Raw genomic sequence first — 144,020 nt, 5'->3', positions numbered from 1 at the left:
AGTTTGTTCATGCTTTTTAGTTTTTTCTGATATGTGCTTTATGTCACTCACATCTGTCTGGATCCATGCTGGGTCTGGTCCATAGACTGGTCTGATCCTGACGTTTGAAAAGGGAAGCAGGGGAAGCAAAAATATAGCACTGGTGTTGCTACAGGTAGTTAGCCAAGCCTTCTTGCTAAACCAGCTCCTTGAAAAAGAGCAGGATAGTGCCTTCCTCTGTCCTTAACTCCTGCCTATGTCAGGCTGATCAGGTCCGAGCTCTTTTACTCTCAGCTTTCCCGCCAGTGTCCTCCTCTCAAAGGGTGTTTCTTTAAGTGATTAAACATCATTTTCCTTCAACATATTCGCTATTTAGTTTTGTTTATGTTACACCCCTCAGACCGCAAGGGTATTATAGGTGTAGAAAACGTTCATTTATTAACTTCCACAAGGCACATGATGTGCAAGATGTCAGCATCTCAAACGATCTCCAAGCACAACACACCGACACACTTCTTCTGTTCATCTCCAGGATAAATCAATGATCTGCCCCCTTGTGGTATAAACATGCATGTGCAGGTAGACAATCTCAACCTTATGGGTGCGACATTCCTCCCCTGCAAACTAAATGTTGTCCTCAACATTAACATTCATAGCACAACATTGATTATCGAACTTTCAGATCAAAACACATTACATTGACATTCACATTACCTACTGTATGGCAGTGGCTTGAAAACAAGTAAATGTTTTTAAATGTCCTTCACATTTCACTATTATAGTACACAACTTTTAACAGTAACCAGTTGGTTCAAAAACAGTCTGTTACTGTATCCACATTTTAGACAGTCCATATTAATCCCCTCAGTAATATCCTACAGGAACAGGAATAGGATGAACCATGTACGTCCCAAACACCTGTGGAGATGACCAGGGCACATTGTATTGTCCATATGCTGGTGCAAGAGCATTAACATAAAGTGGGTTTATGTGAAGCCTTCCAAAACGATGAACAGGATGACCCAATGTCTCATAAGTCAGTGTTTCTCTGGGTCGTTTCTCTCTCTGTGACCTGCGTGGTTGTGTGTCAAAACTCAAAAGGGTCATTTTCTTGAACATTTGGCAGGTCTGCAGGCTGAACAGTTTGTGTTAGCTCTTGAGTGTCACTAGTGTTATTGTTCATAAACATCTGCACAGGATTCTCCATTCTGAACTCCTCTGCGTCAACGTCTAGTTGAGGCTGATGTGTTGTGTTAGGAAAGGCTGGAGGCAGTGGCGGTTCTAGAACATTTTACATGGGGTGGCAAAGGGGGGGCAAGAGGTCATGCCAGGGTGGCATGGGAGGACGGACAGTACGTGGTATTTGATATTGTATATATAACCTATTTATTGTTAAATTATGCCCTAACACAAGTGTTCTTAATGCACAAGAGAAACAATGTGTTCAGACCAACAAACTCAAACATAGTATAAAACAGCAGAACATACTCATGATACCCTAGAATTATGTTTACTGTGAGTACAGTAAAAGTACTTAGTTATAATTAAGTACACAAATGACATCACCCATCTCTTAAGAGAGCTAAAGGTGACCTGTGCACTGCAGCAACACATTTCAATTTTTCTCAATACTAAGAGCCGCCAGATTGTGCTGCTGTGATGGAATATGTAAGGAGAATAAGAACATACCATGTGGTCCAGCTGGAGTCTCCTCTGCCTCCTGATCCCTGCCTCTGTCCCTCTTTCTGATACTTCATCTTTATTCCTCACATACATTTCTTCTTCTTCACTAATGTCTTCATCTCCTCCTCTTCCTCCTGCTCTGACCCTCCTGGTCTCTTCATCTCCTCCTCTTCCTCCTGCTCCGACCCTCCTGGTCTCCTCATCTCTCTTTTCCTTTTCCTCTTTCTGTTCGTCCTGATCTCTTCTCAGATATGTCTTTGTGTTGTTGTTGAATCACTCCAGCTACTCTGGCCTGCAAGAGTCTACTTGTGAAAAGCTCTGGTACAAATGCTTGTATAACTTTACACGTTAGGGCCATGTAGCTAATAAGTAGCATAGCATATAATAAATATAAAATCAGAAAGTATTTATCAAACGCACACAGGCAGCTGTGTTTAGATCCAGTTTGACGGTAAAGGATGTATCCTGGTTTAATTTATCAGGCCTCATTGCTGTGATGTGTAATGTACGTGGATTTAATAGTACCGCATAGTTTAGCAAATAAAGGGAATGATCTCCCAGCTAGCGCTGTCTGTATTTTGTAACGTAACGCCCCAAACAGCGACCGTCTGTTAAACGCTATCGATTCAAACGGCAGCGTTTTATTAATACTTTGTTTCAAGCTCTCGTCTTTAGTAAAAACACAACTAGTGGAAGGGGAAATGCTCCCAGGGGAAGCTGATCCACCTTCAGGTGCTGGAACAGCTCGCTCCCTCTCTGCAGCGGTGTGAGCCGCGGTCTGTGTGAACGCCGCTCCGCAGTTTAATGCAGGGCCGTAGCTGCGTTTTTAACGGGCCTAAGATGATATTTAATATGATTCACTTTTAATTCATGAACTGCTTATTTCGTTGCTTGAGAAGCTTGTTGACATAGTGTAGGTTTGTTTCTACAAGTACAGTTTTAGGGACACAAAAGTTAGGGGGGCAGCTGGGGGGGGGCAAGGCTCTACAGTTGCCCCCCCGTAGATCCGCCCCTGGCTGGAGGTGAAGCATCCTGCTCTTCAGACTGATGATGACGATGTCTCAACCTATTAGCCCAATAATACTCATCCTCATCTGAGCTTGCAGACTCCTCTGTTTCACCTGGTTTAACACATAGTTCAACATCCTGCTGTGCTTTCCTTTGCTTTTTCTGTGATTGTGTTTGTACCGTGCTTTGTGCTGGTTCCTCAAGTGGCAAAGCATTGCATGACATCAACATGTTGCGATGGAGGATCCTATTTCTTCCTGTTCCACGTTCTGGCTTTAGCTCATAGACCGGGCTGCTTTCTCCTTTCCGAGAGACTACAATGTGTATCTTATCTTCCCAGTAACTTTCCGGGTCTACCACGCTCAGACATATTCCTCACAAGGACCCTGTCGCCTGGTGAAAGCACTGCATTTATCATAGCTGTTTTTCCCTCTTGCTGTAGTCTTTTTAATATTTTTGGATGCAATGTCATAAGCCTCTTTCATTTGTTGCTGCCATTTTTGAGCATACTCATGATGTGAATTACATCCTTCCCCCTCATTTATCTAAAAGATGAAATCAATTGGCAGACGAGGCTTTCTCCCAAAAAGCAGATAGAATGGGGAATAACCATGCTTCACTGGTTGTACAGTTGTAAGCATGTACCACTTTAGTTACATAGCCTCTCCAGTTTCCCTTTTCTCTTCATCCAAAGTCCGCAGCATTGAAAGCAAAGTTCGGTTAAATCTTTCTGCCGGGTTCCCCTGTGGGTGGTAGGGAGTTGTTTTTGAATTTTCGATTCCTGAGTATTTCTGCAGTTGTCTGAAAAGCTGGTTCTCAAATTCTCTACCCTGATCATGATGTATTTTAGCAGGAAAACCACATTTCAATGCAAAATCATTAAAGATTTTCTCAGCAGCAGTTTTACCTGATTTGTTTCGGGTTGGATACGCCTGGGCAAATTTAGTGAAGTTATCAATTATCACTAAAATACATTCATACCCTCCCCTGCTTTTTTCAAGGTGAAGGTAATCTATGGATACCATTTAAAATGGTGCTGTTGCAGGTATAGGGGCTCTGACATGCACTGTAGTTTTTTTTTGGATGTTACATTTGCACACCTGAGTGATGAAAAACTCAATGTCTTTCTGCATCCCAGGCCAATAAAACCTGTCTCGTGCGAGGCGTAAAACTCGTTCCACCCCCAAATGACCCATTTCACAGTGAAGGTACCTGTACACCAGTCCTCTGTACTGCTCTGGAAGCACGATTTGCGTACATGTTGCAGTTTTGTGTTTCAACACACCCTCTTCTGAAACAATTAGTCTTTTCCATTCATGTAGCAGTTTCTTAACTTGTGCTATTTCCATGTTCATGAGCTTCCTGTCTGGTCTGTCTCCCAACTTCTTCAGGTTGAGTACACGGGATATGGCAGGATCTTGAGACTGGGCCTGCAGTAACTCCTGCTGCGATATTTTAATGTCAGGCTGATTATCTCCTGAATATGTGGGCTGCAGGTTATAGCTGAGATCCAGTCCACCTCACACTGTTTTTGTGTCTCAGCTGCGTGAAGTATTGCGCATAACACTTCAGGAGAGCATTGCTCTGAGTCTGTGCACTCCCTCATGTAGAAGTCCATACTCGCAGGTATGTGGGACAAGAAGTCTGCGTCTGTGTTGCTTTTTCCTGGACGGTATTTCAGAGTTATGTTGAAGTCAGCCAGCTCAGACACCCAGCGATGTCCAGTTGCGTTCAGTTTAGCTGTGCTCAGGACATAAGTGACAGGATTGTTATCACTGTATACTGTAACAGAAGGAGCATAAAACAAATCATCTCTAAATCTGTCTGTTACAGCCCACTTCAGTGCTAAAAACTCCAGTTTCCCTGAATGCAATCGATAGTTTTTTTCTGCTGGTGTCAATGTTCGTGAGCCATAGACTATAACTCTTAGTTTGCCTTCCTGTCTCTGATATAGAACTCCTCCAAGCCCCTCTTCCGAAGCATCTACATGCAAGATAAATGGATCCTCAAACCTGGGGTAAGCTATGGTGGGTTAGTTAAAACATCAACTAGATAGTCTAAGGCTTTCTGGTGGGTGTCACACCAAACTATTTTCTGATTTGGGGGAGCCTGACCCTGTCTAGCGGATCGAGACTTACACTTTGAATTGGGAATTGGAGTTACATTGGCTGAGAGTAAGTCATACAGACACTTTGCATGGCGAGAGAAGTATTGCACATAGCCTCTATAATAGCCTAGGAAACGAAGAAGTTTACGCAGCTCTTTAATGTCAGTGGGGGGTTTAGCCTTTAGTGCTCTAACTGCAGATACTTCCCTTTCGTCCATTTTGTAACCAGCAGCAGAGATCACTTTTCCAACATAACGCACCTCATTTTTGACCATTTATCTGGTCTAAGCTTAATTCCCCAGGCTTGCTGTCGTCTGAGAACAGAGCCCAAGTCTTCCACATGCTGTTCAAATGTTTTGCTGTAGACTAACATCGTCTAAATATGGAATGCATATTTTGTCTCTGAGACCTTCTAGGCTCTCTTCCATACTGCGCTGGAAGGCTGCAGGTGTATTTGTGAGGCCAAATGGAATTATATTCCATTCATACAGTCCCCATGGAGTTGTAAAAGCAGTGTACTTCTTTGAGTCTTCACTGATGCTACCTTGGTGGTAAGCTTTGCCTTGGTCCAGTACGCTGAACCACTCATTTCTACCGAGTCCATCAAGTATCTCCTGTACAGATGAAGCACTCCAGATCAGACTCAGGTGGGTGTGTCCCAGTCAAAAGCCCAGCGGATGCCAGCGGCTGGGGGTGTTGCCAAATTGCTAGAGGGCGTTGCCCAATTTCCCCATTTGTTCAATTACAGGATTTAACCATGAGATGGCGCTTCATTCACAAAATACACAAAGACAACTGTTTGCAATGTTTACAGCTCTGCAGTTGTGTTTGCTGAATACTGTAGCATTTAATCACTTATTTGTTACTGTATGGTTTTCACAAGCTACTATAATGAAAAAACATCAATATTTTAGATCAAATAAAGTATATAGTTTGCTTTATGCAGTATATTTCTTGTAATATTGTTGGGGTGTTTTTACACAGTACAGTAGATTGAAGTAAATCAATTTATACATTAAGATAAGATAAAATGGACCTTTATTAATCCCGTGGGGAAATTCAGTAGTTCAAACAGCAACAGGGTGAGAGTGAAAAACAGGACAGCACAGATTCACACAGATTAATAAAATCAAAAATAAGATGAGTGATAAAAAATAATAATAATGAGAAACTATGAAATAAGAAATGAATAAAACTAAAATATAATTATCATATCATATATTATAATGTATGTATTATTAAGTAATATCATACATTAACCCCATTATAGCAGATGCCACATTGAATGGATGAACACATTTATGCATCAATAATTACAACAGAGTATTTCTAAATACAAGTTGTAAAAATACGCCGGCGTGATCAGATCACATGACCTGTGCCGCATAATAACAACAGTCCGGACAACATTGCCGTGTGTTTCTGTCGAAAGTACTGGCTTGAAACTATATCCCAGTCTTTGTTTCATGCAAAAAGACCCAGTAAACACGGAGAGACGATGATATAAAGTTAATACATTTCAAAAGTATGAAAAATGGAAGCACATATTTGAATATATTCGCCGCATTTGATCATTTTACGAAACGGAAAATACTGGAAACTGTAGATCCTGCTCAACAGGATGTATATGTGTATTTCTGTCGAAAGTACTGGCTTGAAACTATATGCCAGTCTTTGTTTCATGCAAAAAGACCCAATAAACAGACACAAATAAACACGGACATACGATGATATAAAGTTAATACAGATATATTTCAGAAGTATGAATAATGGAAGCACATATTTTAATATCTTTGCCGTATTTAATAATTTTACGAAACGGAAAATACTGGAAACTGTAGATTCTGCTCAACAGGATGTATTTACCAGGGAGGGGGTGAGGTAATCAGGTAAACGGAGTGATATCAAACGAGACGAAAAGAGACGAAGAGGGACGGCGGGAACCGAAGAGAGACGGCGGGAACCGAAGAGAGACGGCGGGAAATGAGAGAGACGAAGATATACGAAGACAGGCGGCGGGAGACGAAGAGAGACGGCGGGAGACTGGATTGAAGCAAAGTGACAGACAAACATTGAGAATTTAGATATTGTTAGATAGATTTAGAGTTTTGAAGATTCAACTATGATGAAGAGAACTCTGAACGTGAGTCAAGCTTTAAGCTTGTTTTTTGACATGGAGGAGGAGGAACCTGTGATGTTGCCCTCTGTGTCGTATTGACAGAAACCGCTTTGAAGCGTGGCACAGATAAAGACAGAAAAAACTGATTTTTATACATAATGTGTATATATATATATTTGTATTATATTTATAATAACACTTTTGCCTTATCAGAATGAAATCCCATGCTACCTCAATCAAACTTTCACATTATCATAGTGACATCCCATGTATATATTTCCAGCTTTTAAATGGTTTCGTTGTGTATGTTTGTGTTACATATGAAAAATAATATCATTTTCAAAATCTGTTTTTACGTTTTTTTTTGTGATTTTGGGTCCAAAATGTTCATATAGTAGAAGATCACTGCTCTAAACAAAGTCAAAAATCCTACATCCAAACGAAATAAATATAATTAATTATGATGAATACGTTAAGTCTTGTTCATTGTTTTTCACTTTTATTAAATGTTTGATATTTCCGGTGGAAATGGTGGACTATCGGACATTCAAAATGCAGCATATTTTCACTCACATATATTATCCTTTTACATACATACATCTTCACTCTACACACATATATTCTCCTTTTACATACATACATTTTCACTCTCACACACATATATTCTCCTTTTACATACATACATTTTCACTCTCACACACTACTCACACATTCATACATTTTGCTCTCATATTATCATATTTCAATGCACACATTCATATATTGTCACTCACACATTCATGCATGTTGTTCTCATATTCATATAATGTAATGCTCATATTTATACATTTTGCTCTCATGCGAAATGTACTAAAACAAAGTATGTCATGGTAGTGGTCAGCTGTTAAACACAAAAGTGTATCTTAAGGGCTGTAAATATAATAAGCCTGTTGTCAATTTTAGACACAGGCTTATTATATTTACAGCCCTTAATAACATTCATTTTCTGGACTCAATGTGTGTCTTGGCCGTTTTCTTTGTTCCAAGCAAACGAGTGCTTTTTGTTTTGAAATCACTTCTGCGAGTTTCGCGGGCCTCCCCCCTCGCTCCACTGACCATTAGACCATTTAGTAAGGTAACAAGCAAAAGGGCAAAAACGCCTCTCAGACGCTCTTCCGTTTACTTTTTTAATAAAGAAAAACAAATGGTCCGTAGATACACGGACTCATATAGCCTATGTATGTATACTGTAAGGAGAATGTATGTGCGTGAGAGGACCAGTAGGAATTACGGCATAGAAATATGCAAACACAAACCTACAGACTGGGGGATGGGAGATCACAGGAGTGGGGGGGGGGGGGGGGGGGGGGAGCTGTGGAATGTGACCCTTGGGAGAATTCCTCCACACATTCCGATGGCCAATTCGTTTTAAACAAAGAGTTCGCAACACAGGACAGCATGGGCAACATGGGGGGTGGGGGCTGGTGAACGGTCTGGTCAATGTTTGTAAACACAATCCCCAGGATGTGTCCTAATCAGGAGCTGGGTAAATGAGAGACTGAGGAGCCCCAGAAAAACAGATCCCGAAATAGCTCGTCCTGGTTTCCGCAGCAGATAGGCCTACAGTATGGTGTCTGTTATGTCAGTCATTTTAAATAAAACGTTGAAAACTGAACTTGAAAATGGTTTCCTCTTTTTATTTTATTTATCATTTTCGGGACGGGGAGACGTGTGTGATTAAAAATTAATTTGCAGAAATGTAAAGTGATCTAACTAAGTTCTATTCATATTCTTGACGGGAAGAGCAGTGTAAATGGGTGGCCATATGCATTTGAAAAACAATATAAATCACACAGTTATTATACAATAGGCTATAAAAGCACCATCGATAACCATTACCTTTATCCAATTCAAACTTTGGACGGGAAAAAAGGAAGGTGTACATGGTTGGGCTATACTGTAGGCCAGGGTCGGCTCTAGAACAAATCGAATGGGGGGGAAATCATTTACAAAGGGGGGGCACACACTGCCGTCAACAACCAACACACAAACACCAACGCAACTTCAAAAAACATGCTGTAAAGTCTATTGTCTTTCACACACATTGCAGAGTGTAGTGCTATTGTATAGCGCACCTATGACCTGTGCATACATGCACGGTTGTGGCACGACCACCAAAACAGAAACATATAAGGACATAGGCCACCATATAAAAAGGGTGCAAATGTATTTAGTATCCTATCCATGTGAACATGTTTTAGGTGGGTGTGGATCTAACCTCCTCTAGGAGGGTCTGGGGGCAAGCTCCCCCGGGAAGATTATTTTTAAATATTGAAGTTAAATGCATCAATCTGGTGCACTTTGAGAGCAACATGAAGAGATCTATGGATACATCTCTCAACATCCATATGAAACAGAACTGTACACAGATTTACTTTTTCTTTATGGATATTTTACTAATCACTCCCCTTTTAAACTGTATTCTTGTGTTACTGTCCTATAGTATTTCATACCCGTTTTTAATGTATTCTCTTATTCTTTAATAACTATAATGATCATATAAAGGTATTCCTCGCAAATACTTGTTTACATAAATGGTGACCAACCCGTTTGAGACCCACTGAGATAACTTACACTAAAGTGAACTATCTAAACACTGAGAGAGTCCTTACCCCACTGAGCTGAGGTTATAAGATCCTCTCAGTCTGACAGGAGAGGACTCTCCTCCACCTTGGTGTAGAAACAGCTCTTTATATCCGTTAGCATAGCGAGCTAACCAGATGCTAACATCAACATTCCACGTTACCGCTCGCGCACTCACAAAATACGCTCGTGCCACACACACACAGAGCCGAGCTTGAATGAAACACAGAGACCCAGAAGTAGGATACTTGTACTGTACTGTATATGTATATCATATTATTTTCGATGGCTTTACTGTATAATCACTAATCAGTGTAACAGATGAACAGATCGCCACCGGGCTTTCATCTAAACACACAGCCACGTAATGATAACAAAACAAAGGTCGGGGGTCATTGGTCAAGCAACACACCAATCAGAGAGCAGCAGTGAGCACAGCTCAGGCTGTGTTTTATATTTGTATTCTTTATTTCTGACGTATTTCACACAAAAAACCTTTAGTGGAAACGTTTTCACTTATATGATTTTTTTTTTTTAAACGGCAAAGTGGCTAGGCTTGCCCACCCTACGTTGGGGGGGCACAGTGACTCATTTGGGGGGGCATGGCCCGCGAATGACCCCCCATGACGCCGACCCTGCTGTAGGCCCTGGGGCGGCGGGTGTTGTAGGCTGGGAAGGCTAAGCCTTCCCAAATATTTGTGTAACTGCATCCTGGTAAAATAAAAATATAATGTCTTTGACATTAGCGCTGCTATGCAGCCACCTGTGCCCTGTACCACGAAGCCAGTTCAACAGACCCTGGATATGCTTGAGTTATCTTAACTATCCCTAACAAACGCGATCTCGCTAAACGGTCGGCGCTGGTTATCAACTCGGTAAATCAAGCCAGGGTTTCTCTCTCCAGCTGAGAACGCGTTCACGTGAAAGGGGCGGGGTTAGCTACATTTGACCAATCACAAACAGGGACAAGTGTACTGACAGCGCAACATCATACTTCATTAATGAAAAGTAAACTAATATTAGACAAATATGAACTTTAAACATCCATGATGACTTAAACATATAATCCAGGATACAAGCCACATAGTTGCACCTGTAAGGAGAATACAGAACAACTCGTTAAAAAATAAACTACCGAGTGTTTGAAAGCGTACAACAGTTTTATGATATCACTGCCCCATCTAAAACACGAGGGGATCTGACTTTATTACATTTGAGTTGAGTGTTTCGTCAACTTAATGTGTTGCTTAAAATAATACGTCTGCATACAGTATATGTGACAATGTAACTAAGTGTTGCACGGCCAGATACGGCTCGAGAAGCTGACTCAGATAAGGAAATATTGTGATATCGATGTGAGATCGATGATCTGATTGATGATGTGATGTCAGTGTGATATGAATGATAAGTGCGACACGTCGGCGTCTTCTCTGCATACGGCAGTTTAAACTGCATTTCCTTTTTCCTGTAATATGACTTGATAGATTTAAACTCCGCACACTGAGCTCTGATCGGTCAGCAGGCGGTGCTTTCACTGAGTTGATCTCTTTTCTATAGACGCCGGAGGCGGGTAGCGTAAAATGAAATAAAAAGTTATTTAGCCTTCCCAAACCTGAGCCTCACGCGCCGCCTATGTGTAGGCCTACTGTATACATACAAAGGCCATTCAAGCTAGAGTTCTTCTGGAAATGTTCACATCAGGCACCTTCAAGTTAAACAATACTAAACAATTAACACAGTAGGCCTAAATTATGTGGATTAAACCACATTTATTTCGTTAAAAATAAACGAAATATGATTTAGTTTGAATGATTAAATGTCATTAGGCACCTTCAAGTTAAACAATCAGGTGCACACTTTAATGTGCCGCCACCTCCGGACTCGGCTTGACTCTGTTTAAAGAATGCACAAATGTGTTTAATCGTTTATGTCAGATATGTACTAAGTAGCCTAAATACATTTGTTCCTGCTCAAGATTAGATTCAACTTTATTGTTATTGCACATATTGCAGGTACTGAGACAACGAAATGCAGTTTAGCTTCTAACCAGGGGTGCAACAAGCAGCGAAAAGTAATGTGCACAATACTACAGTAAACAATTAACACAGTAAATTATGTGGATTAAACCACATTTATTTCGTTAAAAATAAACGAAATATGATTTTGAATGAATGATTAAATGTAGGGTGAATTGCCCTAATGTGGGACATTTTTGCATTTCAGACTTCGGGAATATATTGCGATATGAAGCCGATACAATAAATCAAAATCCAGTAGGCTACCATTCCAAAATCCCCAGTAATATTAGACACTAATAATACTAATAATACAGTAAACTATTAACACTGTACTATTGTTTGCCCGTGGGATTAGGATGATCAGTAGTGAGACCCTTGCTGCATTTTCTTCCGGTCGGATGTGATATAAAAACAAAGCGATTATTTTTGTTGTTGTAAACTCACGTGGATTACATTTAGTGCATTAATTTCAACTCGCGAACATATGATAGCCTACATTAAATGATCGTGAGGATGATGATTGAAAATCGTTTGTTTGAGCCTGGATGCATTTCCTGATCTAAAAACATAGCGATGGTTTTGTACTTACGCCAACATGAATTAAACATTATTTTGTTAAATAAAAACATGGAGATGTTTAGTAAGTGATTACATGTCTCTTATTTAGCACAGAATATGATCCTATCCGTGACATATGGATCTTAACAAATATCCGCGATATCAGATACCTGTAGATCAGCTGTTTATTTCACATGGGTTCCAGTGTGGCAGCTTTTTAATCACGGCTCCCCCTGGTGGATCCATGATCCATTGCAGCTGGTTTCATTATAATTAAATGTATTTATCAAGGGGGGCGTTTCAAATCCTGCGGGGGGGTTTTCCTTTTCAGCAGGGGCCCACCCCGTGCCGATCACGGACCCGCACGGGTAGGCGTCTGAAATGGAGCGCTACATCTGTATGCGCGGTATGGGGTGCCTATCTGGCGTTGTCTTTTTATTCAGCCCCCTGTAATCAATACACAGTCTTAGACTTCCATCCTTTTTTCTCACACAAACACAGAGGAAGCATATTGTTAGAGCCAGTAATTTGATTTGATAAGAAAGGCCACCTAATTGTGACGTCTGTAGTCAACGCACTATAAAGGACTACAATTCCCACGGCGCCTGTGCTAACGCCACAGTGATGGGCAACCTGTTGAGAACGCCGTCGAGGAACAGTTTTTAACCGTACACGTACATACAAACCGTACAAGTACCCTTTAAGTTGTGAAGTTATAAGCATTATCAAGAAAGAAAGAATACCTAAGTTGTGTTGTTTAGTGTGCATCTAGACCGGGCGACGACACTACCTACTGACGCAGCAACCACTGTAAGTTATATTCTTGTTTAATTAGACTTCTCTGTTTCATTTATTCTACTCTGTATAATTGTTCTGTAGTTATTGTAGCTAAAACGGCGCTTTTGAGAGATTTTAAATCTCAGATCTGCTCAAGTGAACCTGTTACACAGGTCTCAGTAGGGGCACTCAACCCTGCATTACAATATAGGCAGGGCCACTCTGCTGTCGCCCATCAGCTGTAGAGAGGTAACTAATTAGAGGGGCGTGGCCCCACAGCTGTGAGAACTCAGCAATCAGGCGTCCATTTTAGGTAGCTATTTCCTGGAGGGTCAGTTTCAGCGTCAGACAGCCGAAGACTGACAAAGACATTGGAGTCGTGCGGGAGTCACGAGGGTGGCAAAGAGGAGGCAACTCCTACTCTGATTGAGCTAGTGTCTGGTGTCTTATTTTCTTTTCTTTAGTTTTCTAGCCCCTCATGCTATAATCATGTGTATTTTCTCCATTCCTGTTCATGTGTCTTCTCGCAATTATCACTGGCCCCGTGTATCTCCTAATCGCTATAACCGGCCTGCTCTCGTCTATCCCACATGCTCCACTGAGATCCAACATCTAATTTCAGGTGGCCTGTGGAACTGCCAGTCAGCTGTTCCTAAGGCTGACTTCATCTCTGGCTACGCCTCCCTGCAGACCCTGGATTTCCTTGCTCTCACTGAGACCTGGATTACTCCATTCAACACATCCACCCCAGCAGCTCTCTCTACAGCAGTGTTTCTCAAACTTTTTCATACCAAGGACCACTTAACCAATAAAAAAACACTCGCGGACCACCTAACTCCACAAATATCCAAAAACACATCGTTTTTTACAAATCGCCTGAAAATTGTACAAACAAGTGGCAACATGTGTGACGAAGGTGCTTATCTGGGCTATATCATGCAATCGAAAGTGAAACTTAAGCTCGTTCCATTGCGGAGATATTCCCGCGAGAGTGCGAAAAACTTAAATAAATCTATTTATTTAAAATGTGAAATGTTACCAATATACTCACGGACCACTAGGGGGCGCTCACGGACCACCAGTGGTCCGCGGACCACACTTTGAGAAGCACTGCTCTACAGCATATTCCTTCTCCCATACACCCAGACCCACTGGCAGAGGAGGTGGCACTGGTCTCCTGCTCTCTCCCAAATGGAGCTTTTCCCTCTTCAAGCTACCTAACTTCACTCCTTCCATCTTTGAATTCCATGCCGTCACAGTAACCCATCCTATACAATTAACCATTGTTGTTCTCTACCGTCCACCAGGCGCCTTGGGGGACTTCTTGGAGGAATTAGATAATCTCCTCTCACACATCCCTGAAACTGGCCCTCCCGCTGTACTTCTCGGAGACTTCAACCTCCAGACAGGGAAGATAGACGAACTAACATCTCTGTTAACCGCCTTTGCTTTCTCCCTGTCTCCGTCCCCACCAACTCATAAAGCTGGCAATGTCCTTGATCTCATATTCTCAAGGAACTGCACTACTTCTAACCTCTGTGTAAACCCGCTCCACATATCCGATCACTTCTTCATTTCATTCTCTCTACCCCTTTTCAAACATAACAAACTAATCTCTTCTCATCCTGCACCAGTCCGCCGTAACCTTCGTTCCCTCTCCCCCTCTACCTTTGCCTCATCGGTGCTCTCAGCCCTCCCTTCCTCTGACTCGTTCCAACTCCTGCCTCCAAACTCTGCTGCAGAAACTCTCCTCTCTACTCTCTCATCCTCTCTGGACTCTCTCTGTCCTCTCACATCTCGGCAGGCTCGTCAGTCCCCTCCTGCTCCCTGGCTAAATGACGCACTGCGTGCTAATAGCACCGTCCTTAGGGCAGCAGAGCGGAAACGGTGGAAATCCAAACACCATGACGACCTCCTAACCTATCAGGCTCTCCTCTCCTCTTTCTCTGCTTCGATTTCTCAAGCAAAAAGCACTTTCTTTCAAGATAAGATCCAATCTTCCTATTCCAATCCCAAAAAAACTATTTTCCATCTTCTCCACCCTCTTGGACCCTCCCAAAGCCCCTCCCCCCTCCTCACTTCTGTCAAGCGACTTTGTTAACCACTTTGAAAAAAAGGTTGATGATATTCGCTCTTCTTTTTCTGACTCACTTTTACTCACCGCTGGGTCACCAGACCCTCCTTCCACCCACATACTAACCTCCTTTTCCCATCTCTCTCCAAGTGAGGTTCTTACCCTCATTACCTCTGCCCGCCCTACCACCTGTCCTCTGGACCCTATCCCTTCAAACCTCCTTCAGACTATCGCTCCAGATATTCTACCGTTTCCCTCCCATCTCATCAACACTTCTCTAGCTTCTGGTCACTTTCCAAACAGTCTCAAGGAGGCAAGAGTAAACCCTCTCCTAAAGAAACCCACTCTCAACCCGTCTGATGTTATAAACTGCAGGCCTGTCTCTCTACTCCCGTTCCTGTCTAAAACACTTGAACGCGCTGTCTTTAAACAACTCTCCTGTTATCTCCATCAGAACAACCTTCTGGATCCGCACCAGTCTGGTTTCAAGGCAGGTCACTCCACAGAAACTGCTCTCATTGCTGTCACTGAGGAACTGCACACTGCCAAAGCAGCATCCCTCTCCTCTGTCATCATCCTGTTGGACCTGTCTGCTGCATTCGACACGGTGAACCATCAGATCCTCCTTCACACTCTCCAAGAACTTGGAGTTTCAGGCTCTGCACTTTCCCTCTTCACCTCATACCTCAAAGACCGTACCTACAGGGTAACTTGGAGAGGGTCCGAGTCCAACCCTTGTCAATTAACTACAGGGGTCCCTCAGGGCTCTGTTCTTGGTCCCCTCCTCTTCTCCCTGTACACAAACTCGCTCGGATCAGTCATTAGCCCGCATGGTTTTTCATACCACTGCTACGCTGACGACACCCAATTAATTCTGTCCTTTCCCCGCTCAGAGACCCAGGTCGTCGCACGCATCTCTGCTTGTCTAGCTGACATCTCTCAGTGGATGTCTGCTCATCACCTCAAGCTCAACCTTGACAAGACTGAACTGCTTTTTCTTCCGGGAAAAGATTGTCCCACTCTTGACCTGACAATCAACATCGGCACCTCTGTTGTTTCCCTGACTCAGACTGCAAGGAATCTGGGTGTGATCCTAGATAACAACCTGTCCTTCACTGCAAACATCGCTGCTACAACCCGTTGCTGCAGATACACGCTTTACAACATCAGGAAGATACGTCCCCAGCTGACCCAGAAAGCCACGCAGGTTCTGGTCCAGGCTCTCGTCACCTCACGCCTAGACTACTGCAACTCCCTCCTGGCTGGTCTATCTGCATGTGCCATCCGACCTCTGCAGCTCATCCAGAATGCAGCGGCTCGTCTGGTCTTCAACCTTCCTAAATTTTCCCACACCACTCCGCTCCTCCGCTCCCTTCACTGGCTTCCGGTAACTGCTAGAATCCACTTCAAGACACTGGTACTTGCATACCATGCTGCGAATGGATCTGGCCCTTCCTACATCCAGGACATGGTTAAACTGTATACCCCAGCGCGTGCACTACGCTCTGCATCAGCCAAACGACTCACTGCACCCTCGCTGCGAGGGGGACCCAAGTTCCCATCAGCAAAAACACGTGGGTTTGCTATCCTGGCTCCAAAATGGTGGAATGAGCTCCCCATTGACATCAGGACAGCAGAAAGCCTGCACATCTTCCGGCGCAGACTGAAAACTCATCTCTTTCGACTCCACCTCGAGCGATAGAACTACTAACAAATAACTGCTAACAGAGCACTTATATACTAATAAAGGACTGGCTTATCTATACTCAGTTGAGTAGCACTTGACATTTTTGGCTCTATGAAACCTGATGTACTTATATGATTCTGTTTTCTTCAAGGTTGTGTCTTCCTGGTCGAATGTACGTATTGTAAGTCGCTTTGGATAAAAGCGTCAGCTAAATGTAATGTAATGTTATTTGAGTTTTGCCTATTTCCTTTGAATATTGTAAAGGCCTATATTTCTTTGTTGGATGTGCAAAAGTTTGTTATTTTATTTTGAGCAAATACATCGCAACATCTTCTAAACCATCGGAGGCCAAGCAACACTTCAAACTGTGAGTAATTTAAGGAGAGAAACGAGTTAGAACTGTCCTATTAAGGCGTCTAGTGGCTTGGTGGAAAAACAAGGAAGAAAGCCACGACATTGTTAAAAACTCTCGTGACGGACAAATCCATGTGGAATTAAATGGTTGCCACCATATTATTATAATGAATGAAATACTCTTGGAAATGAATGGATACGAGCGGATGTGAATCGTGAGTTTACAAATCACGGACTTCATAGTGAACAAGGAAGGACCGCATTGACTTTCTGGATTGTGACAACGTGGATTTCTGTGGAAAAAGGCTTGTGCCGCATGTTGTGGATGTTGCAATACAGTATAATCTAATGCTGGAAGTGGAATACATTTGCTTATGAATAAAGTGTGGAACGTATCTCAAGGAGCGCATCTTGAAAAGCGCTTTAATAAGTTTGTCTATCTGGCTTACTGCCGCGGATCCAAGCCGCACACTAACAAAGCGCAACATTAAAATAAGGACAGCTGTTTACAAGTGGATGTTTAATGACAATAAAGCATAACAATGGCTGAAAAGGAAAATGTGGAAACGAATGAAAGTCCTATGGACCCAAACGGGAATGAACGTGAAGTGCCCGTGGAAAATGCTGACGTCAGACATCAAAGGACATCTAAGCAAAGACTGTCAGAAAAGAATGAAATGTGAAGTTTGTTCAATGAAACATCCAACAATATTGCACATCTACAAGAAAAGGATTGAACAAAAAGACAACTCTGATAAATACACCCAAGCAGCTTCTGTAAGCAGTGCATTAGTCTCTTTAAATGGCAGAAACCCTATCAATTATCCCAGTTCAAATAAAGTTGTCAAACTCGAACCAGACTGTGCAGACGTACGCATTTATGGATCAGGGAAGCACTGCAAGTTTCTGTACTGAAGCCCTTCAACAAGATTTGCATGCCAAAGCCAAGAGAACAAAAATCCTCTTGAAAACAATGGATCAGGAGAAAATGATTGACACTTCCTTTGTCAAAGGTCTTGAAGTGAGTTGCATCGAAGGCAATGATTTTTATCAGCTGCCTAAAGTCTACACACAAGAGGAAATTCCTGCTGGAAAAGAGCACATTCCCACTCAAGAGACCATAAATAAATGGAAATATCTAAGAGAAATTAAGTTGCCTGAATTGGATTGTGAAATTAGGTTGCTTAAAGGAACAAATGCACCAAAGCTAATGGAGCCGTGGAAAATAATAAACAGTCAAAATGGAGGACCTTTTGCTGTTAAGACAGTCCTAGGTTGGGTTGTAAATGGACTGAATCAGGAAACCACTGAATCTGAGAATACTTCATGTGCTGTTGTTAATCGGATATCAGTGACAGATTTAGGTGAGCTGCTGGTGCAGCAATACAATCATGACTTTCCAGAGAAAGGTTGTGATGAGAAGAAAGAGATGTCAGTTGAAGACATACAATTTTTAAAGATCATGTCAGATTCAGCTCAAATCAAAGATGGACATTATCAGCTTGAACTTCCATTCAAACAGAAGAATATCATGATGCCAAACAATCGCAAACTTGCAGAGCAGAGAGCAGAATCATTAAAAAGGAAATTCAAAAGGAACAAAGTTTTCCATGATGAATATAAAACATTCTTGAAGGCTGTGATAGCAAAAGGTCATGCTCAGCTACTGCCCCAAGAGCAGCTCAAACCTGAGAGTGGAAAGGTGTGGTACATACCACATCATGGGGTTCATCACCCAAAGAAGGGCAAGATTTGTGTAGTGTTCGATTGTTCCGCATCTTATCAAGGATATTCATTAAATGACAAGCTTATTCAGGGTCCCAATCTTACCAACACGCTACTTGGTGTGCTCATTCGATTCAGACAAGAACAGATAGCTTTCATGGCTGATGTCGAGGGGATGTACCATCAGGTCAAGGTGGCTCCTGCCGATCAAGATTATCTTTGCTTTCTTTGGTGGCCAGGAGGAGATGTCAGTTTACCTCTCGCTGAGTACAGGATGACAGTACATCTATTTGGTGCCACTTCATCAGCAAGTTGTGCAACCTATGCTCTCACTAAAACCGCTGAAGACAACAAAGATGATTTCTCTGCAGAAGCTGTTGACACTGTCGGAAGACATTTCTATGTTGATGACTGCTTAAAATCTGTGGCTTCTGCTTGTAACGGAGGTGATCTCTGGGCCCATAGATCTCGGCCTCCGTTACGGGTAATATAGCACTAAAAACATTGCACAGGAAGCATGGGAATATATGTAATTTATGTAACTAGTTTGTCTGTCTCTGTTTCCTGGTTTCATGTTAAAAGTGTTCCCCTTCCCCCATGTCTGTGGCTGTTGATTGTGTGCACCTGGTGCCCTGTGTTGTCTCCTCCCCCCCCCACCTGTGTCGAATTGCTGATTAGTGTGTGTATTTAGGGTCTGTTGCCCTGTCTGTGTTGGAGGCTGAGAGTGTGTGTGAGATCCTGGTGGTGGCTGGTGACTGTGTTCACACGTGGGCAGCAGATTGATGCCGTGTCATGTTTATGACGTAATAAATGCCCACACCGGTTTGTATTTTGGACGTTCTGCCTCTGCCTCCTTCCTTGGTCTGGGCTGCTCAATTGTCAGCTTCACAATTGGTGTCAGAACTGAGATTGACCAAATGAAGAGGTGAGAGTGATGGAGGAACTGAGGGAGATGATGAGGTTACTCCAGCAGCTTCAGGCAGCCGGTGAACAGCAGTTCGCACGGGAAGAGGAATGGAGACTCCGGAGGCAGGACGGCAGATTGGCTGGAGGCTCGACGGGCGCTGGCTCTGCCGCTGAGGCATCAGAGATCCTGGCGGAGAACCAGAGATTGGTGCAAGAGCAGAAAGAGGAGCAGCTCTGGTTACAGAGGGAAGAAGAGAGGAAGGCAGAAGCATTGAGAACGGTTGGAAAGATGGCGGCACACACTCAGAAGAATAACAAGCCAAGGAAACCTGGAGGAAAGGAGTCGCAGCTTTTGATAATTGCCAAAACTCCGGAGTTCGTCCGGGAGGTGATGGGTTCCAGCGCCGGTGCAGGCAGCGGGGAGTTCCACGTTTACCGGCACCTCCGACGCAGGAAGAAGCGGGAAAAACTAAAGCACAAAATGCGGATGGAAAAGATAGCCGAGAAGGTCCGTCAGGAGAGAGAGCACGTCAGACCGCAGAACCAGCAGGAGCGCATGGAGAGGAAGGAAGGGAAGCTTCTTTTCGACTTCACGGCCCCCCCTGAGGAAACCAAGATTCCTAAGACATTGTATTTCCTGGGGAGAGGGGTAAGGAAATGTAACGGAGGTGATCTCTGGGCCCATAGATCTCGGCCTCCGTTACGGGTAATATAGCACTAAAAACATTGCACAGGAAGCATGGGAATATAAGGAGTTCTTTTCCAAAACGCTATAAACGCCAAATTGAAAAAAATTGAGTTTGTCGTGCCATTTTGCTGTGTACTGAACCTATTCACTGCTCTATCAACGTTTCATGCCAAATCGCTATATATCCTTGTTTAACATGTACGGCAAGATGCAGTTCCTTTCCAAACCGCGATAAACGCCGAACCTATTTTGAGCCTAAACGCGATATATCCTCTCTACCAATCAGAATTCGGTGAGCGTTCTATGCAATCCAACATGGCGGCGCCCTGAGTCGAGGTTTGTTTATGTTCATTCAGTCTTCGAAATATGTCTTTAAACTGTTGTAACACCTTTGATGGCCTGGATGAGCCAGTGAGACCTACACCTGGGGGTAGAAAACGTCGACTGGATAAAGAAAACCACAAAAACCAACAACAAAAGAAGGTTCGTCACTCGGGTGGCGCGTTATACCGACTGTGGGATGTCAACACAAAGCTGCTGCGAAAGGTTTCTGTCAGGCCGAGAAGCTGTCACCAGACAACCTGATGATGAACTTCAAACATTTCTATGAAAAACCAAACAAGGTTGACCAGGACCGGGCTATACTTCATCTCCTGGACATCACGCAAGTGAAAAGGAAGCGTCCGAAAGTTCAAGACGTAAACAAACAAAAAGACCGGAACGTATCTGTAAAGTTCAATCTCCTGTGCAACAGTCACCCAGAGAAGGTTCCCGTTTGCAAGGCGACCTTCATTAAAGTATTTGTTGAGTACAACTTTCGTTTCAGGCCTGCTAAGTGGCCTGCTGGCCTGAGGATTTTACGTTACGTGTATTGTTGTTGTTGTTAGCATCTGGTGCTAGCTAGCGGCGCTAATGGATATAATGAGCTGTCAACAAGGTGGAGAAGAGTCCTCTCCTGTCAGACTGAGAGACTGATAACCTCAGCTCAGGTGAGGTAAAGGACTCTGAGTGTTTAGATAGTTAACTTAGTCTAAGTTATCTCAGTGGGTCTCAAACGGTTTGGTCACCATTTATGTAAACACATATTTCCATTTGAGGGGGGAGTGATTAGTAAAATATGCATGAATAATAATTTAAAAAAACGTTAACTAGGTGAAAAAAGGTAAGATAAACTTTAAAAACTTGTTGAGAGCTAAAACTAGTCTTTGCTGCTGCCTCAAAGAGGAGCAGGGGGGAGAGGAGGGAGACAGGTGAGGCTGGTTCAGGAGCACAGACACACTCACAACTATAAATGAACCAAAAACAAATAAATAAACAAGTTTCAATGTTTTTTCATATTGGATATGGTATGTTATTGGTTATGGCCATGATTTTATGATTATTTAAATGTATACAGTTCTGTTTCATATGGGTGTAGTCTCTTTATTTCCCCCTCAAAATGCACCAGATTCATGCATTTAAGTCCAACATTTACACATTGTGTGTGTGTGTATGAATATCATTATCATTACTTTTTACAGGTTCAACACTTTACTGAATGCCTTATTGAATGTATTACTGAATTAGTTGCCTATTGAATATCGTTATCATTACTATCATTACTTTTTACAGGTTCGGCACTGAATGACTATTGGCCTAAATGTGTTACTAAATTATTTGAATGTATTTTTAACATTGTTGTAATAGTGGTATTTGTATGTGTTATGTAAAGGAATATTTTGGTCTTGTTAAAGTATATAGAGTTTAGTGATTTGTCCTCGGGAATCTGTTTAATGGTTAAAGTGTATTCCTGCCTGTAATGTGATCCATAGCTTCTCAGGAAGACACAGGTCAAGAGGTCATCTGATGTCTTGTGGGGGAGAAGCTTGGCCCATGTGGGTTCACAATGCAACGAGTCTTTGTCTCGACATCTGGCATGCATTAAAGGAAAACCCGCGTGTTTTAGGGCCCTCCTCTTCTTGTCTGCATAGTTGGGTGCTTGGCGCTTTTAGAGTTCAGAGTTTGCTGGTATCTTACAGGAGAACTGTGATATGCTGTGAACTCTCCGGCCGCTGAGGCTCTCAATAAATATCAGTGTATTGACAGGCGAATCCAGTTTCACTCATTTCATGATTGGCTCAACATTGCTGCAAAGAAGTTTTTACTTCACATGTTATATATTATAAATTGGACAATATTGAAATGTGAAATTGCAAATATTTATTTTATTTTACTATTTAGTTTATGTTACTATTTATTTTATTTGGGTTTTATTTATTTCATGTATTTGCACTTATTTGATTTATATTCATTTATAGTATGAGTCCCTTATCATATGTTGCATGTTCTCGTTTAAAAAAAAGAAGACATAAACCATCAATTTAAAAAAAATGCATGGATTTATAGCGTTTTGAAAAAAATTGATGGATTTATAGCGTTTTTAAAAATAAAAAATAAAAAACTTTGATTTAATCAAAAATATTGTTGTTTGATTTAATAATCATTGTTCAATATGTTCAGACTGAGCCAACAAACCATTTTAACAGGATACATTTAATATTAACAAAATGTGTGAGTCTAGGTAAAAAATGTCATTTTACTGAAAACTATTAAAATGGATATATAGCGTTTTGGAAAATAACTCATATGTAATTTATGTAACTAGTTTGTCTGTCTCTGTTTCCTGGTTTCATGTTAAAAGTGTTCCCCTTCCCCCATGTCTGTGGCTGTTGATTGTGTGCACCTGGTGCCCTGTGTTGTCTCCTCCCCCCCACCTGTGTCGAATTGCTGATTAGTGTGTGTATTTAGGGTCTGTTGCCCTGTCTGTTTTGGAGGCTGAGAGTGTGTGTGAGATCCTGGTGGTGGCTGGTGACTGTGTTCACGCGTGGGCAGCAGATTGATGTTGTGTCATGTTTATGACATAATAAATGCCCACACCGGGTTGTATTTTGGACGTTCTGCCTCTGCCTCCTTGCTTGGTATGGGCCGCTCAATTGTTAGCTTCACACTGCTGATCAAGCTGTGAAGTTATGTGAAGAACTCAAGGATCTTTGTGCAAAGGGAGGATTTAATCTGACAAAGTGGACAAGCAACAGTAAAACTGTGCTGGCATCCATCCTAAAGAGTGAAAAACCCAAAGAGGTAAAAAACCTGGACTTAGAGACCCAAGACAGTCTTCCAATAGAAAGAGCCCTAGGGATACAGTGGCATGTGGAGGAAGATGTTTTCAAGTTTCAAGTCTGCTTAAAATCTCAACCAGCCACAAGGAGAGGCATCATTTCAACAGCCTACTCTGTGTATGACCCACTTGGATTTCTTTCACCATTTATCTTCACTGCAAAGCATGTCTTACAAGAGTTGTGCAAACTCAATTGTGGGTGGGACGAAGAAATCCCAGAGGCTCTCAAGAAACAGTGGCAAAGATGGCTCATGGGATTAAAGCAGATAGAAAGCTTCAAGATTGATCGATGTATCAAACCAAAGAATGATGGACAAATTAAATCTGCACAATTGCACCATTTCAGTGATGCAAGCGATATTGGATACGGTGTTGTCACCTACCTTAAGATGACAAATGAAGATGAAGACGTTCACATATCCTTCATGTCAGGAAAGTCACGTGTCGTGCCTCTGAAAAAAGTCACTGTCCCAAGATTGGAGCTCACAGCAGCAGTACTGGCAGTACGCATGGACAAGAAGATGATCAGAACCGAGCTGCAAATCCCATTATGCAAATCTGTCTTCTGGACTGACAGTACATCTGTTCTGAGATACATCATGAATGAAACGCTAAGGTTTCAGACATTTGTAGCCAACAGAATAAGTCTGATCAGAGAAGCAACAGCAACATCACAGTGGAAATACATCAACACTAAACTGAATCCAGCAGATGATGCATCTCGGGGATTGGCAGCAGAATCGTTCTTGAAATGTAAGACTTGGATAAATGGTCCATTGTTTCTGAAAAAACCTGAGGACAAATGGCCTGAGTTTCCAGACGCACTTAAAATGGTCAATGACAGCAATCCTGATGATCTAGAGGTGAAGAAGGACACATTCAACGTGAACCCAACCATTGCAACTGACCTAAATGGCACAAGCAAGCTAGTGCATCACTACTCTGGAGGAAACTGAAAAGAGCAGTTGCATGGTTCCTTCAAGTAAAACATCTCTTGCTGCTTTCAAGTAAGAAGAGGAAGGAAGTTACTTCTACTCAAGCAAAATAACCAAATCGAATAAAGCTGATTGAGAAGGAGATGAGTGTTTAAATACTCTATGAGAGGTCTCACACTCTCTAAGGATAACTTGGATAAGGCTGAAGCAGCATTGTTGTGTTTGTCAAAAGCAGTCTTTTCCAGAGGAAGTGGACATTTTGAGAAGGGGAAAACCTATCAAAGGAAGTAGCACACTGTATACATTGGATCCAGTGTACGAGAATGAACTGATAAAGGTTGGAGGAATGCTAAATAAAATGGCAATGCCTGAGGAAGCAAAGCACCCAACCATTCTTGGAAAACACCACCATGTCTCTAAAACCATAATTCGAGATATTCATCAACAAGTTGGTCACAGTGGAAGGAATCATATGTTATCCAGGTTAAGACAAAAATACTGGATATCATGTGCCAATGCATTAGCATGTATAAGAATACAAAACTAACGGAGCTGTAAGTATCCGTGCATCTTACTCTGAGGGTGCTTCTCATGTTCTCGCTCTTTAACTCACGCGAGAACAGCATAACGAGACGTGAGCTTGGACTTCAAAATAAAAGACTAAATATTGCACGCATGAAACATTACAACAATAATAATTAGTACACATAGAAAATACACATTACAGTTGAATTATGAACATGTAAAGGCTGCACTTGCATATAGGTTTCACATATATGCACATATAGGTTGCACATTGTTAGAAATTAAAATCAATGTTTTGATGGTATATATGTAGTTTAAACATACCGTCAGTTAAATGCTGTTTTATACTGAAAAACCAGAAAATTATTGTGCACAACCAGTTGTTAAGCTTTTATTCTGAAAATCCTTCATCTCCGGTTAGCAGTTAGCATGTGGCTAATTTACCATTTCTTATAGAGGTGAATTTAGTAGCGAAATGACATGGAGTGATGCACACCGAAACCTACTGATTTTAACACTGTAACTATAGACGTATTATTATTGCTGAATATTAAATGAAGGTACAGTTTATTTGAATAAAGTTATTGTTTACAGACGTGGGTAAAATGTGACAACATCCGGTATGACCAGAAACCAAACCAGCCGTGAAGTATTTTCTGTATTTTTTAGAATATTGACTACAACGTTTAGAATGTGTTAAAGGAAAAGTGATGAAAGACAATATGAGGAGAAGTGGCGTGTTTAAGTATATATTGAATGTCTGAATCCTCTGTTTAACGTAACAACGGACATTAAGATGTGGAGGGCCGGGCCGCAGGGAGGAGCCAGGAGAGGATATATAACAGCTGCACCTGAGCGGTTCGGCCTCTCTTTTCCCTTCGACCACCAGAGAGCGAGAACACAGCTGTTTCTCCTGTCTGAACAATATCCTGTTTGTGACATTACCGCGCCTTTTTTATTAATTAAAGTACCAAATTTGAACCTCCAGAGACTCCATTTAGTCTCCTTTTTAAGCTTCTCTTTCCTGGACGTGAGAATAACGATCATAGTTAACAACATATATGCACATATAGGTTTCACCAGTGGCGAACCGTCAGGGCCTTCAAGGTATTCAGAGAATACCCTGGAACACTCAGATAAAACAAACACAAAATGGATTTAATTATATAAATAAAATGAATAAATGAGAATCGTATCCGTGTTGTTGATCTGTAATATTACAGTGTTACGTTGATTTGTTTGTCCTTCTCGGACCATGCACTACGCATTTCAGTGGTTTTGTGTTTGTTCTGGGTCTCTGGGTAGAATATCCTTCAACAAGGTATTCTACATCCTTGATAGAATACCCTGGCCGTTGCACTGAAAGAGAGCGTACGTTTGGACTGACAGTTTGATCAACCAATCATATATTGATGTGTAGCCAATGGGCGTGTTCTTTCAGAGTTCCCCTCGGTTCTAGGGTATTCTAGAAGGCCCTCTAGTTAACTGGCTCGAGACAGAGGATCTAGAATGCGACGAAGCAATTCATGCCGTTTTATTGTTTTTAACGTTGAAATGACAAGTGCAACAGGTGAAGATGAAGTTGTTGCGGAATTGTTGTGAGTACCCTTTTCAAGACGACAATTCAGTGAAAAGACGGACATTATAATGCCGCGGAGGTGTGTGTGTGTGTGTGTGTGTGTGTGTGTGTGTGTGTGTGTGTGTGTGTGTGTGTGTGTGTGTATATAGAAGGTCCAGCTGTGATAGACACGGTTCACCACTGGGTTTCACATATATGCAAAACATATATGTGCATATAAGTTTCACATATATGCGCATATAAGTTTAGCCTATATGTGCATATATGTTTATTTACACCTATGTTCAAGGTTTATACATAGCCTACCTACATACAAAAAATACAACACACAAGATGTATAAGTCATTAACATACATTTATTGTCAATAAATGTCAATTATTTAGTCTGCTTTTGGCGAGCTCTGTCAGCTTGTTGTTGATGGCTGTACCCAGCTGGCCCTTCGTTGTGTGTGGCCACTTCTTCATTGTTGCCTCTACAGAGAAAAGAAAAGGACATAATGAGATGACAGTGTAAAAATGCTCCAAGCCTTCTACAGACTCCAAGCATTCCACTCCAAAGTGTTGCCAAACCACCTGGTGTAGTGTACACGAGCTCCCCTGTGAGTGTATTGGCAGATAAAGCCCAAAGCCTTTATTCAAACAGATGATCTATTTTATTAGTGATTTGTTTCATATATCATTACTATTATTTTGAATTATCTGAAAAGTCAGTGCATTTACCAAATCTGTCTAAGAAGCTGCTACATTTACAATTATTAGTTAGAATTAGGTAAAGTTTGGCTTTTCAAAATACTGTTTAAAAAAAAATGACATCACATGAACTTCACTTGTATACCAACAACAGAGATCATCAGCACAGGTTGTTTACCAGAAGAGCAATAAGATATGCATTGCAATCAAGACAATTAATTAAAGACATGATATGGCACAAACACAGTACAAAGGGTATGGTCATTGATTAAGGGTGAAGATGCTGGTTATTTAACACTGCAGAGGAGAGCAATTAGTGTCATGGGGTTATTAACGACTATATATTCTATAACACAGAGGACCACCACAGTGGAAGCACACTAGCCCAGAAAATGGGTTCTATTAGAAGAGAGCTGTGATCAAGAAGTGAGCAATTGAACATTTAGTGATCACCCTACAGTAGGTGCTAATCCGTGCAGATACCATTAATGGGTGTCCTCACTTACCTGATGCTGATCCTGATCCTACCATTGATAGCTAATACATAGTGAAACAGGGATGGTTAAAGTAGTCAACTTGAGGCATCTCTATTAACTTTTATTTTCCTTTCTAAATTCATTCGTTTTTACTCACCGATTATGGCCGCCTTTTTTCCTGGGTCCAGGGCTTCCAGCTGCTCCCCATCACCTCGCTTTGGCTTGCCACCTAAAGTAATATTTCATAATTATTATTTTGCAAATGAAAAGTGGGTAATCCTGCTGATCTGCAGCAGCTAATGTTTACATACTAATGGCCCACACTTTAGGCTAGAGTGGTTGTCCAGGGACAAATGATACTCAAGGTTCCTTGGGGGTGTTCCAAATAGACCCATACACATTTGTTTCCAATCATACACTCTGAGTTATGGGGGTCCTTGAAATGATAAAGTTTGAGAACCACTGGGCTAGAGTGTGGGACAATTGTAAAAAAAACATTACTCGTAACAAATTGCAGCAGCGAAAACAGAGAGTAAGAAAATAGTTCAGTTTTTCCATTCTTAGGTGAATCAGTTTAGAAAGAAAAACACATGTGTAAACTGCCTTTCTTTATTAATGACAGGATTTATTTAAAGAGATTTTGAACAGTAGCTTTTTTTTTTACCGTTGAGGTTGCTCTGAAGCAGGGTTTCAAGGGGAAATGTGCCAAGGAGGAGAGTTCGCACCCTTGCTGTGCCAGAGGTGGTATGGATGGATGCCTTCCACGCATCTCTTTTGCAAAAGACTCCTGACCCCTTCACAATTTCAATCTGAAAAATACATCACATATAAATGTATTAGTAGGCCTACAACTTTCACAAATATATTTTATGGAATATCACAATTGATTATTAATTAACATTATACAAACTAACATAGTTTGTATAGATCAGTAGTAAATAGTTGTCTACTGCACAAGAATGATAAAGGCACTAAAGTAACAAATCACTGTCCTAAACTTGATCTAACATGGGCACGCACGGTAATACATCAGTTTTGCAGTTACCCATCAAAAAAATAACCACTGTCCAGATAACATTTTCATGTAACCTATACCTTAAGAATATGCATCTACGTACTGTCTCTGGGGCTTCGGTTTTCTCTGGAGCTTCGGTTCTCTCTCCATGGATCTGGAAATTAAACAGTGACATGACAAAATGTATACGGTTAACTTTTACAGTGGTAATAACTGGGAAATATGGACACAAATAACCTTATATACGTTGTTTTATGTCAAATAGCAAAAATATCCAATCTATATGTTTTCCCGCCTCCCGCCTTGAGAGCTTATAGATACATTTTTGACTTGTTACTTACTTTGTTGTTATTTCCACCATCACCACCACCATCATCATCGTCATCACCAGGCTGCTTCTTCTGAGGCTCTGCAGCTGCCACAGTATTTTGAGGCTTTTTACAAGAGAAGCAAGATGAATTAAAGGGGGATGAAATTATTTTGTAGTTAGCTTTCTACGACATATGACTAATTTGTCTAAGGTTTTTGTCCATTGATTTGATTTCCATTATGATATAATACACATGTGAAGGCGGAGGTTCTTGGCCTGTTGGCAATGAAAAATGTGGCACTGATGAGATTAGCCCTGGACAAACACACATTTGTAGACTATTGCCTCCTACAGAGTCACACCATAAAATATGCATCCTCAGAACAAGAAAAATGTTACTCACCTGCAGGGGCGGACCTAGCACATTTGGTGCCCTAGGCGAGCTTCACCACTGCGCCCCCCCCCAAAAAAAATATCAAAACATCTTAACAGTTATAGAGTAAAGTACTGCACCTTTATTTATTACAAGCAAGAACAAGAGCTAAGAATAAATGTAAAGTGCACACTAAATAATTAAAACAAACAACTTAGCTAACAAACAATAATAATAATAACAATAACAAACAATAAAATAATGTGCAAATTTGCTTTCAAAGAAAATTAAGAAGAAATGTAAAATATGTTACACATGTCAAATAATCAATATATAATATGCTAAATAAATAAAAATTAAGAATTATTTACATTCCACTCCCTATCATCACACAAGGTTAGCCTACATATTAGCTCCTACTGGTTCCCATTTACAGTGCAATCCTTCTGGCCTTCCTCGCTGCAAAGTCATCAATCACATCATCATATGAAATCTGACCACCAACCTCATGGTTAATACTGATTACAGCCAGATCACTGAGGCGTTCTTGAGCCATGGTTGACCTCAGGTATGTTCTCAAGAGTTTTCATTTGGAAAAACTCCTCTCGGCTGAAGCTACTGTTACTGGTAGCGTTGCACTGATCCGCAGAGCAATACACAAGTTGGGATATATTTCGGTGAGCTGCTTTGTGTGTATGAATTTCAACAACTCAAGAGTTGTCATGCTCTTTGATGGCAAGTCAGGTACATTTTCCAACTCCTGAGCCAGCTCCTTCCCATCCAAATCAGATTTCCCTCCATGGCTTAAGGTGTGTGCAAGTGCCTCTGCTTGCTTCATCAGCTCTTGGTGTGGCAGGTCTGGGAAGTACAGAATGCCAAACATGTCTTGCACATGTTTAAGAGTGGTGAACCTCTCCTTTTGTGCTGACACTGCATCCACCACCACGTTAAAGAAGGTTACCTCCAGATTTTGCAAGGCATCCCTCAATGGCTCATCAGGAGACTCATATGAGAAGTGCCTCTGTGTTGACTTCAGCCGCTTTTGCACAAGGACTGCGTCCACATTCATGTCTTCACACATGTCCTTGGCTGATGTTTGTGCAGCCACAAAGCCTGTGGCTCTGTAGGATTCGAGAGCCTTTTCAGTCTTTTTCAGTAGACTTACTGCAACATCCACTTGCATTGTTTGGGACTGCAGGAGTTTGCTCACCTGCTGAATTTGACTTAGCATATCATACCAGACCACTGTGCACAGTGAAAAGCGGAATGACCCCACTTCTTCTGCCAGAGACTGGGCTTCAATCCTGATGATTGGGTCTTTGGCCTGGTTTCTCACCTCAAGCAGTGCCTCTCTCACAGCTGCGGCTTCATATCGCAGAGGCTCCACAGATTTCACTCTGCTCTCCCATCTGGTTTCTGACCACATTTTGAGTGAAAGGTTGACATGTTTCTTGAGGATGGCCCATCTCTGTGTAGAGGCAGAAAACAGGCAGTATAGCTTCTGCACAATGCCAAAAAATGATATGGCATCTTTGGAGCTTTTGGCAGCATCAGCAATGACCAAATTGAGTGTATGTGCCCCACAAGGCACAAACAAAGCTCTTGGGTTCAACTGCAGTAGCCTGGCCTGTACTCCCTAGTTCTTCCCTCTCATATTTGCGCCGTTGTCATATGACTGTCCTCTGCAGTCATCAAAGGCAATCTGCAACTCCTCCAGCCTCTTCAAAATCAGGGTGGACAAACTTTCACCAGTGGACTCCTCTGCTACTAGGAATCCCATGAAGTGCTCTTTAATCTGGGGGTCTTCTTCCAGTGTCACAATTCTGATGACTACTGACAACTGTTCAGTGTGGCTAACATCCGGGGTGCAATCTAAAATGAGGGAAAAGTACTTGCATTTCTTTATTTCTTGCACTATTGTTGATAGAATCTTTCCACTGATGCATTCAATCAACTCATTCTGAATGGTTTTGCCCAAGTAGCTGTGGTGGGATGTTTGACTTTTAATCTTGTGGATGTGGTCTTTCATCACTGGGTCAAACTGCGCCAAAAGCTCAACCTCTTTCAAAAAGTTTCCATTTGAAGGAGAGTGGAGTATTTCTGTCTTTCCTCTCAATGCCATATTTCGCCCTGCCAGAGACTACAATAGCAACCAGTCGTGTCAGCACTGCTCTCCACCGACTCTTCTCTGCCTCAAGGAGGGCCTGCTCTTGTTTGTCTATTGTTGTACCTTGTTTTAATCGAACTGCCAATTATTTCCATGACGCAAAATTGTTCAGGTGTTCCGGACTATTTTCATGGCTGATCAAAGCAGCACTTGCCTTTATCCAATCCGACAGTCCTGCATTTGTTAAATGAATTTGTTTTGGAGAGAAAAGTTGACAACAAAAACAAAAAAGACTGTTCTTCTTTTTTGAATATGTCACCCAACTTCTTTTGATCCTTTCTCCATTTACTAAGGTCCTGCTGAAGTACTGGTGGTGGCAACTTCTCCCATCATCTCTCCTTGGGAAAAATAAATCAGGTGTTATCTGATATGGTCCTCTGCGAACAAACTCTGTCCTCATTGTGTCTGTGAGATGTGAAGGGCAGTCAGCAGGATCGGTTGGTAGTGGATCGTCTTTCTTTGCTGCATCTGGAGGGCATGTGAAGCACATTTTCTCACCTCATATCCACAATATATTCACACACACACACACACACACACACACACACACACACACAAACACACACACACACACACACACACACACACACACACACACACACACACACACACACACACACAACCCCAATTCCAAAAAGGTTGGGACAGTGTGTAAAATGTAAATAAAAACAGAAAGCAATTATTTGAAAGCATGAGGACAATTAGGTTTATAGCTAAACATCTTTACATTTATCAGGCACACACCTGAGAAGAGTGTATGGGTGGAATATGTGGTGCAATCAGGATGAGATGCAGCAGGCTGTTCTGACGTTCCTTGCAGTGGTTCTGGGCCTTTACATATATAGAGAACACACAAGAGCAAATATATTGGCTGGATTAGAAATGGCACGACAGTCATTTTTACATTCAATTATTTATCATCACATCAGGAGCATCTATTGACGTATTGTACTCACCAGAACAAACAGGCACAGTGGTCAGTGGCAGGGTGGAATCAGTGGTCATCTCATCAGGATGAGCAGCTTGCTGTTATGAAGCTTAGCGCAAGTTCAAGAAGGAAGACCATACCCCTGGTGTTACACGTCACTGCAAGCTCCTCTCCCATTAAGTAATCAGGGGCGGTACTCCCCAGCTAGCAATCATTGCACCTGCTAAACCCTTTAAATCTGCTCTTCCCTCTCTGTCAGTTGTCATTTCAGGTGTCAACGCACAAGTGTACGCGTCACGGTGTTCATGGTTAAGCCAAGCAGCAGCAGGGCTTTGGCCCAGCTGAGGGCTTCGTTCCAGCTCCAGGCATTTATTCATCAGCTCCGCAGTATCGCGGATTAAGCTACAGGCTGCGTTCCCCAGTCGGGTAGCGGGTCAGCCGGCCGTCCCGCAAGCCCGGACGCGGGAGGAAAAGACAAGGAAATCTGGCTCCATGGAAGTTCCTCCGGCCTAATGGGAATGGCTACTTCACGCAAACAACTGACGTACGCTTCAGTCTCTTGAGAAGGCATCACTGGCATCAGGGCCGCCTAATGCAGCGCTTCCGGCTTCACGCGGAACGGGTCCTCATCACATGCAGAGTTTTACCCATTCTGGCTTAAACTACAACCCCTCCTGCAGGCAGGCAGGGCTTAAGCTATCCCATTGAAGCTATTCCTCCTGCGCTCACTTCAACAGGCGTCAGGGTAACGTTGGCAAAGGCAGTTGCAACAAATTCACGAGATGTTTCGTATAGCGTTACGACATTTGGGTCATGCAGAGTGAGATCGCTACCCCTTAAGAGAGGGGTGTGGCGTGTGCATGTGTGCGTGGGCATGGTATGAGCGAGCGGGATACATGTTTTTAGAAATAAACGAGGCAGCAGAAAAAAGGAAGGTCTGCGATCTTGCGGAATCTATCTTGCGAAACAGGAGAGCTAAATAATGCAACGACCTCCCAAGAAGAGCGGTAAAATGGGTTATTGAACCAGAAGCGTGTTGCTTCTGCCCTGGGAGACGACAGAGAGTCACCCCCCCCCCCCCCCCCGTTTCCTCGACTACGGTCTGGGAGCCGACAGGAAGTTCAACACTATGCATTGCTACCTCTAGTCAGGGTTAAGGTGAGCTTCAGGCAGTGTTGGGGGTAACGTGCTACAGTATGGAGTTTCAGTAACGTATTACTTGCATTACTAATGCAGTCGGGTAATTACTCATTACAATGCTCAGTAACTAAACGCAGGTTCAAGCTTCAACACAGCGTTTCCTGAAATGAATGGCGTTTCGTAGGGCTTCTTTTCCTCAATGAACAAGTCGCTGCACATTATCCTGTTTATGACACGACCAGATACTAAATAAATTAGGAATTCACTCCCAATATTAATTTAATGATTATTGACTAAATGATCGGTTTTCTCTTTTTCTTCTCCACTAAGAATATCCGTTTCTTGGTGCACCAACGGCTAGATCTGCGACAACAACATCTCCTTGGCAGCAAGGCAAGTTTATTTATATAGCACTTTTCAATACAAGGCAATTCAAATTGCTTTAAAAAATGAAAGACATTAAGAAATGGCATTTAAAATCAGTCACTTAAAAGGAAGCTAATAAAATAAACATTAAAAAGAAAAAGTACATGGATCAAGTTACAGTGCAGTCTAAGATATGAATAGTTCAATTAAAAGCAGCGACAAAAAAAAGTCTTCAGCCTGGATTTAAAAGTAGTCAGAGTTGCAGCGACTAAGGGTGCAACAACTAATCGACTAATCGATCAAATCGATTACCAAATTAGTTGCAACTAATTCAGTCGTCGATTCATTGTGACGTCAGCAGTGTGTTTACGTGCGTAAGCTCCAACGTTATTGGTCTTTTTATCAGTACCGGAGACATTTATAAATATATGTCATGTTTATTGCTACAAAAACATTATATCGCAGTCTAGTGTCACAACTCGTTCTAATATGCAAAGGACAAACAAATGCGCCTATGATGTATTTTCGATCAGATGAGATCTCTCTCCCCCATCGCGAGGGGGCGGGGCAGTTTACACACACAGCTGCTACATGCAGCGGAGCACACTGCGGAGGTGGCGGAGAGAACGCGCTCCGAGGCGTGGTAAACTTCACCCTCTTCGATGTGGAGAAATGCTCGTTGCCAAAGTGCAATAAGAGTTTATCATGTAAGGGCGTAACACGAGCACTTTGTCTAAACATTTAGCAAAAGTGCTCCACATCCAGACGGAGGAATGCACCGGGTTCCACTGTCTTTCTAGCAGCTCCGTAGCTCCATCACGAGTAACGTTCCCACGTCAGATGTTATGTATGCTAGCAGCAACACACAGAGTAACTACATTATACAAACTGGGTTAATGATTAGAGGTAACTGAGTATTTATTAGTTTCAATTTCAGCTTTTCTGTTTACAGCCTGTCGACAGATTATTTAATACGATTCAGTAAATGCTCAGGGCAATCTCGATGACAAGGTCAATGTTCCCCCCTTTCTACGCACGGAGATAATGTAATCTAATAGCGTGCAGGCCAAGGCTGGCTCTTCAAAGCAGATATTACGACGCGCTTTAATGTCCCATCATCGTTCAGCGGAACTCTTTCAGCCTTAAGTCAAGTAGGAGAAACTACGCGTGCACCGGCTATTCAGGTAATAATATTAATAGCGTCTCTCCCCAGTTCAAATCACCCACTGCTCAGGGAGATCTCCTAATGCGTTGCCTTCTCGCATCTAGCGTTCAAATACAACATTACTAAACTACAACTCCGCTCAACTGGGAAAAGAGAAGAAGAAACAAGAAGAAACAGAAGAGACTCCTCCAGGAGCACAGCGTTCCTAATCATGAGGAACTACAGGCCCAGTCTCACACCGGAGTTCCTCGCCATCACATCAAGCTCATGGTATTATCGTTCCTCTAACCAACTGCGTGCATCCACATAAACGTCTTCAACGACAGTTGCTCTTCCTCACCGGGCAACCGTACTTTGCATGCGGATTCTTCGGCACGCATCATCTCCCGTTTCCTGGACGTGGCATCCGCCGGCCTCACGACGACCGTGTTTTCCCCGACTTAAGGACGTGCACTGCACATCCTCCGTTTTGGGGGGGATATCTGCATGAGATCATTCGCATAGCGGCACACTCAGATTTCCACTATTTCTACACATTTATTATCACACTTGCTGGATCTAACACTAGCGTCCCTCCATCATCCTCACTTCAGATGATAGAAGACAGTCTTAATCACTCAATCAGCTCATCAGCATCTATGACTCATCCCGGCACACTTAACGCTAATTAAGATATACTATATCATGGGTCATGTCTCAGTATTTAACTAAGTGTACGTCTTTTCTGCGTGCATCCTGCACTTCATTCATATTCTCGGGTTCATGCTCACTTGGCTCGTGGTAAGCCAGGTTACGATATTCATGCATCACCGTACTCAAGCTAACAGCTCTCGGGCATTATATCGTCTACATCTCCCTCTTCACCCGGACATCGGCTCGTGCCGCCAATCAAGATCTCTTCAGTTTACCTATGGTAAATATGCATATAACGGGTGGTGGCGTCTAATAGCATATCAGGGCTTTCGTTCAGACAGGTGCAGCCATTCAAGGCATATCTCCCTCCTCCCTGCCAACTCGGACGGTGGTCCTCCTCCGCCTTCATATCCCACATTCGCCCGGACATCCGTGCGTGCGGGCTATCCAAGGTCCGAACACTAAACGGTATTTATACATACAACTGGTGGTGGTCTTAGCAAGTCAGCACATTTACGTGTCACCGTGTTCATATTTAAACACTTCATATCGTCGTGACCTTCAGGTTCGCTTGTATTGAATCCTGCCGCGCAGGTTGCGGCTAGTGGGTCCGCATTATGTTTAAACCCTGCACGTGCAGGGCGAGTAGGTCAGTGTCATGTTTAACCCTGTGTGTACAGGTTGCGGCCTATGGGTCAGCATTTGTTTAACCCTGTGTGTACAGGTTGCGGCCTATGGGTCAGCATTTGTTTAACCCTGTGTGTACAGGTTGCGGCCTATGGGTCAGCATTTGTTTAACCCTGTGTGTGCAGGTTGCGGCCTATGGGTCAGCATTTGTTTAACCCTGTGTGTACAGGTTGCGGCCTATGGGTCAGCATTTGTTTAACCCTGTGTGTGCAGGTTGCGGCCTATGGGTCAGCATTTGTTTAACCCTGTGCGTACAGGTTGCGGCCTATGGGTCAGCTTTTGTTTAACCCTGTGTGTACAGGTTGCGGCCAGCGGGTCAGCGTCATGTTTAACCCTGCGCATGCAGGTTGCGGCCGGTGGGTCAGCGTCATGTTTAACCCTGCGCGTGCAGGTTGCGGCCAGTGGGTCAGCATCGTCTAATCCAACATGCAGGCGCTAAGCATGGTTGGCGTTCACATTAACCCTACAGTTATTCCGACATTCTCATCATGTCCCCGTGTTATCTCATTTCATCCACAGATCTCCTCAATCAGCCAGCAAGGTAAGAAATGCTTCACATCTCAGCACTTCTCACTTCTCTTCTCTTTGGGGGTTCATCGGAGCGGTTTTCCCCTCCCGAATGATTATCCTACAAACCGGGGCCTAATCTCCAAACATCAGTTGATTCATTGTTGTAATCTGTCATCATAATTTTCTATACCACGTGTCCGGTATTAAACATGTATTTCATACATCACGTCTCTCATGATTGAAATGAAGCTTAGCGCAAGTTCAAGAAGGAAGACCATACCCCTGGTGTTACACGTCACTGCAAGCTCCTCTCCCATTAAGTAATCAGGGGCGGTACTCCCCAGCTAGCAATCATTGCACCTGCTAAACCCTTTAAATCTGCTCTTCCCTCTCTGTCAGTTGTCATTTCAGGTGTCAACGCACAACCCGCCTCCACCCCTTCGCCTCCTGTCTCCTAATTCAGGGCCAAGCTAATCCTTCTTCCTCCAGACCAAGACCGAACCATTATCACCACCACCAGTGTCTAGACCCCGGGGGGTTCATCGGAGCGGTTTTCCCCTCCCGAATGATTATCCTACAAACCGGGGCCTAATCTCCAAACATCAGTTGATTCATTGTTGTAATCTGTCATCATAATTTTCTATACCACGTGTCCGGTATTAAACATGTATTTCATACATCACGTCTCTCATGATTGAACTGACGTTCCTTCATGTGGTTCTAGGTCTATAAATATAGAAAGAACACACAAGAGAAAATATATTGACTGGATTTCACATTAAATTATTTATCATCCGGAACATCTATTGACACATTGCACTCACCTGAGGAAGCCGGCACAGCTGAGGTGCATGGCTGTTCCTTGTCAACTGATGCAGCAGGTGGTCCCAGATATTTTAAAAGTGAATCTAAAATGATATAACAAAATGTGTATTATCAACATTGAATCATTTCCATTTGTTAAATGTAGCTATTATTTAGTTAGTAAGCATTTGGACAGCCTGACAGGTCTGATTCAACTAATCAAGAGCTATGCCTATCTTATTAGAACAATTGATTCAGGTGTGTTAGTTCTGGGTTGGAACGAAAACATTCAACAGGACTAGAGTTGAGAACCACTGAGCTAGTTAGCTAACGTTAGCGCACATTATGACAGGGTTGAATTTGGCAAATGTTTGACTCGGATAGTCAATGTGCTTTCTGAGGTAAACTTAACGTTAGCTAACGTTACCAACTAACTAACATTCCACCACACTGGCTAGCTCGCTACACCAAAACTAACATTGTTATTATTACTAATATTTATATTTCATGACACAACGAAAATAGCCTTATGACAGTTTTGACTGAATTCTTTCACACACAGTGACGTCACAGCTACCCACAATGCAACGCGCGCCATATATTTTTTTATAAAGATGCCATTTCTCTGGAGGTGCAAAAATCCTGGCAATGCTAATATAAACAGCTAGCTGATGTAGCCAGGCAGAGCGCACTAGGTTTTTTTTCTGATTTAACGACCGAATAAATCGTTGCATGTCTTCGGATTACATCTCTGGACTTGAGGGGTGTGCTCTAGGTCGTTACCAGCGTAAACTAGAGCTGTGTGGGTTGTTGGATGTACAATGTATGGAATTACGACCCTCAAAAGTGGCCTTCGGTCGATTTTGGCTGCATCTACGTCCATCTTCTGGAAACACCAGGTGAATACCCCACTTGTCACAATAATATTATCATGCCAATGCATATATGTGGTATTTTAGAGTTGACTATATTGATTAAGGCAATCGACTATGATATTCTGTATGCACCTCGTGTGAAATGGTTGATACCGGAAGTACGGTGTCGCCCTCGGCCCAAAACCCATATGTGTGTGTGAAAGAATGGCAATAACAAACGCTGGCTAGCTAACGTTGGCTTGGCTAACTAGCAAGATTACATGATCCATTCGCTAATGTTGACAATACAATCAAAATTGCATACCTTTCACCTTGGCACGTTTCTCTTCTTCTTCTTTTCTTCTGTCTTTATACTGCGCCCCAGGTGGCTTTTGCCTCTTCATAGTTCTCTAACGTTAGTCTTTCTTTCCTCAACGCTCAATTTTATAAACACTTGACCGATACCCATCAATGCACAGCGCTCTAGCATGTTCTGACTGTGAACACCTAAAGCCAAGGCTCTTAGACCGACCCAGAGCCATATAATAGAAGAGTTACGACATCTCCGTTCACTCCAATGGACCACTTTTTTACAGCAATGGCGGATCGTGGAGCCTCTCAATCGTTCCCCGGAAGCTAGCGCCAAGGCTAGCAGAGCTGTAGAGTTGCAGCATAATAGACCGTTCGTGACGGACTTTTAAAGGTAAGAAGAAGTTTAAAGATTTATATTGCGGATATTATCAGTACATCTGATTCAAATTAACATGTGTATTAAAGGATGTCAGTGGATTATCCCTAAATTAGTAGATTTAGGGAACGTTTACAGATAACAGATTAATCTAGCATACCGAATCAAGTTAGCAACACACGTTGAACAGCCTTTTAATTGTAAATTCCGTTCTCTTAATGTCATTTTGTCCAACGTTGTTGAATTAGAGAAGAGGGGATTCTAAACGGGATTGTATGCGGGGGTGGAGGGAGTTAAATATTAGATAAATATAACTTTGGTGCGTGTAAGAGTGAGTGTTTTTAGCAGAGCCATATTGTGTCCTTGTGATTATGTTGATTATTACCTGTCTGTATAATGTTGCAGCTCAGCTGATTTTGGATTGATGGCAAAGGGAGAGGAACTTTAGTGAGAGTGAACACACAAGGTAAGTTTAATACTACTGTTTTATATAAGTAAACACCTTATCGTCCCAAGGCAATTTCCCATCCAATAGGTGTGCTGTGTGTGTATAACCCTTTCTCCCTCTTTCAGCACAAGAACCAGAGGGGGATTCAATGGAGCCTGAATACCTGCACTGAGACTCTCACCCTGCACCCTGAGTCTCAACTCTCAGTGTTTTTCAAGCCTTTCCCTGTTTTTTTGTATTAAACAAAACATTAAGCTTTCCCAATGGTGTGGTTTTCGTTTTGTGAAAAAGTGCAAATGCAGTGTTTGTATATAATTACATCACATCTTTTTTTGCTGTTGGATGTGAAATTGCTCCTGCTGACTTGAGCCAGCCATTTTTTCCTCCGCTCTCTGTCAGTGGGGAAGCCGTACATTCGTACTCCTTTCTCTGAGCGATTTGAGCATCCCCAGGCAGCACAGCAAACCATGGTGGCGACTAGGAGGCAGCACAGCAATCCAGGACAACACGGAGGAAAAGGGACAGACAAACTGCATGATATGCTATTCAATGTTTATTGAATTCCGTGTATTTGCAATGGATGTTCCTAAAACAACACATTTAACATCATCATCATCATGCTGCTGCTGCTGCTGCTGCTGCTGCTGCTGCTGCTGCTAGTCCTTTGATAGTCACCTGTCGGTCTCCTGTCCTTTCTGAAAGCCATAAAGATGACATTAGTCATTTAGATAACTTGTTTCCTCAATTACCATGGGATTACTGAAACTACCATGAATTTAAGAAAATGGTAGAAATTAATCTAATATGAATTTTAAAGCATTACTTTAGATCCCCTCCCTCTAAATATATCAATACACATTAGAAAGTGATGCTCCTGACTACCATACAAGTTTAAGAAGATAATATTGGTTTTAAAGAATTCAAAGCTATAAATAAACAGCAACAACAGGCTCTTTAACCAAGGCACTGTTAGCCTAACATGTAAACTAGTTGTTCACACTAATCCTAATATTATCACTTAATATTAGCAAATTCTATTTTATTTTTAAAAACATATTGATGTAAATACATACACATATTGATTTGTTGTATAAATATTGCAAATCAAAACCATCCATCCATCCATCTTCTCCCGCTTATCCGTGGTCGGGTCGCGGGGGTAGCAGTTCCAGCAGAGAGCCCCAAACTTTCTTTTCCCTGGCGACATCAACCAGCTCTGACTGGGGGATCCCAAGGCGCTCCCAGGCCAGCGAAGAGATATAATCCCTCCACCTGGTCCTAGGTCTACCCCTTGGTCTCTTCCCAGCTGGACGTGCCTGGAACACCTCCCTAGGGAGGCGCCCAGGTGGCATCCTAACTAGGTGCCCGAACCACCTCAAATGGCTCCTTTCGACGCGAAGGAGGAGCGGCTCAACTCCGAGTCCCTCCCTGATGACCGAACTTCTCACCTTATCCCTAAGGGAGACACCAGCCACCCTGCGGAGAAAACCCATCTCGGCCGCTTGTATCCGCGATCTCGTTCTTTCGGTCATGACCCATCCTTCATGACCATAGGTGAGGGTAGGAACGAAAATGGCCCGGTAGACAGAGAGCTTTGCCTTCTGGCTCAAGTGAAGGAGTTCAAGTATCTCGGGGTCTTGTTCTCGAGTGAGGGAACAATGGAGCGTGAGATGGGCCGGAGAATCGGAGCAGCGGGAGCGGTACTGCAGTCGCTTTACCGCACCGTTGTGACGAATAGGGAGCAAATCAAAACCTTTAATCACTAATAATTACCAAAAATCGTAGTTCTATCTCCTGTTATCAATGCATTCACATTGCCCGCCATGAACTTCCGGGGAACGATCCTCGTCTACATGAACCACGTGACGATAACCGTTTTTGGACTTCCGTTGTCATAACTCTTCTATTATATGGCTCTGGACCGACCGTTTTAGATTTTTGGCTCATTTTCCCCTATGTTAGAATTTTTTTTGTATGTAAGAATAATGGTTGCAGATATAGAGGGGGGCGCCAAAACTACGCCAAGCAAAAAAATAATTTTTGTGTGCAATTTTTGGCGCCCCCCTCTGGGTGGCGCTCTAGGCAACCGCCTGTATCGCCTGTAGGAAGCTCCGCCCCTGCTCACCTGCAATTGTTTTGAGGTTGCTGCACACTTGTTAGAGAAGGAAGACAGTATGTTATAATCTTTGAACAATTCAAAATACAAACAGCAGGGGAATTGCCCTAATCAGCCTAACATCATAAAAATCTCCTCCTCTGATTAAGTAACAAGTAAAATAAAGTGATACAAATAAGAGGAACTTACTCTTCCAGCAAGCGAGGCAATGTCCTCCTTCATTTGAGGAATATCTAGTGTGAGGTTGTGACAGAAGGGAAAAAATAAAATCACACCAATTACAATCATCAGATCACCATAGCTGCAAGCAACTTGGATGCTATTTGCATCTAAGTTGTAACACGGTCCATTGACAGCACATTTACAAAACAGAAAAGTCCTATCCGATTGTATTAAACCAATATTGCAATACAATAATACTTACGCTTTATTATGAGGTCTTTCAAATGATCATTTTCATTTTTCAGGGCCAAGTTTGCATCCCTCTACTAGTGCTGTCAAAGTCTATGAAGCTGTCTAAGAAATCTATGAAAATGTTTAATTTACAACACAATTTTATACAATATGTAGTCGGTGTCCCTGCTTCTTCTCTCTCTCAGCCAAGGGGTCCTTGGTCTGAAAATGTTGCCTGGTTTACAGGCTTTTGTTCATTTAATTAGTTACTAAAGCTAAATAAATATGGATAGCGTGTACATACTTGCAACCTTGATGATCCTGGCTTGATACACCGGCCACTGTCTATTAGCTCCCTTGCGTCCATGGCGCCATTCCACCAAAAACTCCTCAGGAGTTTTTTCGTCGCCATTCAAGTCATTCTCTTCATGAAAATCTCGAACACAGTCAATCGGCAGAATGCTCCTAAGTCCCTTGTCCACTCCACCAAGGCAAACGTGCACATGGTGACATTAATGTAATTTAATTTGTATGTTTGATCTGTCTGTTGTATTTTCCTGTATCCGCGAGCGGTTGGAATAAACAGGGGATGACGTCATGAATGCGCGCTCGTTGTGAGTGGCGCTTTTCTATGACGTCACATTCTGCAGTAAATCTCTCTATTATTCTCTAATAATATAAAAAAACTAGGGCTGTCAGTCGATTAAAATAGTTAATCGCGATTAATCGCAAATTAATCGCACATTTTTGATCTGTTCTAAATGCACCTTAGAGGAATATTTTTCAAGTTTTTAATACTCTTATCAACATATGAGTGGACAAATATGCTTTATGCTAATGTTTATTATCATTTGAACAATGACAACTATTCTCATGAATATTAAACTCAACAACCTCTGAACATTACAAATATTCGCCTCAATTCAACCTGGAACCTCTCATACAATAATACAATACAAATTGTGTGTGTGTGTGTGTGTGTGTGTGTGTGTGTGTGTGTGTGTGTGTGTGTGTGTGTGTGTGTGTGTGTGTGTGTGTGTGTGTGTGTGTGTGTGTGTGTGTGTGTGTGTGTGTGTGTGTGTGATGGATCGTTGGAGCTATGTGCAACTCAAGGCATATGCTTGAACGGGAGCTGCCTGGACGCTGCAATCATGTTGCGCACTATCCGTGCTGAGTGTGCTGACTTTTCGTACAATGTCCCACTGTCTGGCTTCCTGCATAAAGTCAAGTGCTCGGCACAGTTGTGGCGAAATGTCGCTCCTCTGTTTTCATTTAAACAGCTCCTTATATCCGTTAGCGCAGCTAGCTAGCACCAGATGCTAACAACAACAATGCACGTAAGCAAGGTCTCTCTCTCGCTCGCTCGGGCCACACATACACACACCCTCCCGGTCCTCCCAATAGCCAGTCGGTGCCAGCCGGTGAGCGTGGAAGTGTGGTCTGCTGCAAGCGGGCAGCAGGAGCGAGGCTGTCAGCATCAGCTTGTAGATGGTATTTTAAACTCGATGCGCTCTGAAACTACGGGGCGGCCGAGGAAAAAAAATACACATGCGTTAAAATAATTAGTGGTGTTAATTTTTCTTTGCGTTAACGCGTTATTAACGCGTTAACTTGACAGCCCTAAAAAAAACGTAAACAATTAAAGGTAACATTTAGTGAAAACTTGTGGTTCAGATAATGTGTTTTATAGGGCTGTCAGTCGATTAAAATAGTTAATCGCAAATTAATCGCACATTTTTGATCTGTTCTAAATGTACCTTAGAGGGATATTTTTCAAGTTTGTAATACTCTTATCAACATATGAGTGGACAAATATGCTTTATATGTGTGTTTATTATCATTTGAACAATGACAAATATTCTCATGAATATTCAACACAACAACCTCTGAACATTACAAATATTCGCCTCAATTCAACCTGGAACCTCTCTCATACAATAATACAATACAGTGTGTGTGTGTGTGTTGTGTGTGTGTGTGTGTGTGTGTGTGTGTGTGTGTGTGTGTGTGTGTGTGTGTGTGTGTGTGTGTGTGTGTGTGTGTGTGTGTGTGTGTGTGTGTGTGTGTGTGTGTGTGTGTGTGTGTGTGTGTGTGTGTGTGTGTGTGTGTGTGTGTGTGTGTGTGTGTGTGTGATGGATCGTTGGAGCTATGTGCAACTCAAGGCATATGCTCGAACGGGAGCTGCCTGGACGCTGCAATCATGTTGCGCGCACTATCCGTGCTGAGTGTGCTGACTTTTCGTACAATGTCCCACTGTCTGGCTTCCTGCATAAAGTCAAGTGCTCGGCACAGTTGTGGCGAAATGTCGCTCCTCTGTTTTCATTTAAACAGCTCCTTATATCCGTTAGCGCAGCTAGCTAGCACCAGATGCTAACAACAACAATGCACGTAAGCAAGGTCTCTCTCTCGCTCGCTCGGGCCACACATACACACACCCTCCCGGTCCTCCCAATAGCCAGTCGGTGCCAGCCGGTGAGCGTGGAAGTGTGGTCTGCTGCAAGCGGGCAGCAGGAGCGAGGCTGTCAGCATCAGCTTGTAGATGGTATTTTAAACTCGATGCGCTCTGAAACTAATGTATGCGTTAATCGCGTTAAAAATAATTAGTGGCGTTAAAAAAACGCGTTATTATAACTTTTTAACAATAATGTACAATTATCAAATATTTAATCATTTACTAATCTTAAACTGATCAGCTGACGTCGAGCGGATATAAACATCCGGTTCCGGTCCTGGGTGAAATAACTAAACTAAAAATGTTGCTTCATACAATAAAACATACCGTAATCAAACAATATTGTCTTTATACATTGAATTGTCTTGGGCAATCCGCAAACCTCAATCTGCATTGAATGGAAATAAGTACAATGATTAATTCATGTAGTTATATAGAACTTTGGAATAATATGCACATTACCACATTACCTTGCAAAGACCTACAGTATATGTAGGCATTCTGTATGATATATATGCAAAAAGACAGATATATGAGCTATATATGAGGCATTATGTAGGAGATATATGCAAATATATGAACCTGACTTGGCATATATGTGGAAATATATGAGCTATATATGACACATATATCTCCTATTGGTCCACATATATGCACATATATGAACATATATGAACCTGAATATGGCATATATGCAGCATATATTCTGCATATATTTGCCATATATTGGCATATATGTTCCTATACTTTATTTCCGTGTGGGCTAACAGGAACTTAATTGTTGTGTTGTTTTGTGTTTTACGTTGCACCTCAGATACAGTGTGATTATTGTCAGGCCTATAAAGTTTGGCACAAAAAAAAAAGTCAGCTGATCAAATGCATTTGCCTCAATTTATGAGCTTCACAATACTTGTGCCTTGTACCGCAGAGTTTGCAACGTCACAAATAAATGGTGCCAATCTTCAGTCAGATGTGAATCTGTAATTTAACATTTTTAGTAAGAATAACGGACAAAAGGAGTGCAATACAATTTATTGAAATGTGAACTAAAAGTTATCAAGCATGAACCATCACCATTTATATGTGAACCATCACCATTTATATATATATATATATATATATAGTGGGGCAAAAAAGTATTTAGTCAGCCACCAATTGTGCAAGTTCTCCCACTTAAAAAGATGAGAGAGGCCTGTAATTTCCATCCTAGGTACACTTCAACTATGAGAGACAGAATGGGGGGAAAGAATCCAGGAAATCACATTGTAGGATTTTTTATGAATTAATTGGTAAATTCCTCTGTAAAATAAGTATTTGGTCACCTACAAACAAACAAAATTTCTGGTTCTCACATACCTGTAACTTCTTATTTAAGAGCCTCCTCTGTCCTCCACTTGTTAACTGTATTAATGGCACCTGTTTGAACTCGTTATCAGTATAAAAGACACCTGTCCACAACCTCAAACAGTCACACTCCAAACTCCACTATGGCCAAGACCAAAGAGCTGTCAAAGGACAGCAGAAACAAAATTGTAGACCTGCACCAGGCTGGGAAGACTGAATCTGCAATAGGTAAGCAGCTTGGTGTGAAGAAATCAACTGTGGGAGCAATTATTAGAAAATGGAAGACATACAAGACCACTGATAATCTCCCTCCATCTGGGGCTCCACGCAAGATCTCACCCCGTGGGGTCAAAATGATCACAAGAACGGTGAGCACAAATTCCAGAACCACACGGGGGGACCTAGTCAATGACCTGCAGAGAGCTGGGACCAAAGTAACAAAGGCTACCATCAGTAACACACTACGCCGCCAGGGACTCAAATCCTGCAGTGCCAGACGTGTCCCCCTGCTTAAGCCAGTACATGTCCAGGCCCGTCTGAAGTTTGCTAGAGAGCATTTAGATGATCCAGAAGAGGATTGGGAGAATGTCATATGGTCAGATGAAACCAAAATAGAACTTTTTGGTAAAAACTCAACTAGACGTGTTTGGAGGAGAAAGAATGCTGAGTTGCATCCAAATAACACCATACCTACTGTGAAACATGGGGGTGGAAACATCATGCTTTGGGGCTGTTTTTCTGCAAAGGGACCAGGACGACTGATCCGTGTAAAGGAAAGAATGAATGGGGCCATGTATCGTGAGATTTTGAGTGATAACCTCCTTCCATCAGCAAGGGCATTGAAGATGAAACGTGGCTGGGTCTTTCAGCATGAAAATGATCCCAAACACACCGCCCGGGCAACGAAGGAGTGGCTTCGTAAGAAGCATTTCAAGGTCCTGGAGTGGCCTAGCCAGTCTCCAGATCTCAACCCCATAGAAAATCTTTGGAGGGAGTTGAAAGTCCGTGTTGCCCAGCGACAGCCCCAAAACATCACTACTCTAGAAGAGATCTGCATGGAGGAATGGGCCAAAAATACCAGTTTGTGAAAACCTTGTGAAGACTTACAGAAAACTTTTGACCTCTGTCATTGCCAACAAAGGGTATATAACAAAGTATTGAGATTAACTTTTGTTATTGACCAAATACTTATTTTCCACCATAATTTGCAAATACATTCTTTGTGACAATGTGATTTTCTGGATTTTTTTTTCTTCTCATTTTGTCTCTCATAGTTGAGGTATACCTAGGATGAAAATTACAGGCCTCTCTCATATTTTTAAGTGGGAGAACTTGCACAATTGGTGGCTGACTAAATACTTTTTTGCCCCACTGTAAATAAAAACAAAATCATATACATAAATTACACTAAATGTTAATCTGTTAATTGACAGGCCTGTGCAGGTGGTAACAGCTATGCCCAGCATGGGCTAAGTTCTGTAGGTGCAGCTGGTGTAGGTCCTCCTCCATCAGGCCTGGTCCTCCTCCCTCAGGCCTGGTCCTCCGCGCAGGGAAAGACCCTCGGTTCTCTCTGGCCAAACCAACAGACAGGACGTTCATAAAGCTGAGGTTTTCCCCAAAGTCTCTAATCATCCATCCTGTGAATATGAGAGGGGAAAAAATGGTGTAATAGATGCTTTGGACAATAATAAATATGAAGTTAACTGTTGAGTTGCTCAGTTTTTTAGATTGACAGGGTTTAATAATACAAACAAAAAGAGAGGCACCGTAAAATAAAGATTGGTCTTTCAATAAATTGTGTTGATTATGTCTTTTGAATTGTTTGTCTAAAGTAGCTAGAACTGTTACTTAGTCCCGCCTCCCTTTGTTCGAGGTGGATGTCACACCTAGGTGTGATATCACACGTAGGTGTGAGATCCTTTGATGTGAGGGGTGAGGTGTCATCACCAAGCGGCAAACTGTGGGGTAGAGCCGGGACGCCAAAACGGAAGTGCCACACACTGCAGTTCATACATTGGCCGATAGGCGATGGCTGCAGAAAGGAGCAATTTCCATAGACCCCCATGTTAAAATGCCCAATTTTAAAGCAGAAAAAAACTTGTTTCTACCCCTGGCTCCATACATTTTATTATCGATATAGTTAGATTCCACCTTCATGATTATGAATCTGTGAGTGAATTGTTTTCTAACGCGACCCTTTTATTAGGGTCTGAGACCTAGGTCGGCGAAGACCCTATTGAAATCGGTCGCGCAGCGACCGATAAACCTGCGAAACACACACAAAACAGGGAAAACGACCGGCAAAAGCACAGAAAAGGTTCGGAAATCATGACGGCTGATAGGCCGCGCGAGCCCAGTCATGTGGGCTCCGCCCACGTGACTGCAACTCGCATAATTGATATCGTTACGATCAATTTAGACGCTCGCAAAGCGAGCGATAACCATACAAAACCCACAAAAAACAGGGAAAACGAGGGGCAAAAGCCCATTAAAAGTGGCGTAAATCATGGCAGTAGGTAGCGCATGCAACTACAGTGAGGTGGGCAAAATCTATCTTGTCCTAGGGACTTTATCCGTACGGCTCGAAATTCGTCGGGTAGCTTCTCGAGACATGGGCAATTTAAAGTTATCACGGACGTTTTTTTCTTTCGCACGGCGTAGCCGTGATTTGGCGCCAAAGTTCGCGTTCGCTCGATGCTAGGCGGTCCCTCGACACGATGATGTCATAACTCAAACTGACATACTCAGAACGCCACCAAACTTCACATGATGGTTAACACTACAGCCCTGAACAGCTCTAGGTTAAATCTGATGTTACTTAATTTGGCGTTACTTAATTTGGCGTTACTTAATTTGGCGTTACTTAATTTGGCGTTACCATGGCGACGGATCCTTCGCCATAAACAACGGTGTCGCTGTAACTCCAATGGACACGGTCCCATCGTCCCCCAATCTTCACTTTTATATCACCGGTCCATGCCTCAACAGCTCTACGTGAAATCTGAAATCTCACCGTATGCCGTTTCCATGGAAACGCATCCCTCGCCAAAAAATACGATGTTGTTGTAAGTCAATGGAAAATGGTCCAAACTGCACCAGACTTCACATGACAGTTAATGGTCCGGCCCTCAACAGCTCTATGCCAATTATGGGATGTCCTCATATGCCGTTTCCATGGCAACACATCCCTCGCCATAAAACACACTGTTGTCGTAAGTCAATGGAAAATGGTCCAAACTGCACCAGACTTCAGACTATCATTAATAGTCCGGCTCTCAACAGCTCTGTTAATTAGGGGATGTCATCATATGCCGTTTCCATGACAACGCATGCCTCGCCATAAAACACAATGTTGTCCTAATTCAATGGAAAATGGTCCAAACGGCACCAGACTTCAGATGATGGCTAATGGTCCGGCCCTCAATATGACAATAGTGAGTTTTCCTCAAAAGCTGTTGCTTTGGCAACGCTTGACTCGCCGTTAAGCACCATATTGCTATAACTCCTGTGTCAATGGTAAAAAAGTGTTCAAACTTCACATGTGTGCTAACCGTTAACCCCTCGACACATATATGTGTCAGTTTTGAGATTTCTTCAAATGTCGTTGCTATGGTAACAAAATGGTCGCCGTGAAACACGGTTTCTCATAACTCCAGTTAACATGCTCCAAACGGCACAAAACTTCACAGGTTTGATAACGATGCAGCCCTCAACACAACTAAGCATATTATGGGGTGTCATCAAATGCTGTTGCCATGGCGACAGATCACCCGCCATCAAACACAATGTTTTTGTTACTGCTGTAACTCAAAAACATTGTCCGATCGGCCTGAAACTTCCCACGTTTGCCAACGGCCGAGTCCTCGAGACACCTAGACACACACGTCGACGTGCGGACAACAGCCTGTGGAGCATCGAAGACCCGCTCAACGCTGCTTGCAGCTTTAATTAGGGTCTGAGACCTAGGTCGGCGAAGACCCTATTGAAATCGGTCGCTGCGCGACCGATAAACCTGCGAAAAACACCCAAAAACAGGGAAAACGACCGGCAAAAGCACAGAAAAGGTTCGGAAATCATGACGGCTGATAGGCCGGAGCCCACGTGACTGCAACTCGCATAATTGATATCGTTACAATCAATTTAGTGATAACCATGCAAAACCCATAAAAAACAGGGAAAACGAGGGGCTAAAGCCCATTAAAAGTGGCCTAAATCATGGCAGTACGTAGCCCATGCGATTACAGTGAGGGGGCGTAACCCCCACCATGAAGTCTGCCTTGCCCACGGGTCGTCCACCCGAGATCACCTCCTGTTCCTCTGCCTTGCCTCTGGGCTCTCGACCCAGACCCGTCCTCCGGACCCCCTTCCCCCACCCTTTTCGAGTGTTGGACTTTGTTTGTGTTTTTTTTTTTTTTTGGACGTCTAGAATCCGTCCCTTGAGGGGGGGTTCTGTCACGATCTTGGTGTTATGTCACGGTTTTAGTTTTGTGTGTCTGGTAATTGGTTTTGTTTTGCTGTTCTGTTCTCCCTGTCTCTTGTTTTCCCCCTGTGCTTTTGCTCTAGCCGGACAATTTTTTGGTGCTTGAAACAAACCGGATTCCGGAGCTAAGAGACTGCTCCGCTGCGGTGTGAACAGGAAAACCCGGTGCTTTTCAAGCTCCAGCTCCGAACCGGCCCTGAAACACCGTTGGTGTGAATGAGGTAACAGAGACAATCAGACACCACATACGTCACGCTAACGTTGAGGCGGGGGCAGTGGCAAGGGCGGGATCAACTCCTGAACAACAACAAAAAGCCGGCGTTTTATCCAGTTTGCACACAACGATGGAGAAACTTAACAAGCAGCATTGATCAACTGAAGAGAACAGCTACCTACTGGGAATCTGATCTTCCGAAGAGGTACAGAGGAAGCTGGAGCACAATCGGCCATTGTTGTTGTTGTCGATGTGAGCTGTGAGGGGTTTCCGCGCGGTTTGGCTTTATGAAGCAGGCACGCAAACGGTTACGTCATGACGCAAACGATGACGCAATGACGCAGCACCAGTCGGACTCTGGGCGGTGTGAAAAGAGCCGGAGCTAAACCGAAGAACCGGTTCTGAACCTGAAAAGCTCTAGCACGGAGCTTGAACCGGAGTTGCGTTGGTGTGCATGAGTTAATTGTGTTCACCTGTTGCCCTTGCATTTCTGCCTCCCTTACCCAGCTGTTTCTCGTCCCGTGATTACCCCTCTCTGTATTTAGTCTTGTCTTTCCCTGTTTACCCTGTCGGTTCATTGTTTGTCTTTCCTGTCTCCCTCCATGTTGGTCACGGTCAGTTTTGTTTGTTAATGCTACCTGTTTTTTCATGCCATGTTTATGTTCATCATCTTTTAAATAAAGCTCGCTTTTGTTTCTATACCTTTTACCTTTTTTTTTTGTAGTCTGCATTTGGGTCTTTTCCACAATTCCGCGATCTTAACAGAATGCTTTGGTGTATACATCACTTAAATATCATTGGCCTAAAACTATTACATGTAACCTTACTCACAAAGAGCAAAGTATATCAATAAATATGTACTCTACCATAAACAATAGCACTTCATCAATTTTTTCATTTTTATTACCAGCAATGGAAGCCTTTACACTCACTGTCTTTCCTTGAGCAAGCAACCGAGCCCTGAAGGTAAAAAAAAGTGGACCATTATGAACCGACAATAAGCTTTGGTGAAGGCCGTGTATCAAATACATCAAACAATGATAAAGACATACACTCGGTTCAGTCCTGTCACAAATGATAAGAAATGCTATGAAGCTCAAAATGTACACTTAGAGTTACAATAACATGCTGAATAATAGCAATCACATTAAAAACCTTTTTATTTCTACACAGTATTAAGGTTGAGTTGAGTGTTAAGCAATGACAATGATGAATCAATGATTGAGTGACGGGGACTGCCCATTGTTCTGAAAACTAATTACTCCATATTCCCAATATAGACGGGCAGTCTGCTTCCTAGAAGAGCAAACATACATTGATCCAAAGGGCCAATCTCCAAACATACACACTATTACTAGAGCAAAGGCACTACCTGCCCTTCTAAAAGAATCTCCTGAAGTTGAATGTTTTTGTCTGCATAATAAATAAATAAATCATACATTTATGAATTTCTAAAAACAGTGCTCTACAGTTAAATGTCATATTTCTGTTATTCAAAGCCCCTGTGGGGGAAATGTCTGAAGCAATTGGATACAGGACTCAGAGAGACACAAGGAGAGCTGGAGCTTTGATGGCAAACACTGACGGTTTATTTGGAGCTTCGGCCGGAGAATTGACAAGACATATCACGGGCCACGAGTTGACCACACGGTTGAGATGCCACATCAATTCTGAAGAATCCTCCTGTAGCTCCAGGTTTTAACTAGTTCAGAGTGTAATAATCAACATTCTTCAATAGATAGACTAAACAGCTGAGGACACTGAATCACAGTTGTTGTCGCTTATGGCTCGGGGTTATCTACACCCCGAGAAGGATGTGTTCCAGGTGTCCCACAACAATAACTATCTCTGACCGAGAGTTGCCCGGTCATAAACCAACAAAATGCTTGGTCACCCAACCTTAAGGGAGATAGCGGCTGCTCAAGGTTGGTCATCTGCGTCAGAGGGCAAAAGGTAAACCTGTATACAGAATTATTCCCTGACAGTCCCTACTCATGTTGTCTAGCTGTCTGTACTGAGGACCCTCCATAAAGACAGAACCACCACAGGTCAAAGTAAGGTTGGAGATTGATGCATCAGTAAGCCTGTGGTGTCGGGACAAGTTTAAGGTGAGGTCCATATATTCCATTATACTTTTAGAATGTGTTGCAGGCCAATAAAAAATGGACAACGGGCTGCAATTGGCCCCCGGGCCATAGTTTGGACACCCGTGCTCCCACAATGCAGTTCGGCGAAGCGTGACGTCACCCCATTCAAAGTGAATGGGCTGAAGCTGTCACGATCTGTCTTTATGGTGTTTTGTCTTGTTTCATGTTTTATGTTGAAAGGTCTTCACTTCCTGTCTTGTCTGTTTCTGTCTGCGTTGTGTCTTGTTTAAATCTGTCTGTGGTTCCCGGTCGTTAGTTTCCCTGGTGTGTCTAATTTACCCAATTGTGTTCACCTGGTGTTCCTGTGTTTTCTCCTCCCTCCTCACCTGTGTCTTGTTTCTGTGATTAGTCTTGTGTGTATTTAAGTTCTGGTTTTTCTATCTGTCTTTGTCGTCCATACTGGATTACCTGGCTTACACAGCCAGGGTCCAGGCTTCCGCGCCGGACCCAGCAGCCATGATTCTGGCTTCAATTCCGGCTCCAGAGCCGGCCCATTCAGCCATGGTTCCGGCTCCAGAACCGGACCTTACAGCCATGTTTCCGGCTCCAGAACCGGACCTTACAGCCATGTTTCCGGCTCCAGAACCGGACCTTACAGCCATGTTTCCGGCTCCAGAACCGGACCTTACAGCCATGATTCTGGCTTCAATTCCGGCCCCCGCAGCCATGGTTCCGGCCCCAGCAGCCATGGTTCCGGCTTCAGTACCGGCCCCGGAGGCCATGGGCTCGACTTCAGTTTCGGCTACAGCGCTGGCTCCCCAGCCGACGCCAGCTCCCCGAGTCTTGTCGGCGTACCGGCCGACTCCAGCACCTCGTCTCCTGCTGGCTCCCCAGCCGACGCCAGCTCCCCGAGTCTTGTCGGCGTACCGGCCGACACAAGTTCCCTCTCAAGTCCCCTCTCAAGTTCCTACCCGAGTCTCCTCTCCAGTTCCCTCTCCAGTTCCCTCTCCAGTTCCCTCTCAGGTCCCCTCTCGAGTCCCTTCTCGAGTCCCCTCTCTAGTCACCTCTCAAGTTCCTACCAGAGTCCCCTCTCGAGTCCCCTCTCGAGTCCCCTCTCCAGTCCCCTCTCGAGTCCCCTCTTGAGTCCCCTCTCTCGAGTTCCCTCCTCTAGTCCCTCCTCTAGTCCCTCCTCTAGTCCCTCCTCTAGTCCCTCCTCTAGTCCCTCCTCTAGTCCCTCCTCTAGTCCCCTCTCTCGTTCCCCTCGCGAGTCCCCTCTCGAGTTACCTTCTCTAGTCCCCTCTCGAGTCCCCTCTCGAGTTCCCCCTTGGTTCCCCTCTCGAGTCTCTTCTCGAGTCACGTCTCGAGTTCCCCCTTGGTTCCCCTCTCGAGTCTCCTCTCGAGTCTCCTCTCGAGTCCCCTCTCGAGTCACGTCTCAAGTCCCTACCCAATGTCCTGGTCCGTTGGAGGTTCCGCTGGGGGTCCTGCCAACTCCATGTCCTGTCCCGTTGGAGGCCCCGTCGACTACTCCTCTGCCGGGGGTCCTACCAATCGTATGTCTGTCCCGTTGGAGGTCCCGCCGTCTACTCTCCTGCCGGGGTCCAAGTGACATTGTTATTAGCCTGTTCACCTAGCAGAAATATTTCAACCAAGAGAAATAATTTAAATTGAAAGTATTACTAACCTCTTCCTTTACCTATACTGTAGTCTATGGTAATATTCTTCACATACGTTGTGCCTTTTCGCGTCAGGTTGCAGCTGTAGCTTGTGGTTTTATTGATGTACAGCACACGATGATCTGGGAGAACAGGCTTGCAGTCGGTTGATGTGTTAGCCTTCAGGAACTCAACCGATGCCGTAAATGAAACCGGTAAACATTGGAGAGTGTTTACAATGTGCATAAGAGCAGTCCAACCTTAAATAGATCAAAATGTTGTGGCATACTTTAATTGTTGTCAAAACATACAACAAATGCATAGAAAATAATGGCAATGAATGCGAGAACTCTGTGTTATTAATGAGTAGACTGGATGCTTGAACCTAAGGCTTTTGTTCTTGTAGCTGCAGGCGGTAATAGTGCCGAAATCTCCTTCCTTTTTGTTCAAAGTTGAACCTGCAATCATAGACAGAATGTTTGTATAACACTTACAATATAAATGATTTAAGATGCTCCTTAGACTTGTATGCCCAATTTCAGTACTTCAGCACTACATTGTGAGAATCTAAAGAAGGTTGAAGTGAAAGTTAATAGACATTTATGAGTTGAAGAACTAGTTGAACCAACTGTTCAGCAAATCCAATACACTAGCAGCTAACATGGTTATAAATGGTACATGTTGTGTACATTATTATAGTGATTTTATTGTAATCCAAACTATGCAATGTTTTGCACAATTTTCTCTAAAATCTCACGTTTCTGTATTACTTGGATTTTGATTCTTGTTAAAGTCAGGAATTATTGTGGATTAGCAGCTTGGTCACTTAAGAAGTGCCGCATTTTAGGAGATCGTTTGCTTTCTTTCTAATAATTGATAAAAAGGTTGATACCACTCTTGTTACGATTATTGTGTTATGTCACGTTTTCTATGTCGTGTTTTGGGTGTTTTGCTATTCTCCCTGTCATGTTTTCCTCTTGGTATATTGTCTGGTCCTTTTCCCTGTGTTTTTCCTCCTGTCGTTAGTTTCCCTGGTGTGTCTAGTTGTCTGATTGTGTTCACCTGTGGCCCTTGTGTTTCTCCTCCCCTGCCCGGCTGTGGCTCGTCTTGTGATTACCCCTCCCTGTATTTAGTCTTGTCTCTTCCTGTGTTCAGTGTCGGTTCGTCTTGTGTCATGACTAGTTCGTCGGTGAGTGTTCTGTTTTGTCTTTGTTTATCACCTAGCCTTGAAATAAAGGAATTTTCCCTTTAATCTGCATTTGGGTCCTGCCTGCTTCACACACCGTAACATTACGAACCGACCTAACAAATGGACCCAGCAGATGATCCATGGGAGGTAGAATTACAGCATTTTACCTTCTATCTGGCTTGCTGCTTCGATTGGTGGAAGGGAGCGTCCAGTGTTCGGCAGAAGAGGGCCGCTCTGGTAGAGGTGCACCGGTTGGCAGCAGAGAAACTATGTTTTGTGGAGTTCTTACCTGACTGGATTTTGGACTTCCTTGAAACATGTGATTCCCGGCCTGCTAGCCCCAGGCATGCTAACTCCATGTCTCCCAATTCCCAACCTGGCACCATACGCCTTGGTGGGTTCCGCCTGAAGTCAACCCGTGCTTCTGCCCCAGTTCCTGCTCCTGTCCAGGAGTTGTATTCCGGCACTCGTCTGGCTTATGGGGGTCCACAGAGTATTCAGGCGGCTGCTAAGAGGAGTCGTCGCAAGGCCAGGCTAGTAGCCCGAGCAGCCATGGTTCCGGCTACAGAACCGGCCCACACAGCCATGATGCTGGCTTCAATTCCGGCTCCAGAGCCGGCCCATTCAGCCATGTTTCCGGCTCCAGAACCGGACCTTACAGCCATGTTTCCGGCTCCAGAACCAGACCTTACAGCCATGTTTCCGGCTCCAGAACCGGACCTTACAGCCATGTTTCCGGCTCCAGAACCGGACCATACAGCCATGATTCTGGCTTCAATTCCGGCCCCCGCAGCCATGGTTCCAGACCCAGCTCTGGCTCCAGCTGCCACGGTTCCTTCTCCAGTCTCCTCTCGAGTCCCCTCTCCAGTTCCCTCCTCTAGTTCCTCCTCTAGTCCCTCCTCTAGTCTCTCCTCTAGTCCCCTTTCCAGTTCCCTCTCTAGTTCCCCTCTCGAGTCCCCTCTCGAGTTCCCCCTTGGTTCCCCTCTCGAGTCTCCTCTCGAGTCACGTCTCAAGTCCCTACCCAATGTCCTGTCCCGTTGGAGGCCCCGTCGACTACTCGTCTGCCGGGGGTCCTATCTATCGTATGTCTGTCCCGTTGGAGGTCCCGCCGTCTACTCTCCTGCCGGGGGTACTGCCAGCTCCTTGTCCTGTCTCGTTGGAGGTCCCGCCGACTACTCTCATGCCGGGGGTCCTGCCAACCCTTTGTCCTGTCCCGTTGGAGGTCTCGCCGTCTACTTTCCTGCCGGGGGTCCTGCCAACCCTTTGTCCTGTCCCGTTGGAGGTCCCACCGTCTACTCCCCTGCCGGGGGTCCTGCCAGCTCCTTGTCCTGCCTCGTTGGAGGCCCCGCCGACTACTCTCCTGCCGGGGGTCCTGCCAACCCTTTGTCCTGTCCCGTTGGAGGTCCCGCCGTCTACTCTCCTGCCGGGGGTCCTGCCAGCTCCTTGTCCTGTCCCGTTGGGGGTCCCGCCGACTACTCTCCTGCCGGGGGTCCTACCAACCCTACGTCCTGTGCCGATGGAGGTTCCGCTGGGGGTCCTGCCGGCCCTATGTCCTGTCCCGTTGGAGTTCCCGCCTCCTGCCCTCCTGCCGGGGGTCCTGCCAATCCCGTGTCCTGGTCCTCTTCCGTGGGGGATCCTGCCGAGGTCTGTCCCACCAGCTCCGGTTCCTGTCTGGCCGACACCGGGTCCTGCCCGGCCTCCGGCGCTGTCCCGTCAGCGCCTTCCTGCCCGGCCTCCGGAGCTGTCTAGTCTTCACCCTCGATCGCGGCCCCCTGAGAGCCACGGCCTTCGCCCTCGAGCCCGGCCCCCTGACTTTCCCGGCCGCGGTCCTCGCCCTCATGCTCGGCCCCCTGAGTTCGCCCGCGGTGGCCTTCGCCCCTCCATAACCCCCACCTTGGACTCTGTCTTGCCCCCGGGCCGTCCGCCCGAGTCCCCCTTCTCGGCTTCTGCCTTGCCCCCGGGCCGTCCGCCCGAGATCCCTTCCGGGTACTCCGCGGTGCTCTTGGGTTGTCAGCCCAGACCCGTCCTCCGGACCCCCTCCACCCACCCTGGTGGCCCTAGTTTTGTTTAGTCTTGTCTCTTCCTGTGTTCAGTGTCGGTTCGTCTTGTGTCATGACTAGTTCGTCGGTGAGTGTTCTGTTTTGTCTTTGTTTATCACCTAGCCTTGAAATAAAGGAATTTTCCCTTTAATCTGCATTTGGGTCCTGCTTGCTTCACACACACCGTAATAACTCTCGTGTCTGTGCCTTAAGTATTGAACTACAACCAGGTGGTAATTAGCCTAGCTTAGCATAAAGACTGAAAAGGGGCAAGCAGCTAACCAGTACTTCTCGTAAATACACCGACAGATACCTACAAAAATTGCAAATAACAGTAATAGTTACAACATATAAATCATATTTTACCACACATTTGACCGTATCAATTTCTCTCTCACATGTAGTAAAAAATCAAAATGCTAATTATTAAGCTTTACATTTCATCAAATTGTAATTCTGAAGTTTTGACTGAGCCATGCGTCTAATCCTAATGTACTATTACTATATGAACTTGTCAAACTCACAATGGGTTTTTTTTTATAAAGAAGGTATTTATTCTTCATTCTTGGCGAACCTGGCACCTACTTTTTTTTAAATGCAATTAGTCTGCCTACAGTTCGCCCAGAGATTTGGGTATGGAAAGCTCATCTCGGCCAATGTTAATGTTGCCTTGAACCGCTGGCCATTAGCACGTCAGGTTAGCAGGAGGCTGGCAAACTCACTAACTTTCTTAATCCCCACATTCAGATTTGTTTTTCTTTTTAAAACTTGTAATCTCAAGCCGAACCAACGCTGACTCAAGTGACATAAACTGAGGCGATTTATCGGACTTTACACAGCTGCCTCAAGAGCCAAAAAAGGCTTTACACAAACGTACAACATTTGTAATCGCACACCCCAATATCGGTGAACATACTTTCATATGTGAAATTGGTGGAGTTCCCCTTTAAGCTCCCAATGTTGCTCAGTACTTAATGCACAAACATGAAGGTGGTGTCATTATTTAGATGATAGCATTAATGATCTAAAATGTAGAATTAATACTGTAAATGATGTAACATCACACAGCAGAACCTTTATTATATCATAACTGGAATACATTATGTTATGGCAAATTACCATTTTGATCAAATGCTTTTTGATGGATGACAAACAAACAACATCAACAGGAAAAAACACAAGCACAACAGAAACAACTCAACAGCGTAACAGTGATGTAATCCAATATCTCAAATCCGATTAGGGCTGGTTCTGCTGATTGATAAACTTGTTACACATGCAGCAGTGACCATTAAAATGTTATTAGTGTCTTCCTGATTCTCAAAGCTAGGAAATCAACCGCTTACAGCTGCTCACATCCACCAGTTTAATCTTACATCATGCATTAGGATACGTCTAAATAGATCCTTTAAATACTTAATTGTGATATTAGTTTAAAATAAAATAATTGTTTTAAGTGAGCTTACCTATAAAGAGGAAGAGCAGATGTGTAGGTGTGCATTTTTCCTGATCCAACTATGACACTTGACACAAACAAGACATTGTACAGTTATTGAGGAGAGAAGAGAGAAATCCATAAATTAATAGACTACACGTTACACTTTAAAATTGTAATTGAAGTGATAATTCGATTACAATAATGCATGTCTTTTCATTCCGACAAGAGTAACACATAGCCTTGCCTATGTGCTATATATCCACATAAATACTTCCTTGAATATAAATAAAGTGTAAATTACACAATTACACACAAGCAATGTTTATTTTTATCATCCCTTTTGACCTTGCCTGCCCCAAGTAGTACAAAATACCTTTTTAAATCTTGTTAATACCATTAAATAAGATCAAGCATTAGACTTGAATTTCGCTTTTATTGGAGCAGTAACCCATTCCCAACCCTAATATCATGCTGTAATGTGTAAATAAACTTCAACTTAACACAATCATAAGACAACAGTTGCTGTTCCATAAAGTCTCAAATGATTCTACAATATTTAAAAAATCTCTTACCGTTGAGTTGTGTTTTGGTCTTTTCTCCTCTGTGACTTGCAACAGTGCACGGCAGAAATGATAGAATCAACATGATGAACTGGGCAGTGCATGATTGGGAAGCTGCTGGGGTGGAGTCGAGAGGGAAGGTTGGATGGAAGACAGTCTTAACCCTTAGATGCACGAGTGACTGGACCCTACACTCTTCCATAAGTAGGTCGAAAAGGATCCGTATTAGAATAATATGTGTTTTTATGCCATTTTTGTCATTTTGGTTAAGAAAAATCACTTGTATAATATTTAGTATTGTATTTTGGTTCACACTAGAAATATTTAATATTTAATTTTTCACTATTTATAATTGTAGACATTTTTTTTACATTTTGAAAAAAAAACATAATTCCATAGAACATGCATGCGGGTCATTTTTGACCCACTTATGGAAGCTTGGGGTAGTAATACAAAAACTAACATTTCTTAAAATTTGAATGGCATGATTTCCAAAACATGTTTGAGGAATAGCTGGAACATGAAATGATACAAAAAATGTAATTACAAAGATACTCTAAGAAAACCACCTCACCGGGTCCAAAAAGACCCACTTATGCATCTAAGGGTTAAAGTGGTGCCGTACTGTTGCTGGCTGAGTTCTATGGGTGATTGCTGATTACAAATGTATATGTTACTTATTTTTGCACTTTGTTACTTCGCACACTTTAAGCACTTCAGTTACATCTAAATGTCGGCAGAGTATGGTCCAATGAAACCTTCTGATAATTTGTATTAACATACAATATTTTTGTGATAAATAAACTTATACTGGGAAACATTTAGATCAAAAGATTGTCATCAACTTATTATCAAAACTATATTTTTGAAGGCAGAAGCAAGTTATTAAACGAAGAGTTATATTATGGTTTCATTTCCAGGATCTCCATTCCCAAAGAGAAATAATAAAACAGCCTCGCCTTGAAAAGTGGATAGAGATTCTAGACTGTGAGAAAAAGCTTATCTGTAATGCTGTAGTGCTGCCCTTGTGTTCCCTTATACAAAAAGACCCTAAAAACTTCAGGTTATATATTCAAGGGATAGTGTCATGCCCTGGCTCAAGGACGGACAACAAAAGGAGACCACACATGATTCATTTCCAATTAAAGTACATTTATTTAAAAAAAAAAACGAAGTAAATTGTGAAGTCAGTTAATCAGTAATGTGTGAAGTTAGTAGGTGTGTGAACATGCATCAGTATATAAAACAAAGCAGGTCGTTTGTGACCCTGACCAGAGCTGTTTCAGTGCTGTGGGCAGAACGGAAACCAGGACTGGAATTTCTCAAAGAGGCCGTTTAGTTGGAGATGGTCCTGCAACTACAATGATGTCTTCCAGCATGTCATGCACTCACTGGCTATGGTACAACAATTAGTTTGTACAGAATGGGAAAGACAACAGCATTCACCAAACTCAACACCCATCTCAGCGAGCTCAAAGATCTGGCCCATTTTGGACTCTCTGCCAGCTCGGAAGAGTCTTTGCCAGTCGCAAGAGAATTTGCGCTTCTGCTATATGGAAAAAAGGAAATTGGACTGATGTGCACAAACTTGGATGAACTGAGGTTCATAATTGCATCAACAACAGATGCAGCCTCGGAAAATCTGCCGCCAACAGAGGATGCATTTCAACAACATGTGTAAAGAGCAATGTTTCAGACAGCGATAGCCCGAACCCAAACCCTTGTTATGGAGTCCTGTTGGCAGGGGGTGGATTGTCAGAGATGGGGCCATTCAACCAGTGCTATTTACAAAACCCCCAGCACCTAGAGAAGTGAGAGACATTACTCACTTGTATTGCAAAGATGCAAAGTGTGGAGAGAATGGAAAGTGCCAGTGCCTCTCTGTTGGCCTTCCCTGTACGGAGTTCTGCACCTGCTGTGCAGAATGTCAAAATGTGTCCCCTAACGTTTCTGAGGAACCTGACATTTAACATTATATTCTAGTATCTATATACTTGACCTCTCACAGAATTATTTGATGAATTGTATACTGTACTTTGAATTAAGGTTCCAGTTTCAATAAAAACTGTACTATTTACACCTATGTTTTAGAGGCTTGCAATTTAGAACTAATACACTTTATTGTATTGGGTTACTCTTATTCTGACTATTTGGTGATGTAGTTCAGCCACCTGGCATTTCCCTCTCCAAATATAATGACCATCAGAGTGAGCATTCTTAACTTATAGGCTATTGTGCCACTTATCCCCCATTCGGAATGTGACTATATCAGAGAAGAGGTAGGCCTATGTCTAAAGAAATCTCATTTGCAATAGAACTGTACCAGATATGTCCATACAACTACTGGTTAGTGTTCAATAGCACCCTAGACAATTCAGTAATGGTATATTTTTTAGGGATTTCTGTTTTTCTGATAAATGAGAGAAAAGTGATGGAGTCCTATGTTCCTATCACCAAAAAGTGCAATTTCCGTCTAAACTAAAGCTAAGTTTACAGGACTATAATTCAGTATTTTTTTAGTTAAATAATTTTATTTATTTTTGTCTGCTTCTGAGAAGCTAATGTATAAGTTATACAGTTATTTCTGCAAGAAAATTACAATAAAATGACTGTTTAATCTTCACATCTTGTATTCATGTCTATAATTTTGAGCACCAAATTATTGAAAAGTATCGATAAGAGTATCGAAAAATACCGACGATACCCATCCCTAGTCATGACTGTTACCGCCGATAATTCACTCCCATTTTATTTACTGTTTACAGGTCAAAGATATAACTGAAGTGTGACATTCATTTTTCTATCCTTACAGTGACACCGTAAATCATCTTAAATACCCTTATATGCGGGTCCAGTTCCTAAGATACAAAAAAGTTTAGTTTTATTGTTGACACTAAGCAAATTGTGTGTGCTGTAACTCATGACCAGTATTGACAGTTCACAAATGTTTGCTTCCTGTAAATGGTCTACTTTGGCCCTAGACAAAATCAAACAGCCTGGTTGGTTAAAGGGCAGTATTGCAGAACTCAACTACAGTTACACTGATCACCCAATTGATTTTTGAAAAAAGTACAGCCCAAGCATCCTGATATCAACCTAGAAGACAATGCTTAAAATCTGCGTAATATCCTCAAATGACATATAAAGTGAAGCAATATAAACACCCGTGAAATCTAATGAAATAGCTCTACAATACTTAGATGTAAAGCTCACAAGGTTCTGTTTAACTGAATAAAGCAGAGCATAGTCCATGTTATTACTAGCTTATTATAATTCAGATTTTGTCAAACAATTTGTCAGTTTCTACTTCACAGTTTAATTTGTATAGTTACAAAATAACAAACGTTTTTTAACTCTGAACCTACACGTTTATGCTAATAGCTAGTTATATACCGTTAGCCAAAAAGGGTGTGTGTGTGTGTGTGTGTGTGTGTGTGTGTGTGTGTGTGTGCGTGTGTGGGCATGTGGTTGTGTGTGTGGGGTGTGTTTGTGTTTGTGGTTGTGTGTGTGTGTGTGTGTGAGTGTGTGTGTGTGTGTGGTTGTGGTTGTGTTTGTGTGTGTGTGTGTGTGTGTGTGTGTGTGTGTGTGGTTGTGGTTGTGTGTGTGTGTGTGTGTGTTGTGGTGTGTGTGTTGTGTGTGTGTGTGTGTGTGTGTGTGTGTGTGTGTGGTTGCGCGGGGTGGTTTTGTTGTGTGTCCGACGCAGGGGTGGGATTCTCTATCAGGGGGCTATTTAACAGAGGCTGACTCAGGATCATTGCAGTCAGTCATGGGTCATCCAGGGATTCAGATGTGGGGGCGGACACTGTGTGTCTTCTTGAGCTGGATGTGTGTGGGTCCAGCAGTAGCAGGACCGTAAGTACTGTCTGATTCGAAAATGAGTGTTGGTTAAAGACTTTCTTCATAAGTCTTCATAAGTCTTATCCATTTCAGAATCAGTGAGATATCTACTGTGTGTGTGTGTGTGTGTGTGTGTGTGTGTGTGTGTGTGTGTGTGTGTGTGTGTGTGTGTGTGTGTGTGTGTGTGTGTGTGTGTGTGTGTGTGTGTGTGTGTGTGTGTGGTGTGTGTGTTTTCTGTGATTGTAGGCAGTACATGGTAGCCATTCCTGCAGTTCTTGAAGCTGGAGCTGAGACCAAATTCTGTGCGAGTCTCCTGCAGCCCAACGAGACTCTGGTGATGACCGTCACTCTGATGTCGGAAGAGACGAATACAACCCTCATCCAGCAGACGTCCAGTGAAGACTTTCATATCTGCACTCAGTTCACGGTCAGCTTTCCAGATTTGATTCATTTGTACAATGTAAAAAGGTTGTCTTTAAAATGCTAAATGTTTTGTTGTGGAGTCTAAATTAGCTTTCATCCTTCATACAGTTATACATATACACTGACACACACACTCACAGATTTGTAACACAAAGCAAACTATATAAAAAACTAAAATGGGCTTAAATGACTAACGCTTTTGTAACACAGAATACATTTTTGCTATTAGCTTTTTTCAAAGATCAAGTGAGATCAAGTAAGTTAAGTTCTCATACATTTTTTCTCAGTAAGAGGTAGAATAGTACAACATAGAATATAATATAATTCCTTTATTATCATTGCAACAGGTACAATTCAATCGTTTGAAGGCTCCCTTTGTGTCTACATTATATTTTCTATCACAGACTCCTTCAGTGGAAGATGATGTGGTGCAGGAGTTCCAGGTGGAAGTACGAGGCGACACATTTTACTCAAAAGAAGTCAGGAAAGTCATGATCAGAAGCTATCAACCAATGACGTTTATCCAAACAGATAAACCAATCTACCTTCCTGGACAAACAGGTAACGTTGAGCGAATGATCTATGATGTTGTTAACTGTTGGTACCCGGGTTCCCCTTTACAATCAATAGCATGCAGCAAGGAGTAAACAATTCATTTGTATAAGAGATGTCCCGCCCCTTAGCCTGTCACGTACAATGTGTTGGAGTGCTAGTCAATAGAAGAGTGAGTGTTACATTTACCCAATACCATACTACCATATTTGAGAAGAAAATGTGTGTGCCCCAGTATAAGAACACACAGTATGGGTAAAAGTGACTGAAGCCCAGAGACAACATGTGAGTCTGGTAAAGTGTCATTGGCACATTTCCCTAACTTAGCTTAATATGAAAAACATGTTGGTTGCATTCATGGAAAAAGAAGAGGATAAGGGCCACATGTGATTTTTTTTTTTAGATCTGTCCAAAAGCTTGCACAAAACAAAAAAGATGTCCCTACTCCTCTCCCGTAAAAAAGATAACTTAACATAAATATGAAAAAAAGAATGCTTATATAAAACATGAGTTTAGCACTAAAAATGTTATGTTGGCATTTATAATAAAGTATGCGTCCCCACATTCTGGATATCACAGTAATACAGTATAACACGTTAATTCTAATAGCTAGTTTTATACCGTCAGCCAAAAAGGGAGGTTTACTTTTTGGGAAATTGTTTTTTCACTGATTATAATTAGACATGTTGCCAGACAGAGGAAATACTGTACATGTCAAAAGAAAATGATCTAATATTCTTAATTGTACATTTCAAGTTCATTACGTAATGTTTTGAGTTGACAGAAGATCAGTTTCACAACCCTTTTAGGATGTGAAACACTGTTGGAGGAGAGCTGTAAAAGCTTCATGTAATCTTTCTGCTTTTTTATCAGTGAAATTCAGAGTCATCTCACTGGACACCAAGATGAGACCTGCCCAACAGATGGTGAGTGTTTGAGAAATCGTTCCTAATATCTCTTTCATGAAACACATTTTTAGTGATTACGTTAAATGTGCGGGTTTTTATTTGTGCCACATTTGGAACATGTTGTTACGCATAATCCTATTTGAATTGGTAATGACAGTGAAACTATTGACTGTGACTGTCTTTGAACTCTGAATGATGAAAACAGCTGATCCTTTAACAATTATTTTTCTTTTTTGCAGTATAATACCATCGACATTGAGGTAAGAATACAAATATACATGAATAAATATAGAAATAATATACATGAACTGGTAATATAGTCTGAAGGTGACAAGTTTGATTATTTAGGAACACTTTAAAGCAAGATGGTCGAGTTTACTGATTTCTCTTTTAGACCAGTGGTTCTCAAATGGGGGTACGCGGACCCCTAGGGGTACGTTGGAGTACTGCAGGGGGTACGTGAGATTTATTTTATGATAATGGGAAAAAAAAAAGTAATGCATTTAAACAAACTACTAATAGTAGATTAACTACTTTCTTCAAAAGTTTACAGTAATTCTGGATAATAAAATGGGAACAATAAACGGGGTGCTCTCTTTTCCTCTCCCTCTCCTGACAGCTCGTCAGTCTCGTGCAGCTCGCTGAACCTGTAATAAGTGACCCGACAGTAAAGAATAAATATATGTATAACTAGTTTAGCTTGTTCCAGAGTAGATAAACTAGCTAAGTGTGTTAGGTCTAACTCTTAGTGTATTTTGCTCCACTCAACGGTCCGTCACAGCGGACGAGCTGTGATCATGCAGAGCTGCGTGTTCTCTGTCAGCAGCAGCTGATCTGTTCTCTGATCTCTCTCTCACGTCCGGTTAGACTTCACTCGCGTTTATGTCCAAATTTATCAGATCTACCTAGTTCTAGTTAATGATATGACTGCCTGCTTATCAAAGGACCTAAACAATAAGCGTTGCTTGGCAACGGCGTGTGGCCGCAAAGTATAGCATTATGCATATGTTTATATGAGGGGTCAGAATCCCATGCTCATAAAATGCTCATATATCTGTTTCTCTTCATTCCCCACGCCCCAAAATAAATAAATATACTAATTTTAGGAAAAGTAACGAAGTTTGAGAAGTGTGGGTTTTATATTAACAGAGTTACACATATTTAAAAACGCGAAGTGTAATAACTGCAATTTGCCTCCCTGTCACTGAGAATGACAAAGTTCCTCAGTGAAGCACATGTTTCTCACTAAATTGTAAGTACAACTTATTAAAAAGATCAGTTCAATGCAACTAATGTCGTCTTAGTGTTATTGCATGATGTTAAAATTGGTTTGCCATGAATTTAGTGATGGATTGTAAACATTTGAAATGTAGCATTTAAGTGTTTCTCAGTTACAAAGTTGTTGTTATAATAAATCAGACACTGATGGTGCAGCGCTGTACTGTACCTCTTTATATAGGCATTTTTTCCGTAACAATTTTTTTTGCGCTGATCAGGGGGTACTTAATGATAATAAATAATAATGCATTACATTTTTTATTAGAGCGCTTTTACAGGTGCTCAAAGCGCTTTACAAGTACACATTACACATATTAGACATGTAAGAGTCATTACTGCGGACATTACCCACAGGAGCAAATGTGGGTAAAGTGTCTTGCCCAACGGCCTGACGCAGTGGCGGCCGAGGCGGGATTTGAACTGGAGCCCCTTGATCTGATGACCAACGCTCTAACCACTGCGCCAAAACCACCCCTTTACTGCAACTGTATTTACTTTTGAAAGGGGGTACATTATTGAAAAAAGTTTGAGAACCACTGTTTTAGACAATCAATCTGTAAGCTCAAAGATATAACTGAAGTGCATATATCCTCCATATATCAATAAAATGTAGTGTGAACAAAGCTCCACTTACAATTTCAAACTACCTTTATTGTAATTGAAAGACAACATGAGGCTAATTTCCTGTATTTTCAGTTTGAATACCTGCGCATACAGTATCGTATATATCTAACAAACATCTTTACTTTACCCGCTTTTCACTCTGAGAATCAACAAGTACAATTCCTCTGCCATCTTGTTTGAATGAAAAAAATAAACAATCAACATTCTAATTTTGTCATTTCTATTCAGTTTTTTCTTGCATAATTTTTATTATTTAAGTGTTTTATGTCTTGTATACATATTTATGTTGCATTGTTGGAGGAGCCGTGGAATTAAGATTTTCATTGTCATACACTGTAGCTGACCCTGTAGATGACATAAAACCTTTGAATCTTAAATCCTGAATGTTGTTCCAATTTACCCTTTTTTGCATAGGATGCTAACAGGAACAAGATTGGACAGTGGCTTAATGAAACATCTGATAGTAAAATATTGCAGCTTTCTTACGCCTTGAACCCAGAGGCTCGTGAAGGATCCTACCAAGTTACTGTGTCGACTGGGTCTAATAAAATATATCACAGCTTCAAAGTGGAGAAATATGGTAAGGTATTGTTTTAAGCCATCCATTACAATCCATTAGTAATGAAGCAAGAATGCTAATGATCCTATTTTGTCATCAGTTTTGCCTAAATTTGATGTTAAATTAACTGCATCTGACGAAGTAAGTATCGATCAGGAAAAAATCAAAGCGGAAGTTTGTGCAACGTAAGTAAAAGCTCTTCGCTCATTTGCTCTTGAGTAGTTCCAGCTTGGGTGAGTGAATGGGGTCTTTTCTAAACACAGTTTTCTTATCAACCTAATTAGGTATACATATGGACAGCCTGTGCCAGGCAGTGTTAATCTGGAGATGTGCAGACATTTTAATAGTTACATTGAAAGAAGCTTAGTATACACCCCGGAAAATCCAGAGGGAGTCCCTGAAATATCCGCCCCATGCTACAAGGAAACAAAGAAGGTACAGTTGCTGAGGCGACAGTCTCATGTCCGTCTAAAATGTGCACCTTACATATCTACCTCCTACAGAATGTTTATATATTGTATTAAGTTGTATTATTCAAACACGACATACCGTGCACACTTACTGTAACACTACATCGGACTAGATATATTGTCATCTACGTTGTCAGTGTAGTGTACAAATTGATGAGCATATCAACTGATTAATCACAATGGATATCGTAGTTTCATTGTAAAAAAAGTGAACTCAAGCTAACTGATTATCTTGGGAGCTGCATTTCACAAACGTCACCAGCAAATAGAGTTTCCTTCTTAATGCATGGATATAAAGAGAACTGGATACAGCGTCTGAAGCTAGCCCGTTCATTCCTACAAGATTTGCTCTGTGGCGCTCAGTGGCCCAAAATGGAACTACTGTAGATTAAAAAACAAAATTAATCTGTTCTTGGTCCCATAAAGCAGGGGTTCCCAACGTTTTTTCCCAAGAGCCCCCCCAAATGACTCCTGATGGAAGTTGCGCGGGGGGCATCAGCATTAATTAATTAAAGTTTAAAAGTCTCAAAAATGCTACAACTACTATCACAAACTGGATGAATGTGAAGTATGTTGTTAAAGGAGGATGAAAGCGTAATTAAGGGGCACTATTGGAGTGACTTTGATGGTTATTGGACTCAGGATTCATTAATTTGGATTCCCGCTGTATGAAGAAATTAAAGGACGGAAAACAATGGAAGTGGAAACAATTCACAAAGGGATTAAACTGTTTAAAACACACCGGATATTGCCGATGTGTTTATGTGGATTCAAAAGTCGTAAATAATCTACAAAATGGAGGAGACTGATCTGATCGGAGCAACTGTGACAAATAATCCAACTGAAAAAAAAAAAATCTAAATATGATATTTGGCCTCAAATCATCTGAGGCCTGGCGCCCCCCCTGCAATCTTTGGCGCCTCCCCAAGGGGGGCGCGCCCTCCAGGTTGGGAACCACTGCCAGAGAGCATGCACACTTGATATTTCTTAAGCCCCGCCTCTGATATCCAGCTTTCGACTCAGTCAAATTAATGCAGAAGGAAAATAACTCGAGATTCGTCTTTTAACACATTTACAACTTTAAGACCCTTATGATTTATATAGGGGCTATAACATTACTGGGTAATTGATTGTACGACAATTTGAAAATGTCTCTTTCCCAATGTAAGTCAATAGATGAGAGCAACACATCTGGGTACTTTCCCTCTACGCAAGGCCATGCCCTTTTTTGGGTGAAAACACTCGCTATCATTTGACTGGCGCTAAATACAGATTCTGAAGTTTTCGCCGATCACATAAAAAAAACTATAATACCGCGCCTTTTTTTTATCGACAAGGAGCACAGATATTATGTTCAGACAAGCAAATAATTAAACAATGTTATTGGAGATTGATGAACGGCGTTGATTTGTTGGGCGTTGATATAAATCAATAGCTAGCACTTAAACTTTGATTTCTGAATTAGATTGTTTCTTTTACTGTCCTTTTTTTGTAGAGGAAGTCAAATACTGCTTGGCGCCGATGCCTTGTTTTTACTGTTAAGTGGCCGGAGGCCTTCATTATGTCGTGGACTAGAACTTTTTTTTATTTATTTTTTTATTTTTTTTTATTTTTTCAGCTCGGACATGAGAGGACGCTGGCGTTGCTTGTTCGCCGCTTCTCCGTCTGCGTTTTAACTTCTCTTGCCTTGAAAAAAAGGTGTTCGATTTGACTGCTGGATCATATATAGCCTACTGTTCTGTCATAACTGTGTGATGATCGCGTTGTTCAGTTGTTCATCCGGCTACTCACCATTTCTGTGGATCAGCTGTCTGGGGCTAGCTACCTGTCAGCTGTTAGCATCGACAGCCGCCGAATCCCGTTTTCCCCTGGGTTTTTGGCTCGGACTTCCACCTCTCTCGCCACCTGGATTATCCCTAAACCGGATTGACTGTTGCCTCGAGGGCCGAACTGTCCGTGAGTTAGCTCCAATCATTGCACCGCGGAGTGCTGTTGCCCGAGGCTCGGTAGCTAGCCGGTTAGCTGCTGTGGATATGGTGCTTCAATACTCCGCTCTCCAACTTCTCCAACTTCGGAGTTTTTTCAGCTCTGCTGCACCAGTCTGCCTGGATGCCATCAGATCATCAGGACTCTTGCAGCGCCCCCGCTACATACACAGATCATCCCGCTACAAATTTATTCACACAAATTCTAGTATTCCTGTGGTACAATCGGCTCTGTACTTCCGTGTTGCCTGTCGACGTCATCTAAACATACGTCACGTGCGCACCAGCTGTCTGAAGCCCCTGGCCTGCTCTGACAGTAGCTCTCCTCTGCAGCCACCTTCATGCTGCTCAATACCCGCTCCCTCAATAATAAAGCATTACTCATCCATGACATCATCATTGATAAGAAACTTGATTTCTTATGTTTAACGGAGACATGGCAGAACCAGCAGGATTTCTTCGCTCTCACCAAGCTACTCCCCCAGGCTATATTTACCTCCATAAACCTCGCTCCACGGGGCCGCGGCGGCGGGCTGGCTGTTATCCACCGAGCAGGTATCCGGGTCAGGGAGATTCCCTCTCCCAATATCACATCATTTGAGTGTATTACATTCTCGCTCTCCGGATCACCTCTACTCCAGGTTGCCCTGATTTACCGCCCCCCCCAAAGCTTCCACCACCTTCATGTCCGAGCTGAGTGAGCTTCTGTCCTCTCTCTGCTCTAAATCACCTTCCACCTATCTGCTGGGAGATTTTAACATCCACGTCGACTCCTCCAGCTGTAGCTTTGCCACAGAATTTCTGTCACTTCTGGACTGCCTCAACATAACACAGCATGTCCAGGGCCCCACCCACTCCAAAGGTCACACGCTGGATCTAGTCTGCTCCACTGGTGCCCCCCCCTCTCATCTGCAGCGCCTAGACCTGGCAGTATCAGACCACCATGCCATCATCTTCACCATCCCCATCCCCCTGCCCAAGCAGCGCCCCAGGCGCACAATCACCTTCAGAGACACCAAATCAGTGAGTGCATCAGCCCTATCAGACCTCCTCATAACCCACATGGCCCCCGGCTCTCTCCGACACCTCGCCGGACGTGTTGGTGGCCCGCTACAACACTGCCCTCTCTCTCAGCCTGGACTCTCTGGCTCCCCTCAGAAGCCGGACGGTGTCTTTTCTCCGCCCGGCACCATGGTTCACCTCTGATCTTCGCACAATGAAGCAAACTGGTCGTCGGTTGGAGCGGCTTTCCAGACGAACTGGCCTCACCGTCCACCGTATGGCCCTGGTGGACCATGTAAGGTCCTACAAGGAGGCTCTCTCCAAGACCAAGACCGCCTACTACTCCTCCCTCATCACCTCACAACAAAATCAACCCCAGATCCTTATTCTCCACCATCAACCGACTGCTCCGCCCCCTCCCTGCCACGCACACTGCTGAAGCTCCTGACCTCTGCTCCAAATTCCTCAACTTTTTTCAGGCTAAGGTGATCTCCATTCATCAACAACTCCTGGTGCCCGCCCCCTCCCCCTCTCTGCACTGGCCCCTGACACAGAAATGCACACTCCCGGCTCAACCCCTCAATCCCCAATGCTCTCTCTCCTCCTTCTCCCCAGTGGATGTTCCACTGGTCTCGAAGCTGGTGACCAATGCTAAGGCCTCCACCTGCTCCCTTGACCCCATGCCCACGGTGCTGGTCAAGGCCTGCCTTCCCACCCTCTGCCCCATCATAACAGACATCATCAACTCCTCTCTGTCATCTGGTATAGTTCCCTCCTGCTTCAAAACCGCCTCCATCACTCCCATCCTCAAGAAGCCTGGTTTGGACCCTGAGGAGCTGAACAACTACCGACCGATCTCCAACCTTCCTTTCCTTAGCAAAACTTTGGAAAGAGCAGTCGCCGCCCAGCTTCATCAACATCTGTCCAACCATGAGCTCTACGAACCCCTACAGTCAGCCTACAGAGCACATCACAGCACAGAGACCCGCCCTCCTCAAGATCACTAATGACCTCCTTCTCGCTGCTGACTCCGGACAAATCAGTATTCTCATCCTCCTCGACCTCTCTGCTGCTTTTGACACTGTTTCTCATACAGTCCTCCTGAAATGCCTCTCTAACAACCTTGGCATCACTGGCACAGCTCTGTCATGGTTTCAGTCCTATCTATCAACCAGGTCTCAGTTTGTTAGCATCAGCGGCTCATCCTCCCCCTCGGCTCCAGTCAACCATGGTGTCCCCCAAGGCTCCGTGCTTGGTCCCCTACTTTTCACCATTTACATGCTCCCCCTTGGCCAGATCATACGTCAATTCGGTCTCAATTTCCACTGCTACGCTGACGACACTCAGCTCTATCTCAGCACCTCACCATCCGCCCAGCTCCCTCCACAGTCTTTGGTCAACTGTCTCCACGCCATAAAAACCTGGATGACAGCAAATCTACTCAAACTCAACAGTAAGAAGACTGAGCTCATGGTTGTGGCCCCCAAAGCACTGCTCCGGAAGGTTGGGGATCTCCTCCTCCACATTGACGGCTGTTCCATCTCCCCGTCTCCCGAAGTCCGTAACCTGGGTGTCATCCTTGACTCCACTCTCTCATTTCAGTCACACATCAAATCCGTCACTAAGTCTGCCTTCTATCACCTCAGGAACATCTCCCGTCTACGACCATCACTCTCTGATTCCGTGGCCGAGACCCTCATTCATGCATTCGTCTCCTCCCGGTTGGATTACTGCAACGGAGTCCTGTTCGGGGTTCCCAGTAAAGCCCTGGACAGGCTCCAGTATGTGCAGAACTCGGCTGCCAGGGTGCTCACTCACACCAAGCCCTGGCAGCACATATCCCCCACCCTGATCCACCTACACTGGCTCCCAGTCAAGCACCGTATCACCTATAAACTCCTTCTTCTGACTTACAAATCCCTCCATGCCCTCGCCCCCCAATACCTGTCTGACCTTCTCCGCTACCACACTCCATCCCGGAAGCTAAGATCATCTGGACAGGATCTCCTCTCCACCCCCTGCACCAGGTTGCGGACTTTTGGTGACAGAGCCTTCAGTGTGGCATCCCCCACCCTCTGGAACTCTCTCCCCCCCGAAATCCGCAGCGCCCCAACCCTGGACATTTTCAAAAAAGCCCTCAAAACGCACCTTTTTACCAAGGCTTTCGCCACTGTATAGTTAGTTTAATAGGTTTATTTTTCCGCTACTTTCCCCCCCCCCCCCCCCCCCCCTTAACCTGTCTGCCTTTTTTCCCCTACTCCCCCCCCACCCTACCCGACTTGTAAAGCGACCTTGGGTTTCCTGAAAGGCGCTATAAAAATATTATTTATTATTATTATTATTAGAACATAAGTGTAGTACCACCATTTGGCCACTACTAAAATGTGCTTCAACGGCCAGCACACTTCCTGGGGAGTTGAAGTAGAAACAGAATCCAGAATGTATTTCATCTATATTTTTGTGCTTTTTAGACGAACAAGAAAGGCTGTGCCAATTTTATCTTCTCAATGTCAACTTTCACAAAAGTTGCACAAAAAGTGCTGCGAGATCAGTTAAAACTCAGTGCCAAAGTGGAAGAGGAGGGCACAGGCAAGTATTTTGATATATTTCTTCATAATTTGATCCTACTCTTGATGAATATATCTAATTTAAACAATATATAATTCATGTATTTGATATGGAGCATCCTTCTACAGGTATTTCACACCAACAAGAGAAGTCTATGGATATTTCATATGTTGTTGGAAAGCTGTCCTTCACTGACACACCCAAGATTTATGACCAAGGATCCTTTGTGGAGGGAAAAGTGAGTGCATCTTGTTTTCACTTCTTCAGGGTCATGCAACCAAATTGTTCTGAAATGCCTTCTCAGTAATATCACTTTTTTCTTTACAACAGGTTAAAGCAGTTTATTACAACAATACACCCATTGCTGACATGCCGGTGTATCTTTTTGAGGGTGAAAGGTGGTCAGCACGTTGGTTACATAATCTTACCACTGACAGCAATGGTGTTGCCCCTTTCAATTTCTGCACCGCTAACCTACATGGGGACATCCATATCCAGGTAAATAGGAAAATAACCATCTTGTATCCAACATGTTGTCTGTCACAGTATAAAACAACCGAAAATCAATTCTTCAATATACAGCAACTGGCCGAAGTGGTACAATATGTAGCTTTCTTCTATCCCAACCAATGTTAACATAGTTTTTTCTGTTGTCTAGCTAAGCAACACACCAACATTGGGTTACGCTCCTTATAGAGCGGCACATTACGAGACTGGAGATCAAATAGTTTTGTTGGCCCAAGTCTCTTCTCCTGATACTAAAACTGTCAGCTTCCTGGAGATGAAGAAGAAGGATAAACCGCTTCCATGTGACAAAGAAGAAGAAATCTTTATCCAATACACTGTGGTTGGAGAGGCCAAGGGCTCAGTGGATATGATGTATCTCGTAAGTAAAAAAATCATTTTTTGTTTTAATAATAACCTTCACAACCGAGTGCTGGCTGAAAGGAACACGTTCAACCCTAACCCTAAGTCCTTACACCCGTTAGTAGAGTTGTTTTCCAGTTGAGTATAATCAGCTGAGTTCCTCTTTTTATACATTTCATTACTGCATGAATCAATAATTCATAGCAAATCTAATAAATGATGATCTGGATAGGTTGATGCTCCATTTGATTGGCTGTTTTTAACAAACCCCTCCTTTCCTGCCGCTTAAGCATGTGATGGAAACTTCTGTGCAGAAAGGATGGAAACTGGAGCAGCTTTAGTCGAACGCTGATATTTATTAAGAGTATAATACAGCCGGAGAGATTACAAAGTTTATCACACTTCCATGTGAGCCACTCAGCAACACTCTAAAGACAAAGAGTAGAAACATCTCTATATATCTTTAAAGGAGGGATCTAAAAAGCCCGCCTTTCCCCTAACCATTACCAGACATCGGAACAAAGGCACCTTTGTATTGCAACTCCTCATGTGCCCAAACCCCTCCCCCACAGGAAGGCAGAGGACCTCTTGACCTGTGTCCTCCTGACGTTACACGCAGGATCACATGCAACTCAACAAAAGCACACGTCTGTTAAGCAACAGTTTATAAGAAAGACTGAGAACCTCTAAATACACAGATCGGATTAAAATATTCTCTGACAAAGCATATAGTTGGAGTTGGTTTGTTAAAGTCAGAGCTAACACTGCCAGCCATGCTTTGTGGTACAAATCTAGTTCTTTGTGACAATTTTCTGAAATTCCCCAGGTCTTATCTAGAGGTGCCATTGTCATGCAAGGACATATCCGGATTGATGTGGAAGATCAATCAGGTGAGTAAAGAATGACATCTTAAAAATCTCCCTTTTAATAAGCTTTGCCAACAAAATCATATGATTGATGATTGTGGTTCATAACAGTTTGGTTGTGTTTCAGTGAATGAGGGCCAGGTGTCCTTTAAGCTGGCAGTGTCTCCAGACATGGCTCCAGACATTCAGGTTATAATTTACGCCATCCTCCCCAGTGAGACTGTGATCGCCAACAGCGCCGACTTCTCCATTGAGAAATGCTTCAGGAACAAGGTCAGTTTCAGAAGTGTCTGTTATTTTCAGAGTCATAAGTCATTTTTTGGAGAAATAAAAAATATCACACAAGCTATCAAGTTAACAATCTCAAAACCATTGGTTATAACTCTTTAGGCCCATTTTGCAACACCTCTTTTGTTATCCATGCGGACTCTTCCACCTGCCAAAGTCTGTTCGACTAACAAATTGCTCAAACCTGATTTGTCAATACTACTAGGTTACAAACGGTCTTCAAATGGACTGTGAACTAGACTAAAAGCATAATCCTTCTGCGCTCATATGCAAATATCTCTTTACAACGATTAGCATAAACCTTATTAAGCACTATTGAGGAATTATAATCCAGGTGCAGTCCTTGCTCTACTTGCACAAAAGACAGTTAATTTTGTGGGTAAAGAAATTATGTTTCTCTAAAGCCATGGCGTGAAAATCAGTGTTAAGTTCAGCCAATTTACAAGGAATGGATTGTTATGTATAATAAGTGGAGCATTGATTTCTGGACTGTAAGCGTGGCATAGCCATGGATGTGGTTCTCAGTTCCAGCATAGCAGATTGTTGGTCAGAAATGTGAACCAGTTTCAAAGGCCGAGAGCTGGCGTAGTTGCAGTGGAAAAACTGATTTGCAATCAGGCACATGCTCTGAACTGCTCTTAAAAGAAAATATATGTAATTTATTATGCGTTGGTAGGACCAACAGCAAGGCCATGTCAGTCCACTAAAGAGAAAATGCTAGCAATGTTGCTATGTGCGGCTCTGGCATGGGGCCATTCCCCTCAGAACCAGAGCATGGAGAAAAGTAAAGGTAAACTACACATTTTTGTCAAGTTCAAAACATTTCAGGTTCTCATCCGCCACTGAAGTCTCAGGTGAGATGTTTTTTATATGTAAGGTGTCGCTGGAGTTCTCTCCATCCTCGGCCGTCCCCGGAGAGCAGACCATCCTGCAGGTGAAGGCCCTGCCAGACTCTCTGTGTGGTGTCAGCGCTGTCGACCAGAGCGTCCTCATCAAGGAGCCAGGGAAAACTCTGGATGCAGACAAGGTACCTGTTAGAATCAGCCACAAATAGATACAAAGTTAATGTTACCATAGCATTTTATTTTCCTTAATTTGCATTCGTTATGCAGAGGTTCAAGATTTTTCTAATATTTCCTTGTATGGTGGTCAATCATTCTTTATTCTATTATTCTACCAGTTACATATTGTTACCAACTTTCTGTTAACCCTTGTGTTGTGTTTGAAAGCTGTTACCGTTCATGGTGTTCGCGGGTCAATTTTGACCCATGATTTATCTCAGTCCAAAACACTCAAAAATAGACTATCATCCAATATTGTTTTAATTACATCATAACTAACTTATTATGCATTAATAACCGTACAATCCTGTTGTAATTGCATTTTATGGCCCAAAAAAACATTACACAACATATTTAAGTACAACTTGTGATTCAATTCACTCATTATATTCACTATAGTGAAGACATTGGATCTTTAGGTTATCTGACTATAATAGACTAATATTAGAATACAATCTCCCCAAATAAAGTTTTGAATTATTGTTACAGTGGATGAAGGTGGTGGGGGTGGGGTGTCTATAGTCAAAGATGAATCTTGATTGGGCCAAATTTGACCCAGAGTCACCCCCAACAATGCTGCCGGGTCTTCCTAGACCCGAACACCAAAATATACACTTTTTTTAGAGACCTTCAGACTTGGCAAAAATTGTCAAAATCAGTTTTGTAGTGTTTATATAGCTGTTGTGGAGGGTATCATGAAGCCTTGTTCCGATAAAAAAAACTAGAGCCTAGTTATTTTATCATTTTAACTTGAAACGGGTCAAGGGAGACCCCAACACAACATAAGGGTTAAATGCATCTCAGTAATCCGCAGTTTCTCAACTGTCAGATGGTCATACAAATAATAAAACTCTTGTGAGAATATAGTGGTGAACCATACCTTTCTTCTCAGATATTCAACTTGTTGCCTGTCAGAAAAGCAACACATGTTCCACACAATGTTGAAGATCGTGTAGAATGCTTGCTCGTGAGACCCAGAAGATACGCTATGCCATTTCCCGATGGAAACCAGAGAGATGATGCTCATACAGTTTTCCAGGTACTAACTCCACAAACAATGATGTTTAATATAGCAATATATGTTGCTGTAGCCCATTTTTTATAAACTTTTCAGTGATTCCTGTATTCATGTATTTAGAATGTAGGTATGAAGATGGCAACAAACCTGGTTATCAGAGTGCCGACATGCCTCAAGTACAGAGGAAGAGAATACCACCAGGGCCATGGCCATGGTAATTGCTTTTCTTGTTCTATTGAGTGACACATACTTAACATTTACCAGCAATCAAACAGGTTACCATGTTTTCTCCTGCTTTTGTTGGATTCCTTTTTTGATTTTTTTAGTTTTATATATTCCGGCATCCAGTATGGAAAGGTCATTTGGGTCAGCGGCTGCTGGTGCAAACAATTCTCCTGATGATTCACCAATTGAGACCGTTCGAACTTTCTTCCCTGAGACCTGGATATGGGACCTGTTGGAAGTTGGGTAAGAATATGCAATAAAGAGTTCTAAGGGTCATGAATTGAGTAAATGTATTCATTTAAACCAGATATATATGTAGACCAGACTCCCAGCACACATGAATAGCAAGAAAATCCCTTAATGACGCTGCTCATCAAGTCGTGTTTAACATGTTGGCTTGAAGGGAAATTAAAGGGTATTTGTGATTCTATAAAAACGTATATTCATCATTTTAGAGACGTTTATTTTATAATGACGGTATGTGCGGAAATATTTTGGGCTAGTGTGCATCATTTTTAGGGTTATTGTTCTTTATTTAGAATATTGCCAGAATTGATTTAGCAAGACTGAACCAAGTAATCGTTTCTGAGTTTTGAGATCTCAAAAATCAAGTCATTTATATTTCTCAAGGTCACGGAATCTGTTTGTGTGCTTCTGCTGATCCAGAAAGTCTGGAGCGAAGGATGTGTCCGTCACAGTCCCAGACACCATCACCACCTGGGAGACGGAGGCATTCTGTTTGTCTTCTCAAGGTTTTGGCTTGGCTCCTCGTAAAGAGATCACTGTCTTCCAGCCCTTCTTCCTCGAGCTCAGCCTGCCCTACTCCATCATCCGAGGGGAGCACTTTGAACTGAAGGCAACCGTCTTCAACTACCTGACCAGCTGCATCATGGTAACTCATGTTTTCACATGACCTATTATTACGTCAGCATGCTCATAATAATTGCTAATATGCTAAGCAGGTGCAATACAATTCATTATTTGGTGAAAATGTAAGAAATGTTAAATAAATGCACCCAATATTTATGCAGTTTATGGTTTCATAATGCCTTCACTGTATTTACTTACTTGTATTGCACTGTGGTAACGACTTTGGTGCAAGTAAAGGTAGCTGCTTTCTATAAGGAAGCATGAGAAAAGGTCCAACATTTCACCTTCCAAACATTGAACTTGTGAAGTCCGAGCGCAGAAAATATTCTGCCTCTTGATAAACTGTCTTGTTCCGGTAGGTTCCTCCCAGCTTTGCCTGTACAGATCCTCCCCTCAAAATGTCAACGGATAATTTATTTGTGCATCATACCGTTGATAGCCAGTAGTGGAATGGATACTGCTCAGCTCTTTTTGCCGTATGGTTTTTACATTGTCACTGTGCCCCATCTTTAGAAATCTGTATTGTAGGTCGAAACATCTCCAAATAGCTTTTTGTTGTTGTCTAGACTTTCTGAAGTCAATCTGGATACAATCCTTGTAACCAAGGCTTTAGTCCCATACTCATGGACCCAACACATTGGTGATCTTGTTTGGTGAACACTTAGAGTATTCTAATGAAGAAGTCTGGTCTGATAATGATAAGGGCAAGGATAGGGAGTGTAAGAAGAACAGCAATGTTCTTCAGATGGAAAAAAAGCAGTTTTGCTGATATGGTAGGAATGAGAAGGTGGGGTCGAAGATGATGCAATAGTTGTGCAGGGGGCGATGAGAATGAGATGTTCAGTGAAAATGACTGGGCATAGTGGGTGAGGGAATTTGGGCAGTTTTTTGATATAGATGCCATGTTGACGGAGGATGCTTCCTAGGGGAAGGATATACAGGACAAAAATGAGGGGAGCGAGGACTGAACCCTGGGGGACACCATGACGGAGTTGGGCAGTGGAGGAATGGCAATTATTTACGGATTTTGGTGTAGCGAAATGATGTAAAACAGGAGAAGGCAGTTATGTTGATGGTGTGAGAGGAGGATGGAATTGTTGATTGAGTCAAAGGCTGCACTTATGTCATCAAGGATGAAGATGGTAAGGAGGCTGAAGTCTACTCAGAAGAGTTTATTGTTTGTGATTTTTCTCATTTAGTTGAGAGCTTAATAAAAGGCGAAGTTCAGAAATGGTCGTGGACCAAGTGAAGACATCTTTCAAACCCATTTCTGGGTGTTAAGAATAATTTCTGCACCACTCTTTTGTTTGCTTTTGCTATAAATCTACATTTTCTAAAATATATTGCTGTCTCTCTTGAACAGGTTACTGTGGCTCCAACCCCCTCCTTAGATTACACCCTTACCCCCCTCTCTGGTGACCAGTACACATCCTGTTTGTGTGGTGGTGAGCGCAAGACCCTCAGCTGGACCATGGCCCCCTCAGCTTTAGGTGAGAGAAGATTTTTCTACTGATGTGAAATGTTAAAGTGTGCCAAGGTAGATTAAACCTTTTTTTTTTTAACCTTTGTGACATCATTAAGATCCAACTTAGTGACAGAATGTTTTATACACTATTATTAATAAAATAACACAATTGATTGATCAAGTGTCACATCTTGTTTGTTGTTCTCTTGTAGGGGTTATGAATGTGTCAGTGACTGCTGAGGCTGTGGCATCCCAAGCTTCATGTGACAATGAGATTGTAAGCGTGCCAGAAAGGGGTCGTATCGACGTGGTCAAACGTTCTCTCATAGTCAAGGTCAGGACGTTTAAACAAAATGATAAAGTATAAGTTCATCCATTAACTAGAAAGAAACTCTGGAACTCGCATTATATATTTTTCTTTCAGGCTGAAGGAACTGAGATGTCCAAGACCTACAACTGGCTTCTCTGCCCAAAAGGTCAGTTTGTTCAGAAAAATAACAACCAATTATGATAAGTTAGGAGATTTCCCATCAAGGATATGTGACCCTCTTATCTAAATCAGTCTGGCGAATACCAAGTTAATCGTGGATTTATGTCCAAAACCTCGTGCAGAGGTATTACAGTACAACGGGCGCTGTGTGTTACCTCAGAAAATACACACAACACACAGATGAATCTCAGAACAATAAGCCGCTGATGTTGATGTGACTGATTTTGATGGAGCAGGTCAGTCACATAGAATAGATACATTCACTACGTGTGGGTAGCACTTAACTTATTTGTCAATGAGTCACAGATTCATAAAAGGTCATTATTTAAATGTTATCACCCTGATGGAAGAACACCTAATTCTTATTCTCAGTCCTGTTTCAATCGATGATCCATTAACCATCCGTGAAATCTATCTTTGTTTGAGTGCTGAGCTGACTGTATCTTGTCTTCACACAGGAGAGGCTTTGAAAGAGGAAATAGAAATACAGCTGCCTGAGAACGTCATTCTTGGATCTGCCCGAGCTTCGCTATCAGTCTTGGGTAACACATTAATTTCTGTTGAGTTGTTTTTGTTGTATTTTGAGTTACATTTTCGAGTATTAGCTTCATTGTTTTTGTGCAGGTGACATTCTGGGCAGGGCTCTAAACAACCTGGATGGGCTGCTGCAGATGCCGTATGGATGTGGTGAGCAGAACATGGCGCTCTTGGCCCCCAACATCTACATCCTCCAGTACCTGAAAAACACTCAGCAGCTGACCCCAGCCATCAAGGACAAGGCTACCAACTTCCTGACCAGTGGTGAGTCTCTGGTGAAATATGTCAAATGTAGCATGAGTAACATTCTGGCACACAAAAATGCAACCAGTATCAGAAAGAGTGTTGCATGATTATGTAGCCCGTGCCGATTCATCCCTTTTTTCTGCCTTTTCCCTGCTATGCAAATAATGGTAAACATCCTGAATATATGAGAGGAAGTTTCGGTCAAACATGGTAATGTGATTAATTTGCGTTCTTTATTTGAATCACTTTAAGGTTTCCAGGTTGATCACAAGCTTTAAAGTGTTACTTCATTCATTCATTTAGCAAAACCCTTTTGTAATTTGACACTTTTGTGATACAGGCTACCAGAGACAGCTGAACTACAAACATGATGATGGTGCATACAGCACATTTGGAACAGGAACTGGGAACACTTGGTGAGAAAACTGAGGTTACCTACTGTAACCCAGCTTCTATGAGTAAATGGCGCAGCCCTCTAAGGCTATCGCTATTGGGTTATCCCTCTGCGCCCCCGCGCAGCACTGAAACACTTGTAGTCCACGCCCACCCGCTAGGTGGGCCCCACCCTCGGGCTTCCTTCCGGTATAAATAGGAAGGAGGCCCGGCAATCTGCTCCCATACAAAATAACTTTTCTTCAGCTATTCGTAGAGCCAGTGGGGCCCAGCGCTTAGAGGGCTGCGCCATTTACTCATAGAAGCTGGGGTTACAGTAGGTAACCTCAGTTCTATTTCGTATATGGCTTCGCCCTCTAAGGCTATCGCTATTGGGTTAAGGGCGAAGCATGATGTAGTCTGCGCCCCACTGGGTCCGCCCGGCACTAGAAGCACAGACACACCTGCTCAATAACACCCCCCTGCCTGTTGTGCCATGCGTAATGGCGCATCACCGTCCCTGGAACATAGCAAAACATGCCTATTTTCCCGACGGGGTGAAGGCTGGGAACAATACATACTGGCCGCTGTGAGAAAGTAGAGACGAAGGTCCCACCTTGTCCTGCGATCATAGAGGGGGAACAGCTGCTCTCTCCGTGTCAGACAGGTAGGAGAGCGCACAGCTGGATCCCTGACGTCACTCACTCTGACCAGGCACTCCGTACGAAGTGTGTCAGAGTAAAGGGAACATCCCTCTCATACGAGGGGAAAAGGGCCGCTCTCCGCATGCCGAGAGGCAGGAGAGAGGCGCACCGCTGGATCCCTGACGTCACTCACTCCGACAGGACACCCAGTACAGGGTGCGTCAGAGAGGAATGGGAGACCTCCCTCAAATAAAATTGAATAAATGAACAGGGGGAAGACCAAGATGCAGCCGTGCAAATATCTTCCACTGACATTCCTCCGTGCAACGCCGTGGAGGAGGAAAGTCCTCTGGTGGAGTGCGCCTTGATACTCTCCGGGGGCTCCACCCCAGAGGAGACATATGCCTGTGACACAGCCTTACACAGCCAGTGTGACAGCCGTTGTGCAGACAGAGGTTGCCCGATCGAGCGCTCTCTATAGTGCACAAACAGGCGCTGAGAACGGCGCCAGGCCGCCGTGCGCGCCACATAGCAGGACAGCGCGCGCACAGGACAGAGGAGATGAGACGTGGCTTCTTCCTCCGACCTGTAAGGAGGGGGGAATAAGCCAGCCAGGGTGATCACTCTTGACCTAAAAGAGTTGTGATGACCTTAGGCAAGAAGACGGTGTTTCTTGTATCCCATGGAACTGCTGGGGGGAGAGGCTTCTCTGTGATGTGCCGTAATGGTCGTCATGGTGACGTGCCACGCCATCGCCGCCGCTGCCTGTGAGGCAAAAGGGCTGCGAGGGAGATTCCACACGCTGCATTTCACTCCGTCTCTCATCATGAGGCACGTACACGCCCAGAGGATGAGAGGTGTGTGTATGCTGTCCACACGAGGCGTTATAACGGTGCTCGTGGATTTATTATGACCGTGTGTAGGAGGCATATCTGGGACAGAGGAATGCCGCGAACTCTGCAGTTTATAAACCAATAGGTTAAAAACAGCAGGCTTCTGCAGCGAATGAACCACCTCTGGAGTGTCCCCCTGTTGGAAGAGACCCAAGGAGATCACCACGTGACCAGCTGACGCCAACGCCGAGCAGCTGCGTCACGGAGAGGGCTGTGTGGGTTGTGACATGCCGGAGGAGAGCTATCAGTTTCTCCACTCGCTGCCGCGAGAGCCGCGCTCTGCTGGCTGAGTTTAATTCCACTCCAGATAACCGTTTGTCTGAGAGGGAAGAGGACAGCTCTTCTTCCAATTTATTATGAAACCCAGGCTTTGACAGATGCGATACAAGATGTACCGTCTGTAAAGCGACTTCCTCCCTGGAGCGAGCCAGCAAATAGCAGGTCGTCCAGAGGAAACCACACTCTCATCCCTCCTCTGTGTAGCGGCTCCAGCCTTCTCTACACAAAAATGGGAGGAGCCAGGAAATATCCGAACGGCAGACGATTGTCTGGTCTGATATTCCCTGAAATGAGAAACCGCAGGAATTTCCTGTGTTTCGGGATGATGGGTACATGGAAGTATGCATCCTTCAGGTGGAAGTGAACCAGTCGTCCTGGTGAACACATTCCAGCACTTGTTTGATCGTCAGCATGTGGAATACTGACAGATCGAGGATGTCTCATTGCCCCAGTCTTTTTCGGGATTAGAAAATTAACGGGTGAAAACCCATGATTTTCCTCCCTTTGAGGAACCCTGGAAATATCCGTTTTCATCAGGAGTTCCAGCGGCTCGGATTGGAGCGCAAGACATAGCTTCTGGGAGGACAGGAGTGTTTCCTGTATCCCATTGAACTGTGGGGGGGGAGAGGCGAACTGCAGGGTATCCCCTCTGCTGATCAGCCTGCTCATCCATCTGTCCATCAGACACACGCGCTGCCACTCCGAGAAACACTCTGAGAGCAGGTGCACATGCTCGAGATGTGTTGTGGTCGTCATGACGACGAGCCACGCCAGAGCCCTCGCCGCCGCTGCCCGTGAGGCAACCCAAGGTGGGCCTAGAGCGAAAGGGCTGTGAAGAGGCCTCCACACGCTGCATTTCACTCCGACTCTCATCATGAGACGCGTACACGCTCAGAGGATGAGTGGAGGTGTGTGCAGTGATATCCACATGAGGCGTTACCACGGCGCTCATGGGCTTATTGTGACCGTGTGTAGGTGGCGTATCTCGGACAGAGGAATGCCGCGAGGTCTGTGGTTTAATAACCGAAAAGTCATAACCACCAGGCCTATGCAGCGAACCCTGCTGCCTACTAATCAACAGATTGGAGGCAGCTGGCCCTAATTTTCTTCCTCTTGGGGAACCCTGGAAATAGCCTCTTTCAACAGGAGTTCCGTAGCTCTGCTTGGAGCGCAAGCCACTGTTCTCGGGATGACAGGCGTGTCTCCTGTATCCCGTTGAACTGTGGGGGGGGGGGGGGGGGGGGGGGGGAGGCGAACTGCAGGGTGTACCCTCTGCTGATCAGCCTGCTCCTCCATCTGTCCATCAGACACACGCGCTACCACTCCGAGAAACACTCTGAGAGCGGGCGCACATGCTCGAGATGTGTTGTGGTCGTCATGACGACGAGCCACGCCAGAGCCCTCGCCGCCGCTGCCCGTGAGGCAACCCAAGGTGGGCCTAGAGCGAAAGGGCTGCGCGGGGGCCTCCACACGCTGCGTCTCACTCCGACTCTCATCATGAGGCGAGTACACGCTCAGGGGATGGATGGAGGTGTGTGCAGTGCTGCCCACATGAGGCGTTATAACGGCGCTCATGGGTTTATTAAGGCCGTGTGTAGGAGGCGTATCTCGGACAGAGGAATGCCGCGAGCTCTGCAGGTTATTAACCGATAGGTTAAAACCGGCAGGCTTCTCCAGCGAGCCCTGCTGTCTATTAATCAACAGATTAGTGGCAGCCGGCTTAATTAGCGCGCTCTGAAATGTATTAACCGACAGGTTAAAACCAGGCTTTAGCAACGAGCCCTGCTGGCTATTAACCGAAAGGTTATAGGCAGCTGGTTTACACAGGGCGTGAGGCAACCCCAGGTGGGCTGGGACCGAACGGGCTGCGCGGGGCTTCCACACGCTGCGTCTCACTTCGACTCTCATCATGAGGCGCGTACACGCTCAGGGGATGGATGGAGGTGTGTGCAGTGCTGCCCACATGAGGCGTCCGTGTGTAGGAGGCGTACCTCGGACAGAGGAATGCCGCGAGCTCTGCAGGTTATTAACCGAGGTTAAAACCGGCAGGCTTCTGCAGCGATCCCTGCTGTCTACTTAATCAACAGATTAGTGGCAGCCGCGAAAGGGCTGCGAGGAAGCCTCCACACGCTGCGTTTCACTCCGGCTGTCATCATGAGGCGTGTACACGCTCAGGGGATGAGTGGAGGTGTGTGCAGTGCTGTCCACATGAGGTGTTAAAACGGCGCTCATGGGTTATTATGACCGTGTGTAGGAGGCGTATCTCGGACAGAGGAATGCCGCGAGCTCTGCAGGTTATTAACCGATAGGTTAAAACCAGCAGGCTTCTGCAGGGAGCCCTGCTGTCTACTTAATCAACAGATTAGTGGCAGCCGGCTTAATTACCGGCTCTGCTTCCTCGGAGGCTCTCGCGGAGCAGACCAGGAGCGGGGGAGCCTCACTCCCCTTTGACTCGCCGCCGGGAGACCCTGTCTCTGGGGTGGCGGGGGAGTGGAGACGTGGGACGGAGCCCCTGCAGCCGCCGAAGGGCGAGTCTGACGCCGAGGCGGTTGCTGTGGGCGTCTCTCCGCTTACGGCCTCCTGTGGAGCTGTACATGCTGGCGAATGCCGTCCGCCTGTTCCGCAGCCGTCTTCGTGGACTCCACCATGGCGTGGAACTGGGGTCCGAGCAGCCCGTCCGGGCTGATTGGAGCGTCCAGTAGCACTTTTCTGGCCGTCTCCGTAACAGACGCCTATACTTCAGCCCAAGGTGGCGCTGGATCTGTGTCACCCACGCGGAAATCGTCACCTGGGAGACAGCGACGGACGCGCACAGAATGAGCGCCGTGCTGGCCGCCTTGCTGATTTCCTCTGCCTCGGTGGTGGACCGCTCTACCACCGGAGAGCAGCGCAATGTTATTCGCCGCCGCGCTGTGGTGACGGAGAGGGGGAAAGCATGTTCGGCCACCAAGCTGGCACCCTGCTCCGACTCTGTCTCCCCCGTCCGGGGGAGAGGAGGGAGGGGATAACCGAACTGTGGAGGGAGACGGGGCAGGAGTTGCCTTTTTCCTCGGACTCCTGCCCGGCACTCGGCCCCAGGGACACTTGGCCCCGTCCGCGGGCTCGTAAGCCTGAACGGGCCAATCGTCCTCCTCGGCCACAGCAGCAAGAGCGTCCGCTCTCCGCTTCCTGTCGCCCGAGGGGAGACGAGCGCAGTGTGTGCATGCTACCTGCTGTTTTAGAGCCGCGTATGCGTGCTCTGACCCCAGGTAGGCTGTGCTTCAGTAACTATGCTGGTTTGCTGAAGAAAAGAGGGAGCAGATTGCCGGGCCTCCTTCCTATTTATACCGGAAGAAGGCCCGAGGGTGGGGCCCACCTAGCGGGTGGGCGTGGACTACAAGTATTTCAGTGCTGCGTGGGGGCGCAGAGGAATAACCCAATAGCGATAGCCTTAGAGGGCGAAGCCAGGGCCGGACTGGGACAATAAGTCAGGCCGGGAATTATACACCCAGCCAGGCCACTACCAGTTTTCTTTTGTGCCATTTTCCTGGATTTATTTGTCAATATTTACAGCATTGCTGCCCATAGTGATAGCCCTAAACTTTAAATCTACTACCCAGAATAAACATATGGACATGGGTTACTATTTTTTTTTAAAGTGAAAATCTATTTAGGAACCTATCCATGTGAACATATTTTAAGTGAAGGTGGACCTCGAATCCTCTAGGGGGGTCCGGGGACATGCTCCCCCGGTAAGATTTTTTTTTTAAGTGTTGCACTTAAATGCATCAATCTGGTGCACTTTGAGGGGGAAATAAAGAGACTACATCCATATGAAACATTTCTGTATACATTTAAATAATCATAAAATCATAAGAACATGGCCATAACCAATAACATACCATATCCAATATGAAAAAACATTGAAACTTGTTTATTTATTTGTTTTTGGTTCATTTATAGTTGTGAGCGTGTCTGGGCTCCTGAACCAGCCTCACCCGTCTCCCCCCTGCTCCTCTTTGAGGCAGCAGCAAAGACTAGTTTTAGCTCTCAACAAGTTTTTAAAGTTTATCTTACCTTTTTTCACCTAGTTAACATTTTTTTATTTATTATTCATGCATAATTTACTAATCACTCCCCCTTCAAATGGAAATATGTGTTTACATAAATGGTGACCAAACCGTTTGAGACCCACTGAGAACTTAGACAAAGTTAACTATCTAAACACTCAGTCATTTACCTCACCTGAGCTGTAGTTATCAGTCTCTCAGTCTGACAGCAGAGGACTCTCCCCCCACCTTGTTGACAGCTCATTATATCCGCTAGCGCAGCTAGCTAGCACCAGATGCTAACAACAACAATACACGTAACCGGTGTGCACGCTTTCTCTCTCTCTCGCGCCACACATACACACCCTCCCGAGCTTGAATGACACACAGAGACCAATCGAGGGCATTAGTGTATGATCTGTATGAAAGTGGCCATGTCGGCAGGCCACATCATGTAGACAGCCAGTCACCCTCTGTGAGGCAGAGTCAGACCCACATTTGCGCAGCGTTGCGTTCACAATACATTAAAAAAAAGATTCCTCAGGCCAGCAGGCCACTTAACAGGCCAGGCCATCGGGAAACCTCCCGGTCCTCCCGATGGCCAGTCCGGGCCTGGGCGAAGCCATATACGAAATAGAACTACTGATCGATCATCAACCCAAATAATGATATACATGCTGTGCAATATTACCATGTCACACCAAGACATACAGTTTACCACTATTGCTAACAGAGTAGATGATGTAGAAGTACTTAGACATTTTATTTTATTACTCATAAGTTCTTCACAATAAAACCACTAATGTGCTATGTGAACACACGCAAGTTCAAGTCTTTCTAATTAATGCATAAAATAGAATCGCATGATTTGTATATTGTTGTGATTATCTTGAGATATTACACAGATCATGATTGTTTAATTATGTCAGTCACATATAACTTTGTTTTAATATCCTCAGGCTGACTGCTTTTGTGGTGAGATCATTTGCCAAAGCACAGTCTTTTGTCTACATTGACCCAGCAAAGATGGAAGAGTCTAAGATTTGGCTCCAAAGGAAACAACGAGAAAATGGCTGTTTTGAACAGTCAGGAAAGCTGTTTAACAACAGAATGAAGGTAATCAAAGTCGTTCTTCTCATGAAAATACCTGTTAATAACTGAAACTTAAGAATGTTATACATTTTTGTTTTCACTAAACCACATGCTGCTCTATTTAAATGCAAATACACCATCAGGACTTTCAAAGATGTCTCAGTAGTAACTAATGCTAGCCTAGGGACCGGTTTCACAAAATGTGTATTGACATTTGTACACTGCTCGTAAGCAGTTCTTAAGTTAACTTCCGTGGGTCCGACCCTGGGTGTTAGATGTGCTGTGTTGATCTGTGTGTGTGTGTGTGTGTGTGTGTGTGTGTGTGTGTGTGTGTGTGTGTGTGTGTGTGTGTGTGTGTGTGTGTGTGTGTGTGTGTGTGTGTGTGTGTGTGTGTGTGTGTGTGTGTGTGTGTGTGTGTGATGGTTGTACTCTACAGGGTGGTGTGTCTGATGAAGTGACTCTCAGTGCCTACATCACTGCTGCCTTCTTGGAGATGAAAACATCTGTGGAAGTGAGTACAACAAAGCGTTTTCCGCCCAAGTATTTGTTGCCGAAAGATATAAATGAAAGACTTGCTAAAAATTGTTTTGGGACATAAGACCACTGGACTGTCTTTATTGATATATTTAGGAACTTGGGTACATTTTATGATTGTAGGCGTCTTTAAACAATGATATTTGTTGGTTCATTCTGGTCGATGCAAGTTGTATTTTCTCCCTTCCATTATTCAGGTTTGTCGTATTGGTAAAGACTTGCTGAGCCCATACTTTCTGATGTTTGTTAATATTATCACCTACATTTACATTTGTTTTCCTTTATATAGAAATGTGTTAATGCATCATGAACTAGAATAAACTTGGTGCTTTGATAGATTAAATCAGGTTTGACATGCTGACTGTTAAAAATTGTGTTATTTGAATCTGATCTAGGATCCTGTGGTGAACAAGAGCCTGTCTTGCCTCAAAGAGTCCATCAGTGACCTCAGTAACACCTACACCACAGCTTTGCTGGCGTACGTCTTCACCCTGGCAGGCGACATGGAGACCCGTGCTCACCTTCTCAATCACCTAGACACTGTTGGAATACAAAATGGTGAGTCATTTTTCTTAAAAATATCTTTCTGGATTCACTAATGTGGGTGTAGCTTACCTTGTATCTGTTTGTGTGTTTGTGGATGGCTGATTCAGGAGGTTTCCTTCACTGGTCTCAGACAGCATCAGAAAAATCAGCCTCTCTGTCTGTGGAGATCAGCTCCTACGTGCTGCTGGCCAAACTCAGTGCCTCTCCCACTACTGAAGACTTGGGCTATGCTGCTGGCATCGTTAGATGGCTGGCGGGCCAGCAGAACTATTACGGAGGTTTCTCCTCCACACAGGTACAGCACACACTGCTTACAGCTGGACTTACAGTTAAACATATAAGCTACCCTGATCAAAATGATGAACAAACAAAGTTAATTTAAATTCAAATGTACATATGTGACTTTGATCTAACCTAACAAGCTTAACCATTCTTAACCATCACCTTCTTGTGAAAACCATATATTTCCAAAATACCTGTAGGCTAAAAGAAATGTGCTCAACAGGAATACTAAATCCTTCAGTTCAAGTGAAGCATTCAAAATCATATAATAAAGATAGAAATAGTTTTCACCAAAAAGCGACATGAACCAATATTTGAACTCCTACATATGAAATATACTGTATGTATAAACCAAAATAATACAACTTTACATTAGCACTAATGTAGGTGCACACAGCATTTCATATTTGTGTATATGTGTTGTAGGACACAGTGGTGGCTCTTCAGGCTCTGGCTCTCTACTCCACTCTGGTGTTCAGTCCAGGAGGTTCAAGCACGGTGACAGTCCAGTCTCCCAGTGACACTCTGACATTTGATGTGAACCAGAACAACAAACTGCTCTACCAGGAGAAGCTGCTGCAGGACGTGACAGGAAAGTTCAGCCTGGAGGTGAAGGGCACTGCATGTGCTGCAATGCAGGTCAGTGGTCATGCAGATGTACCTGTTTCTCTTTGAAATACATACACCACAACAAAAACTGCTGATTAAACTGTATCGTAATGTTAGCAGCCTCATCGCTCAACACAGTTAAATACAGGAGTTAAATACATTGGCTGAAATTCATTTCTACCGTAGAAATTAATTTCAGCCACCTTTATTTAACTCCTGTTACTTTGGGAGTCCACACAAAGGTCCCTTCAAAGTTTCCGTGCACATACCAGCCAACAGAGTGTTTTCGACGTGGCGTTGCAGGTATACAAACTTACCTTCCACCTAGGTCCCAAAAAAAGAAAGCAACATCATATATTTAAAGCAAAGGCAATCTCGAGATTCAGGTTCACTGAATAGTGTTCTCCTTGTGTCTCTCTTTTCCAGATGTCTCAACACTATAACATCCCAACTCCTACTGACACAACAACCCTCAGTGTCAATGTAAGACCAGAGTTCGACTGCGCCATCAAAAACACCAAACTCACTCTGAATCTTCAGTCCCGGTAAGTTATCAACAAGCAGATTCACGCGAAAGAAGAACCATGACATTTCTTAGATACAATCCTCTGCATCTACCATCTTGAACTATGTAACTGCTGGAGGATGGACATGGGACAAATGAATAGCACTTGCCTTACAGATTTAGTGGAAAGGAGACCAGCACAAACATGGTGATACTGGATATCAAAATGCTCTCTGGATTTGTCCCAGACCAAGAATCTTTGAAGAGGGTGAGTTATTTCAGTAACTTTCACCTTTAGCTCGAAGTTTAAAAATCTTCATCTGTTGTTGAGCCACCCGGCTGATTACCATCTCCTCACAGCTCAAAGGAGCCCTGCTGGTGGATCGCGTTGAACAAAAGGAGGATCATGTTCTGGTGTACATACGGGAGGTGAGAGAAATCCTATCCTCAGCGAGCAGCAACTGATGATGCCCTTCACATTTGTTATTCATGGTTTTGTTTCTTTTTATCCCAACAGTTACCAAAAGACATACCTATCAACCACAGCTTGGATCTCAGACTGGAGATCCCAGTGCAGAACATGAAGCCAGCCGTGGTCAAGATCTATGACTACTATCAGCCAAGTAAATCCTTACGAACCCCTAACAGAGACTACAGGCCACACTGATACACTCTGCTCCAACCTGAACATTATCAGAATAGTATTTTATTTAATTATTTAGTACTTGGATAGATTATTGTCTCCTTATCTTCTGCTTCTTTTTCCTTCATTCCTCTCAGGTGACCATGCTGAGACAGAATACACACACCCTTGTGTTTCAGGTAACAATCTGTACTTACATAAAGCGGAAATACAGTCTATTTTACAGATATCTTTTATACATGCGGTAATTGTGTAACCTTAAACCAAATCCAGCAAAACAACTATTGTAGACTGTAAGATTTCACAGTGACTGACTTTCTTTTAAAATTGTATTTTGCAGCTTAAAGTGTGAAGTCTGATCCTCGGGCCTTCAAGGATTCCAGTACGATATACAAATACTTTTTGTTATCAAAGATACATTTTATGTACTTTCACACCAGTTCACTTTGTTAATTAGCTTAGTTTACTGCTGCAATGTCTAACAGCTGTTAAACTACAGCACATATCTGAAATGTGTGCTTTTTGGAAAAACTATTAATTAAAACATTAAAACTTGTCTTCCACTGTTTCCTCCTTCTGCTTTACATGTATCATATCACAGTGTAGAATTTGTGCAGGTCAGCTTGGTGTGGACATTTGTATACAACCCTAGGAGGAAGCTTTGGATAACATAACTCAGACTATGCTGAGTTATGTGACTGGTGACTAATGATTGTTGAATATAAATAAAAACAAACTGAATGCTAAAAGTGTACCTCAATGTGTTGTAGTCCAACTTTTCTCTACATTCATGAAGTAATTAATGATGGAAGCTATGTGTTAATGTTATTGTCTTTTATCCTTTAATATGAAGTATATACTTATTTTAATCATCTGTTGGACAACAGGACTGCGTCCAGAACAGATATCTTTAAGTGGAGTAATGAGGTTAAAATGTTAACATAGGTTCAGGAGCATGGCCACGCCTAAAACTCCACCTCGAACCACGGCCACCCCTATTTATATCCGGCAAAACTTCCGGCCACTGCTCGTCTCCATCCTTTCAAGGACTGACAGCCAGACCGTGACTCACGCCGTGCGTCGTCACGGCTCAAACAAGCTAAACGCTACCACGAGAACATTCAACTTACCATGGATCCCGGACTGCTGATCAACTCACCGGAGTCAGACGAAGATCTCTTCGACATCGGCTACCCGCCATCCACGTTTCAGCAGTTGGATCTAAGCCAAGCATCCGAACGGAGCCGCGTGCCCTCGGCAATTAGTGTCCCACACACCAGCCGCCACCGCTCCCACTCAAGCTCCCCCAACGAGACACCTCCAACTCCAGACAGGTCCCAGGCTTCGTCTACTCCGCCAGCGAGGGCAAACAACCGGGGCCACAACAGGGTAGGGAACTATAGAATGGTGGGCACAGTAGCGTTGAGTCCGTTAAGGGGCGTCCCTACTCCAAAGAAAGGACTAAATGTTAAACAACACGTTTCCTCCCCGTTAGACAGAATAGACAGCGCACACACCACGCGGAGGCCTAGTTTTAACACAGACCAGGAGGGGGTTTCCCCGAGAGGGGACAGTCGACCACTTGATAAGGAGCTCACCTCAGAACAATTGACTTCCCTTCTGACAGATCTTACAAAGAGCCACTCAGGCGCTACATAGGCAGACATAACATACACAACTGACCTCCTAGATGAGAGGGAAATGCGAGAAAGGCGGTGCTATGAACAACAGATTCAAGATAGACGCAAGGAGGAAGACAGGAGACAGGAACAGAGCGGATATGAAGGCTCGGTGGAAGATATAGAGGAAAATAGGGAGAGGAGAGGCCGGCACACAGGTGTACGCAGGCGCGCTGAGGAGGGGGAGAGATGTGATCCTTTTCAGAACAGATCACGCCAGACGTCTACGTCTTATTACCCAGGTGTTGAGGGGGGGGCATCGGGCCATGAAAGTGGGGAAGAGACAGCGAACCACAGAAGTGATAGAAAGACAGTGGGCCATAAAAGTGAGGGAGAGATAGCGGGCCATAAAAGGGATAGGGGAAACAGCAAGCCATGAAACTGGGGGGTTTTACAATGAAGCAGGAGGCCAGGGTCGTAAAGACAGCTCTCAGGAAGAGGAAGACAGCAGGAGGGCGAGGTGCAAAGTTAAGCAGATATCTCTGACAGGAACAATAAGTGAACTAGTGGAGGTAGATCAGGTTCTTTCAATGCCCCGTAACAGATTAAGGTCTCACCACACCGCAGAAGACCCCACCGAGCATGCTTTTATGTTTCCAGTATTACAGGCGCCTTTAGTGGCCGCGCAAAACGGGAAAACGGCTTATCATCCTTTCACACTAGGGGACATACATGCGCTGATCGATAAAATGCCGTTGCCTACTGAGGGAGGGAGACATTGGATGCGAAGGTTTGCGGACATGGCTGTAGGACAGACTATCTGTCTGGGAGATTTCAGGAGAATACTAGCACAACAGACTTCATATTATGAGGTAGAAAGAGTTGAGGATAGATCAGGAACATCGACAATGAAAGATGACGTGCCTATTTCCTTTAACGATGTTCACAGCAAGCTGGGCAAAGCAATGAGAACATTTCCCACAGACAGGGGGAGGTTACGGTTCACTGTCATTTACATTTACACCTGGAGAGGCTGCAGCAACCATGTTGCTCAGGGCACGCCAACAATACACAATGGCAACTGACTACAGTCCAGATAATAATGACCAACATATACAGATGTTCCGTAAAGCAGTGCTTGCAGCAGTGCCGAAAGAAATTAAAAGTCTGATGGAGGACAATCCAGAGGTAGATCAGTTAAACACAGACGTGGGAACGTCATTTAGCCCATCATTTGAGTAAATTTAACAAACAACATACAGAGGTTAAAACTGAGGAAGAGGAGTTGAGGGTGCAGTTACTGCGAACGCAGCTGGAAATAGCCCGGAAAACAGTTCAGGATGACAAAAAGAATGCCAAACAGTTGATTGTTCACCCAGTAGCGCCGGCCGCGCAGCCACAGGGGCAGCAAAACCCAAAAGGGGGCCTTTCCAACCAGGGTCCGCCCTATAGTCAGCCCCAATTTGGCTACGATAATAGCTCTTGGCAACAGAGGGGCGGGTTCAGAGGCGGGGTCAGAGGTCGAGGTGGCTTTGGAATGACTCCTAGATTGGAATACGTGAAGGTGTGTTTCATTTGCGGACAGCCAGATCACTGGTTCAAGCAGTGCCCACCAGGAAGGGGGCGGGCTAAAGGGGGGAACGGATCAGAGAGACCATATATCCAGACACCCCAGGAGGCTGTCCCATTGCCGCAACAACCGAACCAGGGTCACATTGCCCCTAATGCTATGGCCGCCCCCTATGGCCAGTTTGTCCTGTATGATGGGGAATACTACGAAGAATGAAGACGCCCAGGGAACCCTGGATGTACGGGCCTGGCGGATCCATACATTAATATGACTGTTAAAGACTCAAACCTACCATTCCTTGTTGATTCAGGAGCAAGATATTCCACCATCAATTCTCCCATCTTCAAGGCGTCCAAAACATCTACAACAGTCTCAGTCATAGGGTTTTCGGGAAAAATAGAAAAAAAACCGCTTTCCACGCTGTTATCCACCAAGATAGCAGGACAGACATTCTTACACCAGTATATTCTTGCACCGAAAAGCCCGGCTAACCTCATGGGTAGGGATATTCTGATCAAAGCGAATGCCTCCATCCTATGTTCCCCGGATGGACTGATAATATCATTCCCAAATGGCACAACCATCAATTGTTCGTTATCTACCATAAAATCAGGTTCTCAGATGATGTTGGCCCAGTCCACTGAGGCAGAAGCAACCCAACATGCCACTATATTCTGGGGACTGTTGGACCGACCTCGGGACAACACACCTGGACTATATTCCATTTTTCAACAATGGAAGCCATGGATTAACCTCCTCAGGCCTTATGGCCCCCCTCCAGACCCCCCCCACCTGACGCTGAATTTTGATAGAAGAGACGACCTAAGTTATGAATATGAGTATGATAATGAGGTGTCTATGGCCGTTTGGGACGTTACCACGACAAATCTCTTTGTGGGACAGGCGGGTGTGGCTGCGTCGGTTGAGCTCTCTGATGAACAACTGTACTGGTACCGTTTGTCTGCTGAGTCCACAACACACATTACATTAGCTATCAGAAAGGGTTATGAAGCTAAAGAACTTAGTCCCATGGTAAAGACTCTGCTAGAAGTCGAAGATTGGGAACCTACGCAGATCGCAGCACTGACATACTCTCCCTCACACAGAGCGTATCGTCTTAAAATCTACACACAAGAATGCATCCACATGGAAAGACACGAAGTAGATAGACATCATGGTAGGGAAAAAACTGACCATGCATATACAGTTGACATGTTGCGTGATCTCCCGTCTGACCTGTGGGCGTCGCACTCTCATGATGTAGGTTTCTGCTTGAAAGCCACACCAGTAACATTTGAGGTGAGCAGCTCTGTGCCTGTGAACCGGTCACAATACCCGATCAAACCACAGGCAAAAGGGGGTGATGACAAGGCAGTTGAGGGACTGAAGAGAGCAGGGGTGTTAGAACCCTCACAAAGCCTTTGGAATACTCCCATACTTCCTGTATCAAAATCTAGCGGGGAGTACAGAATGGCTCATGATTTGAGAACCATTAATGCTATTACGACTACAGCTCTGATACCAGTTCCTAACCCCTACACGGCTATCTGTAATGTCTCACCTGAACATACATGGTTCACCTGTATTGACCTAGCCAACGCTTTCTTCTGCATACCTCTGGCAGAGAGTATGAGACCTATTTTTTCTTTTACAATAGGAGGGGAGAAACTACAATACACAAGACTACCACAAGGCTTCAGCTTGTCTCCAGGAATATTCAACAAAGTGCTCAGGGAACAGCTAGAGGGCGTTACATTGCCAGTGGGGGTAGTATTAATACAGTATGTAGACGACCTTCTCATCGCAGCACCTTCTGCAGCCTCTTGTTTGGAGGCCACCAGACACCTACTGGTGCGCCTCCACACATCAGGGTTCAAAGTCTCCAAGAAAAAGCTACAATGCACCCGTAAAGAGGTGACATTTTTGTGCAGAGTGATTTCCCCAGCAGGCACGGGCATGTCAGCAGCGCATCAGGAACACATTTTGAACCACCCGAAACCCAAGACAGTCAAAGACATGTTGTCTTTTTTGGGCCTCACAGGCTACAGCAGACACTACATCCCAGAGTATAACCCAAGAACAGCTGAACTCAGAAAACTCATCAACGAGAAAGGCATGCGCAATCTCACTGCCACACTAGACTGGACACAAGCGGCAGAAGCTGCGTTCATTTCTCTCAAACAATCCATGTCCCAAGTCACGGCTCTCGCCGCTGCATCCTATGCATTACCATTCTTTCTTGATGTTTCTGAAAATGAAAACACAGTAAATGGGATTCTTTTTCAGAAAAAGGGGGGTTGTACAATATTGATGTATGTCAGTGTTACACTGGACAGAGTGGAAAACAGAGAACCTCCCTGCATGAGACACGCGGCAGGTACAGCACGTATCTTAAACAAGATTTCACACATTGTGATGAGCCATCCTTTGACAGTACTGACAACACACAGCATTGTCTCTTTTGTGAACTCAAGTGCATTCACAATGACTTCAACGAGACAAACAAGGCTGGAGAAAACTCTGACAAAGGCACACATCACATACACACACGAAGGAGTTAACAGCGCAGACACCATAGGTAGCGGAGAGCCCCATAGGTGTGAGGAAAGAATCATTCAAGATGTGAAGCTAAGAATAGATCTCAGAGACGAGCCCATCCCACAGGCAGAAAACCTGTTCACAGACGGCTGTTGTTTTAGACACCCCCAAAACGGCCTCCAAGCAGCCTATGCCGTGGTAAAACAAAAACCTGAGGGAAACTTTGAGGAAGTATCAGCTGGGGAAGTAACAGGGAAAGTATCAGCACAGTTGGCAGAAGTAATGGGAGTCATTGCAGCATTAGAGCTATCAAAAGGAAAGGATGTAAACATCTACACTGATTCAGCATATGTCCACGGCGTAATTCACGTGGAAATGCGACAATGGTTGAGAGCAGGATTTGTAACGTCCACAAATACCCCCATCAAACATGAGAAAGAGATCAAAAGGCTTGCAGAAGCAGTAATGTTGCCCAACAAGTTAGCTTGACTTAAGTGTAAAGGTCACAACGCAGAAAACAACTACTTGGCTTGGGGTAACAATGCAGCAGACAAAGCAGCTAAAGAGAAGGCAGGATATACACCATGGTATCAAATGCTTGTCTTAAAATCTGCTGACTTGCTGCCCGCAATAACAGATGAGACGCTTAAAGAAGCTCAAGAAGCGGGGTCTCCTCAAGACAAAAAACTATGGTCAAACAGGGGAGCTACCAACAAAGAGGGGATATGGTACTCCCCAGATGGGAGACCGGTTATACCCCCAGAGTGGATAAGATCCATGCTTAAAGAAGCACACGGCCCAACGCATTGTGGTAAAACTCAGATGAACAGGCACTTGACCCACTGGTGGCACCCATACCTACCAGACATGATAGCAAATCACCTAGAAGAGTGTGAATTTGCTTAACCCATAACATCAGAGCCACTGTGAAACCACACCAGGGAAAGTTTCCTTTACCTAAGATGGCAGGAGAAGAAATCATCATTGACTACACTGACATGATTGACAAAGTAAGAGGATTCAGATATTTGTTAGTAGTAGTAGATGGATACACAGGTTGGCCAGAAGCTATCCCTTGCAGAAGAGAAGATGCAGACTCAGTGATCAAATTCCTAGTCACGCATTACATTCCATTACATGGATTTCCTAGGAAAGTGAGGTCAGACAATGGCAGCCATTTCAAGAACCATGACCTACGCACAGTAGAAGAGTCCCTAGGACTAAGACACAGTTTTGGAGCAGTTTATCATCCACAGTCTCAGGGAAAAGTGGAAAGGATGAACCATAACTTAAAACAAAAACTCAGCAAAGCATGTGAAGAGACGGGCATGAAATGGTTAGACGCATTGCCTCTAGCTCTTATGTCAATCAGGAGCTCCATTAACAAAGGGACAGGTTTCTCTCCATTTGAGCTCACTTATGGTCACCAGTTCCCAGGTCCAGGAGCCCTAAGTGTAGGAAAGGAAGTAGAGGTTCTGAGTTCGAAACCATACTTCCAGCAACTTAAGGGATTAGTGGCAGATTTTTCCACCCAGGTTGCAGAGGCAAAAGGGGGACCCGAGAAACACGAAGCGAACACTGCGGAGTTCGTCTGGCTGAAAGCGATCAGACCCAAGTGGCTGAGACCCAGGTTCTCTGGACCCCATCGGGTGATGCAGAGGACATCTCACGCTGTCCGCTTGGAAGGGAAAGGAGACATCTGGTACCACTGGAATCAGTGCGCAGTGGGGAAACCTCCGGGAAGGACCCTAGACGACATCATCACGGACGTGGTCCGCGCAGAGGAGGAGGAACCAGAGGACAACACTCCCATCACCGACCCAGAAGTCGCCATAAGCGGGCGGGCTGAAGAGGACGTCGAGGAACGGCCCTGAGGGAACGAGGCAGAGCGGGGTGGATCAACGCTTCCAGATGGCGTCTGTCTCCTCCACCGGAGGCTGGCGTGTGAAAGCTGTCATCATCCTCCTCGTGCTGGGCCTGCTGTACCTGTCCAAGGTAGCCCCGCTTGATGAAGCTGTGACCATTCCAATGACAGGTGGCCCAGACCCTGAGGGCAAAATCACACCAACGGGCCAATCAGTGCCTAGCGACAAAGACATGTTGTTTCCAATCACCACACAAACAATCAGTACAATGAGAGAGAGACACAGAGAGAGAAGAAGGAGGAATGCCCCTCTCTCTGCTCACGAACCACAGAAGGTTTCTTTTGACTGCCCAACTGCAATATGTAACTCACCAAACTGTGTTATTACGTACACTGTAAAAAAAAAACTCGTAAAAAAACGGTCAAAGTACTGGCAGCAGCGGCTGCCAAACAAAAACCCTTAAATTAAAGTAAAATACTTTAACTGAAATAAAGTGAATAAGCCATTAATTTACGGGAATTGTCCTTAAAGATTTTACAGGAAAACACTGTAATTTTACAGATTTATACTCTCTTTTTACAGTCAATAACCTTAAATAAAAGTACATCACTCATACTTCTACAGGCAAATACTCTAATTTTATAGATGTATCCTCTCTTTTTACAGTCAATTACATTTAATAAAAGTACAGCACTAATATTTTAACGTGCAAACACTGTAATTTTACAGATTTATCCTCTCTTTTTACAGTCAATAACATTTAATAAAAGTACAGCACTAAAACTTCTACGGGCAAAAAACCCGTAAAAAAACGGTCAAATGACTGGCAGCAGCGGCTGCCAAACAAAAAACATTAAATTAAAGTAAAAATACATTAACTGAAATAAAGTGCAAAAGCAATTAGTATACAGAAATTGTCCTTAAAGATTTTAGAGGAAACTTTCCTCTCTTTTCAAAATCCATTGTCTTAAAATGTTACATTAAAATACCTTAAATAAAGTTCTGATGAGAAAAACAGTTTACATTTTTTTTATTAGATTTGTATGATCAAACACTAAAATAAATACAGAACCTAAAGTTAGAATACTGTTATCTTACAGCTTTTTTCTAACATTTTCCAATCAAACAGGTTCAACAAAAGGACATCACAAAATGTTCTGTAGGAAACAATTACTCTGAAAACTTAAAATGAGTGCTGTCAAAATGATCGCGTTAACGGCGGTAATTAATTTTTTTAATTAATTGCGTTAAAATATTTAACGCATTTAACGCATGTGCAGAATGGCCCGCCCCATACGTGCCACCAGTGGCAGCGCCAGGGTATGGCTGGGGTAGGCTACACCCATACCAAGAAATGGCTTAGCCCCACCATGAAAAATGATGTTAAAGTAAGCAAAATAAAGTCTGCCAACTCGCGGAGTAAATTGCACAGACAGCAGTTAGTAAGATTGATTTCAGTAGCCACGGTTTTGAAAACTTTTGTCACGTAGTGATCGTCTTCTCAATAGAACATCTTTGATTACGGCGTGGTGTTGTTGCAGGAAGTCCCGACGGAGAATACTTTTGCTGTAGTACAGGGGTGCACATAACTGGTACGCAGATTATGTGCGTAATCTGAAATGCGTACCGTCACTTGTCACAAAGCGCATTTGCTTACCGACGTACTTGTGAAGCTTTTCCAGAAGGCGGTTAGATCACCGGACGAGAGTCGGTCTCCGTGTGCACAGACAGGGCTGCTGTTAACATCGGTCTGTACAACGGAATTGTGCCCAAACTACGCCAACCGGCTGCGGAGGGAGACTCCCCCCCCCCCTTCACTGGAGAACTGCGCTAAAACAGCTGATCACAACGTTCACACTTTGTGGTCACGAAGTACTCCACTAGCCGCCCCTGTAGGATAAATGAATATTGGCTGCAAAAAACTTGAGGCCCAATCATGTTTCCTCTGTCCATTCTGCGCTACTGTAGACGTGGCAGTGCAACCTAGAGGACAAACCGATCAGAATCAGAAACGGGTTTATTGCCAGGTAGGTTCACACGTACGAGGAATTTGACTAGGTGTCGTGCACCACGACACCTGGACACACGACATACAAATTAAAAAAATTAAAAAGTACACAGATAGCGAACTATATTAAGAACACTGTAATAAAAATATAGTAAGATAGAAATAAAATAAAGCAGTAACTTACATCGAAATAGAATGCAATAAATTATAGAATATAAAATATGTGCAGTAAGCAATATTTAAACATTGCATTATTTACCATCCTGTGATCTCCATTATGTAATGCATAGAGCAGGGGTGGCCAACCCGCGGCTCTCGAGCCGCATGCGGCTCTTTGCCTAGTTTCATGCGGCTCTTCAGTTCATATCGAATTTTATATGTGTGAGTTTGGGGGAGATACACTGACTCCTGACTAGTGTTGCACGGTGTACCGATACTTGAAAGGTACCGCGATACCCTGCCGTTAAAAACGTTACGATTCCTCCGTTTCATTAGTATCGGTACTTTAAGAATAACGGGGAAAAGTACTCCGGTGAGAAAGCGCCGTTTTAATAAGAGCCGTGTGTGTTCAGCGCTCTGCTTCCACTCCCTGCACTGCAGCCGTGCCTGCAGTCCCGCCCCTCTCAAGCACGCTCTAAGTCCCTCCCCTCTCAAGCACACTCAAGTGCCTCCCCTCTCTCGTGCACGCGCTAGCTGCCAGAGCATGTGAGAAAACGAGAAGCATGGCTGCAAGTGGGAGTGCAACTGCCGCTGCGCTTCGGCTTGTTGACAAGAAAGACGCCAGAAGCGAAATTTGGAAGTATTTGAGCGATATCTCTGACAGTGAGGGCAAGCCTACGGACACCACGAGGCCTGTCTGTCAGACATTTATTAATTTGATTTAATACGAATTCTTGTCATTTATTGTATTTATTGTTCTCATTGTTTAAAAGTTTGTGTTATGGTTCTGGTGTGAAATAAAGCACAATAATTACATTTAAGACCGTTTCCCTTTTTTAAAGAAAATATCGAAAAAGAATCGGAATCGCAATTCTTGACTTGGTATCAAAACCAAAATGTTGGTATCGTGACAACACTAGCTACTCCTGACAGTTAAACCTGATATTTAGTAGGTCTGTTAAGTATTGAATGCTGATAATTCTGACGTAATTTGGCCGGTCAAAGTTGTTTGGCCTCGGATAAAATCGCTCCGTTACTTTCGTCCCGTGTTATGTATGTGGTGTATGTGTGGTGTCAGTATGAGAGGATGACAGCGCGTATAATTTGTATGTGGCCCAAGAGCCAATCACAATAATACCTGCGATGCAGTGAACCAATCACCTTTGAAGGGGGGAAAACCTATCGTTGATTAAACATTATCCAGTGTTTCCCCTACCATTGTCTTGGAGGGGCGCTGCGCCCCGCCAACGGAGCCCCGCGCCCCCCCTGAAATTCAAGGTGTTTAAAAAAAAATATATATAATTTAAAAAAAATATATATATATATAGCACCAAATTGCAAATAATCTATAACTACTGTCACTTTTCACATTGAACATGTGCTCTTTTATTAAATAAACTAAACACTTTCATTTTAAGTTGTGAGTTTAGTGTTTTTGACCCTAAGAAACACTGATGCATTATTCAATAACAATAATCCACAGCTCCTCTCTGCTCCAGAGGATTTAAAAAATATATATCCCAATGCCACAAAAATGCATCAGTGACGTGGTTGAAATCTTGTCTCCAGAAAACAAAAAACTGAAACAAGCGGTATCAGTGACTGTGTGTTTGATGTGGCTCTTTGAAGTAACATAGAAAAAATGTGGCTCTTAACCTCTGACTGGTTGGCCACCCCTGGCATAGAGTCTGCGTTGTGGCTGAGGTAAAGTGTCAGTGGGGGGGGGGGGGGGGGGGCCTTGTTGAGGTGGCGAGAGGTTCTGGTCCTGATGGAGAGAGGTTCTGGTCCTGATGGAGAGAGGTGTTGGTCCTGATGGAGAGAGGTTTTGGTCCTGATGGAGAGAGGTTTTGGTCCTGATGGAGAGGTTCTGGTCCTGATGGAGAGAGGTTCTGGTCCTAATGGAGAGAGGTGTTGGTCCTGATGGAGAGAGGTGTTGGTCCTGATGGAGAGAGGTTCTGGTCCTGAGGGAGAGAGGTGTTGGTCCTGATGGAGCGCAGCCTCCAGCCAGAGTGTTGTGTTGAAGGCAGAGCTGAAGTCCACAAACAGGATCCTGGCGTAGGTTCCTGCTGTGTCCAGATGCTGGAGGAGGAAGTGAAGTGATAACTATTAGTAAACCATAATGATGGATGTTATTATCAGCAGCTGCCAATAGATCCCCTACATCTTGTATGATGGACCTTTGAAGCACAAGCACGCACTATTGTGGGAACAATCAAACGCACCCTCCCAGGCACTGCGTGTTAGCGAAGTACAACTGGGATTTCGAAGAGGAAGATATGCTTGGTCAATTCTTAATAAAAAATAAAAACCAACAAATTGAGCACTTGAGTTTTCATTAGCAGCGCCTAGCTACAGCTGCGGAGCTTTAGTAAATACCGCTAACAGTCTATTTCCTTAAAATGGTACATATCGCTGAATCTATATTTGTATCTTCAGGTGATGAAATCTGCATAATGTCCCTGTACAATAAGATTCGAGGATTTTGTAATACAGTGAGGAAATTCAAGACCAGTAAATATTGATTGATTAAACAACACTAAATAAAATGTTAGTGTTTTCTTCAAACTCAGACTCTCTGCTGCGGCTGTACCTCAAAGACAAAACAATTGTCTGATGATCTATGTTGAACAAGGTCTGATTGTCCTGTACATGTACAATGTGGGGTATTTTTAAATACTTTACTAAACCACATTCAATATTATGTTAGACACAAGTTAGTTATTACTCACATATCAAAGTATTTTCATCTGCAAGAATAGCTGGGTGCTGCCTGGAGAGACTGATGAGGGACACAGGCTGGCGTCAGCAGCTTTCCACACAAAACCATCACATCTTCTCTTCCATAGTCTTCGCTGTCCACTGGTGCTCTGTCAAAAGAGTGAACATCACAGCTGTCACGTTAACCCTTTGTTACACAACATACAACCAACATGTGTCAAAAGTGACCCGAATTAGTTTTAATTGTAAATATCTTTGCAATAAATTACTTTAACCATTCAGGATCCCAGGTATTCCTCAATTAACATGTTTTGGATCAACACCAATTCTAAATTTGTATTTGTCCCTTTCTTACTTTTTGAATAAAAATCATGTTTGTATCACTACACTTCTAAGGCACAACATGGGTCAAACATTACCCGTATTCTTTTGCTATGTTATTTCATGCATGGCTGAGTGTTTCTTTACTATACATTTTCAAAAATAATTAATTTTAGCAGTGATTTGGACCAAGCATGTATGATGTAGTAATACAAAAAGTATTTTAGTTCACAGTGTGACATTAGCTAGTCATGTTAGCGTGTAATATATAGAGCAGAGCTAACTAGCAAATTAGCCGAACGTTAGCGGTTAGCTGTTTATGCTATGCTAGCTGTTGGCTACTGAGCATTAACAAACTAGATTCCGCTGTAAGAAAGCTGTGAAACTTTACATTAAACTTGGCGACAACACTGTGACACCCCACTGCATGTTTATGTGTAATTCTCCCGTGTTGGAGACGAGAGGGTGGGGGGGCGGCACTGCAATAAACTGTAAGCTAACGTTAGCAGCCGCATGTTAAGCCGGGTTTCCCGGGCGCAACATCTTGCAAGAAACAGCATCTCAGGGATTCTTAACATTTAACAACCTATTAATTATGCATACCAACTTAACGGGAAGAAACTCAGCTAACTAGAAGAAGAAACGTAACCTTAAATAAAAAATAAAACATTCACAAACTAAGTAAGGATTATCTAAATACATGTTTAACTCCATTACAGTTGCAGGACTCACCAGATCTCAAGTCTTCTGTTCTTTGTTGACGTCCCGATGCTCATATTTAACGTGTAGATGTAAAATGATCCCGATATGAATTCATAAACTCCTGTAACAGACACACAGATAGCTGTAGCTCCAGCAGGAGGAGACCCGCTCAAACTGACTTGGATGTTTCAAATGTGAACGACAGGCGCGGACAGTTCTCATTGGCAGGTTTCTTCGATGATGTTTATATTAACCAATCAGGAGTGTTGTGGACTCATTCCAAACATGCCTGACTTGTCTGCCGTGTTTTGGCTGAATTCTATTTCAAGTGCCGTAGCTCTGGCTGTCGGCCAGAATCCGAAAACCATACATTATACTGTAAAACTAAGGTTTATTACTGTAAATTGACCAATGGAAAATAAACACAGCAACAGAACACATAAATAAAACAAGGATAACTGTGACTTATTGTTGAGTAAATAACAGTGTGTGTTTTAAACCTTGGTCCTCCCTGCATAGATTTCTCCACTTTCTATGATTTTTTTTTTTAATGATATTGTCAACTGTAGATGTTTACAATATAGTAAGTTAGGAATTTCATGAAAACATATTTATTTACTTTTGTTTCAACATTGGATATTTTGTGTTTTTGTTGGATTCAATCGAATATTGAGAAAATGATTTATGTAAAAATGTTTTACTTACATTTTACGTTTTTTTTATTTTACGCTTTTCTTACAGTTTTATGTTTACCTTAAAATTACAAAGAACATCTTAAAGTCTTATAATAGTAATACACTTTTATATTACGAGTTACATATTTAATTACAGATAAAAACATTTTATTTTACGTACATCTGCATGTATTTTCTGAAAGTGCAAAAATACTGTAAATATTATATAGTAAATTTACAGTAAAAAAAAGAGGAAATAAACGTTATTTGTTGTTATTGTCAAAATACTTCAAATAATGTTTTGGGTTGTTAATTTATAGTTAATATCTGTCATTTTACAGGATTTTGCAAGTTATTTAAAAAAACATGATAATTACTATACAAATTTACAGTTATTTCCTGTAAAATTACGATCTTTTTTTACAGTGTACCCTGTGTTTTTTAGCAAGGGTGGCGACTCCACGGTGTGGAAAGCGTATCCAAGGACGCAGTATCAGGAGTTCCGGGATTACAGATTACAAAGCTCCCAATTCGGGGGTCACTGGATGTGCATTTATTGAACCAGAGCATGAAACAGATTTTTCTAATTTAGGGGTCGCCGGACACGCCTCTATTAGAACATATATTGAACCATATCATGAAAAAGGGTTTCCGGAAAAAGCCCTAATATCCACTCCACCTAAACAAACAGGAGAGGATGTAGATTCTTCAAAAAAGGCCTTAATCGCTCCACCTAAACTAACTAAAACCAATTCGGCAATGAGTTTAATGTTAGACTATGCACATGAACGCAATGTTAGCAACTGTTGGCTGTGCCAAAACATGCCAGAATCCGTACATTCTCCCATGTTTAGCCCAATTCCTTTCACGAAAGCTGACTACGGTTTAGTTAGCTGGAATGACATAGCATCCCGCATTGGAGATGAGGCCGAGGATTGTTACACTCCTTCGTATCCAATAAACTCTGAGAAACCTCTACAATACAAGGGTTTAATCTCGCTCATTGTTGAGACAGTAAATAAAGATTACCTGCCAGAGGGGTTCAAACAGTTGACGGTCCTAAGACCGTGAAGAAATATATTAACCTAGCTTTTGAATACAGATTCCAATTAGCCCTAGCCCAGACTAATTGCTCAGTTAACTTTACCAGTCCAATATGTACACTGCAACCACACACTCCATCTTTATTAGTTGAGGCTTTGGTAACAGTAGTGCCCTGGTTTGGCTCCAGAACAGTGGACTCAGTTGAGGTTAAAATACATGACTGTTCGCAGCCATTACCCTTAGGTAAGTCCCCTACCCGTGACTGTTCTGTCTATGTTCCCCCAGTTGTAGTACATGAGTGGAAGAATGTGTCCATCTGTTTCCAGAATGGAATCTCTTACCTCTCCAGATGTGGGCCACAGCGACTGTAATACCGTAATAAAGGTGCAGTTAGCCAGAACGCCCCTCCCGCAGAGGGTTTACTTAGTTTGTGGGGACCGAGCCTATGGCTGTATGCCTTATGACATTTTCTATGGCACCTGTTACCTGGCCTATCTAATCCCTTTAATCCGTAAAGTAAAGACTGATGAGATTGCAGCTATACTTCCCTCTCTACATAGAAACAGCAGGTCGATTACAGAAGGACAGCGGATGGCTAGTCTATTTTTACCATGGTACGGTATTTATGTTTCTCAGCAGGAAATTGCGGCGTTGTCCAAAGTAGTGGAAAATCACTTAAATGCATCTAACACAGCCATGTTAGCCGAACATAAAGAATTACAGGAGGTTAGGACTGTAGCATTAAAAAATCGTATGGCACTGGATCTTTTATTAGCCGCCCAGGGGGGCACATGCAAGGTGATTGGATCTGAGCGTTGTTCTTTCATCTCTGATGCTACACCTGAGGTCATGGATATGGCTCATGATACCGCCAGGGGGATAAAAGAGTTGCATGAAACTCATGGGTTTACCCTTGGGGATTTAACTGGAACTTTTGGATCGTGGGGTCCGGGGTTGGTTAAATTTGCAGTGACCGTTTCAATGTTTATCTTAGTTGTGCTAATTGTGATAATCTGCTTGGTCACTGTAGTTAAACTAGCCATACGAAAGATGACCAAAACCGCCCTCCAGGCTCCACAGAGACTAGTAGGATATTCCACAGTGGATGACTCCGTGTTGATGTACGACGCCCAGCTTTCAGATCCGTGGGGCACAATCACGGCTTCTGCTCCATGGGGACCCCCACAAAATGAATGACAAGTTGATTAGAATTGACACTCAGAATGTAGAAAATGTATATAGATTTTACCTTTTCGGGTTTTTACACTACGCAATAAATGTCTGATTCTTCTTTTTCAGATTTTTGAACAATGTATTTGACTAAAATGAGTGTATAGATAAGTGCCTTACTTTTGACTAAAGCGTAATGAAGTATACGTGAAGTAATGTTAAAGCTTGAAGACACTGCAATTTTGCAGATTACGGATTAATTGAATCACCACTGTGAATGTTATACTTTGAACTGTGAATTTCAACTGGACCTTTACAATCCAGATGTTATACCTCAGGTGGATTGCTAATAATCCTAAATGTTAAATGTGTTTTTACTATAATTGTCTTGAAGCAAATCTTTGAGATGCAAGCTATTTTTAAAGTTTGTAATTTGATGATTAAGGAGGACTGAATGATAAATGATAAAAGAGGTTATTTGGAAACATATATTTTACTATTTTCTTCTATATTTTTTGGTATGTTTATTTTTGTGCTATTGATGAACGATTTGTCTAAACACTGAGGACATATTTTGGTATTCCTACACGGTCATATGAAGTTGATATGTGGAGCCATTCCTGAATGTTTAAATAGTCTGAATCCCAGGTTATAATGTGAATGTCTTGAAATAGTTGATCTCTTAAAATGAGACCAAAAGGGGGATTTGTAGAGTTATATTTGTATTTATTCATGTTAGCAAACTATGGATAAGCTTAAAATGGGTAAAACTGTGAGCTGGATTTGGGGCCTGTTTGACATGTGTTTTTGAGGACAAAGGAAGATGGGGGAAGGTGAGAGCATGTCTTGAGTTGCATTCAATTTAGATCTAGCTACAGGGATTGGTGAAGCCTAAGGTCTAAGGTGTTGGTGATATTTGGGGCTGCCAATCAATGATGTCCGAATGGGAGGATCTGATAACTCCTCCCATGGTCAAATAGTAGAAACACAGAAACACACGCGGTGTTCAGCCTCTTTCCTCTGGCTGGCTCACGTGCAGGTAAATTCGGGATCCCAAAGATTAACTGTATTGAATTTGTACTGTATTGATTGTATTGTTTTGTCATATTACCATTAAAGTAGATATTGTTTACTTGGTGGCACTGGATTTCTTCCTGTATTAACCAGCTTGATAGGGACGCGCAGAGATTTGAAAAGCGGACCAGATATCCCTTTTAATCTCTAACAATACCGAAGTGTATGAAATTATGCAAATATCATAACTTGTGTTAGCTTCAATAAATTGGTGTTTGAATATTCTACAGTCTAGTTTGAAAGACTATTATGTAAAGTTTCTCATCTTATCATTAGAAACCACTTAAAATTAAACTTCAGAATGTTATTGTATCTTTCCCTAAGAGGTGTTTCCTCTATCTGTGTAATAATTCTGTACTACCAGCAGAGTGCGATGTTGTAATTTCCAGCTCAATCCACTAGGGATAGCTGTTGCAAAACTGACCTCTATTTAACAAGAAGAAGCTTATTTTCCTTAAAAATATCTTAAATATGGGAAGTAAATTACACTATGGTTAAACAACACAGCACATAACCGCCAAAACACATTTGCAAACAGGAATATTTCAAAAACCGCCAATACTGGTTGCAAGCAGAAATACTTCCAAAATCAGATTGGACTTTTAGGAAATACAATATTCCTTCCCTACAAATACTTCCAACGGTATAGATAACCTGACTATTTTCTAGTTCCAACTCTGACAAGAAGTATGATGTTCTTCACAAGATGGAGTGCCTTGTCTCATGTGAGTGGTACTAGGTGTATTAGAACAAACAGAGTACTTTCAATTAGCATTTCACGAAATGGCGACTGCCGTGTGGCTGATTGTCAACATGAGGGCTAAACAAAATGGCAGAACAAAGGGATTTGAAAATACACCACGTGGCTTTCACAGGGGAGTTTAAACAAAAGGAACCACTGGTGTGGTATGTTACAGTCTAGAAAATACAACACAAAACAACACTGTAGTTTAAAATAATAAAATGTCTATGTAGTTTACAATGAAAATGGGCCTTAAACCCTTTACGTTATAGGCCTCAAACCTATCCACGTAATATTTGACTTTAAAAGCCACTATGATTATCTATTGCTGTTTAGACACGCTATAATGGGACAAAGTGGGACGCTATCCAAACACAATCAGAAGAATATCGTCTATCTGACGCACGAATGTCGCATTTCCCGTTGTAATCCACACGCAATGTCTGGTTGAAAACAGAACAGAATAACCACGGATAAAGCTTCAAACTTCAGGCCTCATCACACAAAGGACTTTTTTTAAAACAGCCTCCAACTGTCGTTTACACAAACACTCACTTCAATTTCCTCAGCTTCCAACTCTGGCTGTGTCCCGGGCCCGGCGCCACGAGGGGGCAAAAGGGAGCATTGTCCCCTCAGTTGTCTTATTTGCCCCCTCACCTTGAGCATCATTCATCCATCAAAAAGTACAATAAATGTCACGATTATTAAATAACTTTAAATAATTATTTTCCCCAACACACGTTACTATGTTTAGATCAGATGTGTGGGTCAAGCAACGTGTAAACAAGCCTCAACCCCAAGTGAGCTTGTAGTCTTAATGTTAGCATGTGTGCTTAGCTGTAAACACAGTCGGATGGGTGACCAAAACGTCCCCGTTTTCCAGGCAAAGTCCCCGTTTTTGGTGGACGGTAACTGGTTGAAACTCCCGAAAATGTTCCCGTTTTTGAATGTGTGTTAAAAAACAGAGCAAGGTGAAATAAAATGTTACATGTCAGCAGTGTTGGGCAAGTTACTTCCAAAATGTAATATATTACATATTACTCTCTTTTGAAAGTAATAAGTTACATTACAATATTACTGTCTCTGAAATGTAATAAGTTACACTACTTTGTAGTTACTTTTGAGTTACTTTACCAAAATAATCGCAAAAGAATGGCTAGGTATTTTAAATGCTAAAATGTAGTTTAGTGCAGCTCATTCTACATCCAGTGAAGGGCAATGTGGTGTAGCATAACAACTGTGTATGACCTTAAGGCTACTAACAACTTGTATTACACGGCTTAGTTGAATACTCGATTCTGATTGTAAATGCTTAACATGTGACACGTTGTTAATCCAGTACGGACCACTGTCAAGGACTATAATGAAGGTTGCTAAGGAGGATCAAGAAAGAGAAAGGAAAAGAGGTTAAAAGACATTCAATCCTGGAAATCAAAAAATCAACCAGATACATGTTTCTAGATAGATAGTAAGTAAGTAAATCTGTATAGGAAGACGAGTTAAGGGGTAGAGGAGAAAAGGTTATGGTATAATTACAGAGCCAATTGAGCCAATGGAGGAAATCAATGTTAGTCTGTTAACCAAAGTGCAGCCATCTAATAATGTACTATATGTCACTTTGGTCACTACCGGAGGAGTCGAGGAGTCGAGGAGGGGGATTTGATGAAATGAGAAAGGGCCCCGGTCCAACGAGATCACTTCAGGGTCATGCCAATTATTAGCTTTGTTCGTTATTCTCGCGTCCAGGAGAGAAGCTTTAAAAGTAGGAGGCCAATGGAGTCTCTGAGAAGGTTCAAATGGGTACTTTAATTAAAAAAGGCACGGTAATTTTACAAGCAGAATATTGTTCAGTGAGAGGGAAGAGAAAAGCTCCCTCTCTGAGTGTTGAAGGATAAAGTCCAACTGCTGAGAAGCCTCAGTGGAAATATACTATGTGAATACTGTGTGCAACAAAAACGCGGGGTCAACCAGATTAAGAACAGAGGCATCCTGTTATGTCCAAACTGATAAGCCACAAGGTTGCAGAACTCATTATTCTCACACTAAATCACCCACCAAGCAGGCGCAACAGTTCACAAGGGCAGTCTTGTGAGTGAAACCAGATAAGGAAGTGAGTGAAAGCAAATAAGGAAGTAACAAAAGCGCGCCGAAGGCTAACCTAAGAGTTGCTAGGGTAGCAACGGCAGATTACACCACAAGAAAGCAGCGAAGGTGGGGGCTCCGCTAGGAACAGTATATAAGCAGGATGTATTCAGTACTCGAGGCTCTCTTCAACTGGGATCTTACACTGACGAGCTTGTCACGGTGAGAACTCAAGAAGAAGGAGTCCAAGGCGCTTTGTGGTATAGTATCAGATTGATGTATCTTTGTTGAACTGTGTAATAAAGTGCTTATTTGAAGAAACAATCCATTGGAGTGCAAAGTCTAGTTTTGTACAGCTAACAGAGAATAGTGTCTAGGACACAATTCCTTTTCCCTCAGAACTAAGAACGGTCATCGGCAGATCCGGACAGCGACCCCGCTCTAGCCATATCCAAACGATCTGCGCGGAGGACGGACCTGGTCCGGTAGACTCCAACAGTGTCGGCCGAGCAGAAGAGAATCCACACACTCCGTCACCTGACTATGGGCCCTTCTCACTTCGGTTAAATGGATTCCTTGCGTCCCTCACTTGCGTCATTTCCCTGTGACTAGTCCCTCCCACCAGGGAAGCATGGAGAGACGCAAGGAAACCACGAGAAGCAGGGAAATGAGTTTTAAGAGCAATGGGACGTCCTTTCCTCCGGAGCGTCACGTGAAGCGACGTCCGTTTGTGATGGCACCGCACAGCTTATCATCTGACAGCAGCTCTGTCCCCGATATTTCCACACACCCCCCCGCCTCTGTTAGCACACATTTACTGACACAAACATTTGTATCATCTGTTGTAGACCCAAATAAATTAAATTAAATAAGAACTCATTCTCAAAAAATATAAACGCCATTCTTAAAATGTATAAATGAACAATAGTTTGATTAATATTGATTAGAGTGCACAAAATAAATAAAATAATTGAAAGAAAAAGAGATATGTTATCTATCAAAACCCAGTTAGATTAACATTCATTGGATTGCACACTTTGTTTGTTTGTGTGGATATGTAGCACATTAACATTTTAATAGCACTTAATGACTGACTGAATGGAAATGACAATAAATGAAAATGTAAAACAAAAAAAGCGATTATGAAAATGTTTCCAAACAATGAATAAAATGATTTTTGACCACTTTGTTGTTCAGATATATCACATATTTGTAACTAAATGATACATTAATTGAAACAAAACACGGTATAAACTGAGGAGTGACTCTCGTGAGTTTCATGTATTTTCTTCACTCCGCTGGGAAACTGCTCTCATGTCAAGAAGCATCAGATCAGTGCATGCACTGCATCGTCCAATCAGTGAGCGATACACAGTAAGGGGGCGGGGCTAGTCTGAGGATTTCATCGAAGGATGGTCTGGTGGTTCCTCGATTATAGCTCCTCCATTATCGCTCCTCCGGCAAAAATAAGGCCATTGGGACGCTACTCAAGATGGCGCAGACAAATCAACTTCCGGTGAGACCGAGAAGCAAGGAAATGAAAAATAAGAGAAGTGAGAAGGGCCCTGAATATCTCATTTGGCTCCTCCTCTTCAATGGCGACTGTGGCGTAATCTTCCGCCCTCCTTTCACCAATGTCAGATATCACACATAACAGAGGATTTTGACATTGTACATTAGGGGTGTAACAACCCAGTCTCACAAAAAAACGTGTAATAACTACGGCATAAAACACGATTAAACATGATAGTATATAAAACCATGCTCGTATCTACAACCTATAGAAATGCAAAACGGCGTCAGTTTAGACGTAATTCTGTCCTTCTGCTTACCGCATCATTTATGAGAAAACATTTCATAACATTAACACAACATATTCGAGGTGGTTTTCAATAACATATCCGTATTTATTTATTTCTCCAAGTTATGTTTTTGTGTGCACTGAGGAGTCTCAAACAGGCGTTTGTTTAATCATGTTAAGATTGGCTTTAATCAATTTGTGAAAATGAATTCATATATGATAAATCAGAGGTAACATTTTATTTATGGTATTATTTCCACATATTTCTCTCCATTCTTCCTTCTGCCAACGGTGTCGCAGTTTCTCGTCTCTCCCGTTTTTGTGCTTGGGTTAGAGTTTGCGTGGAGGACCGCACATTTTCCCGTCAAGTTAGTATTTTATAAATCGGAAACATTGCGTAGAAACTGGCGTACGCCATTTTTTTAGCGTATATCCCTTTATAAATTAGGCCCCAGGGCTCTATAAATAGAGAACTATGGCAGATATGTAATATTTAATGCAGCCGAACCGTGTATTACAATGCCGTTATGTGATGACCTCCAAAGAGAAAAGCAAGCACACTCGGAATAAAGTGTTTTCGGTCTGTTTCCGGTATTTGTTTATGACGATGTGATGTGAGATTTGAGACTGGAATTGCACAGGGGAAAATAACGTATCTATGCCACAATTTTAGATGCGGATTTTGTTAAACTAATACGTTTGCGCTGTGGACCAACACTATACATTGACGGGGAAGGGGGTAGCAATAAAGATTACACCATTAAACTGTTACACAACATAACAGAAATAATATCGATATCAGCGTCCCTAGCAACCACCTTGGTAACAATGAAAACGTTGTATCGACACAATTTCCGGAAGTAATCTTCGTAATAACTAGCAAACTAAATATCATGTACATCCACTGCACACATAATCTGAAATAACAACTCATATGTCTCGCATCAAATGACATCAAAACGCATTTTAATGGCCAAAAAAACTTTAAAATAGGCATTTTACACGGAGAATAAAACGAAGTTCGGCCATGTTTTTTTTTTCTGCAGGGAGAAATGTGAAGATCACGTGACATACTGTAGACGCCAGCCATTGGAATGAATGGTGAAAAAAAACGTAGGGATCTTACAATTTCAGAGGCGTTTTTGTAGAAATACTACGTCCTACGTTGTGGACCAACGTAGTATTACACGTTTTTTTATGAGACTGGGTTGGGTGTAACGGTTCACAGAAGTCACGGTTCGCTTCATGTCCCCTAGGGGGCTCCGTAAAATACCGCCCCCTGGATTATATATAGTGTAATGCTGCCCTGAGTGACAGACTTTTTTCCCCACTCGTAAAAAAAGGCGTATTCGCCGTGTGACTGCATGTGCCGAACCGTGACGGTACGGGACGAATACGGACCCGTACCGAAATTATTCGGTACGGGCCCTTCGGTTCGGTACAGGTGTGTACCGAAGTGTACCGAACGAATATAACGTTAAACGTAAAAAATTGAGAACGTGAATAACTTTTTGGAAGTAATCTCAGGTGCTGCGTCGCAGCATTCAGAGTAATTTGCTTACATTGGGTTCAACGCGTCATAGAGCGAGCAAGTCATTTCATTGGATAAGAGGCATACTATGAGATCTGGTCAGAGGGATGCGTTCAAATGTAGTCAGTAATTTGAGGAACTGTCTAAATGGCGAACGCAGATAAAGTTGAGCTCGAAAATCCTCCAGCATCATTGAAGTCTCCGGTTTGGGAACATTTTGGTTTCGCAGTTACGTACAAGGATGACGGACAAAGACAGGTGGACCGAACCAAAGCTGTTTGTCGGCATTGTTCAACTAACATTGGTTACGCGGCTGGCAATACATCAAACTTGCACACTCTTGAAAAGGCATCACTCGAACGTGAATATCACCGATACCAAAAGAAAAAAGACTGAAATGCAAACCCAACTCCCGCTAGCATGTAAGCCTCCACCACTCGCAGAAAGTTCAGACCGAACCAAAGCTATTACAAACACCAAATATCCTTATGTTGCCATGTTAGCAAAGCGCTACCTGGCTGTATCTGCTACCTCTGTCCCTAGCGAGAGGGTTTTCTCCACATCAGGAGACATTGTTAGTGCCAGCAGATCTGCCCTTTCGGCAAGCAATGTGGAAGTTCATTTTTCTTTGAAAATACAATGACAAGCAAGTCCTAATGTCAAACTGGCTGCTTAGGTGCTAGTACAGTACAGTGTACTATTATTTCAGTTCATCGAAATGCTGCACCTTAATGTTCATTTTATTATATTTTGTATTTATTTGAGTGAATATTCACAGTTTAATAATAATTAAAAACCCAAAACTAATAGTTTATGTTTTGTGAGTACTAGTACAGTAAAGTTCAAATACAGATTATTTCAGTTCATCGAAATGCTGCACCTTAATGTTTATTTTATTATATTTTGTATTTATTTGAGTGAATACATTATTCACAGTTTAATAATAATAATAAAAAAATATATATATATATGTTTTGTTTTGTGAAAAAAAATTCTGCTGTACCAAAAACGTACCGAACCGAACCGTGACCAAAAAACCGAGGTACGTACCGAACCGAAATGTTTGTGAACCGTTACACCCCTAGTTACACCCCTATTGTACATTCATTACATAACTAAACACACCTTTTCTCCTCCTTATCTCTTTCATGAATTTTCATTTAATACATTTTTAACGCTGTAATTCAATACTTTAAAAAACACTGGAAATACTTTACGACAGTTATCATTTACGATAGTCCCGGAAGTTGTCATATGCTACCCACGTCTGTAAACAAAACTTATTAAAATAAACTGTACCTTCATTTTAATATTCAGCAATAATAATATCTCGACGTCTATAGTTGTAGTGTTAAAATCAGTAGGTTTCGGTGTGCATCACTCCGTGTCATTTCACTTCGAAATTCACCTCTATAGGGAAAGGAATATTAGCCACATGCTAAATGCTAACCGGAGATGAAGGATTTTTAGAATAAAAGCTTGACAGACATTGTGCGCGAGAACTTCTGGTTTTTCAGTATGAAACAGCATTTAAACTGATGGTATGTTTAAACTAAGTTATGCCGTCAAAACAAGGCTTTTAATTTCTAACAGTGTCCAAATGTTTCCTCACTGAGGTCCACATAAAGAAACAAATACGAAGGGCTGGGTATATTGCCTCATACGTTAAGTTATAAGTTAGCAAAATCAATTAAATTTAGGTAAATGATGCTTGATACATGAGTATATTTTAATAAAATCTAAAATCTGGTTTCACTTTCTTTTTTACTACAATATAAGACAAGCACAAGTTTAAGGTGAGGTCCATACAGATGTAGCGCTTCATTTCAGACAGTTTGAAACGCGAGGGCCGTGATTGGTACGTGATCTGCCCTCGCTCAAGCGAAAACCTCCAGCTTGACTTGAGACCTCCCCCGTGATAAATAAATGTAATTATTATGAAGCCAGCTGCAATGGATCATTGATCCACCAGGGGGTGCAGTGGGGTTCCACACTGGAGCTCATGTGAAATAAAGTCAGATACAGTACGCTGGATGTACAGCGGAACTTTGTTAAGATCCGTATGTCACGGATATCATACTCTGTGCTAAATAAGAGACATGTAATCATTTACAAAACATCACCATGTTGTTATTTAACAAAATATTGTTGTTTAGTCGAAAAAAACGAACGGGAGGAAATGCAGCCCGGCTCTCGATTTTTAATCCTAATTTAATCATCGTCACCACGATCATTTTTCGCCGAATTGACATGAAATCACTGACACATATGAATATACTGTATTCAACTTCATTAAAACGTTATTAACGTGCCTAAACTCAGTAATTCACTAAGAATATTTATATTTTAATGTAACGAAGTAACGACAGGACTCCCAATATTAATTTAAATGCTTTTATGGATTTAGAAAATGTTTGTATTGATTTAAAAAATAGTTGTATGTATTGATTTAAATTGACGTGCATCCGCTAAGAAATATAGTCCGTTGTTACCGTTTTTTAAACAGTCTGAATGAAACGGCAGCTCTCAGCTGTGTATTTACACAACTAATGGCCCATCAACCACAGCTCTCTCCCCCCCTCCCCCCCTGATCTTTCTTCTCCAGCAGCTAAATTAACTGTAGGTTACTCTGAGTGACAAGCTTACAGTTATGGCGCGTTTCCACTGCAGGCCTCGCTACAGTTTAGGAACTGGGGCAGTTACTATAGTAACGCAGTGTAGGCGGAGCCGTGACGTCATCTTCAATGAGAGCCCCAGAAAAACAACACAGCCGTTAGCTCTTAGCACTCGGAGCTCACAGCTCTTCATATCTGTTCAGAAACTTGACAAAAGTTAAACAAGTACAAACCACAGACTGCCTGTGTCATGGCGAATACAGTCGCTGGTTTATTTATGTCTGTATAGGCCGTTGTTGTAAGTGTGGACGGTCGGAGCATATATAACGTTAGCTTAGCCAAGCTACATTTAGAAAACACGCATTTTAAAAAGGGTTTTTCGCCTGCCGTCTTTCTGCAGACTTGTCAAAGCATTAATTCATGGTTTTTACTAACCGGTATCAGTATGTTGTTACTTCGGCATCATTTTGAAACGTGTATTACAATTAATTCACGGTCAAATATGTTCATCTTGTTGTAGTTGTAGCCCCCTTGCCAGCGATTCTCTCTCTAGTTTAGCATACTCAGCCCGACTCAGCCTGGTTGTTCCTGGCCCTAGAACCACGATTTAGTCGGGCCAGAAAAAAGGTGAAAAAGTAGCCCCGGGCCAAAACTAGGCCAAGTGGAAACGCAACCAAAAACGGGCCCCGCACGGCTCGGCACGCTTAAAGCGAGCTACCCGCTGCAGTGGAAATGCGCCATTAGACACAACACTGTCATTGCAAGTGACCCTCAGTTAGCTGACTTTTATGTTCAACTGCTAAATGGGTGATTCTCACGAACTTGGTGTAACATGAGCCAAAACAGTTCGATGCAGATTTTGAAAATAATCTTTCTCATTAGTATCAACCAGGTTCTAAATGAACTAGCCCTAGTAAAAGAAAAGTTCTGTATATGTTTTAAAACACATTTTTAGAGAGTTTTAACGAGTCATTGACCAAATAAATTAATTACCGTAACACATTTTCAATTGATGATAACTAAATATTTGAGTAAATGTTTGGCATTTTTTTTTTTTTAACGTATGCTGCTGTCAATAGTCACAAGTAGTCACATAGTGTAATAATTCAGGTAAATATATAATAATATAATAATTTTAGTTATTAACTTCATTACCGTAACACAATTTTATGTTCCACACATTGACTTTTACTGTGGTGTAAATTGTACAATTGATTGAAAAAAGACAATTTAAAAATATGACATACCAAACATTTCCTGTACAAAATGAAAATTTGAAGGTTTTCCATATTCCTATCAAAATATTAACTTATTAAGGAAGTGTTATGGTAATGAACAGAGCATGTCAGTAATGAAAAGCTTTTGTTATGGTAATGACCTTACATGGAGAAGAGATATACTATTGCTTTATAAATACTTTCGCTTTACGTATATATTCACACACACACAATTTTGAATTGCACCGTTACTTTTATATACTGTCTCTTTACACAGACAATAGACAATAGTAACATAACGTTTGTTACATGATACATAATGTACCTGTATAAAATCACCGCTGCCGGCAGGGACACCGCTCCTTGCATGGTCCTTGGAAAATGCGGCAGTGTTTTTCCACTCTAAACTTTTCCAGGGCTCTGTAGAAGTAAAACTGTTCAATGGGTGGTCCTTCAATGCAGATTCAGTCGAGATTTTCTGCTTTTATTCTTGCCCTGCCCTTGGTCTTTATGTGATTTTGAATGCTGAATCCACGTCCGCACCGCACCGTGCTCATTGGAATGACCGAGATTGCAGCCAGGAGCTTTGTGGTTTCAGGTAGGAAGCCAGCATGTTGTGTAGCCATGATCTTCACCAACTCCTGGAAGGAATTTTTGCTGTAGTTTGCATGGACCAGCTCCTTAAAAGGTGACCACTCTGCGCTGCAGGTGTCCGTGTCAACGATAGGTTCCCGTCCCGCTGGGCACAAGTGATCCAGGATGGTCTGCAGCTCATCGCGTCCAAATCGCGCACGTTCAGTGTTGTCCCGTGGCAGACACCATGGGTCAAATATGCGAAAAGCGGAAAAGAGGCCGATGTCGGGGAAACGATCTTCAATATTCTGGATGAGGGTGTAGAGGAAGCGCTGCCATACACCATCCACGGCCTGCCGCATCGCCCTGGTGGCCTTTATCTTTTCTCCCTTAAAATACATCTCGCCGTTTTTCTCCGCAATGTTGGCCAAGAATTCTTGGAATTTTAGGCCGCCTTCATCTCCAATCTGCATGGCTCACAGCGCATTGATCGTTGAGGTTACAGCAGGCTGAACGTCATCAGTGTCCAGGATGACATGCATTTCTTTAAGCTGTGCTTGCCGAGAGCTGCTGTTGGAGAAGTATCCATAGATGCTGCCCACCGTCCTCTGGTAGCGCTGGAGGGATGGTATCGCCACAGCAGCCTGCTGGGCACACAAGTTTAGCTTATGTGCAGCGCAGTGTGTGCCACCGATGGCTGGGTTTTCCCTTTTTAAAAACGCGCCACGAACCCATTTTCTCTTCCAGTCATAACCGCTGCCCCATCTGTACGGACGCCAGTTATGTCGTTCAGGTCGATGTTGTAATTTTGCAACTGCTCCTTAATGGTTTGCGTTACGGTAGCAGCGTCGCATGCAGTATCTTTGTGTTGCACAAGTAGTGGGTTTCTAAGTCACCGTCATTTATTAGGTTAACATATGTGCAAAGAAGCTTTTCCTCCGAAATGTCCGTGGACTCGTCAGTCATGAGCCCCTTGAATGTTGAGTTATTTAACTTTGCAATGAAATCCTCCTTCAGCACATTACGGCGCACTGCATGTCCTGCACTATGTCGTTGTGAGGGCGTTCTCTGAAACTCGCAGTTCTGCCAAGGTTTCACATCCCTGCAGAATGCACAGTTCATTCAAGCTTTTGTTTTTGTGTGTCAGCAACAGTTATTTTGCCAGGTAATACACGTTCCTCTTGGCCGCAATTACCGCCTTTGATCTGGCACAGACCATTCGATTAACGGCAACTTGAACGTTGTTTCTTCGTAAATGCTGTGCATCTAGCACTGCTTTGTGATCCACCCCCTTTATGTGCATCTCTATAGTATTCACCCTGAAGTTGGACGTCCCCGCGGTGAACACGTTGTGCTTTTTTTCCCTTACACATAGTGTGCAATACATTGTATGACTTTGTTTGTTATAGCACAACCACGGGAACTTCATTTTCCAGGTTCCGACAAACTTCCTTTTGTTGTGGCTGACCGGTTTCTCTTCGTGGCTTACGGGTGTAGAAGTGACAATGTCAGATGGCGTAGGCTCTGGATGGGGTGGGAGGCTAGATGACGACAACTCCGGCCCCGGGGCACCTGCACGGGCGGGGGATGCTGGCGGGGGATGCTGGCGGAGGATGGCGGCAACTCAGGCTCGGGCTGAGAGCCAACGGCAAGGCTCGCTGGCAGTACACTTTTTTCCGTCACAGGAACCGGCGAAAAAAATCCCACCAGCCTCCTTTGCCCCTCCAACAGAGGGATGTCATTTTCCTTTTTGTCATTTAAACCAGAGGTTCCCAAAGTGTGGGAAGGTGAGCCTCCCCTCAGAGAACATAATTACAGCTGCGCCCCCCCTCTCAATTATTATTGTTGTTGTTGCTATAATGCAGGGGTATTCAATTGCATTTCAAAGAGAAAATGTAAGGTGAGAAAATGTCATAAAATGCTCTGTTTTCGCTACCTTCCTATTTTTTGATTGGCTGAGCGTCACCTCCTTAAAACATTAAACAATAGCTTTTTTAAACCTCTTTATCTTTAAAACATGTTGAGGTTAAGGATGGCAGCTTCCTCATACGTTGCACTCAGAGAGAAATATTTGAGACGGAGATGTCTTTAGCAGCAGGGAGGAGTAACGTTTCACCAATGTTGTGAGGTTTACCTGCCTTAGCTATCCGTAACGCCATTCGGTATGATGCTTCGGTTGCCTTTGTATTCACAGTGCTAAATGTGTCAATGACATTTTTCTGTGACTGCAATTCCTTGAGCTTCCGGTCAAAAAACTCCTGTGGCTTGGTCACCAAACATGGGTGTTTCGTCTCAATATGACGCCGGAGTTTATATGGTCTCATACCATCATTAGCTAGCACCTCGTTGCAGATAACACACTGTGGCAGTGGAGTGTCATCAGGACCGGGCCATGAACATCCTAGCTTCAAATAATCATTGTCATACTTCCTTTGTTTTCTGACAGACGCTGTCTCCTCTCTCACTTTAAGTAACTTCACTAAAAATCTATCCATATTTTGCAGCTCGCATAAAGTTAGCTGAAGTTAACTAGCTAGATTTCACTGTTTCTCTTTATTTTTTTCTGGCGGCTGCGCCTCCCTTGAAGCTCTCTGGCGCCCCCCAGGGGAGGCGCGCCTCACACTTTGGGAACCCCTGATTTAAACAATAAAAATTGTCGATCTTCTCTCGGATAAATCTTTTTTTTGGGCCGCCTCGGCTCGAGTTGAGGGCGCTCCGAGCTGAAAAAGGGCATCCAATGACGGCAAGACGGCCCCCTGGCGGAAACACTGGCTCAGTCTCTCTCTCTCTGTCTCTCTCTTTCTCAGTCTCTCTCTTTCTCCGTCTCGCCCTCACTCACTCTCTCTCTCACACACAATGTGAAGATGTCCTGTTCTAACCTCTCTCTTTCCTTCCTTATGTACTCTTCCAGCAGCTCTGGGTTGCTGTACACTTTCTCTCTGTGCTTCACCACCCTCACCTTGGAAGCTGCCCTTTTCCTTTCCACCTTTTCTGAACTTAATTTCAAGAGGGATTCAGTATTCATTAAATAAATTAGATTCAAATAATATATATAAATTATTTATTTATAGTTAAAGCTCACCATACATAGCTGCACACATTTCTTTCATTACCGTAACAGCCTCCTATATGACATGGTAATGAATGCAGAGCATTACGGTAATGAATGACCATAACATTAGCTAGCATAATAGTTAGCATAGCCATGATGCTACAAAAGAAATATTTGCACTATCATTCTGGCTCTATAAAAGCTACTTTTCTATTGATTTTGGAATCAATAACTTTAAAAAAAAACATTATATAATACCCCATTACGGTAATGACAGTTAGTAGTGTACACTGGGGTGTCAGTAAATGGAATCTTTAACATATCTAGCTTGACCTTGAAAGGACATCTTACCTTGTAACCATCTTGCATCTTCTCTTCCATGCAATGCATGGGTTAAAAAAAAACTAATTTAAACAAACAGGAATTGTAATGGGGCCAAATAGGCAGTGCATCGGTAATGAACTTCACATGCTCCGGACACACATATTAATCCAAAAATATTTTAATTCATAAATCTTAGACCCAAAATAATTATACTACCAGTAAGAATGTACCATTTCAACAATTTTTTGTATTTATGTATGTATTAAATTGTGCAGATTTATTGTGATATTTTGGGGTTAAGGCGAGACACCCCAGGTGAATAGGGTAATTTTTTTAACTTAAAGGTATCAGCTAAAAATTTCTCCAGTTAATTACTTACAATAAGGCAATTGTCTTTTGTATTACAAGTTTTCTGAAATAGCATGTTTAAATATACAAATGATCCATTATCTCATTAAATATGCACATATTTTAACACATTTCAGGAATCAAAATCTGAACTTTGGATATAGCCAGATTCAAAATTATTGTTTCATTTTGTAGTCATATTAGTATCTAAGGCTTTTACAGAAGGGATATTGGATATCTCTTTTTATTACTCCATAAATCAGAAAATACTGTCAACAGCCCTAAAATATCCATTTTCGCCATGTTTTTAGGTATACAATGTTGTATAATTCAGGCTATGAATTATATATGAACAAACCCTTCTGTAAAAGCCTTCATAATATTGATAGGAATATAACTGGAAGGTTTGGTGTATGTGTGTGCTACTGAAGTTGAAATTTCGAACTAGGAGAAAGAGAAGGAGAAAGGAGAAAAAACTCATTTTGAGAAAACAACCTTTAAAGATTGCAGCTAAATCGCAGCTAAATCGCCAGCTAAACCCTCTGTTCTTTGGATTACAGCTTGCGCATCGACGCACTCCGTGAAGGTATTTCATGTTCAGGGTCATTTTTTTTTTTATAACCTTGCTTCGTGCAAGTGACAATTGTTGTCGTCTTCTCTGTGAACGTTTTTTTTTTCACTTTTGAGATTTCAATTTCTAGCTCTAAGCTAACCAGGAAGTGTTTTAGCACACCACGTGACGCATCTGAACGAATCACGTTGTCAGAAATTGACACCAGCCAATGAGATTTTGTTTCTTGGTTTAAGACCCCTTTGTGCTTTCACGATTGGTTGCTGATACAAAGGAAATGACCATATTTGGATCCGATGAGATTGTGCAGGAGAGACACAGCTTTCCAGCGATACCTCTGTTGACATGGTGCACACAGCGGTCGCGGTACTTTATGTTACGTTAGAATGCTAACTTTTGGTGAATTTAGGAGAAATCTACAGACGCAAATAGACAAACTATAGTAAAATAAACACTTAAATGTGTATTTTGTACGTTTTCCTTCCAAAAGCCTGAAAGAAAACATGTTATGGAATCAAAATAGCACAAAATCTCAAAATTGACCAGTACTTGAAAAACGATGTTTTTGCCTGCCGTGTCTCGCCTTAAATGTAAAAAAATAAACTCCGGACGCATTACGGTAATGAATTTCTACATGGAAAAATGGTGAAAAAAATATGAATTACTACCTCAACTACAAAAATAGCAATAGAACCACATACAATACACAATGCAGTTTGATATAGAAATGATTATTTTGATTATTTTTGTAATTTTGTCTGTCAATTCCTCACAGACATGACCAAAGGTGGTTTCGTGAGTATCACCCAAATTCGTTACTGATAAAAAAGGGCTTCTACTGTACCTAATTACCTTAACACTAGAACCGCCAGAGGTTTTTGTATAGGCCTACCTAACACCGTCAAATCCCGCTATTAGAATGCAATTTTTAACAACATAGGGTGCTACATAACACACTTTCAGGAAAAGTCACGGACTGGGAGACTTTTGATTGAAAAAAAGTTACATTGCACACACACAACACACAAATTGTCCCGATTGGCGGTTCAAGTGTTAAATATACTCACGAATTAATGAAACCAGTTCAATACGCATTATTCTTATTCTTATCATTCTTTATGAGCACAGAAATAGTCTTAAAATCAGACCTGTTTTTTAAATGAAATCTGACGGCAGGCAGTTAGCTCTGATCACCTATGATAAATGTGCCACACCTAATCGCTGGCCATTCAGCCACAGAGCTCCCTCAAATCAAACTGTAGACGGTGTGAAAGCACCTATTGTTTTAAATAATGGTCGGAATGTGACCTGTGAGCCTTCTGAATTACCGTGGGACAGCACATTCTAAACTAAAATGTTCAATCAATAAAGTAACATCATCTTATCTTAATAATATCTTCATATTAATAATAATTAAAACTGCGGTCACAGACGTGCACGCAGTTATGGGCGGGCCTTCGCATCCGAGCGCCTGTAGTGGAGGGTCACCGGTCGTCCCGGCGTCAAGCAGACGCGCGCGTGTCCTCCGAAATGAGCCGTTCGTCATTTCTCAAACGTTCGGGTCCCGGAGGTCTTACATTACATTGCATTTAGCTGACGCTTTTATCCAAAGCGACTTACAATAAGTGCGTTCGACCAACAAAATACAAACTTGAAGAAAACAGAATCATATAAGTACATCAGGCTTCATAGAGCAAAAACATTTCAAGTGCTACTCAACTGGCTTTAGATAAGCCAGCCCTTTATTAGTATATAAGTGCTTTGTTAATAGTTATATCGATCAAAGTGGAGTCGAAAGAGATGAGTTTTCAGTCTGCGCCGGAAGGTGTGTAAGCTATCTGCTGTCCTGAAGTCAATGGGGAGCTTATTCCACCATTTTGGAGCCAGGATAGCAAACACACGTGTGTTGCTGATGGGAACTTGGGTCCCCTTCGCAGCGATGGTGCAGCGAGCCGTTAGGTTGATGCAGAGCGGAGTGCACGTGCTGGGGTGTACGGTTTAACCATGTCCTGGATGTAGGAAGGGCCAGATCCATTCGCAGCATGGTACGCAAGTACCATTGTCTTGAAGTGGATTCTAGCAGTTATCGGAAGCCAGTGAAGGCAGCGGAGGAGCGGCGTGGTGTGGGAGAATTTAGGAAGGTTGAAGACCAGGCGAGCAGCTGCATTCTGGATGAGCTGCAGAGGTCGGATGGCACATGCAGGGAGACCAGCCAGGAGGGAATTGCAGTAGTCTAGGCGTGAGATGACGAGAGCCTGGACCAGAACCTGCGTCGCTTTCTGGGTCAGCTGGGGACGCATCCTCCTGATGTTGTAAAGCGTGTATCTGCAGCAGCGGGTATCACACCCAGATTCCTTGCAGTCCGAGTCGGGGAAACAACAGAGGTGCCAATGTTGATTGTTAGGTCAAGAGTGGGACAATCTTTTCCCGGAAGGAAAAGCAGTTCAGTCTTGTCAAGGTTGAGCTTGAGGTGATGATCAGACATCCACTGAGAGATGTCAGCTAGACAAGCAGAGATGCGTGCGACGACCTGGGTATCTGAGCGGGGAAAGGACAGAATTAATTGGGTGTCGTCAGCGTAGCAGTGGTATGAAAAACCATGCGGGCTAATGACTGATCCGAGCGAGTTTGTGTACAAGGAGAAGAGGAGGGGACCAAGAACAGAGCCCTGAGGGACCCCTGTAGTTAATCGACAAGGGTCGGACTCGGACCCTCTCCAAGTAACCCTGTAGGTGCGGTCTTTGAGGTATGAGGTGAGGAGGGAAAGTGCAGAGCCTGAAACTCCAAGTTCTTGGAGAGTGCGAAGGAGGATCTGATGATTCACCGTGTCAAATGCAGCAGACAGGTCCAAAAGGATGATGACAGAGGAGAGGGATGCTGCTTTAGCAGTGTGCAGTTCCTCAGTGACAGCAAGGAGGGCAGTTTCTGTGGAGTGACCTGCCTTGAAACCAGACTGGTGCGGATCCAGAAGGTTGTTCTGATGGAGATAGTAGGAGAGTTGTCTAAAGACAGCGCGTTCAAGTGTTTTAGACAGGAACGGGAGGAGAGAGACAGGCCTGTACTTTATAACATCTGACGGGTTGAGAGTGGGTTTCTTTAGGAGAGGGTTTACTCTTGCCTCCTTGAGACTGTTTGGAAAGTGACCAGAAGTTAGAGAAGTGTTGATGAAATGGGTGAGAAACGGTAGAATATCAGGAGCGATAGTCTGAAGGAGGTTTGAAGGGATAGGGTCCAGAGGACAGGTGGTAGGGCGGGCAGAGGTAATGAGGGTAAGAACCTCACTTGGAGAGAGAGGGGAAAAGGAGGTCAGTGTGTGGGTGAAAGGAGGGTCTGGTGACCCAGCGGTGAGTAGAGGTGAGTCAGAAAAAGAAGAGCGAATATCATCAACCTTTTTTTCAAAGTGGTTAACAAAGTCGCTTGACAGAAGGGAGGAGGGGGAAGGGGCTTTGGGGGGGTCCAGGAGGGAGGAGAAGATGGAAAATAGTTTTTTGGGATTGGAATAGGAAGATTGGATCTTATCTTGAAAGAAAGTGCTTTTTGCCTGAGAGATCGAAGCAGAGAAAGAGGAGAGGAGAGCCTGATAGGTTAGGAGGTCGTCACGGTGTTTGGATTTCCACCATTTCCGCTCTGCTGCCCGAAGGACGGTTCTATTAGCACGCAGTGCATCATTTAGCCAGGGAGCAGGAGGGGACTGACGAGCCTGCCGAGATGTGAGAGGACAGAGAGAGTCCAGAGAGGATGAGAGAGTAGAGAGGAGAGTTTCTGCAGCAGAGTTTGGAGGCAGCAATTGGAACGAGTCAGAGGAAGGGAGGGCTGAGAGCACCGATGAGGCAAAGGTAGAGGGGGAGAGGGAACGAAGGTTACGGCGGACAGGTGCAGGATGAGAAGAGATTAGTTTGTTATGTTTGGAAAGGGGTAGAGAGAATGAAATGAAGAAGTGATCGGATGTGTGGAGCGGGTTTACAGAGAGGTTAGAAGTAGTGTAAGAGAATATTTTAATCTGATCTGTTTATAGAATCTCTTATTATTCCTTAGAGTCTGTGATACTGCAAACATCTGCTTGTAGTCACTCAAAGACTCCTCTGTAGGTTGAGGTCACAGGTCAAACGCTTCTCCTATATCCATGGGGGGTTTGAGACCTGGCAGGATCTCTTTGAGACAAGCAGACCATTGTCTCGCATCGGCTATTGATTATACGCGGGCTTTCTGGAAGCCCGCCTCTCCTCGTGTTGGTTAGATGTTTTGTGTCTTTTGGTTCAGAGATCGCTGGTGGAGCACTGGACATGTGTGAAACTAAGATGATCTCCCGGCCGTTATTGTCTGTACTTTCTCCAATAAAACTCTAAAGTGCTTTTGGCTAACAACGGTTCCAGACTCCTTCAATCTACCTCAACATTGCAACAACAGAAGTTTACCTTCACATTTTGGCGTCTATCGAACAGGATACCGAGATTTCTTCAGAAGGCTGGTAAGTGCTTTTTTTCAAATCTATTTGAACAACTGCCTTACCAGACTGTGATTGACGGTATCAAAATTATCTGTGAAACTGCGCGAGTGCAATTTGTTTTGGTCTCTCCACTGTACATTTGAAGGCTTAATTATAACCTGAGGAATCGGTGTCTAGGGGATTTCTATCCTGGCCGGTCCTTCCTGTGAATGCTGCTGGGGCATGTGCCAACAAAAGCAAGCACAGCTCATGTATAAAACAATAAGAATATTTGGGGCTAATAAATAACCTCGGAACATCGACTTTTAACGATTTCCGCTGTGTGTGGTTTCTAGAATTAAATTACTGGACAATCACACACTGCAAATATTCGGAGAGACCTTAAGGAAAGCATCAGCAAGGTGGAACCTCTGTTTAAAAAAAAAAAAAAGCAATGTGAGGATTTGTAATTGAAACAAATTGCCGAATTCTGGAGATTTCAACGGGTTTAAATCAGACCAATCCGTTTTCGGGTGTCTGCTCAGGCCTGCAGGAGGGAGGGCGAATTCCCTTCCCCCCTGTGGTGAGCGGCACACGAGTAATGTTTAAGAACACAGACTTGTATTTTCTGTTAATCACACCATAAGCTCAAGAACTAAATTGAGCTATTAAATGGGAAGGGTCGTGGCAGAATATTACGTTCACACTGTGTGTTTAATAAACTAACGGATTATTGAATTGGCTGTTGTTTATAAAAAAAAAAATTAAAAAAAAAAAAAAAGCACTGAATTAATTAAAACAATCGCTGCTCTCGGTCGGTTGAGCAGTTTTACCACTACATTTGCATAGTGGTTTTGATTGAGAATAAGGTAGTTTATTACTCATCAACAGATTGAATATGGCTGAGAAGAGCCCATATTAAACAGATATTTCAGTGCTCCCGTTGACGTTTCCGTAATTCTCGGACTAAATTAAACTGGATGATTTTTTGGCCAGGGCACTGATTTTGTTGCGAGTACATGTTTGTTTGTCTAATTGCAGTGTTTGTTTTATTGTACTAACCGTTAAACATGGGTAATACTGCCTCCACAAATGATTCAGTTGGTAAGAGGAAAACCATTTCACACACAAAGACACTTAAAAAAAACCCGATTGCAGAAAACCACTACACGCATTTGTTTTCTCCAAACATGCCGTCTGGAATTGTCGGAAGAACTTTGGATTGGTCTAAAGTTATGCCGTTTACATCGTTACTTTGCGAACACTCACAACAGATTAATCAGAAAGGATTGATTCGATTTGATTGGCCTCTGACAGGTAGTTTTGATATGGCCGTGTTGTGGCAAGCATTTAAACTGGTGGAAGATAATTCAAATTGTTCATGGGATCAAGGATACATGATAGAATGTGTGAAAGCCTGGATGGCTTTGGCAGAAAAGCGGGGTTATGAAGAAAGGAAAAATGCAAAATCTGTTGGCAGCGAGCGAGGCTCCATTGAGCTCAAGGCGCTTATTGATAAAGTTGCTTAATGTGCAAAAAGCTTTAATTTGCTTAGCCTAGAGGCTGCTTTTGATGTGAGATCAGAAAACATGTCCAGATTCAGGGAAAGACACGGTGAGAATGTTCCAGACATTGCAAAATCCATAATTTATGATTGGATTAAAAGACAAGGTAAAACTCCAACCCCATCTCAGCTCATTTGTATTTTGACAGACGCAGGGCTGTTGGACGGAGAGCAGGCTGTATCTCTCTGTACGAAAATAATTCCCGCGACAGAACTCTCAAATCCCGTTGCGAGAAACTCCGATGATGATCTGTTAATAACAGCTGCAGCTATCATGAATGAAAATAAGTTGAGATATCAGATAGGACAACATGGAGAATTAGAATCGGCACACGCCGAGCAGAGGGCAGCAGCGGGGGAGGGGAATGTTTCACATGGCAGTCCGCGATTGACCCCCACTCCTCGCACTCAGCCACTCCTTTTACAAGATTACCCAGGTTCGCCGTATGGCAGCAGTTTTTCAAATAATGTCCAGCGTAAAATGTACACGACAAAGCAAACATCTCAGGATAATAATTCTGAAGAAAGTGTGACCGCCCCGAAAATTCTGATAGGAGATGTTCCAGTTTGCAAACCCTGGACACCCGCTGAGGTCATTGATGTCACTAATAGGGATGCACCGAATATTCGGCCACCGAAAATTATCGGCCGAAAATGGTTAAAAAGGCCCTTTCGGCTTTCGGCTATCACCGAATGTCAGAACAGGCTTACGTTGGTAATCTAACGTGTTGTTGTGATGACGTAATAAAGACGCGGCGACCATGCTCGCGGCTGGCTCACAGGGGGGGGAACATTGACCTTTGTCATCGAGATTGCCCTGAGCCTTTAACAAATCGTATTAAATAATCTGATGACAGACTGTAAACAGAATAGCTGACATTTTAACAAACTAAATAACTCAGTTACCTCTAATCATTAACCCATGTTTGTATAATGTAGTAACGCCGTGTGTTGCTGCTAGCATACATAACACCTGACGTGGAAACGTTACTCGTGGATGGGGCTACAGAACTGCTAGAAAGACGGTCGAACCCGGTACATTCCTCCGTCTGCATGCGGTGCACTTTTGCTAAATGTTTAGACAAATTGCTCGTGCTTACATGCTAAACTCTTATTGCACTTATGGTAACAAGTATTCTCCACATCGAGACGGGTAAAGTTTAACCACACCTCGGAGCGTGTTCTCTCCGCCATCTCCGCAGTGTGCTCCGCTGCATGTAGCAGCTGCGTGTGTGTAAACTGCCCCGCCCCCTCGCACACAGACGGGAGAGAGATCTCGTCTGATCGAAATACATCATAGACGCATTTGTTGTCTTTGCATATTAGAAACGAGTTGGCGACACTAAGACTGCGATATAATGTTTTTTAGCAATAATACATGACATATATAAATGTACTGTATGCATTCAAAAGTGCTGAATAAATGTTTTATGGACCCATAATAGTGATTATTATTTAAGTTAAGTTTTGCCATAATCATGTCTATTTCCATAATCAGGTAGCTGAACAACATTGGTAAAAAATGTATACATTATATATATATATATATATATATATATATATATATATATATATATATATATATATATATATATATATATATATATTTCTATTAATCATTTTCGGCCTTTCGGCATTCGGTTTTCGGCCAACTGTTTCCTATTTTCGGTATCGGTTTCGGCCAAGAATTTCCCATTCGGTGCACCCCTAGTCACTAACCACGCTCCCAGTCCCACTAAAAGTCCAGATGAGTATCTGTCATGGTTGACTAATATTTGTTCAGTTTATAACTGTTTGGTTCATGATGTTAAACAGCTGATAATCTTAACATACAAGGCAGATTGGCCCACGTGCAGAGACGAGTTTACATTTCCTGAGTGTACAGCCGCAGGGGACTGGCCCACGACACAGACGCGAGACATGTGGATACAAAACGTCGCCGCATTGGCTATCAGAGCATGCGCTAAAACTCACACAGATTTCTCACAAGTGACGGCATGTGTACAAGACCCAGCGGAAAATGTCCCAGAATTTATCCAGCGTTTCATGACAGTGTGGGATAATAATGCGGGAATTAAAAGAGACGGTAATGATTTGTTTGCCATACAGACCTTGTTACATAATTTAATCCCAGAAACGGCTCAGGCCTACATGATGTCGACTCCCGAATGGCAAATTAAATCTTGGAAAGCGACTATCGCCACAATGCGTGCGTTGCATAGGAGCCAAATATTTCTTACTCCCAGAATTTCACAACTGCTTCAACAATTGCCTCAAAACACCCAGGCTTATCAAACGCAGGGACAAAACCACACACAGCAGTATCAAAATCAGGGGAGATCACAGGATTATCATAATAAGAGCAGACAGCAGCAGAACAAAAATCCCAAAAAGTTGATGCCATGTCATGTTTGCGGAGAGACCGATCACTGGGCAGGACAGTGTGGTAAGCGGTGGGGGGTCCAGCAGCACACCCAGCCCCCCTTCTCCCAGCCCGCACTTCCCCCCAACCTTCCCCAGCAGTCCGGACATCTGGCATTAATGCAGTCTCCACGTTATGACAGACAGAACCAGGAGCAGAACGCTCAACAAAGTGGATTTAATAGAAGATAGTGGTGCCAAGAAGATATAGGGTCAGAATCACAGCATTTACCCATTCAAGCAACAACAATTCGCCTTTCCAATAACCCGCGTGAAGATCCAATTATGCCCGTTGATTTTAGTGGTACGGCTGTAGATATTTTGATTGACAGCGGAGCCACCTTGTCTGCCGTGCGTACTAAGGAGAAAGTGTGTGAAGCAACCAATACATTTGTCACAACCATCGGTGTTGCTGGAATTTCTATGTCCGAACCCATTTCAGAGAACACTAATGTTTCAATTAATGGATCAAACGTGGAACACTCTTTCATTATTTCAGATGGAAGTCCTATTAATTTAATGGGCAGGGACTTACTATGTAAATTACAGGCAACAATACATTGCACTTCAGACGGATTGTTTTTGACAATTCCTGACAGTAAGGTCTATCAGGCTGTCCAATTCATTCAATCATCGCGAGACAACCTGTATTGTTGGTCATTTCCAGATTTCAATATGATTTCTGTTTTCTCCACAACAGGGATTCAGAAGATTGCTAGCATTTCTCCGGTTTGTGCGTCTTTAATGTCTCTTATGCGACCTGTGTTGAATTGTCATTGCACAGCAGCCTTTAATCCGTCAGATGACTACGCGCAATCAGTAAGAGGTTTTTGCAACAAATCAGATCGGTTGACAAGTGAACAATATTTGTTCATTTCCCGACAAGGATGTGTTTTACCCATCAGACTCACAACACCCCAGCAGGTTCTCCAACTTGAAGAAAGCCTCCCCTACATAACGGTGGCTGTTACGCCAGGCAGTAACCCAAAAGAGGTGGGGGCCATGGCAGCCCGCTGCCAAGCCCAGCTGGAAGCCTCATGTTCCCCTTTTTCACACACACACACACACACACACACACACACACACACACCTAACGTAATTAACTTTGGAGGGGAGCATTTCCTGCTGCGTCTCGCGGAGCCAATTGCTCTTCCACAATGCACTTTCCTTCATTTACAACCAAACCCCCCCACAGAGTATGGCCCCCCCTCAGATTTTTCAGAAGTACCGGCTGCATTATGGGCAAAACACAAGAACCATGTTGGTTTTGTTGCCTCAGCGCCTCCACATCGAGTAACACTTAAAGCCAATGCCAGATTGCCAGCTATCAGACAGTACAATTTGCCCCATAGAGCCATTTTGGGGATTGAAGGAGTCATCCAATCTTTGCTTGATCAGGGCGTGTTAATTTACACAACTAGTCCCTGTAATACTCCAATTCTACCCATACCTAAACACAATCGCCCTGATGAGTGGCGCTTTGTCCAAGATTTGCAAGCTATTAATGCTATTGTCATTCCGACAGCTCCAATTGTGCCGGACACCAATTCGATTTTAGCTTCTCTGCCCCCGGACTCTAAGTACTACACAGTGATTGATTTATGTTCAGCATTTTTCTCTGTTCCTCTGCATCCAGACAGCCAGTATCTGTTTGCATTTACTTTTAAAGGTAAACAAATCACATACACGCGCCTCCCACAGGGGTTTGTTGAGTCGCCTACTGTGTACGCAGCAGCTGTGAGGAGAGATCTGGACACTTTGGTCCTAACAGGAGGTAGTACCTTGCTTCAGTACGCAGATGACCTGTTGTTAGCTTCTCCCAATAAAGACGCCTGTCGCATCGACTCCATTCTGCTCATGAAAAGACTTTCTGAATGCGGACACAGAGCATCCCTGGCCAAGTTGCAATACTGCCAGACTGAGGTCACGTATTTGGGTCACATTCTGAGGGATGGACACCGTCTCCTCTCGCCAGCAAGGATTTGTCTGTTGAACAAAGTACCACCACCTCGCACAAAGAAGGACATGCTTTCCTTCTTGGGCATGGCAAATTATTGCAGACACTGGATTTTTGAGTATGCTGCGATGGATTCTGTCCTGCGTGCTGCCACTCTGCAGGCTGCCCCTAACATTGTTCAGTGGTCTGAGGACATGCACACTGCCTTTCAGGACTTAAAGCAGGCCCTCACATCTGCTCCTGCCCTGGGGCTCCCTGACTACCATCAACCTTTTCATCTACACGTCCATGAGAAGGGGGGCTTTGCAACGGGCATCTTGGTGCAGAAGCATGGCTCTAATTTCCGGCCTGTTGCATACTACTCATCTCGACTCTCCCCTGTGGTGCTTGGTATGCCTTCATGCCTGCGGGCTGTGGCCGCAGTTGCGATAGTTGTAAAACAATCCTCTCCCATTGTACTGGCCAGTGACTGTGTAGTACATGTCCCACATGCAGTTTTGCATATTCTGAACACCTCTGCTACTCAGCATATGACGGCAGCAAGGCGATCTGGTTATGAAGCTGTAATTCTTTCAAGTCCACACATCACTCTTAAACGTTCCCCCCCCCTAAACCCAGCTACACTGGTGCCAATTCCAGATTTTGAAATAACACATGACTGCGTCACAACGATTGACATGTCTTCCTCCCCCAGAGCTGATATGTTGCAAACCCCTATCCCTAATTCAGATATGATTCTGTACACAGACGGGTCTGCGAGCAGGCCGTCTGACACAGTACACTTAGCAGGCTACGCTGTTGTGAATGACTGGGAAGTTTTAGAAAGCCGGGCCTTGCCAAATGGCACGTCAGCTCAGGCTGCAGAGTTGTATGCTCTGCTCAGGGCGTGTATTTTGGCTGAAGGTAGAGTTGCAACCATTTTCACAGACTCCAGGTATGCATTTGGTGTGTGCCATGATTTTGGTGTCTTGTGGAAAATGCGCGGTTTCTTAACATCGGCTGGTAAGCCTATTCAACATCATGCGTTAGTAGCTGAGCTATTAGACGCTATCCTGCTCCCTGCACAGCTAGCAGTAGTTAAATGTGCTGCTCACACAAATTCTAATGATCCTATTTCGCGTGGAAATGCGTTAGCCGACACCGCGGCTAAACAAGCAGCAGTTTCCTCCTCTTCTATGGTGCTCCAATGCCCCTCGACACAACCCGCAAAAACCATTTGTTTGCCTTCCTTTAATGATGTCGCGGACATGCAAGCCCGCGCTGATGTTAGGGAGAAAGATTTATGGCTAAGACGAGGTTGTACACTTGACGCTGAGTCCAGCTTGTGGCTCCACCCAGACGGCCGGATGGTCTGTCCCCGTTCATTCCTCCATGTTTTGGCACATGTTGCACATGGCAAATCACATGTAGGAAAAGGAGGGATGAATGGGATTATAAAGTCACAATGGTTTGCTCCAGGCATTACACTAGCTACACAGACCCTTGTAGATAGATGCATGATATGCCAGCAGACAAGAAGAAGAAAAGGTCCAGTTCAGCATGAACATTTACCGCCCCCCTCGGGGCCCTTTGTAAATATGCAAATTGACTTTTCGCACATGCCACCATGCCAAGGATTCAAATATCTTTTGGTAATAGTGTGCCAGTTCTCCAAATGGGTAGAGGCCTACCCTACCAGAAAAGAAGACGCCAGAACAGTTGTAAAGTGTCTTCTCAAAGATGTTGTCCCTAGATTTGGTGTTCCAGCAGGGATTAACAGTGACAGAGGTCCAGCATTCATTTCTAAGATAACCCAGAGTCTAGCTACAGTGTTAGGGTTCAAATGGCAATTGCATGTTCCCTATCATCCACAGAGCTCAGGCCAGGTTGAGAGAATGAACTTGACTATAAAGGAAAAAACTCACTAAAACAATGTTGACCACAGGACTAAAATGGGTAGACGCGCTGCCGCTAGTTCTGTGCTCAATCAGAAACTCACCAAATGCAACGACAGGGCTTAGCCCACACGAAGTATTGATGGGAAGGCCAATGTTCACAGGATCTAGTCCTCCAGTAATGCCCCACAGACTCACTCTTTTGTGGACAGAGGATTACATGACTAACTATGTCAAATATCTAACTGACATGTTGAGAAAGTTTCACAGGCAGGTGGCTGACAGGCTCCCCCAGCCTGGTGAGGAGCCCACCCACCCTTTTCAGATTGGTGATAATGTACTAATCAAATCGCTTGAAAAAGATTCTTTGTCTCCCAGGTGGAAAGGTCCTTTCCAGGTATTAATAGTGACCAGAACAGCCCTGAGAGTACAAGGTAGAGCGGAGTGGATTCACGCTTCAAGATGTCGTCTCTCTCCTCTACCGGATGCTGGCATGTGAAGGCAGTCACCATCCTCGTCATTCTGGGTTTACTGTACCTGGCCAAGAACGCCCTGCTAGATGAAGCTGTGACAATCCCAACGACAGGTGGCGAGGGACCTCGCCCATCTGAGGGAGAAAATAAGGTGCTCTTATCTAAGAGCGCAGACGACTTGACCACTCAGGGTCCAGACCCTGAGGGCAAAACAACACCAACGGGCAAAGAAGTGCCTAGCGACAAGGACAGGTTGTATCCAAACACCACACAGACACTCAGTATGGTGCAAGAGACACAAAGAGAGAGAAAAGGAGGGAGAATAAGGAGGATTGTCTCCCTCCCTGATCATAAGTCAGAGACTATTGGCGTTAACTGCCCAAGTTCAATATGTGACTCATCTAACTGTATTATTGTGTTTCCTGTGTTCTCAGTTTACTCAACATGGGAGTTATATCCAGAAAACCAGTACTCTCGGTTCAGGGTCGCACCAGAGGGGGTAAGGATGGTTCTTAACACCATCGAAGAAATGCCCCCAGAACTGTGGTGTAGCACGATAGAACAGTTCGAGGCACTGATAAGGAAGGAGGTAAAATGTACAGTGCGGAAGCCAGATTACCGCATTCCCAATCTAGGTGATACTGCATGCACAGTTACTGGACCAAATAGCAAAACAAATGTTCCATCTACTCCACTTAAACAATCAGGAGGCGAGGTAGATTCTTCAAAAAAGGCCTTAATTACTCCTTATAAACAAACTTAAACTAATTCTGCAGTAAGTTTAATGTTAGACTATGCACATGAACGTAATGTTAGCAACTGTTGGTTGTGCCAAAATATGCCAGAATCAATGCATTCTCCTATGTTTAGCCCAATTCCTTTCACAAAAGCTGATTACGGTTTAGTAAACTGGAATGACATAGCATCTAGAATTAGCGATGAGGCTGGGGATTGTTACACTCCTTCCTACCCAATAGACTCTGAAAAACCTTTACAGTACAAGGGCTTAGTCTCTCTCATTGTTGATACAGTAAATAAAGATTACCTGACTGACGGTTTCAAACGTTTGATGTTTTTAAAACTAATATATGTGAAGAAATACGGTAACCTAGCTTTTGAATATAGATTCCAGTTAGCTCTAGCTCAGACTAATTGTTCAGCTAACTTTACAAGTCCAACATGTACAATGCAACCACACACACCCGCTTTGTTAGTGGAAGCGTTGGTAACAGTTGTGCCCTGGTTCGGCTCTAGGACAGTGGACTCCGTTGAGGTTAAAATACATGACTGTACGCAGCCAATACCCTTAGGCAAGCCCCCTACACGTGACTGCTCAGTATATGTCCCCCCAATTGTTGTACATGAATGGAAGAATGTGTCCATCTGTTTCCAGAATGCAGTAGGATCTCACACCTCTCCTGATGTGGGACACAGCGACTGTAATGCCATAGTGAGAGTACATATAGCCAGAATTCCCCTCCCACAGAGAGTTTACTTAGTTTGTGGGGACCGGGCCTATGGATGTGTGCCATATGATGTTTTTTATGGTACCTGTTATCTAGCCTACCTAATCCCTTTAATCCGTAAAGTAGAGGCTACTGAGATTGCAGCAATACTTCCCTCTCTACACAGGAACAGCAGGTCAATTACACAAGGACAACAGATAGCTAGCCTATTCTTGCTGTTAGAGCCATTTTACCTTTTGTTATTATTGTCTGAATGTTGGGCTTAATAATGATATAAATTAGATTATACTGTAAATTATCGGCTATTTTTGTGAGTCACATTATGGTTTAAAATGCATTAATTTAAGGCTCACTTATTATTTGTTATATGTGCGTCAGTATCACGTGCATGGCTATGCCTATATATGGTAGGTTGATAGGACACAGCTGGGGGTGATAGACGGGGAAATGGAAAAGTCTTTTGACCGTGTTCTTTTTGTTACTTTGGAAAATGATACACTTTTGAGTTACTATGAAGCGAAGAAATGTGTCCTCCTGTATGCACCGTGTGGATCAGTGAATAAAGCTCATCTGATTCAACTACGATCTCCGCTGAATTGTTTGGAAACAAAGAGAGGCGCGTCAAAACCCACAACCCCGATAGAGGTGGCTATTAAATGGTAGACAAGGATTAAAACGCCACCACAATAGTCAAAAGACTTTTCCATTTCCCCGTCTATCACCCCCAGCTGTGTCCTATCAACCTACCATATATAGGCATAGCCATGCACGTGATACTGACGCACATATAACAAATAATAAGTGAGCCTTAAATTAATGCATTTTAAACCATAATGTGACTCACAAAAATAGCCGATAATTTACAGTATAATCTAATTTATATTATTATTAAGCCCAACATTCAGACAATAATAACAAAAGGTAAAATGGCTCTAACATACCAGCCCCTAATTGCTTATTACATAGCAATTACCAATAATAGTACATCAACAGAGTCATTTTAACAAAACATAACTCGCGAAGAGCTGTTCTTGGAAATATTAATGACTTTATTTCATGTGGATTAAGTGAAGAAAAACTCAAATAAACAATGGATCCTGAAAAACCTCCAGCTGATGTTGCTGCGGCAGAGGAGAGATTTAAAACTCTCAGCCAATCGCGAAGAGGAAAGCTTGGAGCATGCACCCGCAGAATGAATGAAATTAACCCATTACTGGTGCGAGGTGGAGATGTGGAAAAGGTGGATGAAGCTGTTGCAACGTTCAAGATGTTACTCAATGAATTTATGGAATGTCATGGAATTGTTCAAATGCTTTTATCTGAGGAAATAAGGGAAACTGAGAGAATAGATTGGTATGAACCAAAAATGTCTGCATTCACGAATTTCCTTAAGGATGTGGAAACGTGGAAAAGCTCTCAAATGGATCCTCAGATACTGATTGAACCCCATGACAGTGTTTCCAATGCATCAACCAGGAGGAGCTCAAAAGCAGGATCAGCAACTTCTTCTGCTTCTTCAATCCACCTCAAAATGGCCACAGAAAGAGCTGCCCTCCTTGCCCGGGCAGCAGGATTAAAGGAAAAGCATGCACTTGAAATGGAAAAGGCTCAACTGCAAGCTCAACTGCAAGCTAGATCCGAACGGATAGAAATGGAAGTCAGCCTAGCTGAATCTGATGCAAAAATGAAAGTCCTGGAGCACTTTGAGACTGGTTCACAAAATCCAACACAAGGAAAATATGATGGCATGAATGACTATTTAAAGGACTACAGATTAAAAACACATATGTCAATGGATGCAGAGCCGTCTCCAATTTCCTTTGCTGAGTTCGGATCCATTCCCAAGACACCACTTCAAAGGCTTATACACCAACAACCAAGACCACCAGAAAATATTGATAATGCAAATCAAAGCTCTCAACAAACAGCTAGAGATGCAGGAATTACAGGGACAAATACTAATGACAATTTCCTGACTGTGATGCAAAGACAAAATGACATTGTTAATTTACTTGTACTTCAACAAAAACAAGCATCACTGCCCACTAGGGAAATCCCAGTCTTTGATGGCAATCCCCTGAATTATCAAATATTTGTGAGGGCATTTCAACATAGCATTGAGGAGAAAACCACCAGTAACCAGGATCGATTATATTACCTGGAACAATATACTTCGGGATCCTGCAGGGAACTGGTGAGAAGCTGCCTTCACATGGATGCTAATAGTGGCTTTGCTGAAGCTAAGAGACTGCTAAAAGTGCATTTTGGAGATGAGCTCAAGATAGCAAGCGCATATATGGGAAAAGCACTCAACTGGAACACTATAAAGGCAGAGGATGGAAAGTCACTGCACTGTTATGCACTTTTTCTGAGAGGCTGCTGTAATGCAATGAGGGATCTGCAGAACATGGAGGAGCTGGACCTGCCATCCAACCTACGGCTCATTCTTTCAAAGCTACCTTACAAACTAAGGGAGAAGTGGAGAACAGCAGCTTGTGATATTCTGGAGCGGAGCCATGAAAGAGCAAGATTACCTGACCTTGTTGTATTTATTGAAAGACAAGCTAGAATACTTCAAGACCCTCTCTTTGGTGACATTCCCGATCAACTTAACAGTACAAAGGCGGCTTTCAAGACCAAAACTCTTGTTGATCCATATCGAAATAAGAGCAAAGGGAGCAGTTTTGCAACCACAGTGGCTATAGTGTCAGACAGGCGTGCAGAGAAACTCAAAGAAGACAAATTATCCTGTTAAAAGCTACATTTCCTCCACTAACAATGACACCTCGTGTACTTTTTGTACAAGTAAACATCCTTTAGCTGAATGCCATAAAATACATTCAGTATCTCATGAAGCTAAAATTGAGTTTCTGAAAGAGAAGGGACTATGCTTTGGCTGCCTGAAGGTGGGGCACTTGAACAGGAACTGTAACAGGAGAATGACCTGTCAAATCTGTCATGCTAAGCACCCAACTATTCTGCACATTAAAAGATCTTCAAAGCCTGAAACTGAGAACTTTAAACATGGGAAGGCAGAGCAGCAGAGTGGGGGAGCAAGGCCTGATGAGACATCCATCAGCAGTGCTCTTGTTTCAGTAGGAGAAGGTGAAGGAATCGGGGCTGGTAAAGACAGCATACTTGCCATAGTGCCAGTGAAGGTGAAACTCTGCCATGGAAATAAAAGCATACTGACCTATGCATTCCTGGACCCTGGTAGTACCGACACATTTTGCACAGAAGGGCTCATGAGGCGGCTTGGTGCTAGAGGACGGAGAACTGAAGTCCTTCTTCAAACGATGGGAACAGAGAAAACAGTCAGGAGTTTTGAGGTAACAGGTCTAGAAGTGGGACATATGGAAGATGGCACATATATAAACTTGCCCAAGGTTTACACTCAGAACAAAATCCCTGTTACCAAAAGAAACATTCTCACCCAGGCGGACCTCAAGAAATGGCCTTATCTGCAGGACATCCAAATAAAAGAAATAGATGCTGACATGGGACTTCTTATTGGAGTAAATACTCCAAAGGCTATGGAACCATGGAGAGTTATAAATAGCCAAGGAAATGGCCCATATGCAGTGAAAACACTGTTAGGATGGGTCGTTAATGGTCCACTTAATGCTACCACAGATCTGGATGATGAAACCCCTGTGGCATTAGTGAACAGGATCTCAATTGTTCACCTTGAGAAGCTAATTGAAAGACAATATATTAACGACTTTCCAGAGAAAGAGTATGAAGAGGAAAGACAAATGTAAGCTGATGACCGAAAGTTCATGCAGATTGTATCAAGCTCGGTTTCTCTTAAAGATGGCCACTACAATTTACCTCTTCCTCTAGATAATCCAAACATTATCATGCCAAACAACCGCCAAATGGCAGAGCAACGAGCAATGTCACTAAAAAGGAAATTCCAGAAGGATCAGACCTATGCAGCTGAGTATAAAGGCTTTATGAGTGACATTATCAAAAAAGGATATGCAGAGAAAGTACCATCGGACGATCTACATGTGGAAAACGGCAAAGTGTGGTATATACCCCATCATGGTGTCTATCATAAACGTAAAAAAACGATCCGTGTGGTCTTTGATTGTGCATCATCCTATAAAGGCAAATCCCTCAACAGTGTACTCCTTCAGGGCCCTGACTTGGCAAACTCATTGATTGGTGTTCTACTCAGGTTCCGTCAAGAGCCCATCGCCATTATGGCAGATATTGAGGGGATGTTTCACCAAGTGCGTGTAAACGAGGAGAACATAAACTTGCTGAGATTCCTGTGGTGGCCTGAAGGAGAAACCAGCACAAATCTGGAGGAATACCGGATGAGGGTCCATCTCTTCGGAGCTGTTTCCTCTCCAAGCTGCGCAAACTTTGCATTGCGAAGAACAGCTGAGGACAACTGTGGCAAATTTGATGGAGAAGTGGCAGAAACAATCAAATCAAATTTCTATGTGGATGATTGCCTCAAGTCGCTAGCAAGAGAAAATCAAGCTATAAGCCTTATTAGGTCTCTCAGAGAAATGTGTTCCCTTGGTGGATTCAAACTGACGAAATGGATAAGTAATAGTCGAGTGGTGCTAGAATCCATCCCTGATGAAGACAAGGCTAAACAGGTGAAAAACTTGGATCTGGACAGGGATAAGCTGCCACATGAAAGAGCACTAGGGATGTACTGGGACATTGAAAATGATATATTCAGTTTCCGTGTGACTGTGAACAACAAAACCCTTACAAGAAGGAGTATACTTTCCACTGTCAGCTCTGTGTACGATCCTCTTGGTCTTCTCGCCCCTTTCATATTGAAGGCAAAGCAAATACTTCGATTACTCTGTAAAGCCCAATATGGATGGGATGAAGAAATGCAGGTGGAACTCTCAAAACCATGGCAGAAATGGCTCAAGGATTTAGACCAGCTGGCAAGATTCCAAATTGACAGGTGTGTAAAACCCAAGAACTTTGGAAGAGTGAAAACTGCACAGCTACACACCTTTTGTGATGCAAGTGAAGAAGGATACGGTACCGCAAGTTACCTGAGATTCACCAATGACATGGAGGAGGTACACGTAGCCTTTGTGATGGGAAAATCAAGAGTTACCTCACTAAAAGTCATGACAATTCCAAGGTTGGAACTCACTGCTGCTACATTGGCTGCACGAATGGACAAAATGCTCCGATCAGAGCTACAAGGAGAGCTTTTGGAATCAGTATTGTGGACTGACAGCCAGTCAGTACT

General features: G+C 43.2%; 2 protein-coding genes, 2 long non-coding RNA genes and 1 pseudogene across 4 annotated transcripts; 3 read left to right on the top strand and 2 right to left on the bottom strand.

Annotated features, from left to right (window-relative positions):
* Positions 1-19,645: 19,645 nt before the first annotated feature.
* On the top strand, positions 19,646-20,757 carry LOC117562144 (MAP7 domain-containing protein 2-like). The gene has a single exon (XM_034239968.1). It carries the CDS (start codon positions 19,646-19,648, stop codon positions 20,330-20,332), a length of 687 nt encoding a protein of 228 aa, XP_034095859.1. The 3' UTR covers positions 20,333-20,757.
* Positions 20,758-26,898: 6,141 nt separating this feature from the next.
* Positions 26,899-28,374, bottom strand: LOC117562154. The gene is made up of 3 exons (XR_004571502.1): positions 28,332-28,374; positions 27,825-27,896; positions 26,899-26,974 (listed from the first exon to the last, which is right to left on the bottom strand). It is a non-coding gene; the product is annotated as an uncharacterized LOC117562154 (long non-coding RNA).
* A 35,076-nt stretch (positions 28,375-63,450) lies between these two features.
* On the top strand, positions 63,451-93,039 carry LOC117562153 (alpha-2-macroglobulin-like). Its single transcript, XM_034239973.1, has 36 exons — positions 63,451-63,571; positions 63,803-63,983; positions 64,384-64,540; positions 65,405-65,457; positions 65,679-65,699; positions 67,756-67,921; positions 68,001-68,085; positions 68,185-68,335; positions 73,829-73,946; positions 74,054-74,163; positions 74,256-74,423; positions 74,584-74,811; positions 75,619-75,682; positions 75,786-75,931; positions 76,824-76,973; positions 77,900-78,046; positions 78,146-78,239; positions 78,352-78,493; positions 78,917-79,142; positions 80,484-80,610; positions 80,798-80,919; positions 81,010-81,061; positions 81,534-81,617; positions 81,700-81,876; positions 82,199-82,274; positions 89,034-89,190; positions 89,603-89,677; positions 90,096-90,258; positions 90,354-90,541; positions 90,955-91,167; positions 91,564-91,682; positions 91,820-91,910; positions 92,003-92,071; positions 92,160-92,265; positions 92,423-92,464; positions 92,626-93,039. The coding sequence occupies exons 1-36, from the start codon at positions 63,486-63,488 to the stop codon at positions 92,628-92,630; spliced, it is 4,359 nt and encodes a 1,452-aa protein (XP_034095864.1). The 5' UTR covers positions 63,451-63,485; the 3' UTR covers positions 92,631-93,039.
* A 3,647-nt stretch (positions 93,040-96,686) lies between these two features.
* Positions 96,687-99,886, top strand: LOC117562143 (annotated as a pseudogene).
* A 4,035-nt stretch (positions 99,887-103,921) lies between these two features.
* LOC117562151 lies at positions 103,922-106,283 on the bottom strand. Its single transcript, XR_004571501.1, has 3 exons — positions 105,816-106,283; positions 104,774-104,911; positions 103,922-104,123 (listed from the first exon to the last, which is right to left on the bottom strand). It is a non-coding gene; the product is annotated as an uncharacterized LOC117562151 (long non-coding RNA).
* Positions 106,284-144,020: the final 37,737 nt, after the last annotated feature.

Source organism: Gymnodraco acuticeps, unplaced genomic scaffold (genome assembly GCF_902827175.1).
Source record: "Gymnodraco acuticeps unplaced genomic scaffold, fGymAcu1.1, whole genome shotgun sequence".
NCBI classification, from domain to species: Eukaryota; Metazoa; Chordata; class Actinopteri; order Perciformes; family Bathydraconidae; genus Gymnodraco; species Gymnodraco acuticeps.
Note: the sequence above shows the minus strand (reverse complement) of the source record. Positions and strands in the feature narration are given on the sequence as shown.

Bases quoted from the DNA above. Each gene is read 5' to 3' on its own strand.
- LOC117562153 (XM_034239973.1), top strand. From the start codon at position 63,486: ATGGGTCATCCAGGGATTCAGATGTGGGGGCGGACACTGTGTGTCTTC. The intron at 75,932-76,823 runs GTCAGTTTCAGA...TTTATATGTAAG, and splicing joins AGAAATGCTTCAGGAACAAG to GTGTCGCTGGAGTTCTCTCC. The intron at 91,911-92,002 runs GTGAGTTATTTC...ATCTCCTCACAG, and splicing joins ACCAAGAATCTTTGAAGAGG to CTCAAAGGAGCCCTGCTGGT.
- LOC117562144 (XM_034239968.1), top strand. From the start codon at position 19,646: ATGGAGGAACTGAGGGAGATGATGAGGTTACTCCAGCAGCTTCAGGCA.